Source organism: Bacillus rossius, chromosome 2 (genome assembly GCF_032445375.1).
Source record: "Bacillus rossius redtenbacheri isolate Brsri chromosome 2, Brsri_v3, whole genome shotgun sequence".
Lineage (NCBI taxonomy): Eukaryota > Metazoa > Arthropoda > Insecta > Phasmatodea > Bacillidae > Bacillus > Bacillus rossius.
Genome location: NC_086331.1, coordinates 100,998,780 through 101,142,958, shown reverse-complemented (window position 1 = coordinate 101,142,958; position 144,179 = coordinate 100,998,780). Strand labels below are relative to the sequence as shown.

Here is a 144,179-nt window from a genome sequence, read left to right as displayed (position 1 = left end):
TTGTGGTGACGTGGGCATTAATTCTCTGGACAAAGCATGCAAACAGCATAGTCTCGCGTATTCCCTCGGCAAGGACGAGCAGACAAAATATCGGCAGCGGGTGCGCGAAAGATCAAGTAAAGAGTACACGTTCGCAATTATAAAATGACTGGCGGATTTCTACCTTCGTTTTTGCCTGCATCGGGTGCCCTCGGAGGACTTGATCGGTGATACGAGCGGTATAGTCCGGGCAGCCAACACTTCAAAAAACGAGCGCAAGCAGTTGGAGAAAGCACATAGACACAATGCAACACATGTAAGCCCTTTTCATGGGTAAAAATAATGGCACAGTACTAATCTTACAGCCTCACAAAGCTAATCACTGTATGAGAAAGAAACGAATAAAAAGATCCTAAGTTCTCTGGCGAAATTCCCCTTCACCATTACATATTTAGTCAAATACGTTCTCAAACTGAAAATACCATATTGTCGTTGTGTGCTCATGCAAGATAATTTACCCATAAACCTAAAGACTCGCTATTGTGCCATTATTAACTAAGATACGTCGGCAGGTCGTGGCAAGCTCTGGGTGGCACACATTAAATTACGAAAAAAGGTTGATTACTACAACCGTTTCAGTAATTTGAAGCCTCTTCCAGTAATACAGCGGTATCTTTGCAGGACTACGCTGCACTACAATAATGAAACTAAAGAGTCACCTAATCAAACTAATTGTGGACACTTGTGTTTTTACTTTTATTGTTCTAAATGAATTAATTATCAATCATGGGTAAAACACTTACTTTTATAGTTAAGAGGTGTGGGTGGTCCATTTCACACCTCTAGAACTGGAAGGAGAATGGTGTGTTGAACTGTCAGATTTTCAAACCTATAATGTCATACCGAAAATTGATGAAGCTTACTGCAAGATCTGCTTCTGGAAAAGCGATGCGACCACTTAAGATGTACAGTTATCTGTTGACTCTTACAAAATTAACGGCATTGCAATTTACATCAAGGAAATATTTCCACCTGATGTAGACGTTCATCTATGTGGAAATCCAAACACCCAATAAACCATTCTAACATGGAGTGTAAATTTCTACTAACTGGGGACCATAGGTACCATCATAGAATTCTATCCGAAGATCTATGCTGCAAGGAAAACCTAGAAATGTACACAAGAAGTAACCATATTGCCCGTAAATATTATAAGAATAAAATGCATGTTCTAACGGAACATTTACTTAATGGGAGAATAAGCAATATGGTCCACTATGATATGAATAAAAGTTTTAAATATAATTTGAAGAATAAAGATTTGATTTTACCTTATTGACCAATCGTATTCGATATATTCTGTTGTGAAAGATTTTTTTTTAAGTTTTCCAAATTGACAGTTAATTTAATTTAATACCAATCTTCACCTAAATATCAAATTACACAGAGCTGAAATATTATTTGCAAATTTTTATTTCATTTCAAATTTATTACGGTCCTGGTTTTTGTGAACAGCACACATGAATTCGTTGTCAGAATCAGTGAGTAGCGAGGACGATTGGTAGTTTTTAGAGGCAAAGAAATAACATTATACCTTTACTTTAAGCGATGGGCATAAAGTTTGTGACACCGGACAATTATAAAATAAATCGCATTGGTATGCAGAAGACCATTTCGTTGCCAGACGTCCGTGCATTATCACCCAAGTGAATAAAATTTATTATCATTAAATGACATGTGTTAAATAAATATGGAAGATGAAATCTTTAATGTGGTGAACATGGTAGTTTTTGAACACCATTACGAAAATGAAACTGCACGAGTTACAACCTTGCCTGCCCTGACCGTACATGCTGTCATGTGTAATACGCATTGCTGTACAGCACCAAGATAGATATACGATGCCTTAGTAATCGTTGTTTAACGAATGCGAGGCATGCTGACGAAATTAGAAGAGGTCAGCCGATTACAATAAAAATATATTGAAATGGTAATCGTCACCTAATCGATCGCATTACATATATCCTTAATGGTGTTGAAGTAGACCAGACTAGAGATGTAAGCATAACCTCCGCGATTAAAAACTACATCTGGCTCACGTCAAAAGAACTGTTTGCTGCAAAGACGCCAGGTTGGGTCTCGAGGAGGAATGCAAACTACCTGTTTATGCAGATGGAAAGTTCAAAGTAGTCGTTCCGTTTTCAGTTCTACTCAGAAGACATATAATTTTCAATTCTAAATAAGAGCTTGTACTGCTTCCAGCGAACATGCACATTAATGCAACAGTTGCTGTTGCAGATAATCAGTGGGATGTTTCACTTGCACAACGGTCTATCGGGTGGATTCTGCCTGGCGTCCAAGTGAGCATGGCGAGGCAAGCTAGAGTAAAAGCCCAATCAATTTCAGCAGAGGCTTTTCGAAGTCCTTAGTACAAAAGCACGGGCCAATTAAAATTGGCAACCAAAATTACTGAAACACCAGATGCGGGCAAAATGCATTTAATAAATATTTCCAAATGCCCTGTACCAAGAATTTGTCCTGGACCATAAACAATTTGCACAAATACAATAAATAACCCGTGTGTATATGCACATAGTGCTAAAATAGATCAATTACTAAGTACAACAAAAATATCACATTAAACATGAATACTAAGATCGATAATGTACAATACTCTGACCATATAAGGTAGATTTAACCATAAGGAATACATTAACTTTTATTTCAATAATTTAAAAAAGTTAAAGTCTACGAACATCATGATTCGCCCACGTTAGTCGACGAGTAGAAATTCCGCAGAGATTAATGGCTAACAGAATAACAACTGAACAACTACAGAAGTTACGTAATGTCTCGCTGCTAACACTAAACGCTGCTGCTAAATGGTTAAACCATCTCGACAAATGTGCAGTTCAGTAAACTGGTGGAAATGACTAGAGATCCGTTACAGTGTAAGCGTCCTCTAAGGTGTTGAAATGGAGTCAAAATTAGTCCCAAAGACAATATTAAAAAAAAAGTTATATAACTGCAAGTCATAAGTAATCGCAGAGACTTAAACCACCGACAAGCTCTACGAGATCAACAACTATCTGGTGTTCATATGTCGTTAAAGTCCATACTTAATGCCGTATACGTAAAGTCCCAAGTCGTGCTGTCTGGCCACAAAAGTTGAAATCCGAAACGGTCTTAAAATAATTTTCACCTCCTCCTGCAGCGATTCCTTCTGAAAATTGTCTATCACCTGCAAAACTCAGCGAAATATTCTATCACCAACCTTAACTTAGTTTGTGACGGTCATAGCAATTTTGAATTCCAGTGACGACGGGTAGCATGACGCTATATGGCGAGTCTGAGCGTCGGGCATCGGCACCATCTTCTTCCGGTGGTGACTCTTGAGCAGCAATCGAGACAGCCTAGAACATTCTACTACGAACTTATGATTTCTGGCAACAATGAGGGTCTTTCGTTGAAATCATATATGTTGTTATTGGAGCCTTTTTTCATCACATGACCATATTTTCGTGGTTGCGTGGCGGGTTGCCTATACTGCAGGCTTCCGGAGCGCGGTGCGTTGCCTACAGTACAGGCTTCGGCATCGCTAAAGCAGCAATTAGGGACACATTCAAGGGACACAACAAACGCCATATCACAAATTTTTTACTGTAATTATTTACCTTTTACGTCAGTTAGATAAGGATAGAGTGGGGTGACACAGTGGTAAGATACCAGGCTCGAATTCTAGAGACCTCGAATTCGAATCCCAAATCAGACATCCTGTTTTTGTCGTTTTCTGAAATCATTTCATTGTTGTGTAACATCTTAGCTCTCGGTATACAGAATTTGGTAGGAATAATTTCGTGGATGAAACAAATTTCGCATGGAACGGAAATGTATAACCACGGTATATCTGTGGTGGATTATGCGAACCCCTAGTTCACAAAGCCAAAAGTGAACATTATAGTATTAACTGTACAATGAATTATAATAAGATAGGCGGGATTTTAATAAGGTTCTTTGTCGAAAATCAGTTCCAAAGCCGGTGTTAGTATTTTTTTCAAGTCATTTTCGTATTTATCGGAGCCGTTCCTTTAAATAGTTTAATATTTTTCTCTACAAAACGAATGATTCGATATTCGACGTAGCTGCTTCAGCAGTGAATTCTGGATGCGGGTGCGGAAAACTAAATGTGATTTGCGTCAAGAAGTTTCACTGAAAACACAATTTTCGTATATTTATTACGCTCGGAATTATTTTAAAGAATTATTCTACATTAAATTTCGTGTTTCTTTTTTGTATCACAAGATTATTTGCAACACGAGAACACTCGAGTTTGCTCGTCACAAAGGTTAGATGTTCACACATCACTGGCGAGTACTGAGTCACTCTCTCACCAAAGGGTGACGACTCGCAACTCCCGGCAGACTGCGAGATGGCGCTGGAACTGGTCGGACCAGCCCTGCTGGGTAGAAAGTCGCACGACTGGTCATCAGCACTGCTGAGCGTGACCTGGTGGTCCCTCGTCAGCTTGCACGACACTTTTCTGCTCTCCGCCTTACTACCTACCTGGGGTTATAGCTAATACAAAGAAAATTCACTCGTCGAAAGGCAACTAGTGGTTTTAGTAAAAATTACTGGACAGGAATAACACAGATTGTTCTGTAACTGATGGGCGTGAATTTAATGTTTGGAAGGGAATGACAAAACAAGGATAAATTTTTTTACAGACGCAAACATGGAAAGTTAGAGGTGTGAACAGTATAACGCAAATTCAAATGTTTGGCCGCATTTGATATAACTCCACCGACTAAGAGGACGCGCTATCGCAGTGTTGTGACATTCAAAATTCAAATGCTTCACGGCGCAGATGTTTATAGTTAGCCATGTGCACCAGCAACCAGCTTCTGGCGTACATCACTCTTCGTAGTAGAAAACCCCTAGTTAATGCAGTCACTGGTTAAGCCGTAGATGGTCTTACTATTCGGTGCACTTCTGTTGTGAAAGCTATCTTTGGGAAATGCTCATTGCTCCCGGTGCAATTCCTTTCCCCTCCACACTCAGTGAATGTTAAGTCTGCCGTGATACTGCTTTTTTTTCAAAACTTTAATCGCAGCACTGTATCACCTAACAGTCAACACTACGCTAATCGCTCAAAGCGAAACTTGTAAACTTACCAAAATCCCCTGTGCTGTACACCAGACTTATGGCTGCGAGTGCATTTGAATAACTTAACTTCTGCGCCCAGCTCGTCGCCAGCTTTCCGCGGAGCGCTGCGATCGTGTGTCAATTCAGCCAACGGAGTAGTACATTTATGCCAGAGATATTGAAATTTGCTTGCTTCTGTTTACGCCTGTACCTTTGATGGGCTGCTTTTCAAGACATATTTATTCCTTAACGAACATTGCTGGTTTGGTATTTCATGTCAACCATTTTAATTAATGCCCCACAATTTCCGAGCATACTGTATATATAATTGTGATGATTAATACATAGTGATGGTGATTGCAATGATGACGGCGATGGTGATGTTGGTGATTATGATGAAATAGTGATGATTAAAGTGCTGTTTCTCCTCATGGTGTTGCGATTGTAGTGATGATGGTGATAATATTAGTGAGGTGTTTTCGTGACAAAGTGAAGTAGTATACAATAGTAGCTACCGGCCCTGGGTTCTGGGTGTGGTGAAGATGTCTGTGTCCACCATCTTGTGATGTCACAGCGGCCATCTTGGATGACCTTCACACCTTCACATTTGGCCAAATTTTCCAGTTTTTAGAAAAAGTCGCCAAAAAACTAAAAAATCAGAAAAATTAAAATTTCTTTATTTCTAGGAATAATTCAAGTTTTGAAGGAAGATTTCCCGATTTTATTCCTCAGAAAATACCAGAGGCTTGAAATTTCCTCAAAGAGGCTTAAATTCCTCATCTACAAGCAAATAATAAACCTCTGAGGACATTTGACCCAGACCAAGATGAATTCATGGCCGCCATTTTTATTATGACATCATCGTTGCAATTTTCGTTATGGCCGCCATCTTGAAAATCGGTATTTTTATGCTAGAAAATCGGGAATAATTTTAAAAAAAAAATCATTAAAATTTAATAAAAAACTTTTTGACATATTTAAATTTTGATGTTATGTCCGCCATGTTGGAAATTTGTAATTATTTAGTTAGAAATTCGGGGAAAAATTTAATCTAATAAAAAATTATTTTTAAACAATTTTAATATAAAAATGTTCTGTCATTTTAAAATTATGATGTCACATCCGCCATCTTGGAAATTCGTAATTATTTAGCTAGAAATTCGTAAATTTTTTATAAATAAATTTTTAATTAGAAATAGCATTTACATCATGGAGCTGGGAGTCCTCGGTTATAACTCGACGAGAGCAAACAAATATAGCAATTGAACCATCCTCCACGGAAGCCACCAACAAACTGACCTCCCACCACTAATTGCCAGCTAGTATGACCTCACGCCCGCCGTCTTGTTTACGTCTGCTGGAGGCTGTCATCTTGGATACGACATATTGTTTTTGTCTGCTATAGGGCGCTATTATCATGCTAGTTCAATTTTTACCAGCTAGAGTTCATCATTATGTATTTCCAGGGCGCCCGCAATATTGAAATTTGTCCACCATCTTGTAAATCTGTATATATTAAGCTAGAAATTCTGGGAAAACTCCAGAATTTAAAAAAAATCACTTATTAAATTAATGATTTACTATCGATATTATTCCTCGGTTCGATCCTTGGTCAATGAAAAAATACAAATTTTATTAAATATCATTTCAATTTACCATAAAAGTGACAGGTTCAAAAAATAAAACAACAAAATTACAAATAAAAATATTTATTACATAAATCCTACACTACTACAGGAACACTTGCTAAAGTTAGCAATCTAATAAACATTCAGTTCTGTATTGGCTTGAACTGACTAATTCTTAGCTCCAATCAGTTTACTGAAAACACGGATACACAGGAAAAAAGCCGAAATCAGCCAATGTCAGAAGTTAAATTTATAGACAGCACAGAGAGTTTGCCACCGTTTGTACGCTAAAAACTTTATGGATATGTTCATTTTTGTTTCCCGAATAAATACATGGTTAAAGATATGATAAGTTAAACATATTTAATCTTATCTATAGCAGTTGTGGAAAACAGACATGTATTTTTATGAAGGAAGAACGAATATCAACAAGACTTAGTAGTGGAACTGCAAACAATTCAGAGCCACTATAAAAAGGACATATGGGTGCTGCGTGAGCTAGCTCTATTTCAATGCTAAGAAAGACTCAGTGGTTCTACCCTGACAGGTAAAGAATAGGAAAAATTAAGAAGAAAAAGCGGAAGTCTTAAATAGATCGATTGTCGCCTGTAGATTTAAAGACCAGTGAAGAATGTTCCAGAAGGTTTTAGTTGCATCTAGGACGTTTTGGATTTCTTGAGTATTTTAGCAGCATTAGAAGGGAAGGAGGAGGAAGTATAGGGTATTTATTCCAGGGAATAGTGCACAGTAGGTAGGAGACATTATGCAGATAGCACTTAAAAATGAGAGAGAGAGAGAGAGAGAGAGAGAGAGAGAGTTCGTGAAGGATGGGTTTGTAGAGGTAAATATCGTAGTTATAATTATTTTTATGTAATGGTCAGTAGTGTTATAAATGATTTTAGCCTTAGTGTATGATAAGCTTCATTATATATAATTTTGGTGTAATTATGATGCTCTATTTGCATTTTCTTTGCGTGGTGTGCCTCGTGAAATATTTTAGGGAGATTTATTTGTAATATGGTAAATTTTGGGTTAGTTTAATTTCTGCACTTTTCTGCACTAACTATTTCTAATGTTTTTGATGACCATCCTGTATTCAGAAAAATACTTTAGCTCTAAAAAATCATAACATCATCCCCACAGTAATGAGTATTAATTAGTTTGTTTTACTGGCCACTTTTATATATATAAGTTTTTATTAATTTTAGTTCTTTTATATATATATACAGGCCGTTGACCAGTGTGATGGCTATCACAAGGTTTAAATTGTACACATACGTTGATTTAAACTAAACGTTTGTGTGTATCTGACATTTTGATAACTTATCATATTTATGACATGTGGAAGAAAATAGATCTGTTAAAATATGTCGTATATTTTTTAATAGAAAATAATGGAATGAAAATCAAAACATATTTTATTCTTGTTGTTAATGTTCCCATCCTTCAAGGTTTTGGACTTCGGTTGTTTTCTTCCTGTTTGAAATATAGATGTAGGTTAGGCCCCATCTGCACAAGCTAAATTTACCTTTAATTACTGAAATCTTTGGTAGATAGAATTGCTTGCTCACAGTGAGTGCTAAAGTGTCAGGTCGAACCTGCCTCAAATTCCATGGAATGAATACGTCAAAACAATATATATTTTTCTTTGTCCATTTAACATGTTTTTTCTTTGAAAGTATATATTGTTAAGGCTAATTCATTCCATGGAATTCTCTGTTCGTCTATATATTTCACATTTTACATCGGCTTGTTTTCTGCGTGTCTGTGTATTCAATTTTTTTTGTCAACTATTCATGACATAACAGTGTAAACCTGCAATGGCCTATGTCCAAAATAATGTTATAAATCTGACTGTAAGATGTTTAATTTTTGGTGATTCATTTCAGACAATGGAATTTCACTCTCAGCTAAAAACCACCTTTTATTTCCAAACAAATTAAATCATTTTCAATCTTAAATATGTTTAGTGAGTGCCTGGGGTAAAAGCTTTACATAGAAAGAGTTGATTAAAACTGGTCCAGATATCTTCAATTACCTGAAAAATCATAAATATCAACTTTAAAGTACAACTTAAATGTTCTTTTGTGCTTCGAGTTTTGCATTGTGAATCATCGACACACGTGGTCGAAGCGGAGTGACGTCGATACTTTCGCAACAATTGGTTGGACCGAGAGCTGGGGCCGCGCAGCAGGCTCTCGTATCTCGGTCCAGATCTGCCAGAGCCGCTGTAGTTCACCTTGGCGGGCTGGAGCTGGAGGCGCGCCAGCCCGTCTGGCTGCAGCAGCCACCCACACCGCCGCACGAGGCACCACTTTCCAGGTCCGAGCAGCTCCCAGCCTCACGAGGCACGTGGGCAGTGTGTCCGCCTCGCGCCAGCCCGTCTGGCTACAGCAGCCACCCACACCGCCACGCGAGGCACCGCTTTCCAGGTCCGAGCAGCTTCCAGCCTCACGATGCACGTGGACAGTGTGTCCGCCTCGCGCCAGCCCGTCTGGCTGCAGCAGCCACCCACACCGCCACGCGAGGCACCGCTTTCCCGGTCCGAGCAGCTCCCAACCTCACGAGGCACGTGGACAGTGTGTCCGCCTCGCGCCAGCCCGTCTGGCTACAGCAACCACCCACACCGCCACGCGAGGCACCGCTTTCCAGGTCCGAGCAGCTCCCAGCCTCACGAGGCACGTGGACAGTGTGTCCGCCTCGCGCCAGCCCGTCTGGCTACAGCAACCACCCACACCGCCACGCGAGGCACCGCTTTCCAGGTCCGAGCAGCTCCCAGCCTCACGAGGCACGTGGACAGTGTGTCCGCCTCGCGCCAGCCCGTCTGGCTACAGCAACCACCCACACCGCCACGCGAGGCACCGCTTTCCAGGTCCGAGCAGCTCCCAGCCTCACGAGGCACGTGGACAGTGTGTCCGCCTCGCGCCAGCCCGTCTGGCTACAGCAACCACCCACACCGCCACGCGAGGCACCGCTTTCCAGGTCCGAGCAGCTCCCAGCCTCACGAGGCACGTGGACAGTGTGTCCGCCTCGCGCCAGCCCGTCTGGCTACAGCAACCACCCACACCGCCACGCGAGGCACCGCTTTCCAGGTCCGAGCAGCTCCCAGCCTCACGAGGCACGTGGACAGTGTGTCCGCCTCGCGCCAGCCCGTCTGGCTACAGCAACCACCCACACCGCCACGCGAGGCACCGCTTTCCAGGTCCGAGCAGCTCCCAGCCTCACGAGGCACGTGGACAGTGTGTCCGCCTCGCGCCAGCCCGTCTGGCTACAGAAACCACCCACACCGCCACGCGAGGCACCGCTTTCAAGGTCCGAGCAGCTCCCAGCCTCACGAGGCACGTGGACAGTGTCTCTGCTCCCACGGCAGCCCGTCTGGCTGCAGCAGCCACCTACATCTCCGCGCCGGACACAACTCTCATGAGGCATGTGGAGAATGTAACTCCTCCCGCGCCAACCCGTCCTGACTAGCAAGCATCCACATCCATGCGTGAGGTAACACTCTCCAGGCCCGAGCAGCATCTAGCCTCATAAGGCACATTAAGAATGTATCCTCCCACGCAAGCCCGTCTGGCGGTTACAGCCACCCACACCGCCGCGTCGGGCACCACTCTTCAGCGCCGAGCCTCTCCAAGCATATTGAGGCATGTGCAGATTATATCTCCTTCCGTGCTAGCCCCACTGGAACAGAAGCCAGATACTCATTCCGCACCGTGCACCAATATCCAGACCCGAGCAGCTCACAGACTCATGATGCAGTGGAGAGATTATCTCCTACCCCTTCAGACTTTGCTAACATTCTGCCCAGGAATAAACAACGTTTTCTTTTAAAAGGGATTAATGGTGGGCTTTTAAAATAATTTTATGTGAAAAAAATTATATTAAAGTAGAGAGGAGAAAAGTTGGCGTCCAATATTGATGATGGTGTGATGGTTGACATAAGTGTACTCTAGCCGATAGCAAATTAAACAATGATGGAATATAACACCAGCCAGACGACGAAAGTGTCCATGTTGTGACCAATATGGCAGCTTTGAAGTTTTTATTTTAGTGTCAAGATCAAAGTCATAAATTTAGGTGTACCTATGTGGTTTCTTGAGATACCGCCTTCTCTATAAGGATGTTGCGTCCTCTCCAAGGGACATTTGGATGATTTTAGAAATAAAAAAGTAATATTTAAAACAATAATACTAATTTGGTCATTTCAAAACAATTTGAGTCAAAATAGGAAATTATTAATATCAAGTTCAATAAAGATGGTGAACGTGACGTTACAAATTCAATATGGTGACCGACACATCGGAAACCTCCTTAAAACCCCGTGTACTTGGAGGAACCAAAAGATTATAAGCTATCAGTCGTGGTAAGATAATGTACGCAAAACTATAAACATAAATTTTAAACAATCTTACAGTAATAACGACACAAAGCAAAACTAAACAACGAAGTAGGAGAAAACACCATATACTTCACAAAGTTTTTGACCTGTTATTTGTCTTCGTTTTTAGGTAACTCACTGAATGTAAGTTACCTAACTGTAAACTAAACTTAATGCAAAAAAAAATTATATGATTTATGGTTTGATAGATAACACTTTAGCATGAGTGTGAGTTTTCATAAACGTCAATTAAAAGTAAACGTTTAGGTATTATTGCTATCCAAAAATTAAGTTCTGCATTGTGTGAGATGTACTGCTAAAGAAGTGTTAGCGTTTTTAATTAAACCACATGTTTTTTTGCATTCCTTCGCACTCAGATTTCGACTACCTGATAATCAGGGGCGCAACAACTAAATTTTCAAAAGGAGGGGGGGGCAATATATCTTTTTATAAAGAATCATCGATCCCCCCTATTGGAGTGGGGGGTCCGGGGGTCCTCCCCCGGGAAAATTTGTATTTCAAGGTGGAAAATGGTGCTATTTAAGCAGTTTTATTATCTAAAAATTGATTACACAGCACTTTCTTTGCCCCCGTTTCCCCTACTTCAAGGTTTCAGAGGGGGGGGGGGCAAAATACCCTTGCCCCCCCCCTGATGTTGCGCCCCTGCTGATAATCAATCATTTAAATCACTGTAGGCTTTCCAAAAAAAAATGATTTCCAGTTGTAATTCATGCAAGACCTACCACATTCCTATTAGAAGGGGTTGTGAAGTTAAGCTTTAGAAATAAATAATATTGGAATGGTATTTAAAGGCGCATTTTAAGATAGAAACGAAAATATACCTGAAAAATATTTTTACGATGAGGTTATATAGATAAATGCCTATTATTTCTTCAGAAACACGGCAAGCATAAATCATCAAACTTTTTTACTTGCGGTTCTAAATCCCTCTTATCTAAATGAGCTTAATAAATTTATTAAATTGTTTGGTTGAATGTTTTTTTTTATAAAATCCAGGTTTCTACTTCTATTGCTATTCAATTTGTCGCTCTCCGTGAATCCAAAGTTAGCTTACAAAAAACTGAATTCAAAACCTGTTTCAGTAATAGACAGATGTAAGTTTTTATTGAAATAATTTCAGTTTTGGAAGTAAAATTCTAGCAATATTTTTTTAGTTTTTTAGTAACGGTAAAATATACAGAATTCTTCCTTACAACACCAAAAATGGCCAACAGGTAATTCCACACGAGGCAATAACACGAAAACAACGTTTAACCCAAGGAGATGTTATGTGATACATGTATGTAACTTTTTGCATGTTTTTCACAATTGCAAAAATCGCTGTTGTATAAAACATTATTCGCTGATTCTTGCAAAGCTGAAAATATGTTTAGATATAGATATATATGTGTTCTGAAATTTGATTTTTAATGGAGCATAGAACCCGTAAAAACACTTCAGTTATAAAGTTCTCAGTGCTGAAATTGCTGTGTGGACAACAAATTTAACGTCCAAAAAATTGTTCATTACTGACCATAAAACTTCTCTGTCGCCAATGAACCGCTTGTAGACACTTGGTTGTCCCCACCAAGTGTATTCCAGGGTCAACACTCACGAAACATGTCGTGGCGCCCACGAGACTATTTGGTCAGCGTTACGCGCAAAACGTTGGTTGACATCAAGGTGACACAGGATGTAGAAAGCAAGGTCAGGACAGAAGTGTGTTGCTGACTTTGAATTTTTTTTTAATATACTTAATATTCATGGCTAAGTCTCCAGCCGGTTCCATTGTTGCCTATTCCGACAACTGGGGGATTTTGGTGATAACTCATAAGCAAATATCAGACGGGTGGAGCCCCAAACACACAATTTTATTCAATAACGTAAGCAGTATTAAACTCTCAACAACAAACATAAATCAAATAGTAAGTCTCTTGCTTCAAATTGACTCAGTGCTGCCGAACACTTGTTACGCTCGCATGATCCGAAAGGTACGGTTACACATAGAATGATTTCATTAATGCGTCGTGAATAGGCACAAAAAGAATTCATAACCATAAACATTCAGCTGGTAGATTTCAAACATTAACAGGTTGGATTTAAAACATTCAAATGATTATACTAACTAAATTTGAACACCCACAACTTACATTATTTTCATTTGGCTATACACAACAGTCAATTATTTATTTCAGTCAATGACATATGTATAGTCCGTAAAAAAAAGAGTGCACACTATTAACCATGCCAAATTACAAGAAGTTAATCTTCAAAACGTGTTGCTCGTAAAATATCTTACTAAAGCAATGTATCTGAGAGTCTGGACGTAACCACCCCTCGAATTAATGTGGCTTATAAAACCACGCCGCCGCTTGCCTGCTACACAGTTCCTCAAGTAGAGAGTCCTCACTCGATGAGTATCGCTGTAACTCGTGCAATCCTGGGCTACCCGCCGGCGAATTCAGCAGCGAGTTGATCCCAAGTCTGCAAACCCCCGGGCCAGTCTCCTCTGTGGTTGTCGTAACCCAGCTTTTCCGGTGATACCGTTGCGTAAGCACGAGCTTCTGTGCAGACGTAAACGTAAGCACATCCATTTCACAAACCAGTTACCTTCGTAACACCTTTATGACACATACCCATGTTCATGTACTAGCAAACAGTACAAAAATTCCATTGAGTGTAACTCGCGTCCACTCGTGTTCTTCCAGGAACGAGTCCCTCGGAATGCCGTAACCAATCGTAACCGCAGTAAGTGAAAGTTCTAAATTCACATAAATCCTCAATCCATCAATGCTCTTGTATGGTAAGTCGACTCCAGTATAGTAACTTTCATGATACGTAAACGTAACTAAAGTAACGTGACGAACGTATCTTTACGTAATGCTATAGTTTCTCTTATAAATTATCAAAGTCTAATCCATGGTTGTAGCCACCCAATGCCTCCAACCACCCGCAAGCTCTACGACATCAACCACCATCTGGTGAACATACGTCGTCAAAGTCCATACGTAATGCCGTATACGTCGTGCTGTCTGGCCACAAAAGTTTAAGTCCGTAACGGACTTAGAATAATTTCAAACTCCTCCTGCAGCGATCCCTTCTGAAAATTGTCTATCACCTGCAGTACTCGGTGAAATACTCTTATCACCAAACTTAACTTAGTTTGTGACGGTCATAGCAATTAGGAAGTTCCAGCGACGACGGGCACTATGACGCTATATGGCGAGTCGGAGCGTCGGGCATAGGCACCATCTTATTCCGGTGGCGACTTGTCTTGAGCAGCAATCGAGACAGCCTAGAACATTATACTACGAACTCTTGGTTGCTCGCGACAATGACGGTCTTTCTATGACGTCATATCCGTTGTTGATATTGTAGCCTTTCTTCATCACTGTGACACATTTTTTTTTTTGGGTGCGCAGCAGGAACAGAGGTGCGTTGCCTACAGCAGAGGCTTCGGCATCGCTAAAGCAGCAACTAGCGACACAGTAAGGAACACATCCAAGAAAGTTAGTGAGGATTCATTTTATACCATAACACCCTTTGCACGCATTAACGTCGATTACTTGGTTGACCTCTGGTTTGAGTCGCAGCGAGCAGACATTGTGGTGCGAAGAACCTTGAAACGTGGCTCCATCTCATTGGCTGAAGCTAATTATGGTACATGTTTAAACTGAAGTAATCACTAAGCAAGCACAGCGCTTTATATGGCAAACTCATTGTGAAATAAGTGTTCCGATAACAAATGAAATTAATTTATACCCAAACCTTTTATTTGTTTGAAACATTGAAAATAAAATAAAATTGCTTCAAACATTCTTAAAGTAGGTATTCTATTTTATTTATCAATGGTTTCAACGTAATAAATATAGGTTAATTAGTTAAAAATTTAGTTTTGTGTCTTACTCCATTTTATTCAGGCAGCAATCAATTAGGCAAAATAAAATATATATGCTTTTTTTAATTACTTATATAAGCCTGTTGTGGTTGAAACTATGTAGTATTCGTACTTAAAGCTAGTCAAAATAAGGTGGTGAAAAGCACTAGGAATGGGTTAAACCCCCAGAGAAAATTTACATTGAAAATAGTACCAAAGAATGGACCTTGACATTTAACTTTAAACTTGAAATCCAACCAAATTAATATTTTTTTCATAAAAATTTTACACTTTGACAAGGAAAGAAGACAAACTAAGACTTTTAAATTAAAACAAATAAAATTCTATGGATGCTAAGAATCCCAACTAATAATAAAAATACAGTATCATATATATATAGATATTTTAAGTAAAAATAACCTAATTAAGTGAGTTCCCAGTATTTATATATCTTATTTTTTACACGTACTTATTTTATCCGACCCCAGAACCTTCCCTCCCGTTCTTAAAAAAAAAAAAAAAAAACTATAGGGAAATAATTAACGTTCTAATTCCCTGCAAAATATAATCCAAAGAAAAGTTTTCAAAACATAATAGGTAATTTACAATTCAGGAAAATTAAAGTTACTAAAAAACTTTTTTTTTAATAAAAAAAATTCAAGATCTGGTGATCACGTGATAACAAAATTACCCATACTCGGTGCCTGTTCGTAAAATAATTATAGCCGATAAGGAATAAATGCATTATTCGTTGGTAATCCCAAAACTCAGACTTAAATTTACACACTGTATACGTATACGTATACGTATACCTCTGAAGTATTTTATAAATTGGGGTACTGGCCCAAGCTTCCGCAGAAGAAGCCGAGAGGTGTCGACCTCCATCTTGGATTTGGGCGTCACGGTGGTCATCTTGGAAGATCTTGACCTTTGACCATGACCTTAAAAAATTGCCAAAATTTACCCAAAATTCGCCAAATTACGCCATAATTTCCAGTTTTTAGAGGGAAAAAACCCCAAAAAATCTAAAAAAAAAATTTAAAAATTAAAATTGTCTCTATTTCGAGGGGAAAATCACCGTTGTGAGCGAAAATTTCTCGTTTTATTCCTCAAAAATTCAAAAAACTTTTGGCTTAGAAAAACCAAAAGCAAAGCGGCTTTAGAACCCATAACTACAAGCCACCTGACAAGCCTCTGACGGCCAACTTGTATGACCTTGACCTTGACCGTAAAATTCAAATTCTTTAATTTTTGACCAAAAAATTCCAAAAAATGTTAAAACAAATTGCTTACTTCAAACTTTTAGTTACTTAATCAATTTCGGTCCTCGGTTCGATTCCCGGTGAGAGTAAACATGTAGGCCACTTTATTAATAATATATTTTTAAAAACTTATTAAAATTTTTAAAAAATAATAAACATTTCTTACGTCACACCTGCCATCCTGAAATATGACGAAATGCTGCAATTTTCGTTACGGCCACCATCTTAAAAATCCGTAATTTTTATGCTAAAATCGGGAAAATTTTTAAATTTATAAAAAAAATAATTAATCAAATTTAAAAAAAAATATTTGAAAACATCGTTGCACATGTCGTTACGGCCGCCATCTTCGATTCTATAAACGTTGCACTTTTCGTTACGCCCGCCATATTGTATGTGTATGACGTCATCGTTGCATTTTAGTTACAGACACCATCTTGGATTCTCAATCATTACAATTACCGTTACGCCCGACAGCTTTAAAATCTATATTTTTCGTGCTAGGAAAATGGGAAAATTTTTAAAATTTATAAAAAAATGCATAAAAATTTAAATAAAAAACACTATGCTATCTTGTATTATGCCGCCATGGTTTCCATAGTAAAAATACGTAATTATTAACAAATAAGTTTCGAAAAAATTAAAAAATTAATAAAAATATTAATAATAAAGTTTTAAAATAATATTATTTAAAACACACATTTACATCATGGAGTCCTTGGTTCGACCCGATGAGGACATAAAAAATTATGACAGATCCTTCCTCCACGGAAGCCACCGACAGACTGACCTCCCGCCACTAATGCCAAGTTATATATATCGCCAGCTAGTATGACGTCACGTCCGTCATCTTGTTTTCGTCTGCTGGAGTGCACTGCTGCCATTTAGTTTAATGTTTACCCGCTAGAGTGCTGCAATCATTTATTATTACTGTGGCACCAACCATTTTGAAATTTCGTCGACATCTTAGAAATTCGTAATTATTTAGCTATAAATTCGGTAAAAATTCTAAAAGTCATCGAAAAAATCAATCATTAATATAATGATTTATTCCATCAATATCCGTCCTAGGTTCGATACTCGATCAATGCAAAACAATTTACATGTTTACTCTTGCCGGGAATCGAACCAAGGACCGAATCGATTAAGTAACTAAACATTTTAAGAAAGCAATTTTTTTTTTTTTTTAGATTTTTTTGGAATATTTGGAATTAAATTGGTCGTAAATTAAAGAATTATAATTTTATGGTTAAGGTCATCCAAGATGGCCGTCAGAGGTTTAGGTAGATATGGATTCTTAAGCCGCTTGGCGGACTTTAGGTTCTTTCTAAGGCAAAAGTATTTTGAAGTTTTTCGAATTCTGAATTTTTGAGGACTAAAACGAGAAATTTTCCCTTACAACGGGAATTTTTCCCTCGAAATAGAGAAATTTGTAATTTTTCAAATTGTTTGAGATTTTTTAACAGATTTTGTTTCTAAAAACTAAAAATTTTGATGGATTTTTGGCGAATTTTGGGCGAATTTTGGCAATTTTTTGCTGGTCAAGGTCAAAGGTCAATGTAAAGGTCATCCAAGATGATCACCATGACGTCACAATCCAAGATTGTGGTTGACTCCTCTCGACTCCTCCTGCGGAAGTCTGGGCCAGTACCCCAATTTATGTACTACTCTCAGACCACACTACGAATATTAAAACAAACGATACATCATTGCTACTTTAACATCACTAGGAAAACTAACACCGTTCGAGACACACCCAATATAGCGAACCATTCCGTCATCCTAGCGAGTACACACGTACCTGAAAAGTGTCCGTCAGACATTGCAGTTTTTTCACCTTTAAATACAGGTTCTTATTAATAGTATTAATAGTAGAAGTTGTAGGTTTATAAACCAAATAGAACATTAATTCCAACATAACAGCGCTTCTAATTTTCTAACAGCTAGGCAACAAGCACCACATGCGTGAATATTTAAGTCTTTACTCACAAGACTTGAAGTATAGTCTTAGATCGATGACAAACGTAGTAAGAAAGCGTCTCTTAAAACTGTAATAACAGTTTTTCATAGCATAACCTGCTTCGTTTACATTTACAAACCCAAACCCATATATTGCAAAAACTACCTAAGCCATGATGTATTTGATAACTCAACAATCGGTGCGTGTCCACCAACGTGCGTAAGTGAAACGTCAAACTTCAGTAATTAACTTGAAATACATAACAAAATATTTAATAATTAAATTGAGGGTGTTACAGGGTCGGCAACGTAACGAAAAATGCAGCACAATGGTCTCTAAATTAACGCTTGCAAGGGGAGGGCACGACTTAAGATATTCAATTCGAGATGAGACTCTGTGTAATAGTAAGAGGTGTTCACCCCTAAAATAATAAAGCGCACTGGAGTAGTATATATTGAGCGAGTCTGGCGCAATGTTATTCTTATGGGACTACGGCTTTGTGGAGGCATTTTGTGGCGGCTTGCCAATCGTGAGGAATCGGCCGTGTTCGGGCGTTTCGGCCGCTCGTTTCTTATGATCGGGAACTCGTTGATAATCTTCGGGCACGTTCATCTTTTTCATCAGCAATCCTGCACAATGGTTCGCTAATTGACTAATGTCGCCTATGAGGTACTCTACCGTCGCAGGACGCCATATTTTTAGTTTTTTTTTACTGTTTTGGTTACGCCTATTGTAAAAATCGTTGTATGTTAGTCAAGTTAGTTCCTGAAAATTGTATTAAAAATGTTAAATATATTTCGGAGCCGGGTGGATTCAAACCACCTACTTCAGCTTATCAATACTTGACCTTGACCGCACAGCTACCAAGACAACAATGAAGTGGAATGTATTTATATGTTTATAATTGTCGTAATTTCAATACATTACAGCTCGGACCTCTGGGTTTGGAAAATATACGCCTTCCGCCGCACAGCCATCGATACATTTTACTAAACCGAGAGTTAAATAAGGTATAAAAAATATCGCATATTCCGACTTGTGTATTTGTAATATGGAGGAATAATAGTATTATCTGCTAGAGGGCCCTGCCACCATATTAGTTTACTTTTTATCCGCTATAGAGCAGTAGTATTTATTACCGTGGAGTCCGCCAACTTGTTTGCCACCTGGAACGCCATCTTCATATTAATTATTTTTCTAGTAATTCGTAAAAAAAATCCAAAAATCATCAAAAAATTCACCTTTTAATTTACTAATTTATTAAATCGATTTCAATCCTTGGTTGAATCCTTGCTCGGTGGTGACCACAGTTTGTTTGGTTAGGCGACTGTTCGATTTCGTAATTATATTACAGTGTTGTCCCACACAGGTAGCGTCTATGTGGAGGTCTCAAATAATCGAAACTGTCATAGTATTCGGCTTTTCTTCCAGATATTTTGTATGCCACCCAGTGCGTGCCACGACCTGCTGAAGTGTCTAAATTAACGATGAATTGCTCACGAGATTTGGCTTTGTAGATAAATTGTCATGCATAAACACTTCTCGGTTTTCATTTTTCGAGCGTACTTAATTAAATCTATCTTGGTAAGCTGACCTTTCCGCAGAGAACTTAGGATTTTTTCACTCGTTTCTTTCTCATGCCTCGACCCAATTTTATAGGTCGTGAGTAGAGTCCTGCACCGTTTTTTTAACCCATGAAAATGTCTTTCATGCTAGCATTGTGCCTTCGTGCTTCCTCCAAATGTTTGTACTCGTTCTTGGAAGTGTTGGCTGCCCGCACTATACCATTCGTAGCACCGACGAGGCCGCCGAGGATACTCAATGCAAGTAAAATGCGGTATACATCCACCACTAATTGTCTTTCGAGAGTCTGTCTTTTTTCTTGGCTTATTGCGCGCCTGCACCAGTTCAGCATGAATTATTCTTGGTCCAGCGGTTACTGGTTCGACGAGCATCCATTCCTAATTTAGTATTGCCCTTAGTGATTTTGGATACGCGGTTTTTTCTCAAAGTCCTGAATTCGGCCATTTTTATATATCTTCTGCTCCCTGTGCCAGTATCTCGTCAGCGTGGTGCCTTGATTCCAGATCTTTTTCTGAGGGAGTAGATAATATTGTGCTGTTTGCACTTCTCTTCAAGAGAATTAATGCCCACGTTGCCACGAGCTAGTCGTTTGGATAGTTTTTTTCCTGGACCACAGAATGTGGAGCCTGGAATTCGCAGTTCGAAAGGCAGATTATTAATCAGCGAGTTCACAAGTCCTGCGCCGATATGTCCTTGCCTCTTCGAGACATTAAGCGCAACTGAGTCGAAAGTATAAATTATTTTGCTTTTTTAGAATTTTGTCAGTACAATGCAAGCCGTAAAGCAAGAAATGTGTTTGCCCGTGCGCATCACGCAATATGACGAAGCCAGTGCACGCGAATCACGACATGGCTCGTTCTTCTCTTCTACCGTACGATGCATTATGACAGGTCAGTCCAAATGCGGAAAAACTGGCTTTCTACTGTGTTTGCTGGAAGAACCAAACGGCCTTCGGTTCAAAACGTGTACCTATATTCCAAGACATTGCAACATACAGAGTACCAGAGGCTGGTCACGATTATACGATCGATGGAAGGCCTAGAGTATTTTCCGTTTACCAATAATGCTGATGTGCTGCCTCCTAGTAAAGACCAAGCCAATTCTGAGATGGTCTTCGACAACATCCTGTTTGAGAAGCAAGGCATAATATAAGAGTATTTTCCCATGGGCAGACACGCAAAAGTAGACTAAGTTTACTGGTGTCAGATGTAAAGCAGCATTCCAAAACATTTGCTACGTGATAATGCGAACGTCATAGTACTTTTCCACATGGATGAATTTAATTTACGTCACACTTATGACGATCACGTAAACATCGACATGACGTTTAAGGAATTCAAATGCATGTATTCGTTGTCCTGGAAAAATTAGCATAGAGTCAAAGTTATAGTCAAAGCCTGGCATCTATATAAAGGCAGCTACAGGCAAGGTTTCGATCAGTTTATCATCAAATATGAGTCACAGTATTTCGAAATTCGGTCATATCAGTCGCACTACCGAACTGCATACCGTTCTCAAGTCTCACGACGGCGATATCCGCAAATACATTTCGCTACTTGGCCAAAAAGAAGAAAGTATGAAAAACGAATTACTAGAGTACCTCGTTGTCATCGACCAGCAAATAGAGAACTCGGATTTTCGAATTCAAGACATGATCTAACTATCGAAGGTGCAAATATGTGACAATTTGAGGATTTTTCAAATTAGCCTGAATGCATCACTAACTCACTTTGCAACAAAAACAGAACTTGTTAAACATAGGGAAAACATTTTTGTGGACGAGTAAAAAAGTATACAAGGAAGTGTTGCAATATGTTTTCAGTCATTACAATGTCGTACTTCACCAGTGACCTTAATAGTGTTATGCAGTTTAATCGTGAAAAATATCTGCTTGCTAGAAGAGTCAAACTTTCACTTGAAATGAAAAATGAAGATATGTTTATACCAGTCACTAATAGTCTCGACGAACCTAAAAATAAGGAAGAACCATCCATTAACTTAAAGTCAGAAGTTGATGACGAGATACCAACTGCAAAGAAGAATAAATATGAATTAGCTCCAGAAGAAGAGTAACTTTATGTGTACAGTGTCTATAAAAAAAAAATTACGGAAACAAGAACACCAAGGTAATGCAATGGTCTCGCCATATCTCAGGTCTTTCACGAGTCTGAATAATAACCTACGGAGTATACAGAAAACATAATTGGTGGTTCCTCGGTGCTTAGGAAATAAAATATTTCCAGTAAATGTCATCTGTGTAGAAGATTACAAACATGCCGGACTCCAGGTCTATACGAATTGCTATTTCGCAGGGAAAATAATGTCTGTTCTCAGGAAGATTTGCAAGAGTACAAAAAAATTTTAGGGCAACTCATGAGCATTTTTGTGATAACGATCCATAAAGTGGCATATATACATACGAAGATCATGAAAAAATTGACATTCTTACCAATCTCTTCAGTGAACTAGCTGTACATGGTGAAGGCTTAAAAAAGCTAGAAAGTGGTCAGAACTTTGATTATATGTATTGGGATGACCCTAACAAATTGATCGACAGGCTAAGACTTCTACTTGCTGCGCTTAGTGCAGGAAACTATTCACACATCAACGAATTAGTCTCCATACTCGAAGAACTGAGAGAAGTTGGCTACATGCAATGAGTCGAACAGGAATCGCTCATGAACTTTACGCTCCTGCAAGACGAAAATACCTTCGAAGCAAAGTCGTAGTGCATGGACATAATGATTTATTCCAGTCGGACCTTGTTGAGATAATACCATATTTCCGAATAAATAAAGGTTTTAAGTACATCTTGATGGTCATCGATATGTATAGCAAGTTCGCTTGGGCCAGACCTGTGAAATCAAAGAATGCAATAGACATAACCAAGGACAAGACAGACATTTTATGTGATGAATGTGTACCGTCGCACCTTCAAACGGATCTCGGCAAATAATTCTACAATACGACCTTCAAAGTTTTGATGAAGAAATTTGGCATCAAACACTACTCTATATTCAGTAATGTCGAAGGCTCCGTTATCGAAAGTTTTAACAGAACTTTGCACACCAAGATGTGGTGACAGGTCATTACGGAAATTAGAAGTGGCTGGATATCTTGCCGAAAATAATAAGCGAATACAATTCCATGGTGAATTCTACCACGAAAATGAAGCCTAAAGACGTGAAGGACAATTACCTCCTTCGAAAAATGTTTACCAACACCAAGAAGAAAGATCTAACGAAAGTGTAAACCTGACTTCGGTGACATTGTGTGGATCTTCAAACCGAAAGACCTCTTCGAGTAAGGTTTAACTCCGAATTGGAGTCCCGAACTATTCCCTGTGACCCACATTCGCGAATCGGAACCCAGGACCTACGTCCTCGAAGATTTGTACTACAAGCCTATTCTTGGTGGCTTCTATGCCGAAGAGATGTATCCCGAACCATACTTGGTGGAGAAGATTCTCAAACTAAGAAATGGACAATCCTACATCAAATTTGGGGCTTCCCACCTTGGTTTGATTTGTGGGTAGCAGATCAGAATTCGAGAAATGCTAGAATTTTCCTGTTTTCTGTTCTTGTAGTAGAGTGAAATTATGTAATATATTTTTTATATTTTTATTTTGTTTTTTTCTCGAACCTGTCATTATTTAGTAATTTTATTTAAACTATCATTTTAATCTAAAATTATTTTTTTGTGTTATCAAGGATCGACTCAAGCACTGTATGCGATCGAATCAATCATTATTTTAACAAGTGATTTTTTTAATTCTCTCCGAATTTCTTGCTAAAAAATCAAGGACTTTCAAGATGGTGGTCAAGGCGGCAGACAAGATGGCGGATGTCAAGGTAATAAATAATGACTGCACTCTAGTCGGTAAAAATTAAACTAATATGGCGACAGCACCCTCTAGCAAATGGTGTGTGTACTATGTGGCAATAGTGCTTGTTGTATTGATTACTGAAAACAAGATAGCTGCCATGATGTTATACTGGCTGATGTAATATCTCCCTTATTATTAATGGTGGGGGTCAGTATGCCAGTTGTCATCACAAGAGGGAGGATTATTTTTTACCCTACCCAGGTTCGAACCGAGGACTCCATAACATGAGTTTGTTTTTATTACATGAATAATTTTTATGAATTTTAATTTTTTCCCCGATTTTGTAGCATAAACAATCCGGATTTTCAATATGGCCGCCATAACGAAAAGTGCAACGCACAGGTGTAAGGCTTCCGAGTCCAAGATGATGGAAGGTTCTAGAATCCAAAAAAGGATACAATACAAAATGGTGGTATCCAATATAGCGGATTCCAAATAGCCACAGGGTTCAAGTTTAAGGTATTCCAAGATGGCCGCTGTGGCTTCAGGGTGGTCGGTCATTTGACCCATCCTCACCATCCTCACCCAGGACCCCGCGACAGCTTCGTCTATTACATATTACGTCTTTAGGTTATGGAAGCATTGAACTATTATACTTTATATTTATATATGTTTTTTGTTAAATAAATTATTACTATAAAAAATTATAAAACAATTTACTATGATTGCTTGCTTTTTCAATTTTTTGTATTTTTAAAACATAGATAATTATATATATTATTTTTATAATGTTTGCAATGATGCAGAAATTAAACAAATAAACATTTATCTCTTAACATGCTATCTCTTATTTTTAATCAAGCAAGAATAATCTTATTAAAAAAGTATAATTCTAGAGGGCGTCAATTTATCTTTGTATTTAGTACAAATTAATTTACACAACAAATTAAGAAAAATTACTGTCATTTTAATTCTTATTTGTTTATTAATAAATAATTTACCAAAGCTGTATTTTTATTATTATTTTTTACTTTACAGTCGTCAACAAAATTAAATATGTAAGAAATTTATAAAAAAATAATTTTATTCAATCTGAAATAATTATTTTTGTTTTTAAAGCAAAATATTTTAAAATTATAATTGAAAAATTATTTTCTTTTTGATATGATTAATTTTTATATCGTTGTTATAAGTATTCATTTAACTATTGCTCATTTATATATTGCTCATTTCTAGTACCATTAATAATGAAAATACAATAATCTTAGCTTCTTCACTATTATTACATTTTTATTTAAATATTGTTTTTTTAATGTAATTGTAAAATTTTACTTCATAATGTGTTTTCAGTTATTCTTTAATGACAAATTATCTACACTCATGAAGTACTTTTTCTTTATTATTTCATAACTCATTTTTATATATACTTTCACTAAACCTTTATAAATATCGTAATTTTTGCATTATAGTTTCTTGTATATTTTTTAAGAACACGGTTACAGTTACAAGTTTATATATCATATGAGATAGAAAGCATTATATATTTTTCTTTATTGTACATTGTGCAACATGTTTTTATTTTCCATTTAAATCGAATAATTCAGTAGGTTAAAATTTTTGTAAAATTATTTAGAATATAAATGGAGTTGATATGTGAAAAAATTTAACTACTCGTTCGAGTTTTCAAAACATATAATAACTTCACATAACATTAATATAGAATATTATTTTACAAATAATAGTAGTAAATTTATTAAATTGTTTTTTTTTTTGTCTTAGATGAAATTAAAACCATTTAATCTATAATATATTTAAATTCCCACATTTTTAAAAATAGTTTTATAGTAAAAAAAAATATAATAAACCTTTATAGTGAAGTATACCTACTTGTATAGTGTTAAATTTTAATATCTCTACTACTCTCTCAAAACAGAAGATATTTACACACTTTAAAAATACAACTGGTGCTAAAATAAATACAGTGTTGTCTTCGGGCATTTATTAAGCTTTTAAGACCAACAAATTTTTAAAGGACAACTTGGTGATGAATTGTATTCTAAAGTATTATGGTCTCTACAATACACTTAGAAACAAAGAAACACAAACTTTTAGAGGACAGACAGAAATTAGTATGCCATGATATGATAGGTGTTTCTTTAAGAATTCAAGAAGAGAAACACTCATATGTTTGTATGACAGCCTGGTGAAAAGTAAACCATAAAATTTCGGTGAGTGTACCAATCACTCAAGAAGAAGATACGCACGCACATTTGTAGGAACGCTTTGTGTGGAAGTATACCGTGAAATGTTAAGGAGTCTATCAATCATACAAGAAGAAAATACGCACCCACGTTTGTAGAAATGCCTCGTGGGAAAGTATATTGTGAATTGTCAAGGAGTCTATCAACCACCCAAGAAGAAAATACGCAAACACGTTTGTAGGATCCCTTGGTGTGTAAATATACCATAAAATTTATGTGAGTCTACCAATCACTTAAGAAGAAGATATGCACACATGTTTGAAGGACAGCCTGGTGGGAAAGTAAACCATGAAAATTCAGGGAGTCTACCAAAAACACAAGAATAAAATACCCACACACGTTTTTAGGACAGTCTGGTGGGAAGGTATATCAAGAAATTTCAGGGAGACTACGAATCACTCAAGTAGAAGATATGCAAACTCGTTTGCACTCGTTTGTAGGACAGTCTAGTGGGCAATTAAGGCATGAATCGTCAGTTATTCTACCAATCACCCAAGAAGAAGATACGTAAGTTTGTAGGACAACCTGGTGGGGAATCAAAAAGGCAAGGAGTCTATCAGTCCCTCAAGAAGATACGCACCCACATTTCTAGGAATGCTTGGTTGGGAATTATAGTGTGAAATGTTGAGGAGTCTAGCAATCACCCAAGAAGAAGATACGCACCCACGTTTGTAGGAATGCTTGGTTGGGAAGTATATTGTGAAATGTTTAGGAGTCTAGCAATCCCCCAAGAAGAAGATACGCACCCACGTTTGTAGGAACGCTTGGTTGGGACGTATAGTGTGAAATGTTAAGGAGTCTAGCAGTCACCCAAGAAGAAGATGCGCACCCACGTTTGTAGGAATGCTTGGTTGGGAAGTATATTGTGAAATGTTTAGGAGTCTAGCAATCCCCCAAGAAGAAGATACGCACCCACGTTTGTAGGAACGCTTGGTTGGGACGTATAGTGTGAAATGTTAAGGAGTCTAGCAGTCACCCAAGAAGAAGATACGCACCCACGTTTGTAGGAACGCTTGGTGGGGACGTATAGTGTGAAATGTTGAGGAGTCTAGCAGTCACCCAAGAAGAAGAAACGCACCCAGGTTTGTAGGAACGCTTGGTGGGACATATAGTGTGAAATGTTGAGGAGTCTAGCAGTTACCCGAGAAGAATATACGCACCCAGGTTTGTAGGAATGCTTGGTTGGGACGTATATTGTGAAATGTTGAGGAGTCTAGCAGTCACCCAAGAAGAAGATACGCACCCACATTTGTAGGAATGCTTGGTTGGGACGTATAGTGTGAAATGTTGAGGAGTCTAGCAGTCACCCAAGAAGAAGGTACGCACCCACGTTTGTAGGAACGCCTGTTGGGGAAGTATACCGTGAAATGTCATGGTCTGTAGAGACGGTACGGCTTCTCGGCGCTATGCGCCCCTGCCTCCCGGCGACGCTTGGCGTCGGGCGGAAACGCCGAAGCAGGTCAGCTGTGACACGGACCGGCCTTCGCCCCGCGGTTTGCCAACCGCCGTGGCGAAACACGCGACACTGCCTCCAGCCTTGAGGCGGCTGGAAGGAAATGTTCCGGCCAGCCTGCGCAACAAGTTTTGTTCGCGTGGCGCACGCCTAGAGCCAGTTCCGTACCCATGCGCTGGCTCCGGTGAAGGGAGCAAACACGTGCGAGTGTACACTTTACTTAAACCCACTGTCATGGGATGCTGGGCTTAACAGCGACCAGTTGTAATCCAGTTGTGAGGCAACACTGTCACAAGTGGTGGTTTGTGAAAAACATAACTACGTTTTAGTGGCTATTTAGTCATCCAGGAAGGAAAACGAGTACAGTGCGGAACGAAAAGCAGCACTGTTTTGAACGCTATTTTGGGCAACATTGTAGTGCTCTAATTGCTTGATATTGCTTGTTTTCCCGAAACAGGAAAATTCGCGGATTTATTTCGTGGTATGTTAAAATTCAAATAATTATACCTTAGTACTACTTCTGCCATTGGTTCACTGTTTAATATGGAAGACTCTAGGCCATTTAGAGATCCTCAATCAAATAAGTATTAAATCACAAGTTACCCAGTTGAGACACCTCACAGGTCAGCGGCAATAAGCAAGTGACAATTTCCCGAGTTTGTATGCGATCGTGGAGTCTATCCTGATGTGACTGAACCCACGAATTTTTCCAGTCCCTAAGTATCTGACCTAATTTATATGATTTCAGAAATAAATATGGTTCAATACGTTTGCCAAAAAAGCTGTCAATGGAACGTTGACAAAATTTAGGTGAAATATCTACAAAGAAAACTAAGTTAAATACAAAATGAAAATTTTTTCATTTCATAAATTATTTTTTTTTTGACTGTTTCGTGTCATAATTTTTTTCCGAAATAATTGTCAAATATTTCCTGGAAAATTTTCTACAATGACGGAACTAAATTATTAGTAAAGGATTTAATCAGTGCAACAACATAGCAGGCTAAGGTGTTTGGTAATCTGGTACCAACATGAGGGGCATTTGTAATTGCTATATAAATAAAATCCAATCCGCCTTCAGTTAAGTTTAGCAAACTTATTTTTTATTTTTTATTTGCTTTCATATTACTCACGTTTATTTAGGAATGATGGTAATTCAAGATGAAATTATGTTAATATACTGGAAATAAACACTTAATGAGCTTTACTGTTGTTCCAGTAATCTGTTTCGCTTGATAGGGTTTTGCATCACGTGGGTGTACGCAGAGGCAAAAGAGACAGATATTCAAAGAACCTTGTGTATCGACTCACTACTGCTAATGGGAGTGAGTCATGCCGAAGTGCTGAGAGAGAACTCACGACCCTAGTTGCGTTAAAGTGACGCGTGAGCGATCCTGGTGACCGAGGATAACCACCACCCCACCCACCCCTAATCATTGTTCAAACTCATTTTTAGTAAAATAAATATCTCTATTGTTCCATTGCCGAATAGGCCTATTGCCGTTTGTTGAGTCACATGAAACTCCTGGGAACCAAATTGAATAACTAACAATACGTATGAGACTGAGTCGTGGGCAAGTAAAAATTCAAATCGCTTTAAATAATACTTGAACTTTAACACGAAACACTAACATGCAAAACCTTTCTTCCTGTACATGCCCAATCCTATATCGCTCTCGGTCATCCTGGAATCACAAACATCTTAGCGCTCGGTATACGGCATTTGGTAGGAATTTCGTGAACATGGATCGGAAGTGGATGAACGTAGATGTGACACAAAGATGGCGGATCCACGTGTAGTAACATAAACCAGTATATGGTCACTTTCGAAAACATTATGATACGTATGAGACTAATTGGTGTGCCAAATAAAACTTTATGGAGAATTCGGTCGCGTCCGCCATTTTGTTCGCGCTGACGTCATAGAAGTGTCGAACGTTATTCGATGGAAATTTGGCATGCCGTCGCGCTATTGTGATTCCAGCATAACGCAATATTGCACTGTAGTATCGCGTCCAGCGTGCTACTGTGATTCCAGCATTAAAGCATCTACTTGCGAAAGCCGGGATTTTTCCTTTTATAGAGAGATATATTTTAATTAATATATATATTTTTTACTATTTTTGGAATGCGTTGAACTCTGGACAAGCTGTGTTCGACTGACAAGTCTGTGCGAGTGATGGCAAACTTAACTCTTTTTAGAGCTAATAGAAACGTACGTATGAGGAAGGGGGAGATGTGGTGAATATAACCCCCTTTCCCCCCCCCCCCCCCATCAACTTTTGGCTGAAATCCTAAAAAAAATCTATCAATCCCAACAACAAAAGGAAAGAATTTGAAAAACAAAAACTGGACAAAGAGCATATCCCCCCCCCCCCCCTCCTTCAAGAGAAATGAAATTCAAAGTGCGCTCCTGAGAGTCAAATATATTTTTTAAAACTAATCCAAGAGGCAGATACACATGAATTTTACAATTATTTATTAATTTAATTTCTGTAAATTGTATTACAGCTTGGTTTCCGTGTTGAGGCCACGTGCTAGTAAATGATGAAGTGCCCGACGTTTTGGCTTCCCTTATGGCAGCCATCAAGGCCTGGTGTTCTGGCGCAGTATTTATGTAAGGGCTGATCGCAGTTGAGCTGTGATTGGCCCATGAGGTTGGCCCTGATTGGCGGATGGTCTGGCCAATCAGGCGGATATTATAGCCAATCAGGAAGCTTCTGCTTTGTAGATGCCACAAGCTAGACTTTTGCTCATTCTTTTATGATGATTGATCATGAGTTTTTGTTAAACAACGAATCCCAGATATTACCTTATATGTAAACATCTTCTTTGTGATGTTGTTGGGGTCTTTTATGATTTTGTGGCCGGCAGGGCCACATTTTTACTTGTAATTTATTTTTGTTGCTGGTCTCTAGTTTTATATGGTTTTTTATTTCACGTATTTTTTACGCCTTTTTTAATGAATGTTAATTTATCTGTAAATTTTTTTAATTATATTTGTTTCTGTTAATTAGTTATATGCCGTTTGGTAGCTATGGATTATGAGATTAAGAACATCGATTGTGTTTCACGTAAATACCACTTGGCGAGCGCCCGGCGGTTGGCTGATGACGTCAGACATTCGGCTTGCCGGGAGTGAAAATCAGCTGGGGCCGCGTGGAGTGTGTGGCCAGCGACCGTCGAGGACAGAGCTATGTGACGGTGCGGACTGGTGTGCCGGACGGCAACGGGCGACGAAGAGTATTTGGATGGAGGCTCCACGCTGGGTGACAGGGCAATGGATTGCCCTGTGATACAGAAGTTATCAAGGTAAAGAGAGGCCGCGATTTTGATTTTTACCCTCGTGGTGCTGCACTGGTTTTTGGCAAACCTTGTGAACTGTGTATTTTCCCATACTAAATTTTATTTGGACGGAACTTTTATTAGCCTGTTTGGTGAAGAGGCCCATTTGTTTCACACGTTGTTCCAGTGTGGGATTTTTTAAAAAGGTCGCCCGTTTGCCTATAGTTGTAATAAAAGTATAAGTTTGGAAGAAACGAACATTTTGCAATTTGTTTTTGAGACTTTGTCTTCGGAATTTGCATACTTAAAGTTGGCTTTAGCTAATATAATCAGCTTGTGCAGTATTATTAAAAGTATGCGATCGGTATTGGACTACATGCGCAGCCTGATGTTGGTTGGTGCGGCCATTCTACGTTTTTATGAAATCATTGGCAAGTTAATAAAGAAGTAAGACTTTGTTTGAAGTAGATGATAAATACTTCTGTGGTAACATAGTTATGTTACGTGAAGAGTTTTTGCTACATTTCCCTTAAAAATAAGATAATTTTTTTTTGATCATCGTTCACGCCTTTGTGAATTCGTACCTATGGCCCGGCGTGGCATTAGACTCTGGAGTTGGTGAGGAAGGTCAGGAAGCCAGCGCACGCCTAGGATATTGACTTTGTTTTTTGGCAAGTCTTTAGCAACGAACATCTGAAGAAAGACTAAACCGTTGATTGAGAGTTTAAGAACTTTATTTAAATAAATTTTTTTGTACTTCAGTATTATTATTGTAGAATTTTTTTATATATTTGTATTGGTTGTCTTGTTTGATTTTTGGTATTAGGGCAGTCAGTTAAATTTGGTATTTTATAGTGGCCACGCCTCACGCCCTTTTTGGTGATAATAGTTGATTACTTATTAAAGGCGTTGTTAATATTTTATATATATATATATATTAATATATATATTTTTTATACTTGTTGTTATCAGTATTTATATTTTTACGATTTTTTAAAGGTTATTGTTAGTATCGCAAATGGGGATAAGATGCTGCCATTATTAACGTCAGCTTTTGTAACTAAGCTTGTATGGTTATGTATAGTAAATACTATTTTTGCAAATTTCTATTTTTTAATAACATATGTCCAAAGTCTTGCCTCTTGTTTGTTTAATGGTTACTCTGCTATTATATCCTTTGAAGTTTTTGGCCTGACCCCTGGGCAGTGGTGTGGGGAATTTATATTGTTTAGCTTTTTATGCCTGGTTTTAATATTTATTTTTTCCCTTCGCGCCCAGAGTGAGTCGGGGACGCAACCCCTCTTCCAATTAAGGAGGAAGAAGGGTTACAACCTGCGCCACTCTGCTAGGCAGAGACTTTGGACTTTTGCGATTTTGCCGACTTTTTTGATTTTTTTAATAATGGCAGTTTCTTGGATTTATAAACTTCCCAAAGAACAGGTTTACGCTAATTTGCTAGCAGCGGGAGTAGAGAGTGGTCTGGAGGATGACATTGATACCTTACGCAGGAAATTAAGTACCCACATTAAAGAAGGGAGGAAAAAACCTGTTGAGGAAAATGTGGAGAATTCGGAGATCAGCCAAGTAAATTCATTGAATACTGCTATGCAAAGTAAATTGCTTTTTAAGGAACTGGATAGGTTGCCATCTTTATGCTCCGGTGGGCCAAGAGATTTAATAAAGTTTTGCTTGGGGGTAGATAGTTTGAAAACTAATTGTTGTTTACAAAATGAGCAAGAATTGTTAAGGTGTATTTCGACTAAATGTAGCGGGATCGCTAGAGACGTGATTACGTCAGGTATAAATAAGTCTGTTGGATGGTCGGTAGTGAAAGAGAATTTGTGGGAATATTTGTGCCCTAAGAGGGTTAAGGACGATCTAATTAAGGAATTGATTTTCCGTTTTCAACGGGAAAATGAAAGCACCTTAGAATTTATACAGGATATTAGAATTCACGTTAATGTATTTGGTCTGCAGTTAGATGATCACCGTTTTGTAGCTATTATTTTGGAAAATCTAAATCCTGCCATCAGACACGAATGCGCATTTATTGGCAGACCTAATAGTGTGGAGGAACTCAACACTTGGGCTATCCAGGTTGATAATATTTTTTACGCTAAATGTGAATTCGATAAGTGTAAAGGCAAAATCAATTTTAAACCGGTTTGTTTTAAAACGCCGGGTAATAAAAAAAGTAATAAGACTTGTTTTAAGTGTAATAAGGTAGGGCATTTTGCTAAGGGTTGCTCGGTTTCGGAGGTAAATAAATTTGTTTGTGGTTTTTGTGGCAAAAATGGTCATTCAGAAAAATTTTGCTTTAAAAAGAAACTGGAGCAGGAAAGACACAAGACATGTTTTAGGTGTGGCAGCATGGACCATTTGATAAAAAAATGTAATCGCAAGAAAAAATTAGTTTGTGGTTTTTGTAATAAAGATGGTCATAATAGCGGGAAATGTAATTTCCGTAAGGAAGTTAAGAAATATCGATTTAACAATAAGCATAGTTTGGCGGTCATTCAGGCAAAAAGAGGTTTATGTGTCAAAGTTTGGTTGTATGATCGTGAGATAGGAGCTCTACTTGATACGGGGGCTAGTTGTAGTTTCATCCAGCAGAAATTTTTAAGTAATTTGGTGCGCGATCATAAATTTTTGAAAACTAAGATCGTAAGTAGTCAAGGCATTAATGTGGCCATGGCGGACGGGCAAAAGGTTCAGGTAAAGGTGAAAGTATTTTTACATTTTAAATTGGAACATTTATCTTGGACACGTGAATTCTGGGTAATGCCCGATTTGATCCATGAAGTAGTTTTGGGAATGGATTTTTTAAATGATAGTAAGGCTATAATAGTGTGCGGCGAGAAAGTAATGAGGTTCGATTTTAATGATAAAATTAAGATAAAATTGTGGGAGAATAAAAAAAGAAGAAAGGTGGTTTGTGGCGGTATCGAAGGGTTAGAGCAAAGGTTGGGTGAGAAGGAAAAATTGCAGATACAGCAATTAAGCGAGGAATATAACGATGTTATCACTACTAAAATTGGCAAATGTACGCTAATGCCATACAAGATCGTGCTGGTAGATGAAACCCCTATTAAATGTGTGCCGTATCAATGTGCCCCGCCTAAAATGAAAGCCTTTCGAGAAATTATTAATGATTTACTTGATAATAAGGTAATAGTCCCTTCTAAATCCAATTTTGCCTCACCGGCCTTTTTAGTAGATAAGAAAAATAAGGGCAAATATCGTTTGGTCCTTGACTATCGCCTCCTTAATGACAGGGTAAAACTAGATCCGTTTCCCATGCCTAAAGTTGAAATTGTTTTGCAATATTTGGGAAAAGCCAAGTTTTTTACGGTGCTTGATTTGAACTCGGCGTTTCATCAATGTGAATTAGAAGCAAGTAGTCAGAAATTTACCGGGTTTGTCACTCCTTGGGGGCACTTTGAATGGACTAGAGTGCCTTTTGGGGTGAATTTTGGGGCCCAATGTTTGTCACGAATTTTAGGGCACATATTACAAGAATATCAGTATAAATTTGTAATAAGTTTCTTGGATGATATTTGTGTTTTTTCAAATAGTTTTGAAGAACATATAGAACATATAAGAAAAGTACTTGAGAAACTAAAGGGAGCCGGCTTTACCGTAAATCCGGAAAAAATAGTTTGGGCCCGTAGCGAGATAAAATTTTTAGGATACATAATCCGAGAAGGTGAATTGGTCATGGACCAAGATAAGATAAACCCCATAGTTAATTTCCCGGCCCCCCCGTAATGTTAAGGGAGTGATGCGCTTTTTAGGAATGCTTGGTTATTTTTCCCGTTTTATACCGAATTACGCTAACCTATGCGCGCCTTTAAATAATTTGAAAAGGAAAGATGTTAAGTTTGTATGGGGGGAAGAGGAAGAACAGGCCTTTAGGAATTTAAAGAAAGCCATAGCTCAACCCCCCATTTTAATACTTCCGGATTTTGAGCAAAAATTTATTGTGCAAGTGGACGCTTCGGGAGTAGGTCTGGGGGCGGTTTTGTTGCAAGAACGTGAGGGAGGTTTAAAACCGGTTATGTATGCTAGTAAATCCCTAAATAAGGACGAGTTAAAATACAGTGTATATGAGAAGGAAGCATTAGCGTGCATATTTGCGTTGGAGAGATTTGAGAGTTTTCTTGAACATGAGAAATTTGAATTATGGACTGACAACCAGGCTTTGACATGGCTTTTTTCCCACCCGCGGCAACTAGGGAAAATAGGGCGGTGGATCATGCGGTTGACGCGTTTTCGTTTTGACCTCAAACATATGAAAGGACAGGAAAATGTAGTGGCCGATGCCTTATCGCGCATGTTTGATGAACATGAGTTTCAGTGTAATGACGAAATGAGAACTGAAGACAAGGAAGAATGTAACATCCTGAGGGAATTCCCTCAAGGATTTATTGATTTGCGCGAAATACAAAAAGAGGATCCTGAGACTAAAGATTTAATAACGCGTTTGGGGCAGGATACTACTATAGACTTAGGAATGAAAGACGGGCTTTTGTGTTTGATGAAAGATGGAGAACACAAAGTTTTTGTTCCTAAGGGGGTAAGGAAAATGATAATGCGGTATTACCATGATTCTAATATAGGCGCGCATGGCGGAATCGAAAAAACTATAGATAAAATCTCTAAAGAATTTTTTTGGCCAGGTTTGAAAAAAGACGTAAAAGATCATGTTTTAAGCTGTGAAGATTGCCAGCGCGCTAAGCAATCTAGACATAGTAAGATAGGTAAATTCTCTGTTGAAGCTCTGACTAGACCCTGGGAAAGGGTTTATTTGGACATTTTTGGGCCCCTACCTAGATCATTAGGGGGGAATAATTGCTTACTTATAGCGGTAGATGGTTTTTCTAAATTTTGTTTTTTTTTGCCTTTGTGTAATATGAAAAGCGAGAGTATTATTAAGGCTTTAGAAACTAAAGTGTGGGGTTTTTTTGGTAGCCCGGAGCAAGTAGTATCAGATAATGCTACATATTTTAAGAGTAAGTGTTTTGAAGTGATGTGTTTAGATTGGGGTATAAAACATATTACTACCAGCCCATATTATCCCAACACTAATTTGGTTGAAAGGGTGAATAAGAATGTCAAAGTGGCCCTCACGATTTTTCATCAACGTAACCAACGGAAGTGGGACAGTGTTATCCACGTATTAAATTTAGCTTTTAACATGACCATGCACAGTGGTACTAAATTCACACCATCGGAAATTTTTTTGGGAAGAAATGTACCCCATCCTTTACTAAATTGTTGGGGTTTGCATCCAGCCCTTTTGGAAACCCGAAGCCCCCGTTTGTTGGAAAAAATGTGGGAAGAAGCAGCCGAAAATCTGCAAAAGGTTAGAAAGAAAATGAGTAAGTTTTATAATAAGGGGCGAGTGGATAATGTATTTAAAATTGGTGATGAAGTGCTATGCAGGCAATTTGTTTTGAGTGACAAAGTAGGGTATCAGAGCTCTAAGTTAGAGAATAAGTATGATGGACCGTATAAGATTGTAAAGATTTTAGGGCCGGTTACTGTTTTGTTGGAAGAAGTTGAAAGAAATAATAAGGTAAAAAAGGCCCATGTTAGTCATTTGAAAATGTTTGTAAGGCGGAGTTCCTAAAATGAATGTGGATGACCCTTTTAGGGTGAATATGGCTAAATATTTTATTTTATTTTATTTGGAACTTACTCTGGTATAATTTTTTTTTTATAATTTGTAATTGTGGTTATTTTTAAGAATTTCTTTGCTGTTTAAATTTTTTTTTGTTCAAGGCGGAGGTTGTGGCCGGCAGAGCCACATTTTTACTTGTAATTTATTTTTGTTGCTGGTCTCTAGTTTTATATGGTTTTTTATTTCACATATTTTTACGCCTTTTTTAATTAATGTTAATTTATCTGTAAATTTTTTAAATTATATTTGTTTCTGTTAATTAGTTATACGCCGTTTGGTAGCTATGGATTATGAGTTTAAGAACATCGATTGTGTTTCACGTAAATACCACTTGGCGAGCGCCCGGCGGTTGGCTGATGACGTCAGACATTCGGCTTGCCGGGAGTGAAAATCAGCTGGGGCCGCGTGGAGTGTGTGGCCAGCGACCGTCGAGGACAGAGCTATGTGACGGTGCGGACTGGTGTGCCGGACGGCAACGGGCGACGAAGAGTATTTGGATGGAGGCTCCACGCTGGGTGACAGGGCAATGGATTGCCCTGTGATACAGAAGTTATCAAGGTAAAGAGAGGCCGCGATTTTGATTTTTACCCTCGTGGTGCTGCACTGGTTTTTGGCAAACCTTGTGAACTGTGTATTTTCCCATACTAAATTTTATTTGGACGGAACTTTTATTAGCCTGTTTGGTGAAGAGGCCCATTTGTTTCACACGTTGTTCCAGTGTGGGATTTTTTAAAAAGGTCGCCCGTTTGCCTATAGTTGTAATAAAAGTATAAGTTTGGAAGAAACGAACATTTTGCAATTTGTTTTGAGACTTTGTCTTCTTAATTTGCATACTTAAAGTTGGCTTTAGCTAATATAATCAGCTTGTGCAGTATTATTAAAAGTATGCGATCGGTATTGGACTACATGCGCAGCCTGATGTTGGTTGGTGCGGCCATTCTACGTTTTTATGAAATCATTGGCAAGTTAATAAAGAAGTAAGACTTTGTTTGAAGTAGATGATAAATACTTCTGTGGTAACATAGTTATGTTACGTGAAGAGTTTTTGCTACATTTCCCTTAAAAATAAGATAATTTTTTTTTGATCATCGTTCACGCCTTTGTGAATTCGTACCTATGGCCCGGCGTGGCATTAGACTCTGGAGTTGGTGAGGAAGGTCAGGAAGCCAGCGCACGCCTAGGATATTGACTTTGTTTTTTGGCAAGTCTTTAGCAACGAACATCTGAAGAAAGACTAAACCGTTGATTGAGAGTTTAAGAACTTTATTTAAATAAATTTTTTTGTACTTCAGTATTATTATTGTAGAATTTTTTTATATATTTGTATTGGTTGTCTTGTTTGATTTTTGGTATTAGGGCAGTCAGTTAAATTTGGTATTTTATAGTGGCCACGCCTCACGCCCTTTTTGGTGATAATAGTTGATTACTTATTAAAGGCGTTGTTAATATTTTATATATATATATATATTAATATATATATATTTTTTATACTTGTTGTTATCAGTATTTATATTTTTACGATTTTTTAAAGGTTATTGTTAGTATCGCAAATGGGGATAAGATGCTGCCATTATTAACGTCAGCTTTTGTAACTAAGCTTGTATGGTTATGTATAGTAAATACTATTTTTGCAAATTTCTATTTTTTAATAACATACGTCCAAAGTCTTGCCTCTTGTTTGTTTAATGGTTACTCTGCTATTATATCCTTTGAAGTTTTTGGCCTGACCCCTGGGCAGTGGTGTGGGGAATTTATATTGTTTAGCTTTTTATGCCTGGTTTTAATATTTATTTTTTCCCTTCGCGCCCAGAGTGAGTCGGGGACGCAACCCCTCTTCCAATTAAGGAGGAAGAAGGGTTACAATTTCTATGGCTTCTCTAATTAATCTGTGGCTGAAGTCGAAGTGGATTGCATGTCCTGTTTCATTGTAATGCTGTGCTATGGCTGAGCGGTTTCTGTTGTATTTGATGTCTGCTATGTGTTATTTTGGGTGAGTAAAAATCCTTCTGCCAGTTTGTCCTCCATAGGTCTTGTTGCAGTAACAGGGAACTTTATGAATTCCTGGTAGGTTACTAGGCAGTTCTTTGTATTTCACAGTGTCTATAAATGTCTTCAGTTTGTCTTACTCCTGTAGAGTTTTGCTGTTTTCTTTTTTTTTATATACTTTGGATATTCTTTTTGTCGTACCCCTGATGTACGACAGTGATGCAAAATGCCTACTTTAGTTCTGGTTTTCAGTGTTTATATTTCTGTGTGTTTTGTTATGACTCTGGGTATTTCCCGTTTTGTGTAACCATTAGCCAGCAGAAACATTTTTACATGTTGTAAATCTTCTTTTATACATAAAAGTTCGTTTTCCTTTAGAAATAACTACAAATTTTTTAAATACCAAATTTAAAAAATAAAAAAGCATTGTTTTTGTAACAATATCTCAAAAATATTTACATGGCATATATAGATATGCGTTATAAGTACATCTAAAGAGATTCAAATCCTTAAAAAAAAATTTGTCCTTTTATTATTATAGGTACTACAAATAATCAAAATTTAAAATATTTACCGTTTTATCACTGTCATACCTCATATTTTTGGTTTTACATAACATAAAGACTAAATAAAGTGTTTAGATGCTAAAACATGTCATTTTTTGTTTATGGTAAAAATATTGTAAATATACAAAATCCTAAATTTTCACAAATTAAAAATCAAATAGGTATTTAAATATAATATGTCAATACATCCGAGGAAAACTATTTAATGTTTTTCTCTTAGGCTTAAAAAATATCAAAATATTTTTGTATGAACTTTTTTAGAAATTAGTTTTTATGTGCTACTACAGAACTAGGTATAAGGGTGTAATTAGTAGACTAGGTTTTGCTACTATAATTCAATTTTAGACTGGAGATTGTAGATGATACATTCAGACATCCTTACCTTATCTATGTTGACTCATTGGATGACAGCTTACAGAGTGGCCGATTATTAAGTCACCCACGCTGAGATGGGATTTGAACCCACGGCCCCAGAGTCAGAAGACAGGGTTCTTTTTATTAAATATTCTGGTGAATTGTTCATGTGCATCCCAATTTAAGATTTGTTATTGACAGTTTAAGTTTTACAGTTGCATTGACTTCTCATTTTCGTTAATAATATTGACAATAAACAATTACACCCATACTTTACCCGGGACTCGAACCCAGATACCCTCTCACGGAAAGCCGGCATGCATCCAAATGTACTACTACTACGAACATCAGCTAACAAGAAATTTTTCATTATCAACTTATATTTCAGACCATGATAATATTAAATTAACATTTTATTTGAAAACACCACTAAGTATATAAATTTATTTTATTTATAAAACGTATACTATGTATTATGGAGTTAAAATGCAAAAGCATTTTAAATCCGATCGCTTTTCACGTAAGAAAGTTTTCAAGCGTACCAATACAAATGCCGTCCGCTTGCTGGCGCCTTCAAGCCTAGCGGCGTGTTTGAGAACTGCGTGGAATGTTTAGTTATATCCGTTCACTCCGGAGAGCGCCACGCTAGCTGTCAGTTTCCTTTCCTTTCCCCGCTTCCGACAGAGGTTCGCCGTGCGCTGTTGCCGTGCCGGCCAAGACAGAGGTAGGGTACTATGTCAGGAGGACTACACACTTTCTTTCTCCAGTTAACACTAGCATTAACTTTCAGCTTCTCTTAACTACACTTTCCATAACTTGGTATTCTCTAAGCACTGTTGTTAATGAAATAAAAGTTTCAGTCAGATGACTTTGGCACCACAGCATAACACACAGTCTGAATTTTGTATTGAAACAAGTCATAGGTTTGTAAAATAAAATGCTATTATTAAAGAGCTAAGACGTTATTTTCTTTATTTTTGGCCACATTTTTTTCTGCATTTATTATTTGCATGCAGGTATATAGGCTATGTGCAAAACTTAATATTTCTTTTGCGAAGACTTCAGAGGTTTCTTACAATTTATAAGCTGCCGTCTACGGTTTTCTTGCTAGTAATTTACTTCTACGTTGAGAGAAACACAAACTTACTTCATCAAAAATAATAAGAATATAATGATGTTTAAAATGCATTTCAGTGTCAGTGGTGGATCCAGTATTTTGGTTTGGGAGGGGCTTGACCCAGCTGAGGCTAGGCTTTATCAAGGCAAACATTAAAACAATAGTGGACCCAGATGCTTTTGGAGGGGGCTTGAGCCCCTTAGCCCCCCCTCTGGATCCGCTACTGTTCAGTGTTTATATAGTGCAAAAATCAATGAAATTTCTTGTTGGATAGTAAGTATATTAAATAACAAAGGGATGGTAAAATAATTCATATTGTATAATTACAACAGTAAACACTTCTTCAATTGAAAAATGTATTTTATTTGAACAATATATGTAATTAATATGTATTAATAACTTTTGCCTATATTTTGTATTTCACGTCTTATGTAACTTCACTTTCGTAATTTGATTTTCTTCAGTTTGCCATTTTATCTTGATACATAAGGTCAGTAGCGAGTTACAGTCACCTTTGACCCAGCCTTTAAGTTACGAACGGTGGGATGCTAGATAAGGTCATAGCAAAATGAATAACACCAAAAATATTTAACAAGAGTAGGGTGGCTACTGGCCTTAACTTCAAGCTAAGTTCACCCTAAAAAGTAAGTTAATAGACCCTCAGGTCAAATGCAGCTGTATACTCTCCTGAGTGTGAACCAGATACACCAACTCGTGATTAAGTTTTTCCCCTCTACTATATATGTATAAAACCAAGTAAGGTTATAAAATCCAGGACCGCCCAACAAAACATAGGACATAAATGGCCAAGCTCCCAAACTACGCATGGTAGAAAATTCTCTAACCTAGCCAACTCTTCTCCTGGACCACCCTCTCTTGTCCTAAGCTAATCCTGCTTGCTAAATGCATGTTCTATTACAACCCGCATGAATTACCCAGTGTTTTCCCTGTTTTATGCAGGTATGGAAACATGGGCCACCTTAGCTAGCATATTTCCAGAGTTAAGATAGGGGAGTAAGCCATGCCATCAATTGCTGCCATGGCTGTCCAATCCCCCATTAAAGCACACGATGCCTGCTACCCTTCCTGCATTGTTGAGATCTCGCATGATAAGGCGTATAGGTTTCGGCCTGAGACGCACTTAGGGCAGTATTCCAAGACACAAAAATAAGGGTTTAGTTGTTGAATATGCTACACCTGTACCCTAACCATATTCCTAGGGCACATTACCGCTCCCAAACCCTTATATAGGGCACGGTCAGTCCCTTATTTTTGGGGAACAGATTTTTCTGTATTTTCTCTGACCTATATTTTGCTCAAAATACTGCGCATTCGCAGAGCTCACGTTTTCGTTGATTTCGTCCAGATGGCGGACTCACGTTTGGTGCCATGAACTCGTATATATTTACTTTCGTGAGCATCGTGGGACGTACAAAGCGTATCGGTGTGCCAAATGAAATTTTATTATAGCGAAACTATCTTGGAATACATTTGGTACACTTTAATGATAACTACAAGTAATAATCATCATTTACAAATACTTAAGAAAATTATAATAACAGCTTTGAATACCCATATATTTTTTTCCAGGTTTTTTATTTGTGTCTCCGTATCAGTGGCAAAGTGCAAAGTACACTACAGCAAAAATTTGGCAAGTAGCAAGTTCTAAACCCGACAGCGGGGAATAATTTTTTACTTGTTATAAAAATGTATTATTTCATTATGAACACTATAATGTGTAAAACAAATTTTATATTATTTGTTTGAGTATCTACAAAAATAACTTGTAATAGGTACATATCTCGATCGTTGGTTTGGTTTTCTAATACAAGGTAGGCCTATGGCCCTTAGTTTTTACTTAATATAAAAATAACACAATTAAACACAATAAAAATTATAATATGTTTGTGTGTACATATAAATAATTAATATTATATCCTCTGAATCGTGAAATATTTTTCTGTTACAAATACTGTGTTAACAAATGTTGATGGATTTTTTTTTGTGTGAGCGATCTTTCAGTACTCGTCAGAGATGTTTAATCATTTAACTTCCGTAACGAAAAAATTCGTGTGTTCTCGTGTTTTTCATGTTAAAAATAAACTTATAATTCGAAATAAGGTCGCGAGATATAACGTGGAATTCTTAAAATAATGCTGACCGTAATAAATAAACTAATAAATAAAATAGTCGCTTTTCAAACACTAAAGTTTCTGGATGCAAATCATTCACATACTTTCTGCACCCGCCGCTAATATTCACAGGCTGAATAGTAAACGTTGTTGTCCACCATCAAACGCAGATAGAAACTAGCAGCACCAACAACCGAAAAATTTAAACTATTATAAACGGCTCCGATACAACCACGGCTTTCCACGTGATTTTCGATAAGGCATTTTATTAACATACTGCCCGTAGTGTTTTAATTCACTAAAGAGTTAATAGGTTCTTTAGAGTTTCTGCACACGTTAGAAGTCATGGCATTACTAAAATATTAACCTAAAACATTTTTAACACATATTAGAACACTAAGTATATTTTTCCATGTTCGTTTTTACCTAAACGACTGGAATCAGTCTGTAAATACCTCAATAAAATCTCTACCTTATTGAGCTGATTCAACATTATTATTAATTTATTATTATACTATTATTTTGAACAGTTTTAAAAAATCCAGTGACGAGCAATGAACCACGCCCCTTAGGGTTAGTAAGCGCACGCTCTACCACTGAGCTACTATGCACTTTAGAAATTTTGAAGGAGAATATGTATTATAATTATTTAGTGCCAGTTTTCTTAAGTATTTTAAAACGTGTGATTACTTTTTACTGTGACTATTTTAGTTTACCAAATATATTACAGGGTAGTTTCGCTACCATAAGTTTCATTTGGCATGCCAATAGGCCTGGCATGTCCCCTAATGTTAACGAAAGTGACTATATACGGGCTTATGTTGCAATACGTGGTCTGCCATCTTTGTGACACATTTCTGTTCTTGGAATTCCGTACCAATTTCACGAAATTATCTACTCCTACCAAATGCTGTATACCGAGAGCTAAGATGTTTACACATCAAAAAATATTCATCAGGTACAAACCAAACACGCTGATTTGTGTTGTATTCCAGTACTCTCATGTAAACGTTTACAAAAAAAAAAGTTGTGTAGACACAGTCAAGTAGGGTGCTCGTTTTGTGATGGGCAACTGTTTCTAGCCTCGCGCAGGGAAACCTTTATTAAAAAGACTGCCGATCTGTTCCCTTACTGGGATTCGGTCAGGACACGTTCTGGAATATGGCCTGCGAGTTAGGTTACTGTTTTGTTCCAACATGGCAGTGCTTATTCGCTACCTTAACCCGAATGTCTTGGAATACCGTTCTCTGAGTCTTCCTAAACCCGGGCCTATCCTAGTTCTATACATTAAATTTAAGTTAGGAGAGGAGGTAATATCGGGTTTTTCGTCGCACGGTTACGCACAGAGGCCTAAGTTAAAAGAACAAATTCAATTGCAGCGGGCTTTGAACCACCTGAGTATCAACTCGGTGTTCATAAATTGAGTCATTCCGTGGTAAGGGAAACGAGAAAACTGCAAAACGATCAGCTGATTGGTTGCGTAGTTTCGTAAGAACTAACGTCGCGTCGAAAAGATATTTTACCGAATAGCAAAGTAATAATGATATATATTATGAACGAGTCATTTAACTCTTCACTAAATAAGCTATATTAAATTTACAAATAAATACACACTTCTTGCTTCTTCCGCAATGAGAGTGTTGATAGTTGCAGAGGAGTTTAGTTGTTGGTTTTTGGTGTGGGGTTGAGTTAGTGTTTTCGCGATCGACTGAACTCGAACCCATTATCTTAGCCTCAGTGGCCGAGGGTTTATCGCTCATCATGGAGTAAGAAAATTATAAGTTGGCCAACACCGCAGAGATAGGAAGGCTAGCGATGAATTTTTGTAGAGAATTAGGTAACATGAGGAAATAATGATTTTCTGTCATTTGTCTTAAGTGAAATTTTAACCAAGTGGTAATTTTAACTCTAAATAATTAGTATAAATATTTTACAAGCGTCAGCATAGAGCAAGGTGGTGCAGTGTTAACACACTGTACTCCCATTCCAGACTTCGGTTTTCAGTGGCTTCCCTAGGAGCAGTATTCAAAGACCTTCGTGTAAGGTAACGAATAAGCACTGCCTTGTTGGGATACAGCCGTAACCTAACTCGCGGGTTGTATTCGAGGATATGTCCAATCCGAATCCCAGCAGGGAAACAAATCAGCAGCCATTTTAATGAACGATACCCTGCACGAGGCTAGAAACTGGTTTTAACCCATTCTAGTGGATGTTTCGCAACCATCGATACAATTGTTACGGCAAAAATTCCTAGAGATAGCAGCAACATCGCACGAATTTTATTGTACTATTCTAGTTTTCTCAAGTACTTTTTAATTTGCTATTATTTATTGTTATGACCATTGAAGTGTACTAAATATATTCCAGGATAGTTTTGCTATAAGAAAGTTTCATTTGGCACACCAACACGATGGTACGACCCCCGATGATCACAAAAGGGACTATACACGTGTTAATGGCGCAAGACACGGTCCGCCATCTGCACGAAATCAACGAAAAAGTGAGCTCTGCGCATGAGCGTAATTTGGGCAACAGACCGGCAACGGATAGGACACCAAATTCTGTTCTCTAAAAATAATGGACTGGCCGTGTCCTATGGTACCCTAGGAATACGGTTAGGTTACAGGTGTAGCAAATTCAATACCTAAACCCTTATTTTTGTTTCTTGGAAAATCGACTAAAATTACTCTAGGCCAGGACCGACAGACTTTGGTGTGAGATGAGCCAAATATTAAGCAGTGATTCCCCAATTTTTTAGAGAGCCTAAAATTGTATTTTCTTTGTATCTACGTTGAATTTTAAGACAATAAAAAGAGGTATAAAATCAAAATTTTTTATTCACAAATTCAACATAAAGCACATAAAGGCTACTTAGGAAATAAATCACGTAAAGGTAAAAAAAATATATGGTAATCATTAGTAGAGATCTGTTGATAAAACATGAAAAAACAAAATTATTTTAATTTATTATTTTTTAAAATAAAAAGCACATGAGGTTTATAAATTTTATTACTTTGTTGGAACGGTGAACTTGCATTTTAAAGAGGTTACTTCCAAAATCAATGACATTGAACTCTCAGTTAATGAAAATGAAGAACTTGTGTACATCCCTGTGGCCGTACGTTTCAAGCGGTGGGAAATCGACGAGGTGGCACCCGCGCGGACTATGTGGCATGGAAACAAACTGACGACTTCAGACACAACCGGACGAACAGCAGTGGCGCTGCGACGGTAGGGTGCAAGCGCGCAGGTCGAGGACATGCCTTGTGATTGCGCTGATTCATTTCGATCGGCTTTTTTTTTGTGTTGTGGCCGCGCAGTAAGATGTAGTGCCGTAAAATCCTGTGTGAAGAGCGGCATGCGGTTCGCGAGCTTCTATCTGCCGACCCCTTCTCTAGGAAAATGCTGAGACGGTCCAATACGATAGCCAATGGCTGGTTCCATCACCAATATCCCTTTTCCGTGTTGTGGCTGTGTTGGTCTTCCTAAAATGGGAGTGATAAGAAACGAAAGATGCTATCTTGGTTTCTGCAGTTTTTGGGCTATTGAAAATTTTTATTAATTAATGCAAAAAGGACACATCAAGAGATTTTATGAGACCATAAAATATTGTCAACCGAGAGCTTTTCAATGCTTAAAGAGGCCAAATTTTGAATAACAAAGGATATAATTTGGCTTCGTTTGAAAACGATTGAAACCAAGATGGCGCTCTTCTCTTCCTATCTCTCTCCCCCTTAATGAGCTTGCTTTCAACAAGACTTTACACTCAAAATAAAGAAAAAAATAAAAATATTTCTTAGTGGCAAGGTCATCTATAGAAGCTGCCGATTAATCTTAGTATAAGAACACCCAAAGCCCTCAGCACGCATCTCAGGCATTGTAATACCAGGGTTGGCATCTCTGCACTACCCGTGAGTCGTATTGATGCTGTTCATCGAACTGTGGACGTTGATATGACCGATTATTCGGTTTCGAGTGTAACTCGTGCCAACCAACCTAGGAAGTCCGTCAAGTCAGGAGCGATGGCCATTCGTGCTAGCCAATCCAGTACATAAAAACGTCGGAGCTTGGAAGTGAAAGTTCAGGTCAACCTATCGGGTCGCATTACGTGGTGAAAGTAATTACTATCCCCCCTCACTTCCCAGAGTAACAGAAAGATTGTGCCTCGTTTGGAAGTGAATGATAAAAACTAACTTCCATCGAAGCGCATGGAACAATGGCACATGACACAAAGCGCTATGTTGGAAACAGACCTGATTCTCTAGTACCAATTTTTAAGTTTAGGGAGAGGGATAAATAGAAATCAGCTTGTTTACATTTTCTGTTTGGTGTCTGATCGTCTTTCTAAGACACTGTGGGCGTTCTCTTCGATAAAAGTCGAAACATGTCACTTATTTAAAATTATTTAAAAAAAAAAACATTATTTATGTAAGATTTTTTAACAATTTTGATTATGTTTCACAGAGTTAAAATTTTCATTTTTCTTAAATTCAATGAACATTTCAAACTTTTTTTGTATCAAGTTTCTTCCTAGTACAAATATAAAAATCTATATTTGGTTATTTCAAACTAGAAGTTTAATATATTTTTGCTAATAGACTAAATAGGACAAATTACGAAAAAAAAGTTTACACTTTAATGTCGCTAGTATAAAATGTCTCTAGTTTATTCTTGTTAGATATTAACTTATGAATAAAACAAATATTGTCACCTTAATATTATTTAAGGGAGATGGTTAAAATTGTTTCAAATAAAATTACTTTGACTTGCAGTAAGTGAACAAGGTCATTCTGTAATCACTGGACGATCAATAATGAGATAAGATGAGTAAAACTAATGAAAATTATTTTCACTGATTTTCAGTGGAATCAGCTACCTTGAGGCACTAAAAAGAGACCGCTCCCATTTTAAATCAGTTAAAATAAGCTTGAACAAAAAAAATTTCATTTTAATAACTCATTTTTTAGTTCTTTGAAAGGATACAAATGTAACTTACGTAAATTTATACGTGAGAAAAATTAATAAATACTTTATAATTTAGATTTTAAAATTACTTTTTTTAAAATTCTGAAAAATAATGATTTTATTTTTAAGTGTGTTTTTGTTAGCCTTAACGTTACATATATTTAAGAAAGTTTAAATGACAATAAAATAATACTTGTAAAGTAAGTTGCTGTTTCACATTGTTCATAAATATCACACAATTTGTTAAAATATATGCCGGAACAGATGAAATGTTATTTTAAAACATTTTTATTACACACAAACGTGAAAATAATTAATTCTTAAAAATGTTTTTAAAACTAACAAAAGGTTTCAAATCTATAATAAGTAAAAAATTTCAAAAACATTGCGTGAGCAGATATTTACGGGATGGCAATTAACGAGAAACTACCTATTAGAATTAGTTTTGTATTTTTTTCAGTAGAAATTCAATCTGTAGACAGTGTCTGTCTTTCGTTTTAATGGTAAGGTGCGGCCATTAAAACTTGAGGAATAGTTGTTTCAACTGTATTAACGTATGAGAACAAGTAGGTTTCATATCAACAGACTTTTTCTACTTGTTCTCAAGATTTTTTCAGTTTATATATGATCATATGTTCGGGCTGTCGTCTCATTTTAAAAGCATGCTAGAATATTCAGACCAGAAGCACTAAGCTTCATCGCCCCCCCCCCCCCCCCCCCAATCCCACCGTTTAGGCACTCTCAAGGGTGTAGCAAGGTCAGGTGCTACTCGGAGCGGGAAATTACTAAAACAAGTATCAACGAGCCATGTATTATAGTTGCAAGTGTTTTCTTGTTTATTTACTTAACATGGTAATCATGTAAATTCTACTTTGTTTTTAAGCTTCGAGATGGCTAAGGTCAAACAGCCGAGCTTCACTCATAGTGGACTACAATATAAATGTTGATCAATTAATGTTTTGGTAAAACTTATCTCACATGATAATACGGAAACACATAACGTAAACAAGAACCTCAAGGCTAAAGAAGTCAAGAGTTGGTACAGAATGAGAAGAGTTGTAGTTAACAACAAAATCTTTAAAAAAATATATTACTAAGGCCATTCTCTAGGTAATTTATTGTCAAAGCTATTTATTCAATAATTTTTAAATAACATGATTTGAAAAAATGTTGTGAGACAGTTTGGTTGTTATTTTTGACGTTCTGTGACCCACTTAATGATGGACCAACACTCCCCTTTATACGCCACTACGAACGCCGAAAAATATTTTTGTATTTTTATAAAATATTCCTTGGAAAACATGTTCCCAAAAAAGAGTTTTGTAATACTACAAGAATAATACTGTAAATTTGTTCAACACTTTCCTGTGGTTATTTTGGCTTAAATTAAATACGTTTTTTAAAACAATACTGAATATTTCTTGTAGCGCTTAAGAAAATTGATGCATAATTTTAAATTTTCAGTGATGATTTATGCAAGCATATATTTTTTTAAACCATGTAAAAGATAACTGAGTACCTTTTCAGCAACTGGACTTCTTAGTTTTATTATGCTTATTAATGTGCGCATTTACACTCGAAAACTATCAGGTAACGGTTTACAAATAACTTCAATTAATGTAGTTACTGGTACCACATAAAACATAAATTACCGCGTAAGAATCCGAACCCAGTATTACTGCGAACATTTTTTTAAGCTATACACAATGTTAAAATTTTCCACCTTCAATTTACGAAGAACTCTGGTTACAAATTATCCAGGGATCTTTGTAAATTTGTGGACACTGGGTTTACTTGCTTTTAACATGAATCAAAAACAATATTTCTGGTATATTAACAAAAACATTTTAAAAACTGGTTAAGTCTGCAGTAAAAACATTCTCATTTTGTCAATGTGTGTGTGTTCACCTTTGTTTATAACGGAACATACAATTCTGGAGTCGAAATACGGCGTAGTTTCTACGATGATTCAGTTATTTGAAATTACGAAGAACCTTTCGTTTATTTGAGTTGGTTGTGGACACGCACGAAATATAAACAGTATACATTTTCCGTCCTTGGCCCACATCCCAAGTCTCTCCTTGAAGCTGAAAGGTTGAATATTTATTCCCTCAGGCCATATCCAAGAGCAAGTAGCCTGTGTTTTTCGATGCATCAAACATGAACTGTTAAAAAAATGGTTACGTAGAAGTGCTGGTATAACGTTCTCCATGAACAAACGTAAATTCGAACAGTAGCTGGTTTCTCTTATATATGTTCGTCTGTTTACGGTGGATTGAGCCACATTTCTATACTTCAAGGAATTGATCAAAGTACTGTAATGATATCAAGCAAGATAAACTAGCGTTTCGTGCTTTATCAGCTTAAGAATGCTTCGAGTACCTTCGACAATGTTCGTCCTAAACTCAAGAAGCTTCAAGAAATAAGAATTTGCATTTTATAAAAGAAGGGAAATCAGAAATTGTATTACTTATAAATTTATTTTATTGCTATTACGGACCAGGTTTCTATGAATTCGGGGGAAAAGTCTGTAAAATATTCCGTACATTTACGGAAATTCCTAACAGTTTTCTGTGTGCACTCCAAACAAATGTTCTCCCATCAGGAGTGTTCTTTCTGTATCTGTTTTACTCATTCCTCTAGCTTAAGGATTTACAATTAGTTATAAACTCCAAATGGAACTATATGATTTTGCACGTACACATATAACCTTTTCTTTCTGACCGGCCTTGAATTATGCCAGCAATGAAATTTCTAAACAATGAGTTTATGCTACACAAACTTTTTTTAATCGTTTTTTAAGTTCGTTTTTATGACATAAACGATAGTAAATTTTGGATGTTCGTGTGAAATAAATATTTGTTTAAAAATAATGTGTATATTTGCCAAGTTTTTGAAAAATTTAGGAATATATAAGACGTCTACACTAAAACAACTGCATTACAGATTTAAATTCTACCTATTTTTTTGCAGAACTAAACAACAAACCAGTTAATATGATAATTAATAACGGATCTGAATTTAAAAAAAAATACAAAATTGTTGTAGTTTTTCAACTAAAGGCATATTTTCAAAAGTTTTAATATACCCACCCTGCACCAAATTATTAGATATGGTGACTACAAATTTCCATATTATATTATTCTAGTATTGTTACGCAATTTTTAATAACATTATTATTCAAAACAATTAAAAATAAAATCAAACATGCTTTACCTTTGTAGAAAAATATCTTCGCACGACGCATACAACAACAATTTTTATCGGGTAATTTTGACTATTCGTACACTCAGAAACAATTTATTATGCTAACTTAGTAAGTTATTTGAAATGATTGTGCAGATAAGCAAGTTTTAAAAATGGAACAACACTGTCTACTTATATGTGTGTGTGTGTGTAATATTTTTGGTCCAAAATGTAAAAATTCAAAATAATCGCGTACTGCGATTGATAACAAAATGAATATTTTTCAAAGGTCGAATTCAACTAGTCTGAGTGAAACAGTGAGGCCATTCGACGTTAGTTATGAGACAGATAATGAAATTTCAAATGAAACCATGCATTTGGTGAAATTACTATATAAATGTAATTAAATGTTCAAATTCGTTCAAACTCGTTCAAACTCAATGGAAGCTCTACACCTCTTCAGAAGGTTCGCTTCACGAGTCGTGTAAACCTGCGAGGATTAATTTCTTTCACCAATTTAGCGATTCTTTGACGCAATCCGTCTATGTTTTAAAAAAGTAGGTAGTCAGTTATTTATAATTTTGTAATACTGCTTCAATGAGCCATCTTTTAAAATTACTTAACAAATTAGCAAAATATTTTATTTTTTTAAATTAAGAGTAGTCAAAGTCACACAGTTCAAAATTTTTCCGTATAAGTTGTGCAAAGAAAAATATTTTACAGAAATAGAGCATATCTTATTTTATCTTTACTTATTAATAGCAGCGTTATTCAGCAATGCGTTACCAAAATTACAATAATATTATGTGGAAGTTTGTAGTCACAGTATTTAATAATTTGGTGTACGGTGGAGATTTAAAAACTTATATATATATATATATATATACTTTAACTCGAAAACGACGACAATTTTAGTATTCATAACTGTCAATAATTGGCATATCAACAGTTCTCGGCTTGATTTTATTTCTGGTACACGGTGTATAATGTGCAAAAACGTCTTTAATTATGTATTTTTACATAAAGTATTGCTTTTCTATTTGTATAAAAAATATTAATATATAACTAAAGGAAGTCAGTGTACTACCGTGAAAATACAATTTTGAAGAGTCTGAAATTTAGTTTATAAATATAGTAGACATCTGCTAATACAAACATCCTTTAACAGTTTCTTAAGAAGATTTGTACTTGGAAAACATACAGCTTGTAAATTTTAAAGTTGGATGGCCGAATAAAAAATATCTTTCTTATTATATATGTAATTGTATATATATGTATATGTATTTTTTGTATATATATATAGTATTTACGAACAATTCCAATTTTTTTTACTCACATACAAGCAGAGGTAAATTTTAATTGCCTGAAAAACATCTGCATTGTTCTGTTAATTTTTTTAATATTATTCCTACAACTCTGTTTTACGAATGAAATGTGATTTCCACACAAAATAGGTCCACATGACATGCACGGTGAAGTGTCATTCTTCAAATTAAGCATTAATAAATGTCTTCTTAAAGATGCTCACATCTTCGTAAAGTAAATCAGATACAGCTTGTGAGGTTTTTTTTTTTTTTTTTTTTTAGTTGAAATGATTGTGCGTTTTGTACAAATATTAGGTTATGTCAGATTTCTTCATTATTTCATTTGTTTTATAGATAACGTTTCGGTTTTTTGATATTTATTTCTGATGAACTGAATTTAATAAGCATTTTAAAACATGTTTTATTTAGTTTGCTGCAAACCATGAATGTATTCCCCTAAAATTGTTAGCTGTTTAGTTTAATTTTTAATGTATACTGGTATTTCTAATGTTTCAGGCAGACTGGTTAGTAATTTATAAAGACAATAAATTCGAGAATTCTAAGGTCTGCTTGCACAGTCGTTAGTGAGGCCAGGTGCAATTTTTATCCATTTTATGAATCTTAAACGTTTTTGCTTGCATTTTACTTATCTGACTCTGCTAATGGCACAAAGAGTTTAACTTCTGAGACCATCATCATTATGTTCCCTGATTGTGAAGCGGCAAAGATTATCTTACGTGTCGTTCTCTGTCAGATAGACAAGAATATATGAGATCAGTATCTCCCACTCCATTCAATTTCAATTCATCTAAAAGCACAGCAGTGTTATAACAGTCTTATTCTAGTTAAATCAAGGAAAATTCTCACAGCAACAATCCTTCTTGAAGAATTTATATTCTACCTCACAGGCAAAAACTAAAATTAATAACTTTTTGTATTTTTCACAGTGATAGAGTCTTCTGTATGAAATGTATTCAGCAGTAAAATAGATCTGTGAAAAGTAAAGTTGGTCTTAACTTTTCATACGTAAAACTTGCAGATTTTATTTGATCGAGAAAATATTTAGGATTAATATTGGTCTTACTTATGAGATTCCGGGGTCATTATAATTTACGGAAGCAAAAATCGTTTCTTTTTAACAGTTTGGCTAGGTAATAAAAGCTGCACGATTATTTTTGGAGAATTTTATTTGTCTATATTCATATTTAAGAAGAAAATTAAATATTAGTGAAGGTAATTTTAAATTCATTATTTTTTCTGGTGTATATTAGCCTAATGTAATTGATATAAATTCGTTTTTAAAACTTTTACGGTAGATAAACATAGTTTTAATTGTATAGCCTACTAGCATTGAATATATATATAATACATTCAATGCTACTAGCAAGGGTATTTAACTTTTTATCAAAGAATTATATTCATAATGTATACGTACGTTTATTTTCTTTTATCATGCATCCATAATTAATCTCAGATAGAAATTCTGACTCACTTAAAAACATCGTTAGCATGCAGGTAAGTAATCAAAGTAGTTGCGTGACGGTTTACACTCCGTAATGATAAGGCCTTGGGTTTAAAACCCTTTCTAAACCAGATTTAGAAAATAAATTACGGCAACGAGTACAGCAATATCATCTACCCTAATTTAAAGTATACTGAATATTACATTATCAAGTATAAATGAAATTGTTGAATTTTTTTCATTAGGTATTTAAAACTTATGTAACCGTTGACGTATGTTCATTTTGGTGCTTTTAAACCTTGATTATTGATTTATTGCTCAAGTTGAGATAGTACTTATTAAATCTTGAACACAGTTATCACAGATACCAAAAAATTAATCCTTTTTAAAGTATACTGTATTCCTCAAAACCTTGTGTTTGGTTAAACCCATTATAAAATCCTACCGGTATTTGTTCAGTCAGGTTGCACATTGGCCAGTCTAACTCACTCGTGAAAAATAAGTATAAACTAATCCACCACGTGCAGACGTCACTAAGGCATGCACAGAAGGCTAAGGATGACACTAATCCTATTCTTAATAGGCATTTATTTAAACTTTTATCTTCTTGATATAAACCCCGAGGGGTATGCAAGAAGGAATTTCTTTTCCAAATTTGATTCTGCATAACATTATTAGCCACTACATTCTCTTAATTATTTTATTTTGGTTTAAGGGCATAATTCATATATATATTCTAATTATTTATATATATTATATGATTATACATGATTAAATGCGATTATATATATGTTTATATACATTTCAGCAACATATATTTGCTTATGTAAATTTCCGTTAATAAAATCCATTTTAAAGCCGGTCTACATATAATCAATTTTAAGCAGCACATTTATACTTGCTCAGGTGGTTCGATTACCATTCATAGGAAGAACCACCAAGAAAACCTATGCAGGCTGTTCTGTTTATCTTTATGTAGGATCTTTTCTTCTTTTTGCTGTATTAGGTACTTCCTTATATCCTAAACAGATTCATATTATTTAATTACAGGAACTTGTGAGCGATTCAACTCTTCCTCTCAATATTACATGAGCTTCGCAAATACAATTAATTACAATTTCTTGTCCCTTCTGCCATCAGATATACTTAATATTCTTCCAATCTTGAATACTATATACTATTCCGGTCTTCTGCATATAACTCTAGAATATCTTCCGGTCTAGGGTACTAGTCCTCTCCCAGTCTTCTTTAGATGTCTTGAAGCTAAGGATGACAGTTGGTTCCGAGCAGTGTCATGCCGCGGTGTTGGGATCGAGACCACTGTCACCGGAATATAACAAGTGTTGAGAGAAAGTCAGGAAAGAGGGAATGGTGTTTGTGGCTGGTTGGTGGCGAGGGCTGTGGGTTCGATCCCAAACCCTGGCGCGGCTCAAAGTTTGCGAGCACCGAGACCATAGCCACGCGCTCAAGAGCCCACGTTGATTGTGAGACGTACAGTCGTATCAAACAAACAAACGTTTAAGGTGACGAGACCTTACAGCCACGTGCAGATATCTTCCTCCTCTTTCCGCATTTAGTCTTCCTTCACGAAGGAAGGTACCGTCCTTAATCTTGAAGTACTGTGTAAAGTCGCTAAAAAGCCGACCTGCACCTTCGCTAGCCTCGTCCTGAATAGCGAAAAAAAAAAAAGCCGAACGTCATGCGATAGTACACGAACTTTAGTGACGGCACGGAAACGACATTGTTATAAGCCAACAAGGAAAATTCCGTTATTTGTAAGCTAATGCTTACATTTTGAGCGAGTGAGAGCTTCAGCTTGAAACGTTTTATTTTTTTTTTTTTGCGAATATGTAGCCTGTTGATATTTGATAGGTTCGAATATAAATTATACTCGTAGAAGTATGTAAATGGCGCTCCGGCGCCAGGCTTCAGGCGCCTGTGGTGCCGACCGCCATATTGAATTGTGACGTCACGGTGGCCATCTTGGATGGTTGTGACCTTGACCTTGAGCTTGAATTTTACCTCCAAAATTTGCCAAAATTGTCCAAAACTTGCTTAAATATCCTCAAAAATCGCCAAAATTTACTTTTTTTTTAAATCCCACCAAAAATTCTCAAAAAATTCCACAATTCAAAAATTAGGATTTCAAAAATCCTCAAAATACTTTTTGCCTTAGAAAGAACTCAAAATCCTAAAAGAGGCTTAAGCATCCATGTCTACAGCCTCCGATAAGCCTCTGACGTCATCTAGGATTATGACCGCCATCTTGGATTATGACATCACCGTTGCAATTTCTGTTATGTCCGCCATCTTGAAAATCTTTATTTATTATCCGATTTTAATAAAAAAATTTAATATTTATAAAAAAATTTAATTAATAAAATTTTAATGAAAAAATTAAAAAACATACAATTACGACATGGATCTAGGAGTCCTCGGTTCGAACCCGGTGAGGGAAAAAAATGGCGACTGATCCTACCCTCACTAAAGCTGCAGGCAGACTGACCCCCGCCACTTTTTTTATATTATATATATCATCAGATAGTATGACATCATGTCCACCATATTGAAAATCCGTAATTTTTATGTTAGAAAATCGGAAAATTTTTAGAAATCATTAAAAAAATTAATCAATCAAATTAAATATTAAAAATCTTTAAAACCACCATTACACTTTTCGTTACTACCGCCATCTTGAAAATCTGTAATTTCAATGCTATAAATTCGGGAAAAATTCACAAATTCATCAAAAAAATTACTTTATTAGAATACCGATTGATTCTATCGATTCCCGTTCTTGGTTCGAAACCGTTAAGAGCAAAAAAAAAATTTAAAAAATGTCGAAAGATCCTTTCTCCGTTGAAGCTACCTAGACTGACCTCACACCACCAATAACAACGCATATATCGTCAGCTGGTATGACGTCATGTCCGCCATCTTGTTTTCGTCCGCTGGAGACCGCCATCTTGTTTTCGTCTGCTGGAGGACACAATCTTGTGTGTGTACTCGTCTTACTATCATTACCATCATGCTAGTTTTATTCTAATCCGCTAGAGTGCAGTCATCATTTATTACTACTGAGGTGCCCACCATCTTGAAATTTGGTCACCATCTTGGATTCGTGTAATTATTTAGCTAGAAATTTGGGGAAAAATCCAAAATTCATTAAATAAATCACTCATTAATTATCATATTGAATTGATGGATTCCTGTCCTCGGTTTGATTCTTGACCAGTGACAGGTGTAACTAACTATTAAATATATTTAATATTTTATTTTCCATTACCTTTCGTGGAATTTAATAATTATTCACTCTACGAAAAACAACTTAAGACAATATACCTGGCCAACGAATTAAAAACAGTACCACTATGCCTTACATGAAAGTCTAATTTTTCGATAATCTTAATAACCTATAAATCGTTCATGTACAAAGCCGCATATACAGGCCAAGTGTCTCCGGACCATGAGACCGAGTCATGACAATATCAGACGTATAGGATAGTCATTTCAGGATCGCATAACCTTCTTCGTCTTTAGCTAATTACAGTCAATTAGACCATCGTGAAATTTGTATACATACTAAAGGACCAAGTGACCTTGAAAAATATTTTAGTAACACTAAGAGGTTTTTAACTAGTAAATATTCAGTCACTACATATGTTACTACGCGCAATCAACAAAAAGGAAGCACCATCAACGAAAAGGCAGCACATTTGGAAGCACCATCAACGAAAAGGCAGCACATTTGGAAGCACCATCAACGAAATGGCAGCACATTTTGGAAGAACCATCAACAAAAAAGGAAGCACATTTGGAAGCACCATCAACGAAAAGGCAGCACATTTGGAAGCACAATCAAAAAAGGCAGAAAATTCAAGGTCAAGGTCAAAGGTCAAGGTCACAACCAACCAATATGGCCGCCATGACGTCACAATCCAAGATGGCGGTCGGCACCACAGGCACCACAGCCTGAAGCCTGGCGCCGGACCGTCATTTACATACTACTACTCGTACTTCTTAGACATTGTTTTATTCTTTTTTAACATGTTTATTAAAGTCCAAAAAAGTATTCTTCTTGTTACCTCATAATTTCTTATTTCATCTTAAGTTTATGTAGTATGTATGTACAAACTGCGAAACATATTTTAGCGATTTCAATAAAGGATTCATAGTATTACAGTTTTTTTTTCTCTAAGTTAGCACAGCTTGGTACGGATGGGTAGATAAGTAAACTTGTAAAAGTGTCACGACTAGTCGGATTGTCTCGAGAGAGTTTTATTTGACTGCAATTTATTTTTTTCTGCTTGATTCGTTGGTCGTAAAACATTTTGCTAGTAACCAAAGAGAAAAAATGTTACAATGCTGGTGGAGTTGTTTTGGAAATACATTAAACGTTTAATACACGGAGAGGGTAATTTTTAAATCAAGGAGAATTTTGACGTAATAACGTCTTATAAATCGATGAACGCCGGCTGCACGCACGAAAAATTGTCACGTTCCGCCTGAGCCGAGCGTGCAAGAACCGGCCAACTACCGTGCGAGAAAATCTTCTACAATATCAAACAGGTTAAGGCGGGCTTTTTAACTAATTATTCGTGATTATATTTAAACAAATTATTTAAATTATATTTGCAAAAAACTGTAAATAATATTTGAAAAATTAAAAGTATGCAATGTTTTCTTATGACGTTATTACGTAAAATTATCGTCCGTAAACCGACTTTACAGACAACCCCCTTTTTTAGATAAGAATTTTTATTTTTTTTTTTCAAAAACTGCAAAACAGGTTTTAAGATTCAGATCCATCTCATCCCACTGTTTCACTATTCAAAATAAAGCTTTGAATTTTATTGGGACGAGTGCAGACTGCAGAGGACATACCTGTAAACGTTTGTAGCTTCAACTTTACAACATAAAATGTCTGATGGAGATTTCAAACTAAATACAGGATTGGGGTGTGGGAATAAGAGAAGGAGTTGAGAAATAATTAAAAATTTTGAAACCAGAAAACTATATTTTCAGAATTAATATTTTTATAGTGGCCCAACCAAAGGTATGTGTTTTTATCCTGATGTTGACTCAACACCACCCTTTTCCCTTGTATTTACCTCTAGCAAAAAATATTTAAAATAATCTTTTTCTTCCATCACTTCTAGTACACATACAGGGCTGCTGTCCAGAGAATCCCACCACATGAAAAAATTCTTTATTACACATGGAACAAATTGATATTACATTTCAATATTCTGTAGTTATAGTAAACCAGGTCTATTAAAACGTACCTGTATTCACTCTGAGCAGAATATGTAATGTAAAATTAAATTATTTACACTCTTACTGTCATTTAACGAGAAAACAGTTCAGTTATCTGTTGTTATTGATAGGCCTACAATAAATATTGGTTTTATATGTAAATAACTAATTCATTAAACATTTGAGGGGTGTTTTATCATTTTTGTATAACATTGTCTTCAAATATGCCGTCAAGGAGCAATTAGTAAACAAGAATATTTTATTGCCTAATAAGCTCTAATTAATTATTAGCAGTTCCTAAAATATGATTAGGTAATTCTGAAGGAGAGCCTCTTTTATGGGGAGCGGGGGGGGGGGAAACATTTCAAAATTATTTTCTTTCGCTTCTTGACATGTTTTTTAAACATTCTCTTAAGAGGGCATTGTGATACCTACTTCAAGTAATTTACCAGTAGTTTACATTTAAAGACTGGTTAAGTAGGGTCGGTACATAAAAAACCTTCGAACAATTGGTTCAGTTGTTTTAGGTTAGCTACATTAAAAATACTGTGGAATCAATAATATTTATTTAGATATGGTTGACTTCATTAAAATAAAAAAATTCAAAACTGACTGAATGGTTGGTTAGGCTTTGTTATACATTATAAACAATATTAAATAGTAAATAATGTTGATTACATTAAGTTAGCTACATTCTAAACTGGTATTCCTAACCAATAGGATTTTTACAATACTTTTAAAGTAGCTAACCTAATGCAACCAATTGTTCTCACGATTTAATGCTTTTTGTAATGTACCTAACCTAACTTGAAGCCCAACTTGAAATAAAAAAAATCTTTCCTTCAGAATTAATTAAGAATTTGTTCTGCACTTAATTCCTAGTTTGTACATTTTCACGATACGTATAGAAATATTTTCACTTAGGGTTTGTTTGTTAAAATATATAATCCACTAGTCAATACACTCGCCGTACTCTATGCAGTGTATGATTTAACAGTCTAGTCTACGAATTTTTTCATTAACTATAGGATCTGCTGACGTAGGTTCTACATCCTCCATTTTATAATACTTAATGTTAGCTGCGAATAGATGATTGATATCTTTGGATGTGTAAAAAAGATAGTGTGTTAGTTTACGTTAAAAAATGTACCCAGAAGACCATGCGAAACCACTGTACAATCACTTGCGAATCACTTTAATGCATGACTGATTGCACTAGTCATTGTTACATGATCGGAAATACTAGTTTCAAAAAGCTTAAGGCTAGTAGACAATGCTGTGTTTGACCTCAACAAATAAATGGCTACATTTGTAACCAGGCTACAAAGATACATTTGTAGCCGGGCTACAATGCTACATTTATAGCCGAGCTACAAGTCTACATTTGTATTCAGATGGAGCAAGATTCGATTATATTCCTCGGCAAATCTTAAAAATATCATTTTATTAAAGATATTATGCAAAAAGTCAAGGTAAATACTTGAGGCGTAGCGAAAGCCTTCCTTCTCGTTCATCGGTGAGAGACCATTATTTCATTAAAAATAAAATTAAATAAAACTAGAAAAATATGATGTGAAATCTATTGTTAAGAAGCATAACATCTTAAATTAGTATCATTTTAATAGATGGATCATAATTGACTATTTAAAACCAATTTAAATATTTCTTTCAATTTAAAACTCTCGGTATGCATCTGGTATAAGTCGCAGGATATATATATATATATATATATATATATATATATATATATATATATGAATTTTAGCGCTGCCTGCAGCGGTTTCGAAAGGTCACCGGTGTAGTGCCTGCTGAAAGGAGTTTACCTTGAGAAAAATTCTAACCACCATGAGAGGAGAGAGTGTATTTTGGGTCCTTACAAAAAGTAATTTAGTTGCGGCCACCAAACATCATTTAGTCGACGAAATATCTTGAATAAAGACGCAAGATAAAGACGAAGCTGACTAATGATAACAAGGACGAGTCTACAATACTGAGGAAATGAAAACAAAATATTAGACGACTATGATCACGAAGAATGTAGAAATGTGATGCTAATAACACTACATCATATCTCGCTAATGATTTGGAATTGAAAGCTAATGAATAAAGTGGCATCTTCATGGAAAATTAAAAAATTATTGACAACAAATTCTAATCGTCTCCACGAAATTTAATACCTGAAGCTGACAAGATAGTAGACTGTGATGAAGTTCTCAGACCGATACGATAGAAATGTCGGGTTAAAAAATAATTTATTCTGATCAAGAATATAATAATGACAATCTCTGGGATTATATATGTGGATTTTAATGACTGAGGCTGGCATCAAAACAGAAGACTTTAGAGATCTTAAAACTATTAATAATAAACATGTATGTAAGATGATAGCAGCAGGAGAGAATAAATACATAGAACGGGAAGAGCCTAACATATTGGTCGACTTCTACTTGCTTCGCAAAATGTTGAAAATTTATCTATCACCAAAGAAACATGTCCTATACTTCGTGAACTAATAGATGCAGGCTAAATACAATAAATCATTTTCATATTTAACATATCTATAAAATTAAAAATAAATCAAGTATTTAGATTTAATTAACTTTTTTATTTATTGCAATATAATTTCTAAATGAAGACTTATTTCTAAAAGAACTTTTAGCTTACGGATGTGAAAATCACCGTCGATGACACACTAAATAGAGAGTAATAATAAAGCCAATCGAGCCATTGGAACCAGTTCGGAAAAAATACTCTTACGGATTTACAATGTGGGGAGAACTACTGGGTTCGTAAGAGATAGCCCAATTAGCTTTATTACAATTTTATTGATTACTAATATTTACATCACTAAAAAATAATCTTACTTTAAAATGCCTAATCACTAATTATTCGCACTTAAAAATGTTTATCCTCAAGTCACTCAGTGTCTAACAGTCCGCACTCCTCACTGGGCCGCACTCTTCGCGCAACTCTCGCCACACTCCTCGTGGCACAACCCGCGGAACTCTGTCGCCAAAAACCTGTCGCCGAACTCACCGCGGAACTCCGTCGCCAAACTCACGCGTCACCCATCGCGGAACTCACCACGGAACTCTCGCCGCAGTCCTCGCCGAATTCTGTTGCCAAACTCCGTCGCCAAACTCACGCGTCACCCATCGCGGAACTCACCACGGAACTCTCGCCGCAGTCCTCGCCGAATTCTGTTGCCAAACTCCGTCGCCAAACTCACGCGTCACCCATCGCGGAACTCACCACGGAACTCTCGCCGCAGTCCTCGCCGAATTCTGTTGCCAAACTCCGTCGCCAAACTCACGCGTCACCCATCGCGGAACTCACCACGGAACTCTCGCCGCAGTCCTCGCCGAATTCTGTTGCCAAACTCCGTCGCCGAACTCCCGCCGCACGCGCGGTACTCACGCGGCACTCGCCGTCTCGGAACTTCGTCGCCAAACTGGTGCGGAGGCCGGCATCGCTGCTTAAGTAGTATGTGGTGCGCTTCTCGAACCGACGAGAGCATCTGTCACGAGTCTTGTCATCCCGGGCCAACCCGATGCCCGAAGCGTCGAGAATAGCGTCCCTCGCTCACGCCACTTCACACGGCAGCCCAAAAATTCCCAAGGCCTCTCAGCGATAGATAACAGTACCGTGGCAGGATGATGCGCGGGGAGCTGCGGGGGCCATTCACGCGTGGCATGCCTTACGTCAATGGATGGCGCATGAAGTCAGTGGCCCTGCGCAGCCACCAGCCAGCTCCGAACCTGGCTCGCGTCAAGGTCCTGTCTGTATTCGTAACAATAACATTGATATCAGCTGAAGCATTTGTATTATTGTACTATTGTAGCCAGATACATTTTCTATCCTGTCGATTTTATCCTGTCGATCGTATTCCTACCGAGTTGAATGTGTGTTCAAATTTATATCCCTTTCTTTAAATGTGCGTAGTGAAGTCTGTAGTGATGACTGAAGATTTAATGGTTTAACATCTCTTACTCTTGTAATAAGCGTAAAATGTTTATCAAGATTCTTTGTCCTAAAGCAATAGTAAAAAATGCTTAGTTACTCTATGTGCTTATAATAGGTTACATCCATACTGTAGGTCTGGCAGTTTGGAGAATCTTTTATTGTCATCTTAAAATATGTCATATTTGTTTGAAAGATATTAAAAGTATCGAAAAAGGGCTCATGGTTCTGATACACTTGGTCTATATGCCTTACATTGGACATGACTTGGTTGAAATGTATGCCAAGTATCGAAAAAGAAGCTCTATTGGTTCGGAGACACTCTTTCTATATGCTTGTCACTGGTTTTTACTTGGAAATACTGCATACTTAGTATTGACAAAGAATACATCAAGGTTCGGAGATTCTTGGCCTTTATGCTTGTAGTTAGCACTCTAACAGTCGTAGGGTTCATCGAATACGTCCTAATTAATAAACATAATGATATCGAATAACATATTTATTTATTCGGGTTTTTGTCATTTATAGAGTCGTTTGTGCAGTAAGCATGATTAATAAACTCGTAAAATAGTAATGGGAAAAATAATTTAAATAATTATTTTGAGATAAATTATTCTTTGCACTGACAAGGATCGCTCCAAGAAGAAAAATCTATTGAGTCAATCAATATATTAACAAGTGTATTTTTATTGGTTTTTAGACATTTTTCCATATTTCTAGGTTAATAATATTACAGATTTTCAAGGTGGATGCCAATATGACTTCAGCGGCTTACTGGCAGCTAGTATATGAGGAATCTCAGCCAATTAAAGCATTTTTACCATATTCTATTAAATAAATACTTTTAAGCGAAAATTACCTTTTTTTGCATCGACCAAGATTCAAAACAAGAACTGAAATCGATTGAATCAATCACTGTATCAATAGGTAATTTTCTTAATGAATTTTAGAAATTTTTTCCGAATTTCTAGGTCAGTTATTACAAATTTTCAATATGACAGCTAAGATAGTCGACAAGATGGTGGATTCTAAGGCAGCTGACGATCTTGTGACTGGCACTATGGCACTCTAGCGGATAAAAATATAAACTAACTTGGCAGCAGTGAACTCTAGCAGACGATGTATGCACTCCGCGATACTAGCTCTTCTAGTAGCAAATATTGAAAACAAATATGATAGCTTGGCCTCTTACAGGAAAAGGTGCTGCTATTATACCTTCATTTAAAAAAAAAAATTGCAAGTCCGAATATTTTTTTATATATAGGTACCTTATTTAATTCTCATTCTGGCAAATGTCTCGATAGCCATGAGGTCCAAAACGAATGTTGTCTATACCAGAGGTCCGAAATGTCATGGTTTGAATCACCTCGCTTCCAATGTAATCTATATAAAAAATTTAATTCAACAGTCTCTAATGGTCATTACAACACTGGTAGTAATGAAACAATAACCTTGCGTGCATGAGACTGAGCTATGGTGGTGAAGTCTAAGAAAAAAGGGAAATTAAAATGTCAAACATACATTGCCAAATATAGCGACCTCCAGCAGGACAAAAATACAAAATAGTGATTCCACCAGACGAAAATAAGATGGTGGACATGACATCATAATTCAAAATTGTGATATCCTAGGAAGTGGAAAAATATAGATAACAAAATGGCCGAAAGTTATATAATCCAAGATGGTGCAATCCAAGGTGGCGAAATCCAGATTGTTGTCGAGTTCAAGATGGCCGCAGGTGTCAAGGTAAAGATGTAATTTATGGCCAAGGTCATTTAAGATAGCGGCCATGGCATCACAAAAAATGGCACTGGTTTCCTCGGCTCATGAACCAGGAACCAGTAGAAACCGTCGCCATTTTTATTTTTTTCCTCATCGGTTTCAAAACGAGGACTTCAAGCTCCATGATAAAAGTGCATTTTAAAACTAAAAAGTTATTAAAATTTTATTTAAATATTTTTTTTTTCGATTTTCGGATAATAATTACGGATTTTCAAGATGGCAGACGTGATGTCATTCGTTTAAAATGACGGAATGCTGTTTATTATATCTATTTTTTTATAAATGTTTTAATATTTTCTCATAATAATTACAGGTATACAAGATGGCGGCCATAACGAAAATGGCAACGATGATGTCACAATTCAAAATTGCGGTCATGACATCGTAATGATCGAAATCAATGTCCTTAGAGGTTTATTGGTGGCTTGTAGATGAGTAATTTAAGCCACTTTGAGGAATTTTCATTTTGTCAAAGAAAAATATATTTTAATGTTTTTCTAATATTAATTTTTGGATTTTTACGGGGTTTTTTCCCCTTTAATATGGCATTTGTAAATTTTAGACTTTTTTAGATTTTTTTGTGGAATTGTTTTCCTAAAAACTGGAAATTTTTGCGAATTTTGGGAAATTTCAGTATTTTTGACAATTTTTGGCCAATTTTGAAGGTCAAAGTCATCCAAGATTGCCGCCGTGACGTCATAATCCAAAATGGCGGTCCCTGACACACACACCACACCCACAAACCAGTCGCCGGAGGGCCATTTATATACTACTCATCTCAATTGCTGTTTTTCTTAATTCATTTTCTCTGAATCTACATAGATGCAATGTGAATTGGTTGCCGTGATGGTTGTGGGGTCAGGTCACTCATTTCCCACATCTGCGATCTGGGCTCTGTTTCCGGTGATGTCAAACCCGGGCTATTGTTGAATGGGAAAACGTGAAGCTCATTACTGTGAGTTGGTGGGTTTTATCATGGTTGTACCATTTTCCCACGTTAGCAGTCCGTCGATTCTTCATTCTTATCTCATCACCTCCCACCAACTCTAGCAACCCCGAAATCGACGTTTCGCTAAGCCCGTATCAATAAATACTTCGTGATGTTGTTTGCTCTATGTTGTTACTAGTCTTGCTGCTTCTTTAGTACGGGATTATGGTTCCAGGCAGTCGTTCCGCTTCTCTCTGACAGAGGCGATACAGAAATTCTAGGCCCTGCAGCAAGGGATACGTTATCGGATGAAAAGTATCGATGCTGTACTTATGTTTAGCTTTGAGCAAATGTGTCATACTCACACTTAGATCAATATATCAGGTATTGATTACTTTCCTTAGATGCTTTGCGTCGATTTTTCACACTAAATAAAAAAATAACAACTTCTTGCTTGTTTGAAATTGTTGATCAAAGCTAAAGAAACAATCAGTGAACACGCTAAACGAAACGAATCGATTTGCGAGTGAACGAAGCATTGTGAAGTTTTCGCTCCCACACTTACTGAATAATTAATTGTTCAAAATAATTAAAAAATCGCAGTTCATCTTGGCGGAACCAACTTGAAGAGCCAGATTTTTTTTTATTATAATTTTGTGCTCATTTTACTAAAAAACATACAAAAATGTTTGATTGATGTATCTAGCACCATTCGATACGATACCTGCCAAAATGGAGACATGTGGCTAAAGACGTATCGAGTACGAAGTTATCGGTATCGGAATAATGCTACTCGATACCGTGAAGAATCGATAGGTTCGCCGAAGCCTTGAGAAGGGGAGGAGAGGGGGTGCGATATCCAGCGATGATCGGCGCGCGATGCGGGCGGCTCGAGGCTTCACCGGGGGAACCGCGGGGGGAGGGCGCGCCGTTGGAGGGGCCAGGCCCGGCCGGAACAGCTTCGGCGGCGCCTTATCACCGGCTATATAACGCGGCCGGCCGCCGCCGCGCGCGCGACAGTGCTGCGCGAGTCATGATTGTGGCGGTCGTCGTCGCGTGGGTCGCCGCGCTGTCGTCGCTGGTCGCCCGCTGTCGCGCCTCGTCGCCCAACTCCAGGTAACTGGACCTCAGACCTGAGCTCCCGCATGCCTTCGGCGCTGTCGACTGCACCAGGAGTCTCAGTAGCCTCTCGGACCCCAGGTCCGCGCGAACCACGCCGACATGTCTGCACGCTCAGCTGCTGTTTCCCACACTTACATCTTTCAAATGTACCGTCACGTAACGAACGATATATATATATATATATATATATATGGACGTAGTTATGCAAAAAGGAACCAACCCACGATTTTGTTATATTTTATTTGAAAATAAATTAAAATAGTACAAGGTTGATCGTACCGTCGTTGCTATTATTATTTCAGTATTTATACTAGACCATTAAAATTGTACCCACATTATGTTATCAATACGTGATTTACAATTTTATGATTAAATTTAACTTCAAAATACTCGGAATAGGTTTCATGTGGGTTGGTTCCTTTTTGCATAACTACGTCCATATATGAAACAGATTTCGAAGAGAGCTAAATACCAAAAAAAGTTATTTTAAAACTAATATTTGCATATAATGTCTACATCAACATAAGATAACTGGATATTTTGCTGATGTTTTGTGCTAACACTTGAAATGTTCTACCAGTGTCAAGAAAAAATTTTTGTGACTCTTCTTGCTAAATTAACAGTAATGTTCCATCACACATTTAAAAAAAAAATCGTTTTCCTCAATGCATTGATTATAGTAATCTTATTCATCCAGTTCTTGTATTTATTTGGCTTCTCGTGTGCTTCGCATTATCTCATTGAATAGTAAACGCCACAAAAGGGCACAGAAACTTAAATAGTAATCTTCCATCCGCTCTTTCCGCTTAGCGCTGTACAGCTGAGTGGTAGGTTGTCATGAAACATACGCGAAGGATGTGCACTTTACCCAAGTATCCTTTAATATCAAGGCATCGTTATTTCATATTCTATAACCATGAAAATTAAATGATACTCGAATTCATTTGGCTCTAACACAACTTTGTATAGCAACAAAGAAATACTTTTTAGACAGTCGTTAGTTTGCGTTTACGAATTTATTACACTCTATATTTAGGTTTTTTATCTTTTCTTGTTAAAGTTAATTACTTAACAGTAAGATAGACAAAAAACTGTATAGACAGCATTTGGCTGGCTACGCAACAGACTATCGTTACAATCATTACTTAAAGATAGCGCCACAAGCCTCTCACGGGCCACAAAGCTGCATGAAAGGACGCGAGCGATTTGTTGTTTCACGCAAGACTGCGTCGGCGATTCTGTAAGATTCCCTGCAACCATTAGGATGGTCATCCGAAATGGCTGGCCTTCTTCGAGACTGAAGGCTAAAGAGTTATTTAAAGGAAGTATTCTGAAACGGCCAAGGTGTATATGTAACAGGTGACTGATGATGGCAAGAGCTGCTCCAAGGGTGCTATTACTTCACTTTCGCTTTCTAAGCTGGCCGACAGCTCCACACCAATCACCAGCCAACACTTTGGAAGTTATGTAAGGGGGAAGGTTCGTGTCAAGGAACTGCAGTGCTTTTGCGCCTAAATTTGGGATGGAAAAACCGTTTTACTAGTACACACATATCTTAGCGATTCAGTTGCCATCGCTCAAGCATGGACAATCATTCCCACCAACCAGACTGATAGCTACTCCGGAAAGCGTAATAATACAGGAAATATCACATGCAATGTGTAAAACAGTTAAGATATCCTTGCGGTATGCAAACAGCAATATGCGTCTCCACCCCATGCAAAAACCGAACAGCCGTGTTAAGAGCCGCCTGCGAGAGAGTGGAGCCTGTCTCCTAGAGTTACAATGTTTTCCTATTATCAGAATGTTTCAATTTATAAAATCTGTTTCAATGCTAATCATGTTTCTCTAAACCTTTTTTTATTTTGTGTTTTTTCGAAGAAACATTCCGATTATACCCATGTCACCATGTTCCTCCATCCTTAAATTTGGGATATGTGCTAAAGTCCACGAAATGGATGCACAGTAGTTCTACGACTGTTGAATGGGTTGTAAACTTAGGCTTCGTTGGTCCAAACGGCTGAAACCTGCAAGTCTGCTTTGTGACAGCTGGTAGAGAGACCTCGGTTTCCACACCCACAAGCGGGAACTACATTGCTTGTTCGTCATGAAGCGAGTTTTTTTTAATGTAATGTATGGTCGTAAACGATATCGCTAAAGACGCGCACAATCACGCCAATAAAACCAAGGGAAACAGAAAGAAATCGGCCGTAGCACGAACTGCTTCGGGGAAACCATAGAAGACCGAGTTCGGGATGGTTGTGCATGAATTCATATACAAATTACGCCTATTTACGAGTGTCACAGCAACACTGGTAGGGAATGTTATGACCTGCTTTCTTTATTTTATCAAAATTTTTGCTTTTTTTACTAATTATTTCCCCTAATTTAAGGTTGACATTACTTAAAAAACACATTTCCATATTGATTGCGACAGTCTGGCAATAATTGACAGGAAAGATTGTAACCACTTAAAGAAAAATAATCATTTACAAATGGTAATGGTTGCAATAATGCAAAAATCGTTTACTTGTTAGTTTATATATTTTTAATTCATGCAATGCCATTTCTTAGAACGTAATATAAAAAAAATTTTGCAAGTTGTGGTTAAATATTTCTAAAATATTATTATTGAAGGCTGGATGGGGAAGGGTGAGAATCATTTTGACAGACATTGGCTTGCGAACAGAATATCTACAATATAGGATACGCAGTAGGATTTGCAGATGTTCAATCAGTACCTAAGTCGTTTCTACAGAAATTTGGTTTCCACACAGTATTTCAAACAATGCGACATAAACGAAGTTAATTTTCTAAACAGTGTCCCACAAAGAAACTATGTAATGAGAAACTCATGACTGCACGCATAATTTTACTGGAATATGAGTCCATTCTGTATACATAAATTGAACAAACGCTCTCATGTTTCTTACGTGGCATGCATATTAGCTGAACATATGAGCATTAGAAGTTTTGCTTATCATTCATGCTGTATAGACGTGTGGTCTTTAATGGCGTAATATCAAAGGTATATTTAGTAGTGTTTAATATAATTTGGTTATTTTTAATGTTTATGTGCTGGAATGCTTAGGCACTTTTAAAACATTTCAGTAAAAGTAATTAATTAATGCAAAAATAAAAAATCATACATATTGTAGCAAGAAAGCCTTAAACGCTACAACTGGAGACATGCAAAGTTCACGTATTTTTTTTTAGTACCAGGGTAGACTCAACACTTGTACACACACAAGTCGGGTTTTTCGCTCAGTGTGCTGCTACATTTTAACTCGTGTAGGAATTACGTTTAGTCAGAATAACGAATTCTGTATTTTTTATTTTTGTAATGTTTTCATTGGGAGCATGTGTAAAAATAAAATATAAAATGTTAAAGTGTCATTCAAATGAATATTTGTATACATTCTAGGCTATTTACAAATCATAATTCGAAGTAGTCCCTATAGCTGTAAATCGTTACGTGCTGTCTTTCAAAAATCTTGGGTGAAATTTCACTACAAAGCTTTCTTCAAAAGCTCTGCACACTGTGGGCACCTAGGCAAATATATCGGACAAGTATAAACAAAAAAGAAAATGTTATTTTTACATTATGATTACATTCATTAAACCATATATGTACCTACTGCAACTAATTTTCTAAGAACACTGTTGTACGATAATATTTATAATATATTTTAATTTATGCTGTACCTATATATTCATATAAAATTTATAATTTCTCTTGGTAAAATATAAGTACTAAATTTTTGGTTGGAAAATTTAATTGGCCCAACCTGAGCTTTGTATTGCTATAACAATAAATCGTTTGGTCTACCAAACAAATTAAAACTACATATTATATTTTAGTTTCAGACATGTCTACTGCTAATAACCAGTTATTGTTTTGCCTTCTTGAATATTTTAATATCACCAAATAATTTTAATTTACAATAATGACACACAGTTTAAAATATCGAATTTTGTAATAAAAAATTATCTGAACATAAATATTATGTTTGTTTTTCAACACAGCTTACATTTCAAACTTACCAATCAAATATTGGACTTAGCTCATTTAATATACCGTACACATAATTCCCATTTTTCATCAAGTGTTTCCATTCCGCCACCATAAGTAGGTATTTGGTTATAAAAATGCAAAATTGTATTTTAGGTGGCATTGTTATTTACATACATAGGCTTGAGCTTATTGCTTTTTATTTAAACCTATTGATTGTGTATGTGATACTTACAACGATGTTAAAAACTGTGTAATCAGCAGTTTAAATGGATATAAATAGTAATTTACGTTGATTTGAAAAGTTCACATACACTCTTTAGGAAGTGTAGCAAATCAAGGTACCAATATGTGAAACATCTAGGCTTAAAAACTCCAAGCGGTATACAGTAATGCACAGTAAAGAGAAGAGATAATAAATTAATTTTATTCATAAATATTTTGAAAAAAAAATTGGTTATGCAGAATTCTTCGTGCTTGTTAAAAGTCTCTGAAAGTGCATGAAATGCAGCCTCCAGTCTTAATATTTTTATTAATTATACAGAAACAAATTGTCCCTCATTTCCTCCACCAGCCCTTCAATTTTCTGTTCATCATAATGCCCTTTGCAACGTTCACAGGTATAGTATGTTTATTTTATTAACTAACTTACTTTACACTCTCACAGTTATTCTTTAATTGCAGTCATTTTGATCCTGGCATACTTCAATTTTTCTACAAACTACTTGCTCATACAGTTAAAGAAAATTTTTGATATGTTTTAATACATATTTCTTTTAAAACGAATCTCACGAGCGCCACTGTAGCATAGTTTATAAAAGCAATCTCGTATAACATTGACCTATAATACACGATCGCCGCTCTAACATAGTACACGCAAACATTTTTGACACATGTTGCATGTACAGGAATTTCATAAGGTAAAACAACCTCAAATTCATACGAAGTGCTGAAATTGCCCACCATTGTGCATTTTACACTAATTTTCATGGCAAATCAAATTTCCCAAACATGAATGCAGAGTTACAGTTAATAAAAAAACTCACACTAAGTTGAAGGCATGATGCTGCTAGTAAATCACCCAGGAAGCAATAAACAAGGACATATTGTTGAAAAAAATAAGCTCACAGGAAGATAGCTGTGTTTGGCCTGAGGATAGCACCAGCCACAAATGTAAAATAAAAAATCCTAGAAAAGACTCATTCAAGGAAATCCATTGCTTTCTAACGGCATTCGGAGTCACATTGTCCTGCTGAAGATCTGTTATGTAAATGTCCAACTCCCTCCCCTTTACCCCTGACAATGGAGATGCAAATTGTCCACTGTCGTGATGTAACGCTTGATGCGTGTGCGAACCGTTTATGGCTTGATATAGCACAAAACACCCATCTTGTGCACACACAGTAGTGATTTCCACGCATAATGAGAGTCCTCACAGGTTCGCGTCCGAAGATTGCGGGCATCAGCGCAGGCATCCAGGTGGAACCTGGCTCCGACCGGCAGATCCCCTCCACAGGCTGTCGTTTCCATGATCACGCCTTAGCGAAAGACCACAGTCCGTCGTCGGTATCTCCTCAGCTACACCCTCAGCAACAACATGTGGCAATATGCTCAGCAACAACGTATAGCAATAACCTCGGATATACCCTAATAACTCCCTCGGTAAGAATTTCAGCATCTCCCTGGGCAACACCTTTGGCAACACCCTCGGCAACACCCTCGGCAACGCCCTCGACACTACCTTTGGCACCATTCTTGACACCACCTTCAGCACAACCTTCAGCCACACAATTGACATGATCAAAATGACTATAATTGAGGTATAACTGTCTGAGTGTAGTAAAAATATTATATTTACATTTTTAAAAATACTATCACTCTGAAAATAGGATAGGATACAATGTTGTACAATTGGAAAATATTGGGGGGAAAAAATACTTTTAACAAACGAATGTCTAGTGGAGACAAGGAGGTTAAAATGTTTTAACTGTAAGGTTAAATAAAAAGGTAAGAATGGAACCTGCATTTCAGAGATAATGACTTGCTCAAGTCATGTTTCGTTACCAACTTCTAACCAACTATCTACATAATGAAATGAATTTTTCACCTCTCAACAGTGTATTGCTGTGACAAACTGGGAGTTTTTAAGCATATATTTTTCTTACATGGGTATGATTTACGATTATTCCTTAAAAAAAAGCATCAAAATATTGTTTTTATCTTTTTATTTCTATTTTTAAGCCCTGAATCTGCTAAAGCCACATTTTTTTCATAATGTCAATTATATTTTAGATTAGCAATAAGCTTAAGCAAAAATCAGTAGCTCGAAAGTACAAGGTCTCTACAGACACACCTGTTATAACGAAATCAACACGTGATGAGTACTGCCCACAGACAAAGCCCTCTGACTGGCAGGCTCGCAAACATACTTAGCCATAGACACATCTACCATAACAACATTAATGCTTGATAGGGACTGCCCACAGATAGAGCCATCTGACTGGCAGGCTTCAAGACCTGGGAGTGATCCTTACTCCTCTGGGAGAAGGTACCTGTCGCTTGTTGTTTAGGAGCTTATTCTAGATCTAGTATCTGAGGCTAAATCCAACAGGATCATAGTGAGTGTGCATGGACGCAAATACATAGACTCTCACCACTGAGGCAACTCAGTATCTCCTCGTGGTACCATAGGGAGCTCTGTCAGGGATTCCTCATTCCTAAGATGTTGGAAAAGGTAACTGGTGAGGTGAAAGGCCCTCTTTGCAGGCAACAGCAGACGGTCCGGGCCCTCAGGCCATTGTGTCCCAAAGCCCTTGGATCACTGTGAAGAGTCAAAAAGTATCATATAATAGCGATTCTGGGCATGGCTTTTGTTCTGGAAAGGGCCACGACCAGCCCGAAAAAGGTTTAAGCTCCAGAGCACCAAAGCCAATGGGGTATTCAAGAGGATGGACATTCGGGTATCCAGCTCCCAAGGTGTTCTCTGTGGTCTGGACTTGGGCAGTTGACATTTTAGCTCATAGGCTAACAGACCATTCATGCCCTCTAGTGCAATGAAAAATCTAGGCCGAAATGCGGGACGACCCATGTTGATGCTGTGAGTGGTTCCCTCTAACACGCCCGTGTTGCATGGCGAGAAAACACACTGGCAATTTATGGCTCTGATCGCTTAGAGAACATCCAGAGGAGTCTATACTCCTTTGATTAGTGGACACAGTGAGCAGCGATACTGCTCTGGTACTAGTCTGGAAGCTAGTTGAAGCTGTGTGTGCTTCAGCCAGATTGCAGGCCGTGAGGGTTCTGAGTTATGAGGGGTCCAAATGATGTGAAGGACTTGGATAAGTGCCTTGTGGTACTCAAAGGATGGGGTTTCCTATGAGTTACCTGTGTTAAAGGGTAATGGGTAGCAATGGTGCTGGGATGGCTTGCTTTAGCCTCTCATTGTAGCCCTTACATAACCACATATATGATGCGATGAAATTGCGAATCCATTTCCCTATGGCTCTAAGGGCCCGTGTCGGCGGTGTTAGATCATTCCTAACCACGGCATCGTAGGCCAACAAATTTGACATGTTAAAAAAACTGTGCAGCTTGTATGCTCATTGAACTTGGCAGACTCGTAAACAAACTTTTCTACAGACACTCCTACCGTAATTACATCAGTGTATGATGAGCACTATTCACAGACAGAGTCCTCTGATGAGCAGGCTCCCAGAAAGACAGCTCGTCTACAAATACACCTACCTCAACGAAATCAGCAATTAATGAGCACTGCTCAAAAAAATCCCTCTGACTGACAGACTCTCGGACAGATGTGTCTACAGATATACCTAAATTGACGACATCATTGCATGATGAGTACTGCCCACAGACAGAGCCCTCTGAGTCACAGGCTCCCAGACAGACATCTCTACAGACACTCCTATAATAACGTCATCATTGCATGATGAGCACTGCTCACAAACAAAGCCTTCTGACAGGCTGGATCCCAGACCGATTCCTAAACTCTAAAATATTTCTGCTCTGCACTGAGAAAAATATATGGTTAAAATCGAATTTCGGTAACCACAACCCATTTGGACTGTTAAGGTACACTTATCTGGATGGAGTGTTGGTACCATACAACTGTTCATTCTGCACATGGAACTGTTATGCACTGTGGTTGAGAATGTTATGATCTTCATGTTGCTGGTATTGACGTTTGGCAACTACTCCCTTGTAACCATGGAGTTAGGAGTACTGGAGAGGACATGGTATGGTATCGCTGAAGCTGCGGAGTTAGCTGGTTTGCTATTTTATTCCACTCTGGGGGTTCGTCAGACAATTGCTATGCCTGGTTTCTATGAGCCCAACAAAAGTTTCTAAACAAGCCTTATATGTACTGGAGTGTCTCAACTAGACACAGAAAGGGAAGTTTCAAGATATATGTAGGTTTAGAGTGACATAAGATTGATTATTTTTGTTTAATATATATTTGAATATTATGGTGTTACAAGAAATAGGTATTTTTCTGTTGTTGATTTGCCGAATGACGTTTATTTGTACGCAAGTAAAATACAATTTTTGAGCAGACACAGTAACTCTGTAGTGTTCTATAAATTTTATTTCAAATATTTGCCAACAGACGAGAATGCCAACATGTGTGCAACTTTGGTGCATCTGTTGTGTTCACCAATTGCAAAGATACTAAACCTAAATGTTTTAAGCATCGGTAATTTCCATGTGTGGTTGTGAGACTGTGTCTGTAGTGTCATGGACTGTCATAAAGATTAATATAAGATTTAACATGGTATGCCAAGTTTCTATTGTAAATGTTCATCAAAAATCATTCAGCTTTGTTTAGTATTTTCCAAGATATTTTCATGGCAAGTTAATGTTTAAGCGGTATTTTTAATAACACTACTATAATTTGGTTATACATTGCTTTAGTTAAGAATAAAGCCCTGGTCTGCACCTGCCCCTAAAATTTTCTAATTAGGGTAAATGCAGACATAGACTACAGGTCATGTGCGGTCTAGTCTGCACTTTTCCATATAATTTAAATTATAATTTATCGGTTTGTTTTGCTTTTTACGTAATTTTCATAAAACACATTTTATCTAAAGTTGATTTTAAAGAAACTTTTGTACTTGATACTTATGTACTTGATAATATAACTAAACTACTACTTTATTTTCTTTGCAATTACTTTTCCAGTTACAAAATGGTGAGAAGCTATTTAATGAAAACAAAAAGTGAAAGTAAATATTCACCTGAAGATTTAATAGCGGCACTAAATGATTTGAAATCAGGAAGGAGCAACATTTGTTAAACTTCCAGGTATTAATTTATTTCACTCAATGCATTTATTGACCATAAAGATTGTATATGAGGATATAAATTAACCTCTAAATGGCTACCGACCAAATGTAGAAAGATACATTGCTTGTGACCCCATTGAAATGGAGAAACGTGGATTTGGGCTGTCAAGAAAGAGTTTTTATCTTTGGTAATGTAACATGTCATCAGTAATGGGTTAAAAACTCATTTTAAAGATTTTTAGCCAAACATTGGTTAGTTATCTTAGTTTATGAAACGAAATAATGTATTTATTAAAAAGGCTCAGAATATTTTAAGTTACAAAGAAATATTGTGTTAAGCCTTTTTGTAATATAATATTTTTACGTTGTTGAAACTACCATAAAAATATGGACTTGGAAACAAACGCCACCTTAATTTGAACTAAATGAAACAGGGTTTGCTAGGGAACCTTCAAAACTAAGATTGTTGGAAGATAATGTCAGCCTTCTTCAAGGACAACTAGATCTCCTGACGAGACAATACTTCAGTCTGGTTAACTGTTGCAGCTTAGTTTGTTAAAAGTTCCTGCCTTAATAATTTTTGAAGGTAACAATATTTGGGATGAGTGGAAACCATCTGAACGGGATGCTAATCCCGGCAATACCTATGCACCAATAACTAATGGCTGGATGGAAAGTTTGTTTTTGATTATTATTTTTTAAGTTTAACTCGGGTGTACGACTTGAAGTCATTGACAAGCAAAATTGTGTTCCATCACAAATTTCTTTTTCTAATTGCTAAGGACCCATTACATAAGATTCTCTGGCAAGTAATTAGCGAACCATGTGCCTAAAAATTCGGCCAGCATTGACTTCGTTTGATGATCAACAACCAACATGTCTGTCTGAACCACCTTCAACATCTACCTGGGAGACTGCAGTCTTTACCACTGCCATTGATAAAAACATTTTGAGGAATTGCTTTAAGATACCATTAAAAACCACGAAACTGATTGCCCAAAAAAATTGCTGCAATAGCTCAGAAGATATTACTTCAAATAAAGTCCACAAGAGATTATTTATATCAAAAGGTAAAAGATTTTTGCTGGACAAATTGAAACAGGAAATAAAAAAGTGAAAAAAAAGAAAGACCATGTTTCTAGGGATAAAAACCACCAAACAAAAAATAGCTTGAAGTGATAAGACAGCTGATCCGAGTACAAAGATTAATTCAATTTCAGAAATTGTGATTGTGGCATGGTAAAATTGGATTTCTTAACAAAAATGATCGTGATCGAGCATGAAGAGGACAGCTTGCAATTTAAAACAAACGATGAGCTTGTTGTCTGTAATTGGGCCCTAGCCGAAATCCCGGGTAAAAAAAACACTTTGTAGGTAAAGTCCAATCATTTAATTGTGGGGACCAAGTCATGAAATATATGAGAAAGTATTCCTCATCCGATGGGTTCACGTTTGTTAAGCCCCTACCCAAAAAAGGTAACAGTTCAGTTACCAAAAGTGTTACTTTATTGTGTTCTCCCACCTCAAAAAGTAGGAAAACGAGGCGATGCTATGCTGTCTTTAAAGTATAATTTTCGGGTTACAGCTTGGAATAGACAATTGTAAAAAGGTTTATATATTATGCAGTTAAACAATCAGTTATGTAAGGCCGTGTATGTACTTGCTACATTTCGCGAGGCAAATGCGTACGTTGGGCCAACCCCAATATATGAAATATTAAAGTTTTGTATTTAATACACATTCATTTTTGAACAAGTGTTAAGAAAAGGTAGGTCGTGATGTGCACTCTGAAAAGCTTCATAAATTATAGCAATAAAAACCAATTGTTTACAGTAATTAAGAGTCAAACGTAATACATTTTATACTGCATTTGCTCCTACTTACCTCATTTTATAACTATCTTACTAGCGTTTTAAATATTTTAACATATAATCATATTACATTACATATGTTTTGGCTTACAACGTGCTTGTGACTTCATTTGGAGCTACAACCGCATGACTCCAAAACTTCAGTTGTTTTGCTTTGAGAACGTGGAGAACGGCCACCTGCTTGTAAGCCTATTGCAGAACTGTTCCATTGTCATTTCTCTGTTAATTTTTCTCACTGTGGCCTCTATTTTACTCTACCGTCAACACTGAGTCAACTACACTTTGCTGCGTTTGCAAGGGTCATAAAGTTATTTTGCAGTTGCACAGAAACATGACACTGACTTCGTTGGGCGCATGCTGTTACAATTTTGTTATCCTGTTTTTTTTTTCTTTATTTTTTGTTATAAAGATCAGCCGCAACCTTCACCTATCATTATTGTGATCATCGTGACAAAACACATTTTAGTATCGTGAATATCACGGACATAATTGGAGCACGTATATTCAGGAGCGTAGGAGAATTAATTTTTTTTGGGGGAGGGGGAGTAGGGAATATAAGCTCTTTCCCTGCTGTTTTTGCTTTCAAATTCTTTCACATTTGTTGGTGGGAACAAATATATATATATATATATATATATATATATATATATATCCCTTACTATCTCATCTTTGCCTACTACGCCACAGGTAATATGTGTTTCACACTTCCGGGTCCAAGCTTCACTCCTAGCCTGCACAGGGGCGTAGCTAGGGGGGGGGGGTTTTAGGGGTTCAAACCCCCCCCCCCCTTAACACCAAATCTTTAATTAATTTCTTATTCATCAATCAAACGAATTTCATATTAAAATTAATAAAATTTTTACCATTACAATATTTTAATTTAAGTACCGAAAACTGTTAAAATAGCACTATTTTACACATTAAAATCCAAAATTTTCCCGGTGGAGGACCCCCGGACCCCCCGCTTTAATACGGTGGAGGGGGGGGCATGCTTCTTAACACCCCCCATTCACAAATCCTGGCTACGCCACTGAGCCTGCACCACTTCCAAGGTCAGCCACCGCCTCACAGACGCGACACGTGGTCGCCCAGGGTTCGACGCCCGTGGAGATCACGTCGCGATGTGTCGGCGCCCTTGAGCGCGCCCTGCTGATGGCTGCAGCCGCAGGAAGTGGCGGAAGTCCTTCTCGCGGCCCGGTCGCCACTATCGCTGAAGTCTCGGCGAGGCAGCGCCCCCCGCCCTCCTTCCGAGCAGATCGCTACCTCGTTGCTGTGACGCGCGTCACAGCCTCTGCGTCTTGGCCCATGCCCGCGGCGCGTTCCCAGGCCGAACAGCTTCCCGAAGACGTGTCGCGTGGCTGCAAACCTGCTCCTCCTCTTGACGCCTTGTTCTGAACTACGCACGTTGTGGTTCAACTCTTAAGGGGCCCGCCTCGTCAGGGGTGTATGTGTGTTAGTGAGGCGGGATGATAAGCGCGACGCTCGCTGGTGCTTCCAGCGCGGTATAGCCTCTAAGCGCAAGTCTCTGAACTGGCGCGCATTCGTCTCGTCGTCACAGGATAACTGTGAAATTTGAGCGGTGACCGTAACATTACATGGCGGAGAAATGAAGATAAAGGTGTTATGCAAGCCCCTTAAGTGCTTTCAAGAATCTGTACTGATTGTTTTATGCCTAAATATTACTCTGAAAACACGCGTTTAAGCCATTTTAACTCTTCTAGGAATACAGTTTAAAAACTTAATCCGAAATTAAAAGTACTTTTCGGTCCTCAGCGAACTCTTAAATGCTATTCGTAAATAGGCCCCACTCGGATATCTTGAATAGTTTTGAAATCGCGTTGTTTTTCCTGAAGCTCTGCACACCGTATGTGTGCCCAGGTAGGCGGGCCCCTTAAGTGTGATTTGTTCGTCAGCTGGGAAGAGAAAGGCAAAAAAGGTCAGCTGCAGGCGACGTTGCGTCACGGGTTTGCGTCAGCTCGGTAACAGCTCGGGTAGTCTCCAGTCGCGTACAGTCCGTCACACATCACTGGTCTCCGCACTCTCGTTGGCTGGCGTGGAGAGGACATGCCTGGCCCCAATGCGTGACACAGGGACTGTTGTATTTGATTGTAGATCTTCAAAGATTTTAGTTTAGCTAAATTATTGTTTTGGTAACCAAACAGTAAAAATAAAAAAAATTGTTCTGAAGTTCTGCGCACCTGAAGTAACAGAAATAGTAGACGTACCTGATTTGGTATAATCTTCGTTTTTACAAAATAAGAATGGAAACATTTGTTTGAACAACATAAATTCAAATGTTAAATATCACTTCAAACTGTTATCAACTAAACCGTTATTTCAGCTGTAATTGAAAAGTCTATCAAATATACTTTTTTCTCCCCGAAAACTATTTTGAGATTTTTAAAATATATATATAATATTTTTTAAGACATCCTTTGGTAAAATCTAGCTTCGTAATAATTACAATATCACGTGTATGGAGCAGATAATTTGCTTCCATATTATTTCAAGAATCTTTTAAGTTAAACAAGAAAGCGGTCTTGATAAGGGGCAGATAAATTGTTGTATAAAAATTGGTGGGTGTATTAATGCACTCCAATTAGAAATTATTAGAAGTTATACTAATTTGGCACAATGCGTGTGACCAACTATTAATTTCATTTTTTTTTTTTTTAATCCTGCCATCTTCTATCGCGCGCGCATTAGTCACTTCACCTTCTTTCAAATCTGTTCGTTTCATGATGTCTTTTGCATTAGTTTAAACCACGTGCTACTTTGAATATATTGCGTTAGAACAATTAAATGAAACGCGCATGCGCATTGAATTTCGTTCTGTTAAATTTCGCTTCAATCTATGTGCGCATTTCGTTGCATATTAAAATTATATCCTCAACGCCTCTAAATAAGTTTAACTTCAAAAATAGTACCATAATTTTTTTAAACTAGAAGCTCTTCTTAAAAAATTAAAATAAAATTCTTCTAATATTGTTTTTGATTTATTCTCACTATAAGTATTTGATAATTCTGTAAAACTGGCGTTACAATATTCCAAGTAGTTAACTTCTAATTTACCATTTGCACAGTTGGTTAATTTATCTGCATTTAAAATACTATACATTCGTTTAAAAGTTTTATTAGGTAAGGTTGGCTACATTAAAAATACTGTTTAATATTGTGAACATTTGGTAACCTTACGTTATGTTGAAATTTTTTTTACGTATTCACGAAGCCTTAATTATGGAATAGACATAAGGAATTTGTATTGTGTTGTGGTATAATTGGGGGGGGGGGGGGGGAATATTTAGCATTTAAAAAATTTTATCAAAATTTTTCGCAATGACATTATTTCTAAATAATTTAGAAAAATAATCTTGTGTTAAAAGTCGCATAATCATACTAGCAATTTATGTTCCAAGTTTCATTATTCTATTTCGAATAGTTCCTGAGAAAAAGGGGCATTTGCAGATAAAATTTTTATTTTGAGAAAAATGCATTTAAAGTAAATACTGTATACAATATATCTCACATAACATTCTAATACATTCCAGCTCCATATGATGGCTCATCCGGGTCTTCTCACTGCTCATACAGATCCTCCAACTTCCGTTTTGCTGCATTCCTCTTCTGCCTGGCTTTCATTTCAATATTTTTCACCACACGCTTTGCTTCGTCTATTCTGTAGATGTCTAGTAGTCTTTTCATTGCTTCCACACAATTGTTACCAGGAGGGAAACCCAATCTTTCATACACATGACACCACCAAATTTCCATCATTGAATGATGCAACAGCATCCCACACTCCAAAATTCAAGGTACGGAAACCAACAAATGTAGTTTTGGGAAGGCTATTCCAGATAACACTGTTTACACTCTCATTTGGATTTTGTGTCCTTCCATGTAAACATTTCTTCAGCAACTCGGGCTCACTTAGGTCTCTAAATATGGGTTTCATTTCTTCAACCACGACACGAGGTAGGTGAAAGTGATCAGCATGTTTATAACATTCTCCTTTACTCTTTGCACGCTGATATTTACACCAACTTTCTGAACCCTTAGGACAGAGTCCATGCTGGGGGTCTTCATCCGATGATAGTAAATGGAAATACTCTGCCCATACACTCTCTCTCATTCCTTGAAAATTATTTGAATTTCTTCTTATTGCCAAACCATAATATTTTTGAATGTCCACTATGGCTGAATCAGTAACACGTCCTCGGCCACCAAAAACTTTACCATCTTCTAGTTTCTTTCCCTGCAATTTGGTTTTCAAATTTTTCAACCTAGTACCCATCCTCTTCTGCACATGCCTTAAGCATTCTAATTTTGATACTGTTTTATCGCCATAAGGGGCAGCCTGAAGAACAGCTTTGTGTCCCTTGCAATCACCATCACCTAAATAGATTGTATATCGTACATTGTATTGTGATATGAATCGATTGAAAATGTTTACAACACCAGAAACCTCCATGCCACCACTAGTGCCTTTGTAGTTTGCAGTGCATACTTCGTCATGCTGACATTTTAGTTTATCCTTGCATGTACAGTGCTTCGATAAAATGTCTACATCTATAACTTTACCAGTATCAACACTCGTACATGTTACAACACCATGCAGTGAAACATGCCCTCTACGATGCCACGACCCATCAAGAGCAACTGTCAAATAACGATCATTATTATTTTGTGCCACTGCTTCTTCCATAGCTGATTTCATTGAGTCTTTGCATACTTCTTCTACAGCAGAACCTAAAATGCTTACATAGCGTTGAAACTTCGATGGAAGTTTGGGTAAGTTCAGGGCACCACAAAGCTTCTCGCCAGCTCTTCCTCCTTTCCCAATACTACGTAACCCATAAACCAGTCTCAAATTAATTTCATCATAACTTACTTTTTTATTTTCTGTAGAATAATGATGTTTCTTACTATTAGAAAACTCTAGTTTCTCCTCACACACACTACAATGCAAAACCATTTCACAAGCAAGGCCAACACCTCTCTTTGAACATAGAGAAACAATGCCACTGCATCTTTTACAGACAACAAACTTCTGAATAGCTTCTTGTAAAACAGATAAATTAATAATTTCATTTTAGTCACAGTTATTTTCAAATGTGTTGTAAATATTTACATTGAGTTTCTTCTCAGATGAACACTGAAGCACTTCATTGTTGGAACTAACCTCAACTGGTTCATTCATAACTTCAACACCATGTGGCTCACACAATACTATAGGCTTTGGTTTGCCTACATTTGTCCTCTTTTTGAAGAGTTTCTTACTTTTAGTCATTTAAACCCTAAAGAAGGACTCTGTAAATATACAAAATGTAAAAATACCTAAAACAGTTCGAAATTTTTACTTGAAAACACTAGTGTGTATTAGCTGCTATGAACAAACAAACAACAGCCTCAACATGGTTTCCAATAACAACATCGAAAAAGGGAAAAAATATCTATCTAACTATAAAAGTCCCAATATAATAGCATTTTAAAATAAAAAGTTATTGAACATTGAATTTTGTAATTGTTTTCGTACTTTGAAGTTTTTTTCCTGAAAATCACAACTTTTAAATTATTATTTTTAACTAAATTATGTTAGTATTTACCCTTAGTGTAATATATCATTTTAAAGCTAACATTCTGAAGAAAAATAATCTGCAAAAACATAAAAAAAATTTTTTTTAAACAATTTCATAATTCCCAATCCCCTTAAAGAACCGTACAATGGATGGATTAGGTTAAGATAAGTGCATTCAAAATACTAAAAATTCGTGTGAATGTTTGGTAAGGTTGAATTTAAAAATTAAGAAAACTGTCTCCGAAATATATTCCATGAAATAAACCAAATATTAACTAACAAAATATGATGTCTCGTTTAAACAACCTCACTCACAAACTCTCGCTGGCTGGAAATGTTTTTTTGTGAACATGAACAAGCAGTTTTTGTCATTTACACGTTCACTGCTTGGTCTCTCATTAGATAATTACTTAATTTTGGCAGAATTTACAGGCGTGCGTAATGCAACAATTTTAATCCTGCATTTAATGTGTCACAATAAGTTAACGGAAGAGTAATTTTACATCTACTAATAACCAAAAAAATGCAGGTTTTGAGTGCTCGAAAACATATAAAAGCAATGTTTACTTGATTTGCAGACTCGTGATATTAAATTGTGATGAATCGTAGCGCAAGTTTCCAGTAGTAGTTTTGTTGAGTAGTGCTTTTTTGCCCCCTATTAGTTCATTGTCGGCAATTTATAGTGTTATGGTGAGTGAATAATTGTATGATATAAATACGATCACTCTACGACCTGGAACTGGTCTCGTCGTCCAAGCACCGGCGTTAAGTGTAGCTTGTAAACACTTTTGGAGCAGCGTTACAGGAGCGTCCACCTCACCGTCCTACTGTAGCAGGGCCTTAACCCACTAAAATTCAGGTCAATATTATACTACTTAAATGAAAGAATATCCACCATGGCAAGTAAATAATATGATTAAACAACGTTAATATGCAATCTTTACTTTGGCAAAAACAGAAAAGATAGCGCCAGGTTGGTCCAAAATGTTAAATATTTGGTATGGCCTTTTTGATCCAAAAAAGTTTTCTTGGCTTATAAATTATTATTTTTTAAGTTACTATGATGTCTTGTTATAACATTTTAAGTGTACAGTGTATTCCAGGATAGTTATACTATACAAAAGTTTCATTAGACAAAAAAAATAAACTCAGTACGTTCTCTGATGTTCACGAAAACGAATACGTACGGGTGCATGCTGCTACAAGTGTGTCCGTCATCTTGAGAACTTTGGCCCGTGGTTATAGCAGAAGCGCACATGCGCATTGGACTTCAAACTGTTTAAATTCCGTTACGTAATGCGTGCGCAATACATTACATTTCCGCCGCATACAAAAATTTCATCCTCGACTCGCCTAAAGAAGTAAAACTTCAGAAAAGTTCGAGTCTGTAGCTAAACAGAACCAAACACGTGTAAGTTATATGAATAGGTTATTTTGTTGTATACATTCAGAGAGATGTCATCATGATTAATCTTGCTAAAACAAAACGAATTCTCTATATTTATTCTCTATATTTAAGACCAATTCAATAAATTAAACAGACTCGTGCTTCTTGTATTAGTTCCCAATCACTCAAAAAATCATTGCAGCATCAGAAATCTAAAACGTAACAAACCTTCCGGAGTGTACACAAAAAAAAAGTATAAACTGACTTCAGTGACATAGCTCTTAAAATCATGCGGCTATTTGATAAGAAAGTCGTTAACTAATGTGGATTGAGATAAGGGACCTATTAGGCCTAAGTAGATTGCTCTTTTTTTTCGAAGCTACTTGAACATGCACGTTGTGCAGTTGGCAACTATCTGCTATTACGTAAAGGTTATTTACCCTTACGTTTTTTTAATCACATAACTCTTCAGCGTGTATTGGGCTTCTGTTATCGCGAATATTTCATTATCTCATTCATTCAGCCGATTTATTTTCCATTCTTAAACACACCAAAGATAATAAATAAAATAAAAATAAAAATAATAATCATGAAAAAAATCAGATTGCAATTTCTTTTCGTGTTCTTGCTTCTTAGTCAAATTAATTTTCAGTAGAATATTTAGTCGTACAGGAAGTAGTTCTGAAACAATTCTTGCTTGAGTACATTTCTTGGGACCCTTCACATCTATAAAGAAAAAAATCGTTCAAAATATGAGTTACGGAACATTAATTTAGCTTGAGAAAAATATTAGCCGTTCGAAGCGTAATGTAAATTATCGTCCAGGCGAGTACGGTGAACAATATATTTTTATCTTCACTAATAATTATTAAATGTGTTCAAGATCCTAAATAATTTTATAATAGTTGATATAAGTAGTATATAAATATATGTCATGGGACTGGTTCTGGTTTGAGGAGCGAGGAGCCGACCAAACTCTGACGTCACGGCAGCCATTTTTGGTGTCAAATTTCCTCAAAATTCTCACCATTCGCAACCCTCCAATAAGTATCTGGTGGAGATCTTTGACCTTGACCGTGACCTCGATTGCCATTGTGGCACTTTTCGTTGCGACCGCCATATTAAAAATCCGTATATATTTCCCAATTTTAAAAGAAATATTTTTATTTTATAAAAATATAATTAGTTAGATTTTAATTTAAAAACTTCCACTATTTTTTAAATCGTCCACCATATTTAAATTCATTAATTTTGAGCTATACATTTGGGATGAATTTTAAAGTTATTTAAATTTTACTTAGTAAAATTTTAACCAAAAAATAACTTACATCATGGAGTCCTTGGTTCGAGCCCGGCGAGTTCAGTCGATTAAAAATGGCGACGGGTCCTTCCTCCATAGAAGCCACCAGCAGACTGATCTCCCACCACTACTGCCAAAGTAAATATTACGTCAGTCAGAATGACATCATGGCGGCCATCTTGTTTGCATCTGCTAGAGGCTGCTGCCGGATAATTGTTTTCATTTTCTGGAGGCTGCTGCCACCATTTTGGCTTGATATTTTACCCGCTGAAGTGCAGTATTTATTTATTACTGTGGCAACCGCCGTCTTGGCATTTGTCTGCCATCTTGTAAGTCTGTAATTTTTTTAGCTAGGATTTCGGGAAAAAGAACAAATTCAATAAAAATTCACTCATTAAAACTATTGATTCGATCGCCTTGGATCGATCCCTGTCTGATGCAAGAAAATTTAATTCAAATACTATTAAAATGTCAGGTTCGAGAAATAAAACAACAAAATGACAAATAAAAAATTATTTTATGATTGCTACTCTACTACAGGAAAATGTGTGAAAAAGGCTATCTAATAAACATTTAGTTCTGCATTGGCTTGAACGAACTGATTCTCAACTCCAATCGATTTACTGAAGAAAGAGACCAGCCAGATCTTTTACTGACATTTTCTTTCTCTTTCTGAAAGAGTTTCTCGATACTGTGTTTAACTGACTTCTTTGCATCGTCAGAAGTGTAAATTGTAGTAGCCGATTACTTGAAAGTGTTCTTCTCTTGGTATTCATATAAACAGTCCAGACACGAGTTATATTTTAAAGGTCCGTACGTTGCTTGTAATCAGTAAGCTGATAAATAATGTTCTTTAGATATCGTCCAGAAAAAATCAAATGTCATTCGACTCACTAATTGTACTTAGATAATAGTAGTCTTTCAATATTCCACGAATTGCAGATTTCGCCTAGTGGAATCCTATATAATATACCTATATCGTACCGACTACAGTCTTGGGTTTAGTTTCATGTCCAGTTGTCATCGCAATCGGTAGCAGCCCATCTTTTTGTGTGATCGCACTAATACAAGTCTCCAACCGAAACGGAGGAGTTGAAATGTATGCAGGTAGTTCCACAGGAGGCGCATGGACTTCAACTTTACAGTTTTTCGGGTGTAGTCTCAATTTTCAATAGGAGTAAACCGAACATGGCACTGATCGAAGAGAAACTTCACATGAGATGGATTCTTCGTACATTTACTTCTCACATGTCTTCGTGCATCATGGACAAATGCAAACGAAATATCGCAGAACCCACAAGGATGTCTAGTCGATGAATATTAACCTTTCAGATCCGAACCAGATCGGTACTGATGTTGCTGCAGCTGTACCAATTCCTGGTGTGCGCAAATGCATCGTTGTTGCAGCGAAACCTATACTTTCTACCGAAAGGTAGGACCTTTGCCTTTCATCAAGCGTCTTTTCAACTTATCATTTCTTATAAATTGCTTTTGACACTCTTTACAGCTAAAATTTTTGTGAGAACGATTATTAGCATGTTCTCTCTTCTCGTGCCGAAGACCATTACTGTTATACGATAAAATTTGTCACAGTAACGACATCGATGCTAGGAAGATGCCGATGCACCTTCAGTGGTCATCGTTGATGTTATTGGTACTGCAGCCATTGAATTCATCATTGACATAGAAATGTCATTCATTGAGGTTTCCTCTGCACCCAACACTGTAGGCATTAAATGTCTCGTCTGCTGATGGAACCACACCTGTTGAAGTTCCCTTGAATGATTTTGGTGACAATGGTACAAATTCCATCGAGTTCTTCGTGGTTGTCGTTGATGCCAACGGAATCTGCGTTCATGTCAACATCGCTGTCATCAGGGTCCTCGATGTTGATCGTACACAAACCATCAAGGGCTGCGTACATTTCGTCATCAACGCCAACTGGAACTGAATCACCGTCGTTGCCGCTGCCATCAGGTTCTACTCTGTCGATGGTAAACTGTTCATCGAGTTCGACATTGGAACAGCAACTAAATATCAGATAATTTACTAAAGAGAGAGCTGATTTTCACTGCACAGCTGTCAGAGGAGGATTGAGGGCCCTGTAGTCTGTGACTCGCTTATATACCCGCGACCACCGAAATAATATGCATGTCAAAACATGATATTTACATTAATATGTGAGTCAAAACAACATTCAATAAAGAAGCACACTCAGAAAAAGGAAGTACATTTGGAAACTCATTAAAAAGGAAGCACATTAAAAACGGAAGCACATTTAACGAAAAGAACGCACATTTGGACGAAAATCCGACAAAAAGGAAGCACATTTAACGAAAAGGATGCACATTTGAATGTAAGATCGACCAAAAGGAATCACATTTAACGAAAATGAAATGAATATGCACAGACATTCTAATAAGTGGGGATATGATCTGATCACAGGGATATGATCTTTTCGCAGGGATAAATTCTTACCACAGGGATACAATCTGGTCATAGGGATACGATCTCGTCACACGGATACATTTTTGTCACAGGGATATGTTCTCGCCACAGCGACAAAATCGGTTGCAAGATGCAGTATGATACAATGACTCCAACAGTCTTTGGCTCCAAAAGTCATTGGCTCTAAAAGTCATTGGCTCCAGCAGTCTTAGGCATAACTGCTCCAACAACTTCTGGCTACAAGGTGACTTGACTAAGAATCTACAATACTACAAGACTTCGAGGCTGAGACTACGAGGCTACAGGACTACAAGACTACGAGTTAACAGGACTAAGAGACTATGAGGCTACGAAGCTACAAGATTATGATGCTACGAAGCTACGGGACTATGTGGCTCTAACTGTCTTTGATGTCATTCAGCTGCAATAGTTAATTTATCCCATACAAAAGTACATGTTACAAGTAGTTCTGCTTTTAAACAACAGATTTCGCCCCATGTTACATGGAGGTAAATATTGTTTATTTTTCATGTGGGATGCAGGATGTTTACTCACAATCGTAAGAGAAGGAGGGCTTCGCAAGACATTAAGGAGAAGGAAATTCGTCTCGCACGTCAGTGTTTCTCAGCTTTCTCAAGGCTTATAAAACACCCGAGTAACGAATCTCTTTGTTTGATATGTTGTACAGACATTCGCTCTTTTATGTGCGATGCGAGATGCTCACTCACATTCGCAAGAGAATGAGGGCTTCGCCAGACATCAAGGAGAAGGAAGTTAGTCTTGCATGATATTGATTCTCAGCCATATCAAGGCATATTATTTGACTGTGTAATGCATATTTATTGTCTAAATACCACCTGATAAAAAAAATTTAATGATTTTGTAGCAGAAACTCACTAAGTAAGCAAAACTCTGATTAATATTCCTGGTCTCATTACGAAACAAATTACATTCAGGGATATTTTTCTCATGAATAACCAGAAACACACGGAGAATATCAGTAGAAGTAACGCCAGAAATAACCAGGAGCACACGGACTGGATTAATCTTTGTGCTCCTTGTTATTGTATAAAGTAAACAATATCTGTTCGAGGACCAAGTGAGGAAGTGCGCTTTCAAGACTACGAATACTCTCATTTACAGTCCTGACGATGTAAAGCATTCTTTTAAACACAGTATTGAGAAACTCTGTCGAGAAGAGGAAGACTATGTCATTAAAGGATCTGGGTGGTCTTTGTCTTGAGTAAACCAATTGGAACTGAGAATGAATCAGTTCGAGCCAATGCAGAACTAAATGTTTATTAGATTGCTAACTTTCGCAAGTGCTTCTATAAGTATTGTAAAATTTACATAATAAATTTGCATTAGTAATTTTTTGTTTTTTCTCGAACCTGTTACTTTTATGGTAATTTAATTAAATAAAAATTTTATTTGAAATTATCTTTTTTTATATTATCACGATCGAACCAATATATTAATGAGTAATTCGTCAACTATTTTTGAAATTTTATTCGAATTTCTAGCTAAAAAGTTACAGATTTTCAATATGGTGGCCAAGGTGGCCAACAAGATGGCGAATGCCATGATAGTAAATACTACTGCACTTTAGCCAGTAAAAATTAAACTAATATGAGGTCCGCGCCCTCTAGTAGACAAAAACAATATGTAATATCCAAAATTACTGTCTCCATCAGACCAAAACAGGATGGCCGACATGATGTCATTCTGGCTGATGTAATATTTTCCTTGGCATTAGTGGTGGGAGGGCAGTCTACCAGACGCTTCCATGAAGGAAGGATCCATTGCCATTTTTAATCGAATTACCTCGCTGGGTTCTAACCGATAACCCCATAACAAAGGTGTTTTTATTAAAATTTTGTTAAATATTTCTTTATATATTTTATAATTCCTCCAGAATTTCTATCATAATATTTACGAGTTTTCAAGATAGTGGTCGTGATATACCAAAATGGAGAAATTTTTTTTAAAAAGTTGACTATAATTTTTTTTTTTTGTTTTTCTAGCTCAAATTACAGATTTTCAGAATGGTGTATGTGACGTCATCCAAGATGGTGGTCAAGGTCAACATCAGAGATCCATTCTAGAATCTTATTGGAGGTTTGTAAATGGGGAATTAAGCCTCGATTGATACATTTCAAACCCTTTGGCAGTTTTGGTGAATAAACAGGAAATTTTTCCTCAAAATAGGATTTTCTTCCCTAAATAGGGACATATTTAGGAATTTTGAGGAATTTCGAGGAATTTTTGACACCACGATGACCTTCTTGACGTCACAATCCAAGATTGCGATCGGCACCTCAGACTTAAGCCTGGCCCGGGATCTGCTATTATATACTACTGCCCCATGATGGTAGAGTGCACCAGTTGCAGAATGAACCTATGATGAGTGAGACCAGTCAGGCCTTGTGATTCGGAGCTCTCACTGCGACCTTGAGCATCCTTTGTTAATCCATCACCCTCGCGAGGCTGGGCGTGTTCTAATGGCAGCCCGCATGGCAATGAACAACAGCTCGTCCACAAGAGTGTAATTATAATTAGCGGCGACGAGGTGTGAACGCCAGCCCCACCAGGTGGTACACGCCCCTTTTACGAAACTCCTCGGCATGACCCATCGAGGTCGTCAGAGACCAGTGAGTGAGGAAACGGTTAGATGTTGCTGCTTCAGAGTGCAGTGGGTTGAGTTAAAACCCATCACCTCTCGTTACAGTCACAGCGAGTGATCTGAATATGCAGCCAAAGTGGCCTCTGGAAATTGTTGAAGAAAAACTTGTTAGTTAACAAACAATATATTTCAAATTTAAAAAGATGATGGTATAAGACTAAAGTTTTCATTACAAATTCTGAGTATTTAAATCCAGGAAACTGTATTAAGGCTTGGTTTCACACAGCATTGTGATTTTTTTATGTTTTACTATGGTGTATTTCTAAAACATTAACTCGACACTTCCCTTAAATTTGTTGTTCTAGAGCAAATATTTTCAAAAATGTTAACTTTGTAATTGCAATATCATGGGTGTAAAAAAATGTACGCTAATTTACATATTTATTATCACTTGCGCACGATTTTTACACCCATGATATTACAATAAATGAATATCTGTTGAAAATATTTGTAGCAAAACAAAAAATGCAAGTAAGTTATCGATTTAAAATTTTGCAAATAGCTCTTAAATAAAAGTAATGACAAAAAATCAACATGGAGTTCGAGGCCAAGACTTTAAAGCATAAATTAAGACACACACAGTTAAACTTGGGTTTACTTCAAAGCCATAGTCACATGCCGCCAAGTAGAAGTCCCCTCGGGACTGACCGTCAGTGCAGACTGCAAGGGAAACTGAACTGACGAAACAACTGAAAACTGATGGGTTTTGCTTTTTCGTGTCATGTGCTTCAACTAGGATTTTTCACCACGGGGCGAGTCAGAATTCTACCAACAAATTCAGCTGCAGGTTTATCACGACTAAAACAAGTTAAAAATATGTTTACGACTTATGGTCTTAAGTGCTTCCCACGGCTGGGGAGCTTTGAATTTGGAGCTGAACTACTATTTTTATTGAAAATAATAGTGAAAGGACTTAAGATGGAACACTAAGGTTCTGGAAAATGTTTTATAAAGCAATATTCAGCAAGCGCCGATAAACTGGACGCTGCCGTATAGTGATTTAATTAAACCTAATTGAGGTTACTACACTACACATTGTTACCCCCAATTAGTCTTCTAGTCTTGAATAAAGTGTGTGTTTTTCGACCATTCAGTTTATATTGTTTTTTATTGTTAAGGATTACCTTGAAGCGTGTGAAAAACACCATGGCCCAATTGATGACTTTTATAAATAATAATGTCATGGACATACGCCATTGCTGATTTACACTGGTTGTCATAGAAAACCCTCAATAATGGACAAAAAAAATACGAATACATAAACATACTGCGAACAAGCCAATATATTTTTTTGTCCATTCTTGCGGTTTTCTTAATGACAACTAATGTAAACTAGTAATGGTGTATGTCCATGGATTTATTTTTAATCAATATTCCCCATGACAAGAAAAAACCAGTTGAAAAAACCAGTTGAAGACATCGCGAAAACAGGCAAGTTATCGGAGTTTCACTTGTTAAGTGAATTCGCGAAATCTTCCTGGCCTCCGACGATTATCTCACAGAGCCACTAGCGGCTAGGTGAGGTTTATAGAAACCGGACGAGCGACGATCACGTGTAGAAAGGTCTAAAGCCACTCAGGCAGCTGGGTTTCCAACCAGTTCTCGCCGCATGCATTCAGTCCTCGACCACAATTCGCGAGCGGGTCACGGCTGCTGGGGCTTTCTCATACTGGATGAGACCTCTCGGCTCTCGTCGGTCAAGAGGAGCAAGAGTGTCGTCGCATGGGGCTGTTCAACGTAGCAACGACTGGACTTCCTGTTCTCGCATGTTTGAGTCGTATCGGGGTATTGGGACCTCGCCAAGAGATCACGGCCACCTTAGAACCATACACCAGGATGCTATTTGGTATTCTTCTTCCCATTGACTGAGATAACGCAACGGTGGTACGTTGAACGATCATTCGGTAGGAGCCTGGTTGTAATCCAAGTCCAACCACCCTGATCTTAGCTCTCTGTTCTTTCCCGAAAGCATCCCGGGCAAATGCATCGGATCTTTCCTTCCCCAAATTGCCCGAATTGTATTTTGTAAGACCGCCTATTGTTACCTCATTTAAACCATCAGAATAATTACGTTCACTGTGAGGTCATTAGCAAAGATATTCACCATACCAAATATCATTGTACGTACTCTGTCGCGAAGTTTATTTCAAATGTCTAATTGCGATTTACTCCTCTTTGTGGCTGGGTCACATGCGACACGCGGAAAACATTTTGGGAAATGGACACACCATTTTCATTGCGATTTGGAGGCGTTTGGGGACAAAGCTAAACTGAAAGGCTGAGGAAATCCATCTTAGCTTCGACATCACCATCCCCCCCATAACCATTCAGCTGACCAGCAGGTGAACCAATAAAAACCCACTCGTGGGTAGTGACTGGCGCCTACCCAAATCTCTCACTCTCAACCTCGAGGAACTATACAACGCCTGCCAGCTATCCAGCCTAGTGCCGTAGTTCACTACACCGCAGTGCAGAGAAGCTGTGGAGGGAATCAGCCAAGCTATTGGCAAGGGATGGCACAAGCATTCGCAGCCCAATATTCAACTGTACTCGCCGGAAATCGAGGTTAAATGATGAACACTGGCTAAATGGCGGCACAGCAGAAATTTCTGCCACAGGAATTCCAAACCCACATTCATTTAATTTACCACCATTTTTGTTACAATATACAATAATTTACAGGGCCCACCAAAAGCTTAAGACAATTAGTACAATTTAATGTTAATAATATTTGGCTCTAAAGTTCTCATGGAAATTGCTTCTTAACATAACAAAAATTTTAAAAAAGGCATTTAAACCCTTTTGAAGCATAGATAGGATTTTTTTCTCTTAGCTGCTCTTCGTTTTCACAAATATTTTTTAACAAATCATGGTATATATATATATATATATATATATATATATATATATATATATATATATATATAAAGGTTTGTCCAAATATAATACACAAAATTATACCAAATCCGTTATTTGAAAAACATTTTAAAATAAATAGATTTTCTATAACTCTAAATAGATTGTCTTGTTTAAAAAATAATAGCTAAATTTTAAGATTGTTGATCAGTTTTTCAATAATGCACTGGAAAAGAATTTTTAGAGTTATAAAATGTAATACATTATAGTAATTTATACTATATGTTTGTATTAAAAATGTCATCATCGTAAACCTATTAATGGTATTAAATCTTAAGTGGGACCTGCGTTTGCGAATGGCAGTACGTTCCAGCCCCGATGGCTACCCCATCAAAATTAAAATTTATTCTAATACAGTGGAAGATTTTTGATCTATATTTGAATGGTTCGGCACATTCTGTAATTCGGCATCAATCGAGCCACTTGCGCTCAGAAATTTTTGTGTTGTATTCCAGCTGTTAGCTTGACCCCCAGTTTGTACTACTGCTCTGCCGGTGTTTTGAGTTCGGCCAGAGTCTATCGTTACTGTCTGTTTTCATTTTAGTGCTTGGGTTTCCAGTTTGTGTACATATCACATTCGCATTTCAAGGGAATATTTACGTATTGATTATTTGGAGAAGATCAATGCTCATCTGAATTGTTTTCCTTTATGTAAAACCAGCCTCTACAACTTGTTTTGAATACTATTTAACTAATAATTAATTTTTATTCGGCATTTATGTTAAAAATGTATTGAATTTTGATAGTCTGGCATGAATGTTGGTACAAGCGTATTGGATTAAATACCTTTTACAGAAATGATATCTTATAAATAGAATGTTTTCGCCAAGATTATATACCTACCTAATTCTGCACATTATAAGTAAAGGTGATGGGTGGCAATCAGTTCCCTGGGACTATTCGGGGGATGTGGTATAGCTTTCTGCTGTGATGGCAATGCAGGTTGCAGCGGTATGTCTGAACATGCAGCTGGGGCCCATTTCACAAAAGTACATGTCTTGTTATTAACATGTTGCCAACATGCGTTTTACACAGATTTGTTCAAATTTGTCACTGACAGGTACAAGTTTCAGTTGTGTGTAACATGATTAGTAAATATTTGGTAGTCTTGTAACTACCAAGATTCGGCAACAAGGCCACACTTGTAACTAACAAGTCTTGGCAACGTAAACTCGTTAAATTAATGTACTAATAACAGTTATTAATTTTAAGGTGCAGCATGAATTTGTTTATGTTTATAATTATAATTTTATATATGATTTTAACTCATCAGGGGAAGAACTAGACCGCAAAACTTTCTAGGAGAATTATAAGTCAACTTGTAATTGTAACCTACCTACATTTTGAGGTAGGTAGAAAATAACTAGTAAGCATTAGGTGACAGATATTCATTTGTAAGCTACAATTTTCATAAACCAAAACTTCTCTAGTAGAATAGGCTATAAATAAATCACTTGTGAACTTATGAAAGCTCACTTGTCATTTCAAGTTTACGACCGTGGTGTTTCTGTTAAACACTTGTTGCTATATGTTTTCACAGACGTGCAAAATTGTACCTGTTAGTCGAAAAACTTGTACTTTCGGGAAATGTGCGAGTGGCGAAACCATGCTACTTGAGTCCGGTAGCGGACGGGAAGTGCTAGCCAGTTTAAGTGAGCCCGCAACCCACCTGCAGTGCGAAACCACGCTGCGCGAGTCTGGTAGTAGGCGGGAGGGGCTCACCAGTGTAAATGAGCCCGTGGGCCTGCACCAGTGCTAACACCGCGCTACCTGAGTCCGGCAATGGGCAGAAAGTGCTCGCCAGTGTCAGAGAGCCCGCGGGCCCACCGCAGTGCAAAACCACGCTGCGCGAGTCCGGTAGTGGCGGGAGAGGCTCGCCAGTGTAAGTGGCCAACGTGCCCGCCACAGTGCGAAACCAAGTGGCGTGACTCTGGTAGTAAGCGGGAGGGGCTCGCCAGTGTAAGTGAGCCTGCGGGCCCACCGCAGTGCGAAACCACGCTGCGCGAGTCTGGTAGTAGGCGGGAGGGGCTCACCAGTGTAAATGAGCCCGTGGGCCTGCCCCAGTGCAAACACCGCGCTAACACCGCGCTAACACCGCGCTACCTGAGTCCGGCAATGGGCAGAAAGTGCTCGCCAGTGTCAGAGAGCCCGCGGGCCCACGGCAGTACAAAACCACGCTCGCTACGCGAGTCCGGTAGTGGGCGGGAGGGGCTCGCCAGTGTAAGTGGCCAACGTGCCCGCCGCAGTGCGAAACCAAGCTGCGTGACTCTGGTAGTAAGCAGGAGGGGTTCGCCAGTGTAAAAGATCCCGCATGCCCGCCCCAGTGCGAAACCATGCTACGTGAGTCTGGTAGTGAGCAGGAGGGGCTCGCCAGTGTAAGTGAGCCTGCGGGCCCACCGCAGTGCGAAACCACGCTGCGCGAGTCTGGTAGTAGGCGGGAGGGGCTCACCAGTGTAAATGAGCCCGTGGGCCTGCCCCAGTGCAAACACCGCGCTAACACCGCGCTACCTGAGTCCGGCAATGGGCAGAAAGTGCTCGCCAGTGTCAGAGAGCCCGCGGGCCCACCGCAGTGCAAAACCATGCTGCGCGAGTCCGGTAGTGGGCGGGAGGGGCTCGCCAGTGTAAGTGGCCAACGTGCCCGCCGCAGTGCGAAACCAAGCTGCGTGACTCTGGTAGTAAGCAGGAGAGGTTCGCCAGTGTAAAAGATCCCGCAAGCCCGCCCCAGTGCGAAACCATGCTATGTGAGTCTGGTAGTGAGCGGGAGGGGCTCGCCAGTATAAGTGAGCATGTGGGCTCACCGCAGTGCGAAACCACGCTGCGCGAGTCTGGTAGTAGGCGGGAGGGGCTTGCCAGTGTAAGTGAGCACGAGGGCCCGCCGGAGTGCGAACACCGCGCTACCTGAGTCCGGCAGTAGACGGGATTTGCTCGCCAGTGTAAGTGAGCCCGCGGGCCAACTGCAGTGCGAAACCACGCTGCGCGAGTCCGGTAGTGGGCGGGAGGGGCTCGACAGTGTAAGTAGGCCCGCGAGCCCACCGCAGTTCAAACTACACTGCGCGAGTATGGTAGTAAGCAGGAGGGGCTCGCCAGTGTAAGTAAGCCCGCGGGCCCGCCGCAGTGCGAAGCCACACTAGATAAGTCCGTTAGTGGGCGGGAGGGGCTCGCCAGTGTAAGTGGCCAATGGGCCCGCCGCAGTGCGAAACCACGATGCGCGAGTCTGGTAGTAGGTGGGAGGGGCTCGCCAGTGTAAGTGAGCCAATGGGCCCGCCGCAGTGCGAAACCAAGCTGAGTGACTCTGGTAGTGACAAGGGGGGGTTCGCCAGTGTAAGTGAGCCCGCGGCCCCGCCGCAGTGCTAATCCACACTATTGTGTCTGGTAGTGAGCGGGAAGGGCTGCCCAGTGTAAGTGATCCCGTGGGCCCGCCACATTGCGAAACCACGCTGCGCCAGTCTGGTAGAGGTGGGAGGAGCTCGCCAGTGTAAGTGAGCCCGTGGGCCCACCGCAGTGCGAACTCCGAGCTACCTGAGTCCGGCAATGGGCGGAAAGTGCTCGCCAGTGTGAGTGAGCCCGCGAGCCCACCACAGTGCGAAACCATGCTACATGAGGCTGGTAGTGTGCGGGAAGTGCTCGCCAGTGTAAGTGAGCCTGTGGGCTCACCGCAGTGCGAAACCACGTTGCGCGAGTCTGGTAGTAGGCGGGAGGGGCTTGCCTGTCTAAGTGAGCCCGTGGGCCCGCCGCAGTGCGAACACCGCGCTACCTGAGTCCGGCAATGGGCAGAAAGTGCTCGCCAGTGTCAGAGAGCCCGCGGGCCCACCGCAGTGCAAAACCACGCTGCGCGAGTCCGGTAGTGGCGGGAGGGGCTCGCCAGTGTAAGTGGCCAACGGGCCCACCACAGTGCGAAACCAAGCTGCGTGACTCTGGTAGTAAGCAGGAGGGGTTCGCCAGTGTAAGTGAGCCCGCGGGCCCGCCGCAGTGAGAAACCATTCTACATCAGTCTGGTAGTGAGCGGGAGGGGCTCGCCAGTGTAAGTGATCCCGTGGGCCCGCCACAGTGCGAAACCACGCTGCGCGAGTCTGGTAGTAGGTGGGAGGGGCTCGCCAGTGTAAGTGAGCCCGCAGGCCCGCCGCAGTGCGAAACCATTCTACATGAGTCTGGTAGTGAGCGGGAGGGGCTTGCCAGTGTAAGTGATCCCATGGGCCCGCCACAGTGCGAAACCACGCTGCGCGAGTCTGGTAGTAGGTGGGAGGGGCTCGCCAGTGTAAGTGAGCCCGCGGGCCCGCCGCAGTGCGAAACCATTCTACATGAGTCTGGTAGTGAGTGGGAGGGGCTCGCCAGTGTAAGTGATCCCGTGGGCCCGCCACAGTGCGAAACCACGCTGCGCGAGTCTGGTAGTAGGTGGGAGGGGCTCGCCAGTGTAAGTGAGCCCGCGGGCCCACCGCAGTGCGAAACCAAGCTGCGTGACTCTGGTAGTAAGCAGGAGGGGCTCGACAGTGTAAGTGAGCTTGCGGGCCCACCGCAGTGCGAAACCACGCTAGATGATTACGGTAGTGAGCGGGAGGGGCTCGCCAGTGTAAGTGGCCAACGGGCCCGCCGCAGTGCGAAACCTGTTCGCAGTGCGACGACACGATCTGGGATGTGAGAGAAAGCTCCTCCAGACGGATGAGCCGAGCCGGACGCGAAATTCGATCGCCAAGCGACGCTGCGGTCTCTCGGTGAGACGAGGAAGCACATTCGCGCGGCTCAGGTCTGCACGTTCTTTGAATGATTCTAGCAACGAAAAGGACTCATTTAAAACATTTATATGGACACATTCCGAGAAAACCAGCAATGACGTGTTATAAATGAACCGCTTGGACAAGAAAGATGCTTACACAAACACGTAGAAAACAAGTTAAAATCAGCCGGATAAAATCACGGCTCAGAGGAACACAGTGGGCTGACCACGACGAAACAGCTGTGACAGATGCAGAAAAATCAAACAACAACCTAGGACAACATAACGACAGACGGAACCAGTGATGAAATTGCTTGCGGACTGTCAGTAAGTAATTGTACAGGTATTCTCCCACCAAGCCTTCTGACATGTAACTTAAGTCGGTGGCGTAACTAAACGAATAAGCTAAAAAAAAATTTTTGAACCGCTATTTTATTTTAAAATTGCCTCCTATAATAAGAATTTAAACAATGCAAATAACTTAAAAATCGGGTTTACATCTTCCGATCGCACATCGATTTAAACGTTCTTAGAAATCAGCCAAAACGAAAAAAAAAAAAAAAAAAAAAAAAAAAAAACTATTTTATTTTTTTAAATAATATGATTTATTACCACCTTCTAAGTAATGTTTTTTTGTGCATGCGGCACTATTTCATGGGACAATAAATATTTTAATATAATCATCACGTTGGAATTCGCAAACCTTTTTAAATCCCCTATCGGCAAACACATTGTGCAACCGACAAACATTAAAATACAAATGGTGTTTTAAATAAATTAAAATTCTGAACCATAAAAAAGCATTACAATCTGTAGCTAACAAGTCACTCGTAGAAATTTAGGCAATGATCAGAAATTTTATGAAAAATATTATTTTTGTCTATTTCTATGAACTTTTTAGTACAATGCGCGGATTTCTCTCATTATTATAATAAGAGGCTAATTTCCCACACTATAGCTGTTCGATAAATAAATCTTAATTTTTTTCGACCAAAGCTAATTATTAAACTCCTCTTAAGAAAAATAATAAGGGTTTAGATGATATCGATAAAGAGCTAAGGAGGAAATGAAACCGCACTGAGTTTTCAATATCGGGAGCAAAATTCTAGCATAGATCATCTTCCACGCTGTTAGAATTTACCTCAAACGAAAGGTTCTTCGTAGATCCATAAAATTGGATCATGAAAACTTAACACAGTTTCTGGAGGTTTCGTTTGTAAGATTTTAATTTCATTGAGTTCCTGCTACAAGCAGATAAACCCATTATCCATAAACTTTGCTATTAAATCCTTAAATTTGCGCAGTCCCTTAGATAGATTGTAATCAGTGTTTTTTTTTTTTTTTTTTTTTTTTTTTTTTTTTTTTTTGTAGATTCAAGGGCCAAGCCTACCTAGGCGCACATACGGTGTGAAGAGCTTTCGAACAACACCTGCTATTTAAAAACTGTTGAATATATGTGAATGGAATATGTTATTGAAAGTAATTAAATAGTAAATTATAGTAGCATCTAAGCTCTCGGTGCACGGCTTTGGTTAGAAGTAATTACGTGAATGGGACGGAAGTCGCATGGAACGGAAATGTGTTACCCCGATGCTGCCATCTGTGGCGGATCGCACACACCAAAGCTCACAAAACCATAGTGAAACTTTATAGTATAAACTGTTAAATGAATTTTAACAAGATTGGCAGTATTTTAATAACATCCCTTATCGAATATCAGGTCCAAGCCAGGGTTTAGAAACTGTTCAAGTCTCTTTTGCTTTTATCGGAGGCGTTTCATTATATAGTTTAACATTTCGGTCTGCTAATTAATTGATTCAATAGTCGACGTAGCTACTCCGGCAACGAATTCTAGTGGCGTATGCGGAAACTACGTGACACAATTTGCGTATATTTATATTCCACGCACGGCATTATTTTAAAGAATTATATGATAAAATTTATTGTCCGAATTTCGTATTATAAGTATATTTTAAACATGAGAACACATGAGTTTGCTCGTTACCTAGGTTAGATATTACACATATCTGGCGAGTACTAAAAGACCCGCATGTTTTTCTTTTTTTAAAATCTCCGTTTTGAAGTTATACTTCTTTAAGCGCGTTATGAAAAAATGATGAGAGAGAATTTTTACGATGCGCGCGCACAATTCAACGAAATTTTCCCAGGATGAAAAATGACTACATACAAAAAGCTTCATGCAAATAAAAATTAGTTATGTTCTTTCAAATATTATACTTCATTTCTATTGAATACTGGTCTATATCATTAAAAAATATATTTATTCTGAGTATTAGTAATATAAAATGTGTTGTTAAACTTTTTCAAGTGTATGTGTATAAGTGAGGTTGTGTGGCCGTATGTATAATTTATTTACATTATAAATTATCGCATTATTATTTAATTATTATTCAAACTTTAATAAATTCGAATATACGTTCAGGATGCTTATTGATTTCCATTATTAATTAAAATGTAAATATCTTATTTTATTAAATTAAATAATAAATTATATACACGTGTTTATATTTTTTGAATTTGAATTTATATTTTACGAACCGCTATTACATTATAATATTACTTTAGTCCTTTATTTATTATATTTCTATTAATTATTAGTATGCAAAATGAAAGTTAGTTTTTTTTATTATGCCAAGTAAGTACATAACCCCTTTTTTATAGTGTAAATTGCTAAAACCTGATGTGAGCAGAGAATTATTTAGATGTGAAACTCCCGGTAATTTTTTCTGAAAGCACTCGCAGGACTTGCAATACGCCGTTACCTTCATGTCTCCGCCATGTAATGTTGCGGGCACCACTCAAATCTCACGTTTATCCTGTGCGCGCCGCTTGGGGGTGACACCGGGCTAGAAGCACTTCCCGCCTCCCCAGACGGGCGCCTTCAGACGGGAACTGTTGACAGCGCGAGTGTGTTGCAATGCCGCATGGACCACAGCTGACTGAGCGAGACGTTGCGTCACGAAGATTGCACTCTAGTCATCCACGAAGCAGCTGCAGAGGTCACGGCTTCCACCGCAGAGAAGAGACCAAGCAGCTCTTGGAAGTACGCTGTAAACAGTTCAAAGGTCGGCCTCGCCATCCCCGCTGGGCTATTGCATTTCCGTGACGTAATTTTCGCATGTCCGCCCACTGGTTCCAGTGGCTAGCGGGTCAAGGGGCCCGGGTTCGATTCCCGCTCGGAGAACCTTCTCCCTGGGTTCAGCGCGGGATGTTTTTGATGTCTCTTTCGCCTTCGTCCCGCAGAAGGCGATGGCGAACCATCACCCAGCCTTGCCAAGCATTGGAACGTCACGGCTGCCATCGCCGTGGTGTTGCCTGTGCTCACGACACCCAGTAATAGGAGAAACGACTCATTATCATTGCTCGCCTAGGACAGCTGGTGCGGATGCTTTGCTGTAAAGAACAAATCCAAATCCGATCGGCAAACTTCGGCTGAAGGTTCATTGCGAAAAAAATAAGTTCAAAACATTGGTCCATATTGCTTCCCACGAGACTTACATCTTGCTCGTAGACTCTCGTGACCATGTAAATGGCAGAATGTTTGGGGAGAAATAGTTGCCTATTCCACACAACTAGATAAACGTATTTTAAACAATTTAACGGGCAATAAAAGTATATGAATTAAGCTTCTACTAAGCAGGTACAGTCTTGTTGGCTAGACCATTGCACAATCATGGCCGTACACAGGGACCAATCACAGCTTGGCTTTGAATGGTCCTATTTCAGCACTGTGTCAGAACAACCGGCCTTGGGTTGTTAATCGCTATTAAAAATGTCTACAACATGGCAAGCCGAAACATCGCCAAATTTTCATTCCCTTAGACTTGCTCTCTACCCAAAAGCCAAAAATTAGTTCGTCTGAACATTAACAATAACATTTACTTTATATAATTTCGTACTTCGATTGTTTTTAAGACTTAAGTGACCGTAAAACAAAGCACAGAAAGGGTAAGCAAGTATTAATAAAAATATAAATGTCAATAAATTCACTCGCTCTTTGTAACTTATGTTGGAATCAAAATGCAGGGGCGGACGCCATGCTAAGGACGCGACACGACAGTAAAATATCGCGTTATTGTGAGCGAGAAAAAAAACTATTATGTATATAATGATTCTATGTTATAAAAAAATTTGAAGTAAAACTTATTTATGTGGAGGGTAACAATTTTCGAGAGTTACGAAAATTCCGATCGCATGAGGGGAAATAGCTAGGTATTTTGTGAGGGAACCGGTAGAGGAGGGGAATAGTTAGGTACGTGGTAGGGGAACCGATAGAGGAGATGGCAGGGAAAGGTAGAAATGACGCAGCATACTTGCGATCTTGCGCTCTTGGGCTTTTGCTCTCTTGCGCTCTTGCGCTCTTGCGCTTTTGCTCTCTTGCGCTCTTTCTCTCTTGCTCTCTTGCGTGCTCTCTCTCTTTCTCTCTTGCTCTCTTGCACTCTTGCTTTCTCGCGCTCTTGCGGTCTTGCGCTCTTGCGCACTCGCGCACTTTCAAGTGCGTGGTTGTTTCTTGGGGGTGGACGTCGCGCTATCTCCACTCCGGAGCCGTTGGCGCGTATGATGATCGCTGGAGCAGCCTTGAGCAGGCTCCACGTGGCGGCGTGCGGCTCAGGTGTAACCCTGACATGCTGCAGGGATAGGCGGGTCGCGGCGGTAGGGACCCGCCTGCACCTGATGCCACCCCGACTTTAAGGAGTATTGGGGCAGAGGTTTGAGCTTATTTTTTGCGCCGCGCCACGGGTCATATTCGAAAGAAAATATTGTTCTTTCATGTATGTAACATTAATTTAATTACTTGTGTAAATAAGTATTGCTAAACAGTTTTATGTGAGTATTGTTTTAGAGGTGTAACTAAATATATCTGCTGGTATAATGCTTTTCATGCTTTAGTTTGAAATGGGTAATTATTTGTCACGAATTATTATTTTATTATCTAAACTACACACCGTATTATAGTTACGAACCCACGAATGTGTAAATATGTTAAGTTCAACTAAGAGGCGTGAATATTTATCGATCAGAGTGTAGCTGTGGGTGACTGTGGATCAACAAAGTAGCATTGAACTAGGTCCTATTAGTATGCCATGTTGTCACTTTCACATGCCAGATACTACCTCAGACTACACACGTCTATTTGGACAATTATTTAAGCTTAATAAACTACCTAATTATTGGCCAGCTTCAGGTTTAAGAATTATTTAAAATTAAAGTTTATTTCGAATGTACAGAAAAAAAAATTCGTACTTTTAGTGTTCAAAGAAAATATAATTTATTTATTCGTGTGAAAATGAATAAATTATTTCATTTGAGATCATACCCGCATACTTACTATTCTCGATTATTATCCCTTGTTCTATTAAAAAAATGTGAAAGTAGTCATGAGGACTGCCGACAGAAGTGAAAACGTTTTCGCAATTTTTACGAAAAAATATTATCACACAACAAATTTGTTTTATCACGTTAGTAAAATAACTCCTAAATTACTTTAAAATACGTATTGCATAGTAATTGTAAGTATTAAAAAAATAATTTTCTTAATTTTTAGGTTATATTGCTACCAAGACTCAGTTTCCACACAAAATCGAGGATCTAATAAAAATATAAAAAATATATCTTTAGAGAGAATAACAATATAACGTACACAGTTATTTTTCCTAAACTTCAAATGATAGAATTAATAATGATAATAGAAGTAACTATTATTAATATTAATAATAGAATTAATAAAATACAAATTTGATTTGAAATAAGAAATACTATGTAAAATATAATTGTGTAACATAATAAAATATTTTTTTGATAAAAATCAGAGACTTTTTCGCAAATGTTACGAAAAAATATTATCTCACAACAAATTTATTTTATCACGTTAGTAAAATAACTCCTAAATTACTATAAAATACGCATTGCATAGTAATTGTAGGTATTAAAAAAAATAATGATGTTCTTAATCTTTAGGTTATATTGCTACAAAGACTCTGTTTTCTTGGTTATTCAAACTATATATCTATATGAGAATATTAATATATTATATACTTACTTTGTACTGCACAGTAATCGTATACTTAAGATTTAAAATAAAAATTGGACAAAAACACCATTTGAACACTGTATACACACGTTCGATTCACATATGCACAGCACTGATGTACAGGGACTGAAGACGCGTACTGGCTGCGCGCGCACCACTGAATTGTGTATGTATGTGTGTGTCTATATATATATACACATTCACGTCACATGACCATGTCGATGATGACTTACATGAATTTACTCCCTATCCAAACCTTCCTATAGAAGTTTTCACTTCAAAAATATTAGTAATTTATCTCTAACTATAACTAATATTCATGAAGTTTCACTACTGTCCCGAGTGGACTGCACGCACACATGTTTTTAGTAAACATATTAGATATAAATATTGTTTAATCTAAATGTTACGTTATTTAGAGTATTAAGACAATATCGCTGTACGTGAACACTTTTGAAATATTTTACAGATTAATTCAGTAAACAAAACATTTTTAAATACGTGAATAGTAATAAAAATTATACCACTGAAATAGTCCAACAATCCTTTGAAAATTAATTTCTGGCGCACATTCCAGTATTGCCGCGCTACACATATAGAATATCTTTTTGAGTAGGAAGTGGTTACGTCCATGAATTTGGTCATGCTGACGTCATAAATGAGACGAACGTGATTGGCTGGGAAATTCTTTCATTCGCGTCACGTCCTTCGCATCGCGCTTGTCGCACTAGCGTGGTGCCAGCGCGAGTCTTTCTTTGTTCCTACGGCGAATACGGAATAAAATAAAATGGTCATTCGAAGAAGTATTGTATAGGTACGGTCCAAAGTCCCATTTGACTGCCTCGACTCTCGCTGGTAGCCAGCACGAAGCCCTGACGACTGCGATGTGATGACGCCTTAGGCGAGTGCTTTCTCAACATTGCAGAGAAACCACCTACACTAAAAAAAATATCTCAAAATTACATACACAATAGTTCAGTAAATTTGCAGTTTTGTCGTGTAGTTTTAAAAAACTAATACAGTTGGTAAAAGTTTACACAAATGTATCCATAAAACCAAATTATGTTACAACCTTCGGTAAAAATACACAAATGTTCATATTTTATTAAAAATACTTACGTGTTAAGTTACACATCTGGATTTATAGGCAAAATTACACACACAAGTGTTAAATTAAACAGTGTCCTGCTTTCTGTCAGTACACTGTACTCGTAGGAACACTCATTAGTGCGTTCTGTTAGTCTTTTGATAGTTCATATTCGGATACCAGCATGAAATTTTGACAGGACTATCTTGGGCATAGTCTTATTTAAAAACAATCGAGACACAACTCGCGTATCCCCCCAGAGGGGAAAGAGGGGTGAAAATGTCAATGAAAAAAGAGTTTTTTTATGATTGATCAAAAATAGTACTTTTTATCAAAAAATATTTCAAGAAAAAAATATGCATCATAAAATTTTCATTAAGAAAGGTCTCTAAGAGTTTTTTCATTTAACGAGTCGTTAGGCAACAAAATTGAACTTTAAAATGCTAAGAACATTAAAATACTACAAAAAGTACGATACTGTAAATACTGTAGCTCATAAATAAAAAGTATGACATTGAAAGTGAGGAAAAATGTCTTTAGATCTTTGTTACTAGTTATAACATTAAAAATAAATTAAAATGCATTATTTATTTCCAATAATAACTGTGAATCAACATTAATATGTTCAGAATATGGAGATTAATGATGAACTGAAATTAATGTAGCAATTAATTGAAAGCAAATTTACACTAATTAGTTTTCATAAATGTTGAGAGTTAATCATATATACTTTAATTTCATTCCCTACCTACTTCACTTGTGTAATAGGTACTTACTTGCGGATGAATAAGTTATAAAACTTCTGTCATTCATATACATGAGGTATTGACACATTGTTCACAGATCAACTGATCCTACTTGCAATTAATTACTCATTTAGCAAATATTTTGTTCACATTTATGTTTGATCAGAGCATGGAGTCAGAGTTATATTTTAAATCGCGGATCTTCCACTTCATAAAAGCTGGTTTAAGTTGCACATTGTCCGTCGCAGGCACATAATGAAGTACAGGGAAGACAGTTTTTCGCACACTTGAAGTTCCTTGAGCACATGGTTTTGCAGTGGCAACAAATCAACTGAGAATCTTCTTTTGAAACTTCTGGAATAGTTGTCCAAATTGGTTCATACCCCGAAGAGGATTTCCTTTTCCATCCAAAAAATGTAATTTCTGGAACTTTCAATTGACGTTGAAGGCACTGATTCCAAATCACCGCCTGCATGCAGCATCGCACGCTTCACATGCAGCCGTAAAGCGTCTTCTGTCAGTAGGATATTCTCGATCGATCGTTTTTTTTTTGTGAACAAAATCCTGCGGCATTCATTTACACTTTTTGCGGTGATAGTCGTGTCGTACAGAAGAATGCGATCATGTTGAAATCTTGTTCTTGAATTTCTATAGAGATTGACAAGCGATTGAAGACTGGTGTAATATCTGGCACTCTTTTCCAAATATTCCAGGCCCTCTGTTTTCCAATCCCATAAAAAGCCGAGACCGTGTCGCACCCTGTGAGTGCGTGAAAGAATGGTAAAGCTGCTCTTATATCATTTGGAATATTTTCTAAGAACACACTTAATGAGAAATATGTTTTGTTCTTACCAAAGGTTTTGCAAACCCATTGATTTTAACTCCGACAAGGCAGCTGCTGCAATAACTACCACATCCGAATCCACTGTAACAAGAGCAACATTCTTATGGCCAGCCTCAACACAGTTTTTCACATGTAATATAAGTCTACTGTCAGCCTCCTCATGATTGCATGGTGCAACACCTTCACTGTTGAATGTTACGTTGCCAGAGCTCGTAACTTGATCTTCGTCACTGCATACTAGAAGTTTTTTTTTACCTATTTCACATGTTGTTATCGCTGTAGCAAGAAGATGAAACAGTTGTTTTTTGTTGTCATCATCAAGAAGAAATTTGTTGAATGTCTTCGGAAAAGGTGTACTGGGCTTCACAATAACGTTTTGTCCACTACCTCGTTTTGATCTTGTATCGGATTTAAGGCTGCCTATGCATCGATCAAAGATTATGTCAAGTCTTTCTACATGCTGGAGGCGATCTTTCACAGCTGGAAGGAAAACCTTGTGCGTGAAGTCGACGAAAGTCTTTGATGAAGAAGGATGGAGCCAATGCACAAAGGCGGCACCATCTACAATACTAGCAGTACAATGTGCCAAGCATACGAAATTAGTTCTTCTTTTAGTCTAGTACACTCGTCTGCCTCTCCCCCTTCCTTTCTTCCTTCGTTGCGTTCCTTTGCACGAGCACGATTTCTGAAGCTTGCATGACATTTTTTGTGATATTTTGCCTCTAAAGCAACAAAGTCTGGAGATGTAAATTTCTTCAAAAATTTATTGTCTTCAAGTTCCAGTGCCAAAAACCTTACTGTTGGTCCGATGTCCAGTGTTTGTGCTGATACAAGTGTTTCTTTCTCACTTCCATCACAAAACAAACAGCTGCTATGTATATCCACAGAGTTTGCTTCTGACCTCTTCACTCGTTTCGAAATAGACTCACTGGAATCTTGATTGGATTTTTTTTTTTTTTGCATTTTACTCGATTAAGCTTTTGTTTATCAAACTTGTTTCTGCAAACCTTTCGAAATTTGGCGCCATGTGAAATAAATGTTTCGGCTATACCACTTCCTTCATCAAATTGGGAGAAAAGAACCCACTTCGGTAGAGCGCCGAGAGTCCTGAATCCCTCCAGATCTTCAGTTAACGACATTAGTCCATTTTCTGATGCATTCACTAGTTTTTGATCACTGACCTGTTGACACATGATGCATCTATCCCATTCAACAGCAGGAGGAATGGACGTTAAGTCCTCTACCAAACTATGTTTCCGTTTGGATGACATCATGTTCCAGTTCAGTTTTCAAACAAACCTGTAGAAAAACATCAGGGCCGGTGCAAGGTAAATTGGCGCCCTAGGCGAAAAACCTTAATGCCCCCCCCCCTCCCGGGACACCCCAAAAAAAAATTTCCTTCCCTCAAAATACATCACGTAAGCCTAAGATTTTGTCAACAATCAAATGTAAGCAGGCTTGTGTTTTTTTTTTTTTTGCTTATTACAAATCATAAACAGGTCACCGTGGACTTTAAATAATTACTTATATCAATATAAACATTCCAAACCGTTACAAAAATCCATTTTCATCTAGTTTCAATAATCGTTAAACATATTATATCAGCTGTTATGTGTCGTGCTGCGCCGCCCCCAGCTACTTGGCGCCCTAGGCGGTTGCCTAGTTCGCCTATATGGACGCGCTGGCCCTGACAAATATAAGTATACTATTTAATGTTCACATCCTCATACATAATCAATAAAAACACAAAGTAGCACAGTAACGTATATTTCACATATTTATCTCCCTTCTGCACAGGAAAACATTATTTTATTATTTCAACAGCAAAAAAAATAAGTTACTCAGCAGTAAAAAAAAATTATTTTCTATTCCATAACACCCCCCCCCCCCCCCAGCCTGCTCTGGGGGCAACTATGAGTTGTGTCTCGATGGTTTTTACACAAAGGCATGTTAAAGACAACCTGTGCCAAATTTCATGTTGGTATCCAAATATGAACTATCCTTCACAAATAGAAGACTAACAGAATGCACTACATAGGCTTACATCAGTGTAAAAGTGAAAAATATTTGTCAGAGTATGTTTGAAACTACTAAGAAACTAAAAACAATACAACATATTCAATTTATAATGACAAAGCTCCATTTAATTTACATTAAGTTACGAAAGTGGTATTCCCATTACGTCATGATTTATTAGTGTTCAAGATGGTCGAGAGGTTAAGGTACTAAACTTTTAAAGCTAATTCAAAGGTTCGAGTTCAAAAGTTGAAGGTGATAAAAGTAAAAATAGTTTTAAAGTAAGTAAAATGGGTTAAATATCCGGTTTTGAAATATTTTCTAGGTATGAAAACATTTCACTACACTGATTAAGTACAAATATAGTTGTGCACTGTTAACAGTTCTTGCCATCTGCGTTGCTTGACTGTGTAACAAATATTAACTGCCATGAGGTAAGAAGTAGTTTTTTGTACTCTACTTTAATATTGCCCTCTTACTATAGTAGTGTAGAATAGCTGATTTAGGGGCAATGTATTTCTTATAAGACTACGATTTGGTGGCATGCTAAGTTGTGTCTTGCCAATCGTAACGATTCCGCCAAATTTGGGCATGTCCATCGCTCGAAGCCTATGATCGAGATCTCTTCGAACACATTCGGTAACATTCGTCATTGTCATCCACAATTCTGCCTCATGGTTCACTGTTTGCAAACTGGAGTATGCTGGGGTTGCCTGCGGGAAACTCTACCATCTTCAGCCGCATATTTATTTCTTTTTTTACGATATTGGCTACTACTACTATAAAAATTGCTTTATGATAGTATTTATGGTGGTTCCTAAAAATATATAAATAATTTAAAAAATAATTTGGAGGTGGTCGGATTCGAAGCCATGACCTAGAGTACTATAGTGCGGAGCAGAGCCTCTGACCGTTTTATTAATTTTTTTTTTGGCTCATTGGTTCATTTTAAATCAATTATGAGCCCACCATTCCCTCATTCAATAATTCTTATTATTGATATTTTTACAAATTATTTAACTTTGACTTATTTTGTGACCAATGTTGATACTTGCAAATTCACTCCCACGCCTTATCTGGGACTCGAAACCACGACCTTCGCACCGACAGCCGGCGTGCATCCTACTGCGCTATGGAGGTCGGTAAATGGTAGTGCTAACGGCACGTGGTGTCCCCAAGCGGTCGCTCATCTAGTACTAACAATGTCATTCGGATCTTTCAAGATAGCGGAATTCAAAATCGCGGAATGTTCTAAAATCCAAGATGTCGTCCGTGAAGTCATCCAATATGGTGGCCAGGGTCATGGTCGAAGACAAAGCACAATGCCAAGGTCAAATGTCCCTCCCAGCGGAGGCTTACTGGAGGCTGGTAGGAGGGAATTTAAGCCTGTTTGGGGGCATTTAGTTCTTTAAAACTCAAACTTAAAAGGAATTTTTTTTTTGTTGGAAAATATTTCCTGTAAAATGAGAATTTTTTAATTTTTACATTTTTTGAGCTTTTTGAGTGGGAAATATCTCCTCCAAACGTAAACTGTTTAGTCGATTTTCACAAATGCTTGGTCAATTTTGGCAAATTTAGGGTTAATTTTTACGAATTTGGAAGGTCAGTGTCAAAGGTCAAGATCATTGACATCACAGTCTAATATTGCGGATCCCGGCTCCAGCTCCTCACTCAGCACCCAGCCACAGAACCGACCACTATCTACTACTCTAAACCTGTTTATTATAAATATTCTCCCAAAAATATTCAAACATTTAAAAGTATTACTTGAATTAATTCATATTATGTCTTAGGCCTGTCAATATGCCGTTTAAACGGAGTGGTTGTCAGTTTATAATCGGTAATTTCTTATATATTAATTTTTTACATTTCTGGTTTTGATAAATTTACTAAATCCATTTTTGAGAGACATGCATGTGCACTCTAAGAAAAGCGTTTGAATGAATATTAACCCAAGAAATGCTGCGTAAGTTATAGCAGCAGTGTAGGATGAAATTTTTTATGAGGCCTTATTAGCTTCATAGTTATTCCAACATACTTTAGTTGAAGTTATAAAATGTAAGTTTGTACGTATTTAAACGGAATTCACATTTTGTAAACAAGTCACGAATCATCAAATACTTACTGCATCAAAAATAAAACATGTAAAGAGGTAAAGTATTTGATAAACACAACAATTTTCTAGCTGTGTAGAAAATGACACAAGTTTTTTTAATATTCATTGGAAGATAAACCATTCAGTGTAAGGGCTACAACTTCGCTTGTTCACTGGTGTGGTCCTGAGAGATATAAGTGGCAGAGAAGAGCTCCTGGGAGAGTTTATATGCAGGAGAGTTCTTAAAAGAATTAAGAGGCAGAACAGTGTTCATAGGAGAGATAAGAGGCAGAACTGTGCTCCTGGGATAGATGAGAAGCGGAGCAGTCTCTCGGGAGAGATAAGAGGCAGGCGAATCCCTGGAAGATATTAAAGGCAGAACAGTGTTCCTAGGAGAAGTTAGTGGCAGAGCAGTTCTCCTGGAATATAAGAGAGACAGTGCAGTGCTCCTGTATTAATGAGTTGCAGGAGTGACCTGGGAAAGATGAGCGGCAGAAAAGTGCACCTGGGAGAGATGAAATGCAGAGCAAATCTCTCCTGAAAGAGATGAGAGGCAGAGAGCAGCTACTGGAACGAGAGGCAGGAGTGCCCCTGGGAGAGAATAGAGGCAGATCATTTCTACTGGACGAGATGAGTGACAGACTAGTGTTTCTGGAACCACCCCTGATCACCGGTAACAGGACGTGAGGTCGGCGTGTGCCTCGCCCGTCTTCCGGGACTAGCTTATGTGTGAGTGCTACAAGTAAAAATAAATACATTTTTACTCTTATGGTTTACCCTAAACCAAATATGACCAATAACCTTTACTGTTCCGGACACCATTAAAAACGAACAAGGCTGCAATCAGCAAATAACAGTCAAAATATTCTGTGGAAAAAATTACTTTAAAATATACCTAACAACTGAAGCACATATTCAATGATAGAGTTAGATGTTTCGAAAACCCAGAGCAAGAAGTAATGTTTTATTAGTTAGCAGATTTTTAAATGTAATTGTATATCCGTATAATTCGAAAACCATGACGGATAATATATATTAGATACGACAGCTTCAAAAATTTAGATTATCTTCTAGAGTGAAATCCTGCCTTCCCTGGTTTTCTTTGGGCTTACTTTTAGTTTGGGATGAAGTAAAACATTAGGAATTTATTTTACTTGTAAATGCCTATGAGCGAAAGATTGACCTAGGGCATGTCTGCCCAAGTCAAGTGCCCTAAAGGTGTTTGACCAATGTCGGCGCAGGTCTGGTGAGTGGTTGCTGACGAGGAGGGTTCTGGTTGGTTTGTAGCTGCCCTGGAGGTGCAACATTCCCAGTGTACTGGAACGTACCGACGTTCATGTGCCACCGGCACAACATGATGTTCGGCGACCTGTCGCGGTGGGGGCTGGTGCAGAACCAGGGAGACCAGTTCCGCGGCGAGCGCGTCGTCATCCTGTACGACCCGGGGCTGTTCCCGGCGCTCGTGCCTACACCCGCCGGCAAGGTGGAGCGCCGCAATGGCGGGGTGCCCCAGGAGGGCAACCTCACGCTGCACCTCACCACCATCCGCCAGGAGGTGGAGCGCCTCGTGCCCAACCGCTTCTTCGATGGTAAGCTCGGCTCGAACACCATAGCTGCACCCTCACGAGATGTTAGTAAGTGGTGATACTTCCTCCTGTACTAGCTGCAGAGCTGGGAGGGTTGAGGCCTCAGATGGATAACCTCATGCTACACCTCACCACCATCCGCCAGGAGGTGGAGCGCCTCGTGCCCAACCGCTTCTTCGATGGTAAGCTCGGCTCGAACACCATAGCTGCACCCTCACGAGATGTTAGTAAGTGGTGATACTTCCTCCTGTACTAGCTGCAGAGCTGGGAGGGTTGAGGCCTCAGATGGATAACCTCATGCTACACCTCACCACCATCCGCCAGGAGGTGGAGCGCCTCGTGCCCAACCGCTTATTCGATGGTAAGCTCGGCTCGAACACCATAGCTGCACCCTCACGAGATGTGAGTAAGTGGTGATACTTCCTCCTGTACTAGCTGCAGAGCTGGGAGGGTTGAGGCCTCAGATGGATAACCTCACGCTACACCTCACCACCATTCGCCAAGAAATTAAGTACCTCGTGCCCAACCACTTCTTCGATGGTAAGCTCGGCTCGAACATCATAGCTTAAATTCCTCTAGCTGTAATAGAGAGTTGACACTTTTTTGGTACTAGTGTGAAAAAGTGGGACTCTGAACAAAAATGTTATGTATGCGGAAACTCTCCAAGTTTTTACATATAGGGATAACTGTATGTTGGTTTACAGGTACAATATAAACATTGCTGCAACTTACGGTAGTGTTATAAATTGTACACTATTAAGTTGTTGGCCTTAAGTTTTGGTTGAAGCTACTATGGAAACGTAACCAGAATAATTATGTTCTTTTTCTGCTTATTTTTCTCAGTGGAGTGTTTACATAAGGATGAGAATAGGAGAGCAGTATCAACGAACCAATAATCATGTTAAAATGCGTAAGGATTGTGGTATGCTAAAAGAATTTCGTGCAAGATCATTGATTAAACCTATTTCAAGGCATTAAAACTGTATCAATTAAATATACTGTACATCATTTATGTAGACTCATTCACATCCAATAGAACATTTCACAAATGACTAAATATCATTGCTTAAGTGTGATGAATGAGTTATTCAGTATGCATATTTTCAGTTAGCATACCAGATATACAAAGCTTTGGGGTTCTCTGCGGCATTGTTCGCGTAGGGAAAAATCGTGATTTTAATCCTGCATCGCAAGGTTTTATTAAATAGATTCAATGGAACTGAGGCATCATACTGATGTGGTGAGGAACGTGGTTTCGATCCTAATCTGTTAATTTAATCAATTTTTTTCTCCTAGGTGGCCTACCTGAATTTAAAGCCTATTTTTTAGACAATTTAGTCAATTTCTATTGCATTTAATATGTTTTTTTTACCATTAGTGGTTTATATTAGTTACACATGTTTGATTAATATTTTGATTTCTTTATCAAATAAAACTAATTTTTTTTCAGATTACCATTTTTTTAAATTATGCATTCAATTTTGCGACAACACTGGATCTAGTCTTAATTGCAAACGAAAAATTCAATTTAAGAACGTATACGATATTTGTGAAACATAAATAAAAAAAATTGGAAAAAAAACAGTCTTATGATATTGAAGAGTTTCAGTTTGATTCAAATTTTATGTAATTTTTTCACATCGTCAGTGTGTAGATACTTTCATACTACCTTATAATAGTTTATAATTTAACAGTGTATTAAGCTTTTTTGTTTGATCCTATGAAGTACTGTAGCCCACTTAATTACGATGCACTTTATTTCAGGTATTGCAGTTCTGGATTTCGAGTCGTGGCGCCCGATATTCCGACAGAACTGGGGATCCTTGTTACCGTATCGCGAACTCTCCAGAGATATTGAGAAGAAGAGGCATCCGCACTGGAAACCCCAGGACGTGGAAAAACAGGTAAATGTCTGCTGCAATTTATGTTCAAACATTAAATTTAAATTTGGATGATCTGAATTTTTCAACCTTCAGTTGAAAAAATCTCAAAATAAATAATTTTATGTTCAAAGATAGTTTAGTAATGGCGGTGTGATTATGACCAAACTGCTCCTGGAAGCAGCTTTAATCGTATTTCATTACATGGAATTTTAACTTTGACATTTGCCTAAAATATATGGTTCCAAATAATCTTTGGAAAACCAGTTTATTTATCATGCTCTATCACTCCTTTCTGAGAGCTTAATTGTTAATTTAGCGTGTTCATTAAAATAAGACATCAGTTAGTCATGAAGTAAGAAAGAATATTTACAATTTTTTAAAATTAAAATCGAACTTATTTGTGTCAATGATTCGACACTAGAGAAGATGAACAAACAGTTTGTTATAAATGATTATTTCAAAACGCCCATGGAAATTTTTCTCATTAAAACAATACAGCATTATGCTTAAATCCCTTAAGCTCTGTACTTTACTACGCCTTTAATTAGCGTGTTAATAAATATTTGTGTTGTGGTTCGTTTAAAAAACCAACATAACAAAGAAAGCAAAATATTCATATTATTATTAACCAATCACCACCCTGTTTCTCTCCACTCAAGCGTCACATAAATGTTTATACCTTACCGTTGATGATAACTTTTTCATTTATGTTTCCTTTCCTCCAATTAACTAAAACTTAACTGTCAGAATCTCTTCTACAAATGTCTTTCGAGAATTAAACTGTGGTTTTCAAGGAGATTTGAAATATTTTTCGGAAGAAATATTGAAAACTTTAATAGTGTGTGATGGTAACAAAAAACTTCTGATAATATTTAACCCAAAAGTAATTCATAAAAACTTTATGGTTTAGCTATTCTGAAATAATAAGTCTACATGTTCTAAGCTCAGAATGATAACTAATTACTACCTAAAAAAACAACTACTCTAAAGTCGTTCGAAATATATTTTGAAACTACAATCACTTAATGAAATTTACTAAACTAGACAATTAGTTACTGAATTAAAGTTATTCGTCATTCGTCTTTAACAGCTGACCTCTGTTTATGCTCGTGGAATATTCGAAGCACACACTAAGCAGTCTCCTATAGTTCTATGTTGTCGGGAACGTTTTATGCAGCTGACATTATAATTTTGTACTAGATTAACCTCTGCAATTTCTAAGTGATTTGTGGTTAGTTAAATTTCACTCAATGAACAGTATTTATTGTCAATTGCTTGGAATTTTTTCTTCTTGTTACACGGCTATAAAATTTAACTGATTCAACTGAAGATGCCAATTACCATATTGCTCTGGCATGTATAAATTAGTGAAGCAGAGATCTCGGTGAGAATTATTACATCTGCATTGACCGTCGAACTTCCGTTGTTTACATCATGACGTTAATAAATGCTTTCAGCGTAGTAAATATTACACTCCAAAATAAAAGATTTACGGTAGAGTCTCTCTGGATTCTAAACCTAGGGTTATCCAAATTTTTAACTACGTTGTCCAGAATATTTGTTTAGTTTCATCGCTGGTTTCACCTGTACGTCGCTGTGTTGTAGTGTGTTGTCCAGATTATCTGTTTATATCGTCTTTGGGTTCGTCTGTTTGTCACTGTTTCGTCCAAGTTAGTTGTTTATCTGTCTCGTTGTTGTCAGCCCACTTTTTGTCTGTGTTGTGATATTTTTTCCGACTAATTTCTTCCACGAATTTCTGTCTGTGCGGTCTATGTGATTAACATTTGACATCGGCTTATTTATGCTGGTTGTTTGTGTGTTTGTGTATTCATCTTTCTTGTTCATTCTTGTGGTTTTTCTTTGACATACAGTTAAAACCAGCAATGGCGTATGTGCACAAAAATATTTTTAAATTCAAAGAACTTTTAGATACCTTCGACTCGATAGCAAAAATTTCCCCTTTTAAACTTTTAAAACGTCCATATTTCCAGGTGAAAATTCCAAAGCTGTGAGTGGGAAGGATTCTTCTCACAATTGCTTTATTGTGTCCACTAAAATTTTTGCTGAAAGCATACATCATCGTGCTTCTGCTTCTACAGCGATGTTCTGCTGATGATACATTGTGCAGCCCCAGAAACCATAAATGCAGCGTATGTGTCGAATGCACATCTGATTTCATGATTAATGTGTTGTTGGTGACGTACACACAACAGTTAATGGTCTGTCTGTCTCTGTCTCTTTGCCTTATTTGTATCTCCCTGTGTTTCTAAAATTTTTTTCTCGCTCTCTCTATCTCTCTGTGTGTCTGTCTCTCAAAAATATAACCAAAGAAGCTAGAAGATACGATATACTCTGCAATATATTTGACAATAATTCCAAGGATTATTTAAGAATTTTCACCTAATAAAAAAGAAAATACTATATCATCACAATACACACATTTTTTTAAATCCATATGGCATTATTACAACAAAGCTTTTTTGAACTTAAGTAAACAAAAATACTGCAGATAAAATTGCTTTATCGCTGCAATGTATGTTTAATTAATATTATTTTTAGTTTAAAATAGGTAAAAACTTTCATTATTATGTTAAACTGTAAAGCAAAAAAAAAACACTATCGAATCTAGTTCCGATCACACCCTTATCCATTCTAAATGCTAAGAGATGAGTTTTGATGCAAATCTTATCCAGCTATTAATCAGGTGGCTAAAACACATTGCAACTGAAAGAGTTTTGAGGTAATATAGATAACATGTAATAATCCAAAAATAATGGTTTCCTTAGGTGTTCAGATTTTTGTGCATAATTTTAACATAAGCAAGAAATTATATCGATATAATACATGCGATGGATTATTTTTTCTACCACTCTTTTGTGATATGTAAAACCCTCAATGTCAATGAGAAAACGCGTGTGAATCCATCTTTATTGGAGGATCTCTACACACTTCAGTCGGTGAGACAGCCTCACTAGTTTGTAGCGATGACACAAGCACACTTCATTGCTGTGCATATTAGTAAACATTACTTTTATATGTAATACAATTTTTATGATGGTTTGATTTTTGTATAGTTTGTACCCAAGTTTATTACACAGAAGTATTTTATGATCAGGGTTATTGCGATAGTAATGATTTTCATGTCTCCGAGCAGTGCAACTTTGTATGAAGCTTCTACCACAATAGCAACATGTGTAGCTGGGCAGTCTTGTGTCCGATCTTCGTATGTTCGGACTTTGCCATGTCTACGCATTTTTACGCTGGTTTATATTTTAAGCAAATGGCACACCATACTGATCGCAAATGAGATGTGTGCATCACAATGTTCATTGCAGTCATGTTTCTCATGCCTCCGAGCATGGTACCGTTTTTCATCCACCAAATTGGGCTAAAGATGTAAGGGAACGCCCAGAAACTGCTAATGAAGATAAAGTAAACGCCAGCAATGTCAAAGATTTGAGCCCTAATGACGTATCCTACACGAAATCAAACTGAAATAATTTATCATTTGAATTTATTATTATTTTAAGTGTCGCAAAACATTAATTTATCTATGTTATGGAGATTTCTTACTGGTTAAATTCTAACGGTTTATTACTAAATGCTGTTTGGAGCTTTACTGCTGGTGACCGGAAAAATTCGCTGATTAATTGCGCGACACGCTAAAATTAAAATAATTATAACTTTGCAATGCTGGTGCTATTGTCTCGTTGTTTATCTGGAGGATTATGGGCCTGTGAGAGACCCTCAGTCAAAGAAGTATCGAATCACGGGCAAACTACTTGAGACGTCTCACAAGTCAAGCAGCCAATGAGCAGGGTGTATTGGCTCAATAATGCAGAGAGCTGTGCAGTCCACCCCGGAGACTGTTGAAACCACGAATTTTTCCGTTCCCTATTTACTGCTTAAAATTAATTTATTTTTCCTCCTCAAGAACTGAGTTTTAAAGTTCATTTTAATCCTGCAATTTCCTCTAAATCTCTACTTAAAAATTTCTTTTTACAGTTTATTGGTAATATTGTGTAAACTATTCTTTTGTGTAATGGTAGTCGAAGAAAGAATTTACGAGAATGAAAAACTATATTAGCGAATAACAAATACACTTTATTTTACATTTGTCTGTCAGCTTATAACTTATTTCCCGTTTCTTTCACACATGCCTCCGTTATTGCTTCTCTTTCACACACACACACACACAATCTTTCTTTTTCTTTCTTTCTCTCTCTCACTTTCTGTCTTTTTCTCTCTTTTTCTCCCTCACTCTCTCTCTGGTTCTGGCCATTTACCTCTCTCATCTCATAAATTTAAGTAGATGTAACTAAATTATTTTTTTTTAATTTGTAGAAACTAAACGCTGAAATAATTCAAAAACTCGCTTCTCAAAATTACAGCTAAAAATACATTTCTCTCAAGAATATAACTATAAATTCTATTATATATATATATATATTTTTTTTATCTAACACTGGTGTGTCCTGATGAATCGAGTGTTAGGTTCGTGTAATAAAACCTCAGGTATAATATTGTTACGATTTACAGCGGGTTCGTAAAGGATAGCCCAATTAATAGATTTTACTACACACAGTTTTATTGATGGCCACTACTTATGTCACTTACAAATAATCTTCTAAAATTGCAAATAATCAATTGCACTTAAAAATAATGTTGCTTCCCCAGTCACTCAATTCTTACAATCCACACACCTCGCGGGGCCGCACCTCTGGCGCAATTCTCGCCGCAGCACCCCTCGTGGATCTCCGCCGCGGGACTACGTCGCCGCACTCCGCCGCCGCCGACGCACTTGCCTTCGCCGAGGATCCGCTCGACACCTCACTCGGAACTTCGCTCGGGACTCCGCCGCGCCGCGCGACACTATCGCCCGGAACTGAACTCTTCGCCCTGGAACCTTCGTCCAGGGACTTCGCCGCTTTATCGCCCGGAAACTCCGCCGCGGGAAAACTCCCGACTCCACTGAACTCCTGCCCTGTAACCTTCGTCCAAGGACTTCGCCACTCTGCCGCACCCGCGGCACTATCGTCCCCGGAAACTCCGCCGCGGGAGAACTCCCGACTGAACTCTCACTGCTCAACTCCCAGCTCCCTCGGGCCGCCGTCCTCGTTTTATATATCAGCCGCAATTTCCAGAAATCACGAGCGCGTCCGGGGCCAGTCGCGTCATTCTGCGCCGACCCGATGGCAGAAATCTCTCGAAACACGTGTCGGCGGCTCGCGTAACTCCGCAGCTGTCAGGTGTCAGTTACGTGTCAAAGGCAAGGCGCCACGCGGGGAGTGGTGGAAAGGAAGGGGGAAAGCGACAATCCTTGTTATCTTCCAGGCGCGCGCGGCGCATATCATTTTGTGGCAGCCGCCAGCCAGCTCTGCACCTGCACGTGTCGTGGCCTTGCTCACGTTCGTAACATTATTATGCAAGAAAGGATACTTTTTGCATATCTCACTATAAGCCTGAATGATGATCGAATTTTCGATAGAAATATGTAAAACGTCCTACTAAACTCAAATATAAATCAAATTAATAAAATTTTTAAATAAAAGTATGTTTATTATGCACTGGCATGATATTACGGAATCAACTGTTAAGTGCTAACTCTTGTGGATGCACAAGCGCCATCAAAACTTTGTGTCCGTACAAAGACTAAAACCTTGCGCACAACTCTCGTTTATTCATCAAGCGCCTTTCCTTTTTATTTATTTTATGTAGAATTATTCCTCATTCTTATATTGAAAAACAATTTAAAACATATTACATTAACCCCAAATCTGTTGCTAAAGCATGGTCATGGCCAAATGGGCATATTCACAAACCTCAATGGCATTATTAGGTCACCTCAGTAGAAACGACTAAACAATTAGTTTTTTTTTTTCACTAAAAATTATTTCGAATGCACTTTATTATATCTGGAAATTCTTCATTTGAATTTATAATATTTATTTTAAGTTAAATAGTTAAAATACGTGTTACATGAGCTTTGAATTAATTTCGTTTTTAGTCCTTCGAAACACATATTGTTTGCGTTCAATAATGGCAGAATAACCAACTTCAATGACAGGCTACTGCTCGAGTAATAAATTAAATGGTTTAAGAATTACGTTTTCGGGTATGCGTCGGAAATCCCCACTACCAGGTCGTATTGTGGCCCACTGCCAGCTTTAGACTTGTAGTCAATAGTCCAACAATATATAGTCGTCGAGTAATCAAACAATCATTCAGATGCTCTTGCGCATACATAGTTCTTTATAGAACACTTAAGGAGCTAAGACATTGTTAAATTTCCATAATTTCTGGTATTTTGAAAAAATTCACTAATATCGGTATTTAAAATTCACTGAAAAAAACATTTCTAGAAATTTTAGAAAGGCTATAAAAATTAATACAGTGTGTGTCTGAAACGTTCTGTGAATACTATAAAAAAACATAAAATACTATAATAGGCTATTAAAATAACCACCATCCCGTACAACATTATTTTCGAAACATTCAACAAAATTTTGTGAAAAATTTTGTACGCAGAACATTTGGAGGCATAAGTCTCTTGAGGAATCGACCACATAACTCCTATGACGCGTTTTTGGCTTGACGCCACAACTTCCTCAAAAGGTAGCGGAGGAATGTGTTTTCAATCGCATGCTCAGTTGCTGGGCCTCAAACACTTGATAACCTGTCCCCAAAAGAGTCATAACTCCGGATTAAAGCTGTTAGTTTAAAAATATCCCATGCTGAGGAATGCGTTAAACAATTTGAATCCACCAACTGGAGGGAGATTATCACTCTTTCTTAACACAGTGTCGGGCGTGAAATGCACTCACGTAACAACAGAATTTCATAGGGTTGAACCTACAATATGTTCAAGGTAGGGTGAGAGTTTTTAACATATGCTGCAGGCTACATTTAGACTTTGACAGCTGAATATTGTTATAAAATTAACAAAATAGTTAAAGATAAATGATTAACTACATTTCTAGTAATTACATTAAAATTACCGACCCTTCATCAAAGAATGCACCTGAAACTAAGGAAGAATTCTTCTTAGTTCAATAAAACTTGACCTTCTTAGAAAATACACTATATAACCTTGTCCTAGTTTTGTGTTCCATTGAAAACCGGGTGAATATTCTCGTGGAAGGACGATATGTGGTTTTGCTGGAGACTTAAGTTTTTGAAGGTTTTGTTTGTACTCCGATATGATTGTACTTAGTGTCTCTTCAACGCAAGATAACTCAATTCCTGCAAATTTTAAGAAGGTATTAAATAATTTACCAAGATATCTGGATAATTTTTTATAAATTTCTTTGTAATTTGTAGTTTGAAATTTTTAACGGTGTAGTGTAATGAATATGAGTGTGTCAATACTGTTTACTACGCAAAATGTAATTTTCCTTGCAGCACCTGTCAAAAAGTCTCACCTTACTTCGACAGTGTACACAGACCACCCGGATAGAGCCGACACCTATCCTATCTCTTCTTCGTAATGGTTCGTATTCCTTAATACCATAGCCTTTTTTCAGACTAACAACACAGCTTTCCTTAAAGATATTCCTCCCATCATTAGCGGGTGAAAACTAAAATTTCCGCAGGCATTAGACCAGAGGACTGCGGTGAATGACCGGAAGTAGGTACACCGTGCTGAGCCAACAGGTTGCGCATATGAGTATCACAGTGCGCAGGCGCATTTATAGTGCAGCAACACCAACTGTTATTTCTACAAGACGATGCATCGCCACACCAAGCGCAACACCAGAAGAAGGGGGGGGGGGGGGTGGTTATGGCTCGGGGGTTGATAGCCCTTCCCGAGCCCAAATTTTATTTATAATTTAATTTTATAAGGTACATTCATGTTAACTTAACTTTAAATCGTGTGTTAAACTTTTTTCTTCAAAAGTTGTTTGAAAATATTAAATAACTTATTTGAGACCATACATTTGTAAATACGAGTATTCCAAGCCTATCTCTGACCTATTTAGAAAGGGGCCTAAATGTCATGTCTTGCAACTGAGCCTTGCTTTATACGATAGCCCCTTCCGAGAAGTCTTCCTGGAGTCGCTACTCCGCCACAATTTGCAAGAGATGTGGGCGGGACTTGTCAGATACATTAGATGCTCACTGGATAGGTCGCGGGGGTCCTGTGATGTGGCTTGCACAATTCCCCGATGGCACGTAGTGCTACCTTGTTGCTGAATTGATGCTCCAGGTGATATCTCTTAAATTGTTTTGTAAGTAATGAGAGGATTGCACTGTTTATTGGTTTTACAGATCTCTCTCTGAAACCACTGAGCAAAAATACATAAATTATGTAAGTATTGCGTGGCAGTTCAGAATTTGCTTTGACATTTACGTATGCTTTTTACGGGAAAAACTTACCTGAGAGTGTTAAAAAAAAGTCTCATACGTCGTAGTTACTGTCCCCGAATTCGCTAGTGGCGTTCACGGTTTGACCCACAAGAAAGAATTTCTTATGAATGACGCCATCGTTATCGAAGAAGACGATCAACACTATCTGGACTTTGGACTTTAGCAAACGATTCATCTGGGTCTCGGAGAAGACGGTGAACCAAAGCCATTTGTTAACAGTATGATTCCGGATCGAACTGGTGTCGCCTCTGTGAATGTGGTTTTCAGAAGGGATCCTGTCCCCCATGATAATAAAATCACTAGGGGGTTTCCATCCATTTTTTTTGCTTTCAGATTGTCTGTGAGCTTGCACGTCACCAACCGGGAACAAATATTCTTGATGCCAAAGTGTTGGTGGATGATTGTGCTTGCTGCCTCCTTGTTGATGCCCAGCTCCTTCGCCAGCAATCTGGCAGTCAGTCTTCTTATCGTGCCTTCGTATGATGGACTCATAGTCATGCTCTGCCGCTCGACGGTCGAACCGAACATGGCTTTGTTGTTGTTTGTTCGAGACACACTTCAACTGCACTGATTTCTGCCTAGAACCAAGCATTGGCTTGTTATTTAAAGGAAACACGCTATCTTTATTCGTATAAATCACAACGGACTATTTTTTTTAATAATATTTTGAATACGAACACATTTCAATCGTTTCTGGCATATTGTGAATACCCGTATGATTGCTGAGTACACTATAGTATAATGTTTATGAGTTAATGATAAGAAAAGGAGGCAAGGTAAGGGTGCTTAAATAAATTTATTCTGTCTCTTCCGTCATTTTCTGACAGGGAAAGATCTCGTTAATGAAACGGGAGCTGATTTAGGCATGACATTACCCGGCCACTTAAAGAAGCGGTAGTTTTTTTCCTGTTCAAACTCTTTTCATAAATGCAACTATTTAAGCGTGTTTGCATACGCTACTTAATAATGTCAATCATTCATGTTATTATTTCAAACACAATAGTACACGAAATATTTTTTTTCGTAAAAAGATCAAAGTTTTTAAGTGATATATTTTTTAATAAGTATAATTATGATTACTGAAACATCAACTATTTTTAAACATGGTATTCCGTAAATTTCAAATCAATTGTGGCTTCTGTTTACCACTATTCATCCGTAAGACTACGGAAAATTCTTTCAGCTGTGTACCTCAGTGTTGCAAACAAACTAAAACTATGGGGAACTGGTTTCAGGCGAAACACCGGTTCGAGGTGGCTGCTCGAAAGTTTTTGGAAGAGACTCTAGAACTGGTTAGACAGATCCGACCGCAAGGAAAGTGGGGATACTATGCCTTTCCGTTCTGCTATAACTACACTCCAAAAAACATGGCGTCAACATGTCCGACCCAGGTCATGGCTGAAAATGACGAGTATGTACTAGGGATATTTAGATTAAAACGGTCGTGACGGCATATCTCGATCTTAATCATATAATTTATTTGCTGCTCTGACATTGTATCCTATATACCTAAATGTGTTTTATCTTACACCTTTTATCTTTAATTCATTTAGATAAAGTTTGCGAATATTTTACCAGATTACAAATAAATTACGTTTTTAGGATTGTGTTTATATTGTAAATAAAATATACTAAGTAATTTGTTGTTGAGAACTTACTCATCACTACCTAAGTTACAAAATTAAAGTATTACATATTTTATTCAAGATACTCTGTGTCACAAGAAGAATACAAAAAATGTTTCAAGATGCTAGACTCCATTTGGGAGAGTATTCAAAATCAACAAGATAGGCTTCATTCGGATGATAAAATACTTCATTTGCAAATTTTGGAACTAAACTATATGCATGCACATATGTGATATATTTCCGCAGTAACTGTTACCTGAAAACTGTGTGTAACACCTGTCCTGCGCAATTTTACAACTACTGCTGCTAGTTCAGTTTTTAGAATAATATTTCAGCAGTGATCAGATATTCTTGAAAATTTCATTATCATGTCACAGACACCAGATTTCAGAAAGTGACTAGTTTTTAACATGTGTTATTTTTTTACTGTCGCTGCTGTTCTTTGGTTTACTGTCAATTTTTATGTTCTTTGATTTTTACTGTTTAATGAAATAGTATATTATATATTTTACATAATTTTATTCCTCTTATAGCTCTTAAAATATTTTTTAGTTCTGTATCGTACCGTGGTTTTCATGTTATATATTAGTGTTGGTTTTTAATGTTTAAAGTCCATATGTTTTGCAATGAATTTAAATCAAATATAGGTGTTTTTAATTATTTTATATAATTATTAACGTTTTTTATTTTGACGTTCTTAATAATACGTTCTATTAGGACACATATTGTTCGATACGCTTAATTTCTTCATTAATATTTTCATTTCTATTAAATGCTAATTTCATATTTTTCAAATGTTTTAACCTGCTTTCGCTTATAATTCCTTACTATGTGGTTATGTTTGCAGTCAACCACAGAAATTTAAACAATTTTAATGTATTTTGTCGAATACAAAGTGTATTTCATTACCTTAGATATAAATTGCCAACCTGTTAAGTACTATTTTTGTTTTTATTTCATCGCGTAGCGCCGAGATTTTACCCGCAGAATAATGTCGGCACGTGAAGTCGACATACTCGGAGTTGAAGCCTGTCGTACACTACTAAACAAGGCTCGCTCGAGAACTCTCGGCAGACCGTTTATTTCGCCGACTCTCACCTCAAAACGTATTTATCAGCACGGTGAGGTCTAACCTATATTCGTAATCTCACCTGGAAGTTGTAGAACTAGCTTACGCTGGCCAGAAGTGGTCGCACTGCAGTAGGCCTGAGAAGGGCAGGGGAAGGTAATCCTACCTAGCCGCCTACTACAGCAGTTCGAAACCACGCCGCCACACGCATGTGGCATAGGATTGGCTCACGTGTCTTATGACGTCAGATGACAATGGTGCGAATGCGTGATACATATCTAACAAATTTTATATTTTGGAATCAGACCGTTCGGAATGCAACATCTGCATCTAACGTCAAGAACAACTTGCGCCAATAAGATTCAGGAGGAGTATCATAAAAAAAAAAAAATTGTTACAAAATGCATTACTTAGCAAAATATTTTTTTTAATGTGTGAGTTTTAAAGAAAGAAATATTGGTAATAATTTGTTTCTATTTTTTGCGTGTAGATGCATTTTTAATTGAAAATAAGTGCACCCAATATACGGAAATTTTTTAAGAAACCGATGCCAAAGCTCCAAAACTAATAAGGGGTTCTATACAAAAATTATTTTAATCTTTGAGCTGACGAATATTAAATGTATTGTAATTATTTTAATAACAATTTCCATCCAAAATAGTCACGTCTATAGCCAACTATAAAAAGAGTTTTAAATAGCAGAGGCTGCCTTGCATAAAATTATAGTGTGAACATTACCTAGATCAGTTTGTTGTGGAATGCTTATGAAAAATGCTGATCATAATTTGGGACGGTTGACCATTTTAGACAGACTCGTCTATAAAAGTATCAAACAGTGTAACCCATTGTAAAATAATTTTGTTAAATAGTTATCAGTTTACAAATATGTCGAATTAGGCTGTATTTTGAAATCATAATAAGTATTTTTTTGGAATTTTGAATAAAATTAAAATTGAGTCGTCTTTATAATTAAGTATTAATTCAAAGGCAATTTTTTTTTGCTAATGGGAATTGTTTGACTTAAAATCAGTCCAAGTTCTAGCTTTTGTCTGATAATTTTAACCAAGTTTCAATTTTTGTGAAAAGCTGCTGAAAAAATCTTAACACTAGATTTTACTGTATTTGTCATTTAAAACAGATATTTTGAGAAAACCGTTAAACCATTTTTATAATGTTTGATAGAGGATCCATGTTAGCTTTATACGTAAGCGAAAGAAAATTTACCATTATTTTTTTTTACTGTCATTAAGTAATTTGAGCTATCATCAATGATACGGTGAGTAAATATATTCATTGATTACGTTTATCAAACAATAACCATTTTTCTGAGAATACATTAAAACTTTCAGTAATAGACGAATACTTTCAAATTTGTAAAAGAATATACGCCATTTTGCCAAAGTAAGTCGAGTGTTTTCAGATCTAGGTAAATTTTATATGTGTAGATTACATGAACCAAGTAACTACGACTTGCAACCAACTAAACAATCGGTAAGGATATTTCTACAAATGTAAACCTTACATTTGTGAAAACCTGGTTGGCAATGTGATTGACTTCATTGACGAAATAGGTGTTGCCGCTATCGCAGATAATTTTATAACACTAGCTCTGATCGATTCGTCATGGAATACTATAAACTAGTAAAACAAAATAAAATATAAACACATTTAAATAAAAAATTGATATACCATGTTTTCAAGACGAACTAAAAGCATAAAACAGTTTATCCTAGCCTCTTACAGATTTATAGAGCCATAGAAATTCCTAACCCCATACAGATTGCCCTGAAAATTGGTGATTGTGAATTTTTAGAACCTATGAAAATACTTGTAATATTTAAAACGTAAAACGCGGGGCGCATGCAATAATTATTTGATGCAAATAATCTATGTCACTTACTGTTGTGGGAGTTTTCTCAACGACAGCTACTCCATACACTCCTTACTATTGCCTCAAGATAAGCCGTTGGCACGAAATGTGTACAAAGTCAAGCCTTGAATTTGGATTGTCTGACAACCGGGCAACACGCACAAATGTTGGATGTCAGGGTGGTGTTGCGACAAAGGGACCCCGTAATAAATAACCAAGGTCACCGCCGGTTGCATGGAAGAATACAGTCGCGTGTAGCTAAGGCCCTCTTCAGCTAGGCGTGCCCTACAAGCTCTGTGCGCCGATGAAACCGGTTTCGTGCTTTTAGAGTTCACAGCAAGTGCATCTGGGCCGATTAACACTCCCACACCACCCACGCTTCCAATCAGCATGTGAGAGTGAACCCAGTCGTATGGTGTGGTGTGGTCTAGTAAGCGATACATTGAAGTTGCTTGGCTTCTGGGTTCTAGCCTCGTTCAAGGCGAAAATTTCAACAACTTTTCAGTAAACCTTGCAGTCACCATCTTCAGTTTATCAGTTATCTACTCTGTTGGTTTGACCTATCTCTCCTTCTCTCTCTCTCTCTCTCTCTCTCTCTCTCTCTCTCTCTCTCTCTCTCTCTCTCTCTCTCTCTACCTGAAATCGTTCAGTGTAAATTATGTATGTCGTGAGTGCAGTTTGACACTGATGTACGCAATTCTCGAAAACGTCGTACCTGAGAGTGTTCCGACAAAGCGACATATATGTATATGTAGTTTCAATGTACCAGTTAAAATTATTCCATGACAAGCCGATCACAGTTTAGTGTTATAAAATCACATGCGGAAATAGTGGCAAGAACTAATTCGTTAATCAAAATTAATGTTATTGCAAATAAAGAGTTTACAAGTGAAATATCTCCGTAAATATAAATAATTGTTGTGAATCATTACTAAGTTGATGATATTTCCTGGTATTTACTTCTAACGATCATCTGATGTTTATTTTTTTTATGGACAAAAATCAATTATCAATCACTGAAGCAAAATGTGGTAATTATGATAACGTCTTAATTTCTCGTAAGGGATCGTCTGCCTGGCGTGGTGGGTGTTCACAAACAACATTTAAACATCTGTCAGATTCTTACCCTGATTTTCTCTTTCTGACAGCCGAGTTTTCCTTTCGCGAAGTACATCCCTAGTTCCCAGGCAATAGTCGGTTCTGTCGCAGCTGTTTGTGTCGGGGGATCGCTTCCCGCGAAGTTGTCTCCCGAAAAGGTCAGACGAAGGCCAGCGCAGTTCTTTGAAATGTCCCTGACACATCTTCCCCTTCTTTAGATTCTCCCTTCTTCTTGCCTTCTCTCACATATGTTTGATCCACGAGGGTTAAACATACGTTAGGTTATATTCGCCTGTTTTTCAATAAGATAAATAATTGAAGGTATTTGGCAAAAAAAATCAATCACTGTTACATAGATTCGATATTGCGTTTTCGGTCCATCCTGTGATATCCCTGGTGGGCTAAGTGCTAATGGTCCAACTGCTAAAGTAAAAAAAAAAACCCCATGGTCTGTGTGATACGAGGCTCTGTAATATGGTGCGTTCAGCAAAAAACAACTATTGTCCACTATTCTCAACAAAAATAACCATTGTATTATCATTCAACTTAATTGTAAGTTAATAATAATTTATTATGTTGTTAACTTGTCTGTTTTCAACTGCTTTCCCGTACCAATAATCAGACGAATTTGTTTTGGCAAAAGAACCTTAGTTCAGACCCAAAACAAATTTCAAGCCCAATTGTATAGCTGTATTTTTAATTACTTCTCATCAAAACATCAATGAGGAATTATAAAGTGTTATATATGTTACAATATAAGTTCCAAATCATTTAAGTTCTAATGAGAAAAGGAGGAACATTTTTTCGCTTCTCCTGAAAATTTCAATTTTTATTTGAACTACGGTTTTTTTTGTCAAAATCTCTTCGGTTTTTTTTTTTTTTTTTTACTTATATTGATTCGCAAGCTTGTTATATCTGTAACCAACACAAGTTGTAAGGTGCAATCAGTGACGTAGCCAGGATTTCTGTATGGGGGGTGTTAAGAAGCATGGCTACCCCGTATTAAAGCGGGGGGTCCTGGGGTCCTCCCCCAGGAAAATTTGGATTTTAAGGTGTAAAATAGTGCTATTTTAGCAGTTTTCTGTTCTTAAATTTAAATATTGTAATGGTAAAATTTTTATTAATTTTAATATGAAATTTGTTTGAATGATGAATAAGAAATTAATTAAAGATTTGGTGCTAAGAACCCCTAAAAACGCCCCCTGGCTACGCCCCTGGGTGCAATTAGTTTTGTGTTATGTCGAAATGAGCCTCGCGGGAGGCGCGCTTGCTGGAAGGAAGGCGTATCGCTGCTCAGGATCCAGTGGCTGTTCGACGGCAGTGAGTCGGTGTACCCGTCGCTGTACCTGAGCAGCCACAAGATGACGGCGCAGGAGCGGGTGCAGTTCGTGGTGGGGCGACTCGCCGAGGCTGTGCGCGTGGCCGCCAGAGCGCCCAGGAGGATAGCCGTGCACCCCTACATCTGGTTCAAGTACCACGACGACGCGCGCTACCTCAGCCAGGCAAGGCCATACCTCGACCGCTAAGGAACACCGCCTCTAGTGGACAGTTCGACCTACAGATTTGCTGAAATTTTACACACACAAAAAAAAATTATTTAATATTCTTTTTGCCTATATGTATAAATGTTAATATTGTGAAAAAAAGGTATATTAATAATATTGGTATTTTTTCAATAAATATTAAGTCCATATAATATATTAAAATCGTAGTGAATTTATTTAAATGTTGTTTATTCCAATGCGTGGCACTTCCCATTACACGATGTTGCAGCTGAAGAGACAGCAATGTAACGATAGCTTCGCTTCTTTCACCTTTCCCAAACTGCTCAAAACCTACCCTAAGCTGACTAGCTAAAAGTATTCTGTACACTAGAGGTGTAAAAGTAACGAGAAAAAAAAGCGTACCCGTATGTATTCGTTACTATAACAATTAGTACTCGTTACTATCGTATCGTTGTACGTTACTCGTTACTTCTGATACCGCGTAACATGCTATGTTATGTTGCAGCAACGAATCGAGTCGTTTTGCGTACGCGTACAGTATCAGTATGACGTCGCGTAAATAAAAATAATAATAATAAATAGAATATAAACAATTAACAATATTTGATAATGAACAGTTTTTGTTAACCAAGAAACAATTAAATCTCATTAGAGCGGCTTTATTATACTATCTCTTTTTAAGATAAGAACAAAAAAACGTGAAAATACGCGATAATAAAAAACAAAAACATACATAATTCTAATTTGTAAAAAATACTTTCTTACGTTGTTTCTGTTCCAATCTCAAACTTTGTCTACACACACAATACCTTTAATAAACATTAAAAAAAAACTTGGACGACGAATTTCCCAATTATACTTTACTTAAAATAAATAAATATCGTTCTTTGTAACGTAAATTCATCGAATATGCGCGCGCATGCATAAAACATACGAAAAATGCGAGTAACGAAATGCATCGTGTGTAACGTTACGTTACTCGGTACTAGATGGCGCACCCGTTACTCAGTACCGAATACATACGGTTTGCTACAGCTCTAATGTACACATTGTTTCGCTTAGAAAAAACATGAGCTTATCTGCTGTACTTATAATTTGTCCATAGAAGAATGTCTCAGTCATAAGTTTTAAAAGTATCAACTGTACGCGTTGTAGAGTGTTGGCTCAAGGTCTCAGTTAAAGAGTAACTCAAACAGTTTTAGATAAGCCCATGCGCGAGTACTGTTTTGTTGTTTTCTCGCTTGCAGCGCCACCTACGCAAAATGGCGACTCCTGAGCGTAAAGAATTTTGTGTTCTGCAATTTTCTCAGAGTGAATCTGTAATTTCAGTATGGAGCCCGTCCCCATTGGAATCTCTTTGTATGAGAGTGGATGAACGTCGACGTCCCTGGCCGTTGGATTGGTCGTAATGGTCGAGACGACAGAGCTCTTTTTCGCTGGCCTCCACGTTCACCTGACATAACGCCACGCAATTATTTTTTTTCCGTTGGGGCTTTATAAAAGATAGTGTCTACGTTCCGCCGCTACCTAATGTTTTGCCAGAGTTGAGACACAGAATTGAAGAGGTTATTGCTTCCATTACTCCGTATTGTTAACAAAACAGTTTAAAGAATTGGACTTTATGTTGAATGAGTGCCGTATAACTAAATGTGCACATATTGAACATTTGTAAGATAAACTCGCTTATAAAATGTTTAATGTAATATATGATTTGTTTTAAATAGTCTAAACTAAACTTTTATTATTTATGTTTTCCAGTAATATAAAAATTATGCACAGTCATTAGTAAAAATTAACATCCCAAATTATTTTTTCAAAAATTATAAAACAAATAATAAATAGTTCAATTAATAATAGTTTTTAGTTTTTCGATAAAAAAAATTCGTTATTCAAGTCATATTTTGGTGATAGTATCAAAAAACCAAAGGGTTTTCCTGACATAGCTGGAACTAGATTGTCCAGGTCGTGACAGATGCGTAAGTGGCGTAGCTGTGAGATGGAGCAGCGGTGGAATGCACTGTCTGTAGGGAAGCGGAGCACACAGAGGAAACCCCGCTGTCTGTTGGCAATGTAGAAGTTCCCCGCTTTATAGTTCGCTCTCGCCAGGAATATAAATCTTTTTAGCTAGTAAGGAAATTTTAAACGGACCAATTTTTTCGTATGACCTGCTTGGAAATAAGGAAGCTTCGAGATGGAATAAAAGTATTGAAAGCTCTACTTATTATATCACATTAAATTAGATTTCAGTAAATGAATTGGCCAGATTTATTTGGCAACACTACAGATGTTATCTTTAAAAGATTTGTGCAATGGGAGTGCATGACTTGATGTAAGTTTTTGGACATACGCCATTGCTAAGAACTTTTTCTGTTGAATAAAAACTAATAAATAAAATAAATAAATAAAAATACCCAAAAAAGACAAAAAACACACAAAATTAAGCAAACAATTGCTGATGTCAACAAGGATATGAACACCACAAAATATTCCGAAACAGGAATATGGCCAACAAACAAAGAAAAACAAAGAAAAATGTACTAAGAGAACGAAAAAAAAAAAAACACAAATGATGACAACACAGAAATATTGAACCCAAAATAATTCAGCACAACAGTTGAAACGAGACAAAACACGACAAAACGAAAAGACAAACAAACACAATAGTTTTGGTTTTGGTTTTGGTAAAACTATTGTGTTTGTTTGTATTTTCGTTTTGTCGTGTTTTTGTCTCGTTTCAACTGTTGTGCTGAATTATTTTGGGTTCAATATTTCTGTGTTGTCATCATTTGTGGGTTTTTTTTTCGTTCTCTTAGTACATTTTTCTTTGTTTTTCTTTGTTTGTTGACCATATTCCTGTTTCGGAATATTTTGTGGTGTTCATATCCTTGTTTACAACAGCAAGTGTTTGCTTAATTTTGTGTGTTTTTTTGTCTTTTTTGGGTATTTTTATTTATTTATTTTATTTATTAGTTTTTCTTCAACAGAAAAAGTTATTAGCAATGGCGTATGTCCAAAAACTTACATCAAGTCAACACTACAGATGTAAAAGAAGTGTGTTTCTGCCTCTCTGGTTGTACAGTCGCAAATGACACTGACGCACTGTTCGTCAGCTGGCGTCGCGACGCAGGCTCCCGGTGACCATTGCCGTGGTTGCGTGTCGGCAGGTGGACCTGTTCAACTCGCTCGCCCTGTCGAAGAGCATGGGGCGAGGCGGGGCCGTCATATGGGGCAGCGCCAAGGACGTGAACACCCGCGAGAAGTGCGAGTCCCTGGCGCACTACGTCGAGCAAGTCCTCGGACCGACAGTCAGACACGTCCGGCTGATGACACATCTCTGACTCCGGTCGCAGTTCCCACAGTACCTGAAAAGTATTTCCTAAGTCTTCCGCTCCATAAATACAAGCTATCTATTGGACAGTTCGACCTACAGTTTTGCTGAAATTATACACACTAAAAAAAAAACATTATTTAATATTCTTTCTGCCTATATGTATAAATGTTAATATTGTGAAAATATGTATATTAATAATATTGGTCTTTTTTCAATATAATATATTAAAATCGTAGTGAATTTATTTAAATGTTGTTTCTTCCAAGTGCCACGTTTCTTTCACCTATCCCAAACTGCTCAAAACCTACCCTAAGCTGACTTGCACCGCGTTTTTTCTCAACCGGATGTGACATCATTTCAAATCGGCCCAGCGTTCCGCTTAAGTTTGGGCAAATGAGTTTCTGTGATTGGCGCAGTCTATACTGAACTAGCTTTCGAAGTGTAGCTAGGGATAGGCCAGGATAAAAAAAATACTGCGTGATTTGTTTCTTTCTGAAAGCTAGATATATATGAGTGCATATACTTAAGTTTATGAATTTGTTTGTAATTGAACATTTCGTCCGTGATAATCTCGTTCTTAAGTTATTAGATAACGGTATAAATACGTTTTAAAGTATTTGGTTTACACTTTGTGATCGCTGTATATTTTCCAGCTTGCGCTAATACCTCGGTGAGTAATAAAAAGTAACGCACAAATTGGGTAGGACGAAAGATTTTAGATATGCCAGGAGACTATTAAATGCTCAATGCGTAATTCTAGGTGTAATAAAACATGCCAGTTGCTCTGAATCGGGGAGGTTTTTTTTTCGTTTAAATGTGTTGCCGAGACATTGTTTCTACTATTCAAATCGGTGGTAATTCGCGCTATAGTATTAGCAACTACCCCAGATTTTTAAGTTAGGTTATTGGCCCATAAAATTTTAGTATTTGTAATAGTAAAATATGCATTAAAGGCAAATTGTATATTTTGGGTATATGATTATATATCATACGTGAATCTTATATATGTTTAGTTATAAGTTGGTTATAATCATAGTGTCCGTTCTTATCATGTCATGTCAATTTGACTCAAAGTACGATCAAATTACATGGGCATTTTTTATTTGCAATCAATATTAATAAGCATAGTAAAAATCAAAACTTGATGTTCACATACTGCTTCATATTTCACAATCATGAAGAAATAACTAATATGCCTGTGATGGTGGTAGATAAAACGATTTCAAAACAGAGGTCTAATGTACTTCTACCAGACATATCACATATTAGCATGTACATGTTGCCAGCGGGATATTTCTATGCACGAGATAAATATTTTAAAATATGTTGAATATTTCTAGAGGCCAGAGATCACCAGATCGATCTCCGGCATTTACGAACTGAAAGTTACACAAAACTTTAACATGGTGGCGAGAGAATCAAAACCATGTGATGCTTAAAATAAACTGTAAGGATGCACCAATATGGGTGACAAAAAAACATTTCATCATCGGAAATATAATTTTTAACAGACAATTACTGGAAGTGGAAAGAAGTAATAGGGTGAAGGTTGGAGCTTAGCCAAGTGTGTACCGAAAAGTTCATACAATGTACAGTTTCCATTTTACGGGCGGAAACAGTGACTAAAACTCCTTAAAAGTATTTATAAAACTGAAGGAAAAAGCCCATAATTGACTACGATTGCTTACAATCCGAACACGACCACATGGTCGTGTGATTGCTTATGTAATATGCGAATAAGCCGTTAAGAGCACACGTGAATAAGTAAGAAGACGATTGCTATAGCTGACCAATGCGGGGTAAGCCATGGTGCAACAAAAGAGCACATGATTTAAACTAATTATTAGCAATCAGGAATAACATGTAAGACGAAGCAAAGTATGAAGTGCCCCGCATCGCAACACCAGAGGCTCTTGGACTGGGCCGCAACTAGAGTCTCTGGCACCCGGGGCATGAATGGATTCATGCGCCCCCCACCCCTCTTTTTTTGCACATACCACACCAATATAGCGGGGGGGGGGGGGGGGGTCCGGGGGCCCTCCCACGGAAAAATGTTCCTATTTAAGCATTTGCCATACCTACACGTAACAGTTTCTGTGCTACTGTAACTTCCATGCATGAACCCACTATGTATGTCCATAAAGTAGTCCGTATAATCACTAGACTTTTGCATTAAATTGTCGTCATTGGATGAAAGTACTATATTGTATTGTAGTCTACAATTTGTAAATGCTATAATGTTTCTGGCAAAACAGGGAAGCCCTCTAAGGGGATCACAAGAACAGTTTGACTTTGGTGATCCCAGGAGTGGAAAATTTCTGAATACAATTCACCTATTATCTCACTACAATGCAAATTTGCGTGAACACATAGAGACATAAGAAAGGGCAATTAAGTTATTTCTCATGGAAATTTCAAAATGAATTCTTAGATATTATAGCAAGTAAAAAAGACAAGATATTCTGAACGATGTTAGAAATGCGAAGTATTTTGCCTTGATCTTCGACTCAACCCCTGATATCAGTCATAAAGATCAAATGACAGAAATAATTCGCTATGTGAAAATGACAGAGTGGTGGAGAGAGCGGTGCGTCACTGCTTCCTCACAGCCAGTGGTACCACCCTCTCTGACAACATTCTACTGTATTCGTATAGAGGACGCATTAAAACTTTCTGACTTCTCCCTTTACGATTTTTTATGTTATTGATAAACTTAACAATTTTCTCAGAGTATTTTAAAATAAATATGTTGAGACGTTATATTTTAAATCAGATTAGACATTCCTGGCATGCAAGTTAAAAAACCTTTTACCAGTTACCAGTTGTAGTAGGAATTACAATGCAAGCGATGTCGGTGCCCCCACAGCTTTGCGCCCGGGGCGTATGCCCCGCTTGCCCCCCCCCCCCCCCCTAGTTGCGGCCCTGCTCTCGGAAGAAGACCAAGTAATCCTGGGAGCCCTTCAAGAACCAGGTTCCCCGCAAATCGAAGAAGACACAGCTCGCATGCAAGTGAATTTATAATTTTAATAACAAAATTGAAAGAAAAAAAAACTTTAAATGTTTCAAATTCAATACAGGTTGTGACGCAGACATATAATTCTTCACGTCTGCCGCAGTACAGCAGAGAAACACAGGCTCTATGGGTGCCGTTGGTGTCGCACGCGCAGCACTGCGCAACTGAGGGTACATTCTGGAATCGAGGTCCAGTACCGCACACACAATGACCGTTCGTTGCACATGCTACTCGACGAGGTCGGCAAGGGCACTTTTTTATGGTCTTAATGTCCTTAAGGGCACTGAGGTTTCATGTCAATTTATTATCAACTTTGAGTGGGAATATGTTTATTTATATCTGTTATCATTCTGTAAAATGTCATTTTTTTGAAGTAATACTTCTTTAGAGCGTTATTAAAGAATGATGAGAGTGAATAATTACGATGTGCGCGCGACATGCAACGATTTTTTCACAGTATGAAAAATCTTTAGGCCTAGCTATACAAAAAAAAGTCTATATTCAAATAAAATTTTAAATAATTGCTTTTAAATCTTATACTTTAATGATTGATATTGAATACTGGTCCATATCATTATAAACATTTATTTATTTTAGATATTAGATATAGAAATTGTGTTTATAAACTTTTTAAAATAATTTTCAAGTGAATTATATAAGTGAGGTTAGGTTATACTTCTTAAGGCACGTTATGAGAAAACAATGAGAATGAATTTTTACGATGCGCGCGCAGCATGCAACAAAAATTGACAGCATGCAATAGGCTACGTACAAATAAATATTATATATGTGCTATTAAATCATATACTTTAATGATTAATATTTAATAATGTTCCATATAATCAAAAACATTTTTTTAATTTATAATATAACCGATAGAAATTATGGTTATAAACTTATTCAAGTGTATATCCAAGTATATTTATATAAGTGAGGTTGTGTTCTCGTACTTGTAACTTATTTCCATTATAAATTATGAATTATTACATTATTTTTAATTAAAAATTTAAATTAATAAATTAGTTTTGTTGCTTTATTTCTCGAACCTGTAATTTTATGGTAAACTTAATGAAATTAGTATTTTTTTTAACTGAAATTATATCTTTTACATCAAGCAAGGATCGAATCAAGGACGGTTATCCATCAAATCAATCATTACTTTAATAAATGACTTTTTTGATGAAATTGTGAAACTTTACCGAATTTATATCTTAATAATTAGGTATATAATTTAAAAATGGTGGCCAAGATGGTCAACAAGGTGGCGGATGACATTATTATATATTGATTGGTACTCTAGCAGGTAAAAAAAGAATCTAATATGACTGCAGCATAATCTATAAAATGGCATATGTACTACATTACATTAGCGCTTCTTGTATAGATTACTGAAAACAAGTTGGCAGCAGCGCCCTCTAGCTGACGATTTGTGTTAGCTAGCGCTCCTGGTAGCAAGTATTTAAAATAAAGATAACGACAATGCCCACTAGCAGGTGATGCTATTATTCCTTCAAATTAAAAAAAAATACAATTCCGAATATGTGTGTTATTTTTTTACATACCTTCTCCACTCTTTAGCTTATGCGAGACAGTTCAAACCAGTATAGCATTTCGACAAGGAGAATTAAGTATGCACTCAGAAAGTCACGACTGCATGGTGTCATAAGCACATTGTAGCGATCTTCGGCTCCGCGAGCGGGACAGGCCATGTCCACGGACAGACCATGTACAGTGACTTGCTAATTAAATCCATAATGACCAGTAGAACCATCTTTTTAATCTTAGCATATTTTACAGGGTGGCTAGAAGAGCTTGGGAGTCTCTGTCGGGCCACAAAACCTGTAGCCTACCAGCCATGTAGCGACATTCCTGCCCGAGACAAGTTTCACTTTACCTGTGGACTAGCACACAGCAATCCACAAAGTCGCCAGTTGGCACCCTGAGCGAACAACAACCACACATACAACAACCAGTGGTAGGCGGCATGACGACAAAGTTATTGCTGTATTCATGTCACAGACTAGTGAGAACATTTTGATGGTTTTTTGTGCGAGCTCCACTGGCACCCTAACATAGAGTAATATGAAAGTAAAGGTTCAACCAGACATGGCTGTTCATATCTTTAAAGCCGATTCTGTGTCATGTTCCCATTCCCCCAGACGAGATAGTACACCTTCTACAGGCTCTCACACCAGCCGAACATACTACCGCCTGTGTCAAGAGTCTCAACTGTCGGTCGCCTGCAGGACTAGGCAGCCAATTTTATTTTATTTTGGCAGGTTAGAGTAGGTATAGAACTTGAGAAAGTGTCAATATGTGTCTGAGGGTATTGTTTTATCATTATGTATTCTTAAATTATGTGATACCTTTGTATTATGTAGTGCGTTTTTGTCCTAAAGCATTTTTAGTGTTTAGAATGCTATGAGTGTGCTCACCCAAGGTCAGCAGCATGCTGGAAGTGAAGGTCTGGCAACAAGAGAGACCATATGTGTCACTCGGTCATCCCAGCATTTCGCTTCTCCTGAGGTTGAAAAGCTTGACAATTTTTAAGGAACTATTCAACTGTTAATTACTTTTGTTTGTAATCTGTTTTGTTTTGTGAGCCAGGGACGAATGTGTTGTTACTGTATTGTATATAGGCTTTGCGAAAGTGGAATACAGAGATGCCAGTTTAGCTTTCGAATATGTACTTATGACCTTTTTTATATATTTTTTTGAATTTACGAGATTATTAAGGATCACACGCGAGCTTTGTGTGTGTGGCACACAATGTCATAAGATTTTAATTTTTATTGTATAACATGAATGCTTGAACTTATGACTCAATGACATATCCAGAGAAGTACATTAGTCCTCAATATTCAAAGCAATGATCACATTGTTTTCATTAACAATAAAATAATGGTTACAGGTGGATTCTGATTTCATACACTCAATAAATACTAATGATATAAAATAATATTTCTAATGCCTATATTATGTTCTCATTAATTATTTCATATATATGCATACAGTGCACCATGGTGAAAACGATACTAATATGAAAATAATGTGCTGAAACAATTAGTGGTTTTCAAAAAAATGTATCAGCAGAAGCTCTGCATATGCATTTCTGATGTTGTCATAGTGAACCAAGTTGATGGAAATCTTATAAAAATATGTACACTTTGTAAATATTAAGTACCGTAGTGTATTAGGTTTTCATTCCTCAAATCTGCATTTGGCATCAAAATGTTATGTTGTCTAGGTTTGCGCAGGTAAATAAACAAAATTCTTTAATTGCCATTAGAATATTACTTTGGTACCCTTATTTTCTCTTGATTTTGGCACAATAAGGGGAGGAAGATGTTCACATTTATAACAGGAATATACCCTTAATGCAGGTTTGTGTCAATGGAGATGTCAAAAGAAATTATAAAGCACAGTCATAAATTTTAACTCTCAATTATTTTTAATTATACTCTCTCAATGATTTAAATAAAAGAGTTACAAAATTTGTCCAATACACTCAACCTACAAACTTTAAGTCTGGGTTTTATAATCTGGTTTCAATCTTTCTCCTGCCAGCCATCATTCTGCTAATATTTTATCCCTACCCTATTTCATTCTCGATTACTGGCCATAAATGGAGACAGGTTAATTTCTAGAGTAGAGCATCACTAACCATCAGTCCCACACAATCAGACCATGCATAAGCAAGTGCCCGTTTGCTGCAGATTACGATTTAAAATAGTTTTTTCCTGACTAAAAATACAATCCAATAGTAATGGTTCAAAACAAAAACTTCGAACAATACTGCACAGCAGATAGTCTGTAAACATTCTTAAGCTTTTTGTTAAGTTTGTTCACTGTAATTTATTAAGGATGGTTGGTAGCTTGGAATTAAAGAATAATCAGGAAATATATCAAATTTGTTCTTTTCGAAACACTTGTACATTTAAATCTACAAATTCAATTTTGAATTGTTGAGCGACACACTTCACGGCTGCCTTTGCCACCGAGTTAAAAACTGTAAAACAATCTGGTGGGCACATTGTAACTACAGTATCTAATTACCTACAATTAAAAAGAAACACAAAAAAATTATTTATAACCAGTTTAAAACTAAAAAATTGGTTGTCTCTAAAGTCGGTTTACGGACGATAGTTAAACACTGTTTTTGTTATGTCAGCTGCCTACAGCGGAAAAGTAGGAAACTAATGGGAGTGTTTCAAGTTTAATGTGCCTCGAAAAAGTCAAATCGATGGTTGTTCCAATCGAGTGGAAGAGAGATAGATGCGGCGCAAGCGTACAATGAGCGTAACGAGACCAGCGTAACGGGACAATGTGCGTTACGGGACACTTTTTCGTGCGTGCAGCCGGCGTTCATCGATTTATTAGACGTTGTCACGTCAAAAATAAGAGGTTATGCTTATATTACAACAGTTATTAATAATATGAAATTTAAGGTTTTAAAAAATTACAATAAATTGTTTTATACACCATTACAGTTTAACAAGTAAATAAAACAATTTTTATAAAAACCAATAGTTCATGTACAATTGTATTTTTAAACTCACACACAGATGCAGATATTTTCCCACAATCATTTAGCTTCCAAGAAACTTCATGCAACCAACTTAAGTTAAACATTGGCATAGGTACATAGTACGTTACATTTCCTTTTTTTTTTTTTTTGCATTTTGCATGAAGGCCAATGATTTTCTACGTGATTTTGCTATTTCTGCATTGAAATCACCCACATAGCTTTTTTCTGAAATGGCGTGATCTTTTATTCGGTGGCTCTTCGTTAAGTCTGTTGAGACTGTGAACAAACAAATATCAACAAACTGTGAACTACTTAGAGGCAATAGACTGGACAAACAAAAGTGAAGGTATATTTAATTTACAAGCATGTTAAATAAAAAAATTCAGATTAATTTAAGGTTATTTATTCTGCAGAGTAGCAGCTGCTAGGAAAAAGTTAATAATGAATAATAACATGAAATGTAGGTTAGCTAAATTTGTAATACCTACATATTTATTTACATATCCAGTACATGTGTTATGAATGTAGCCAACCTAACCGACCTTTCATTTCAATTTATAATTGCCTTATTTTCCAGAAGATATGCTAATTTTTTTTAAAAAAAAAAGATGGAATCATATTTGATTAAATCTGAATCCCATTTACCACAATGTTACGATTAGGCCCCCTTCCAAGTAGTGCATATTTAAATCATGAAATCCAGTGTATTATGATCGTCCTTTATTAATATACAGAATGTCCATGAAAGACAGCACTTTTTTTTTTTGGATCAGATAGAGAATAAATTTCTGAGAAAGTAAGTTTTTGCCGATTTTTGATCTGACCCATAGGTAATTAGTAATTAATTAAAATATTTAACCAATGATGAGCGCACTCTAAGAGAAAGAAGAAGAGTGGGGGGACTGTGCTTACCGGGAGAGAGAGAGAGAGAGAGAGAGAGAGAAGTGCGAGATACTACTGCTTACTATCTCTCACGGCGCGCCAAGAGTATAAGGGGCCAAGCAGCAGTAAGCGAGCATGTGTGTGTGTGCATTTGTGTGTGGTCTAAGTAAATTTATGTGCATATTATTTAATTCTTAAACAAATTAGATTTTAAATTCCTGCTAAAAAAAATTTTTTTAACTTATTTCCAAAAAAAATTGAAAATTTATTTGATCATTGTAACTAAAAATTAAAACCACTCGACTCTGACTGATACTGACTAATTAATGATTTTTATACATTAAAAATCAATTATTAAATGATTATTATTGTTATTAATGATGTTCGAACCCGACTTGGACTGATTAACGACCATCATAATTGAAAATTGGAACTGGTCGATCGGAATTTAACTGACGACTCAATAGTTTTATGATAAATTATGAAAATTATGAATTATGATTGTTATAAGAATTCTAGTTATTCCACTTTATCTTGGTCTTACAACTTATTACTTTCTCACTTAATATTGAATTAATTCATTAATAAGTATTATTTTTACTAACGAGGAATGATTAATACACATATTGAAGTACTACTTAATAATTTTTCATTTTATTAACAAATTAATTATAAAATTTTATTATGAAAAATTAAATTAAATTATCTTGAGTTAGATAGACTCCTTATTAATGTATTTTATTAAACAAGTACATGAAGTACTGATCATCAAAAATCTTAAACAGTTTATTCAGGTTTGGGCTGTTTACCTCTTGAATGTTTAAGAAATTAACAAAATAAACCGAACAGTTTTTAAAAATTAGACATAATTAACTAATTATGTCAATTATGAGCAGAAATTTTGATGTTACTTCAGAAGATGTTCAAACTGTCTACCATTAACTTGTAGGCACAGTTGACAGCGAACAATTAAATGTTGCCTCACATCTTCTAACATTTCCATGGTGACCATCGTCTGCGCAGCCATAATCCTCGCCATCAGTGTCATTTCGTCTTCTGGTTCATCGGCGTAGACAATTTCTTTGAAATGACCCCACAAAAAAAAAGTCCAACGGAGACAAATCTGGTGATCTTGGGGGCCACCTTTGAAGGCCATTTCTTCCGAACCATCTCCGGGGATAAAGCTGATTGAGATGATCTCTCACGATACGTCCATAATGACTTGGTGCTCCATCATGCTGAAATCACTCCGGGTCCTCACCAGGGCTGCCACTCTGATATTCATGAAAAACATAGATAACCTAAAAAAAAAAAAACAGACACATGGGTAAAAAAACCCAGATGCGTCTAAAATGCTATCGTTGAAAATGTTTGCGTACAAATTTAAAATATAAACATAACTGGTTTTAAAATAAAAAATTAATTACTTTACAAGACTGAAAACTGTTATACAACCAATACAAGAAAATTACACTGCAGCAAAATGGCTATATAAATAATTCTTGGAACATTGAAGCAGCATATATCATAATAAAAACCTACAAATATATAAATGACAAAACAAACACCATCACTTCATTCTTTAAACTGGTAATTGTTTTTATAAAACTGCATCATGTACGTTAGTCTTTATTACGAGTCTGATTCTACAAGATCGGTTTGAATGTTAATTGTTGCATTGGTTTTGTGTTCTTCAAGCCTCTTCAGATAACGCCGATGACATGAGCCGTTGATAACATCCTTCAGTAACTCGGGGTTAGGATTCCAGGTGCTGCATGTTGCATCACTTCTAGCAATAGCTTGTTTAGCGAGTAATCTATTTTTTACAGATTCTTCGTTTAGACTATTTGTAGTTCAGTTCTTAACATAATTTACTTGAGAAAAAACTCGTTCCACTGAAGCTGAAGAGTGGGGAAGAATGGTCAGGTTTGTCATAAA

General features: G+C 37.4%; 1 protein-coding gene across 1 annotated transcript; it reads left to right on the top strand.

Moving 5' to 3' along the window:
* Window positions 1-66,214: 66,214 nt before the first annotated feature.
* On the top strand, window positions 66,215-134,062 carry LOC134529521 (hyaluronidase-like). Its single transcript, XM_063363696.1, has 6 exons — window positions 66,215-66,432; window positions 112,769-113,070; window positions 114,832-114,971; window positions 124,553-124,728; window positions 130,280-130,484; window positions 133,652-134,062. The coding sequence occupies exons 1-6, from the start codon at window positions 66,350-66,352 to the stop codon at window positions 133,823-133,825; spliced, it is 1,080 nt and encodes a 359-aa protein (XP_063219766.1). The 5' UTR covers window positions 66,215-66,349; the 3' UTR covers window positions 133,826-134,062.
* The last annotated feature ends 10,117 nt before the right edge of the window (window positions 134,063-144,179 follow it).

What these genes read in the sequence shown, in the direction of transcription:
- LOC134529521 (XM_063363696.1), top strand. Translation starts at nt 66,350, where the DNA reads ATGATTGTGGCGGTCGTCGTCGCGTGGGTCGCCGCGCTGTCGTCGCTG. An exon ending in GCCCAACCGCTTCTTCGATG is followed by an intron (nt 113,071 to 114,831) that starts GTAAGCTCGGCT and finishes ACTTTATTTCAG; the next exon opens with GTATTGCAGTTCTGGATTTC. An exon ending in CCCAGGACGTGGAAAAACAG is followed by an intron (nt 114,972 to 124,552) that starts GTAAATGTCTGC and finishes AACTGGTTTCAG; the next exon opens with GCGAAACACCGGTTCGAGGT.